The sequence below is a fragment of the Anguilla rostrata genome, chromosome 11, assembly GCF_018555375.3.
Source record: "Anguilla rostrata isolate EN2019 chromosome 11, ASM1855537v3, whole genome shotgun sequence".
Taxonomy (NCBI): Eukaryota; Metazoa; Chordata; class Actinopteri; order Anguilliformes; family Anguillidae; genus Anguilla; species Anguilla rostrata.
This window is the reverse complement of record NC_057943.1, coordinates 13,719,305-13,857,605: the sequence shown is the minus strand read 5'-3', so window position 1 is coordinate 13,857,605 and position 138,301 is coordinate 13,719,305. Positions and strand designations below refer to the sequence as shown.

General features: G+C 43.3%; 7 protein-coding genes across 11 annotated transcripts; 5 read left to right on the top strand and 2 right to left on the bottom strand.

Annotated features, from left to right (window-relative positions):
* The first annotated feature begins 4,697 nt into the window (after positions 1 to 4,697).
* Positions 4,698 to 12,491, top strand: ccm2l (CCM2 like scaffold protein). The gene is made up of 10 exons (XM_064298062.1): positions 4,698 to 4,840; positions 6,825 to 6,992; positions 7,189 to 7,272; positions 7,956 to 8,139; positions 8,571 to 9,202; positions 9,909 to 10,038; positions 10,251 to 10,314; positions 10,577 to 10,736; positions 11,083 to 11,221; positions 12,134 to 12,491. The coding sequence occupies exons 1-10, from the start codon at positions 4,811 to 4,813 to the stop codon at positions 12,412 to 12,414; spliced, it is 1,872 nt and encodes a 623-aa protein (XP_064154132.1). The 5' UTR covers positions 4,698 to 4,810; the 3' UTR covers positions 12,415 to 12,491.
* Positions 12,492 to 12,633: 142 nt separating this feature from the next.
* On the top strand, positions 12,634 to 30,589 carry cables2b (Cdk5 and Abl enzyme substrate 2b). The gene is made up of 9 exons (XM_064298063.1): positions 12,634 to 13,726; positions 18,345 to 18,437; positions 20,550 to 20,627; positions 22,378 to 22,480; positions 23,024 to 23,174; positions 24,077 to 24,174; positions 25,513 to 25,619; positions 26,408 to 26,612; positions 27,241 to 30,589. Exons 1-9 carry the CDS (start codon positions 13,152 to 13,154, stop codon positions 27,379 to 27,381), a joined length of 1,551 nt encoding a protein of 516 aa, XP_064154133.1. The 5' UTR covers positions 12,634 to 13,151; the 3' UTR covers positions 27,382 to 30,589.
* A 418-nt stretch (positions 30,590 to 31,007) lies between these two features.
* On the top strand, positions 31,008 to 33,536 carry rps21 (ribosomal protein S21). 3 transcript variants are annotated; one of them, XM_064298065.1, is made up of 6 exons: positions 31,008 to 31,145; positions 31,623 to 31,703; positions 32,163 to 32,226; positions 32,470 to 32,541; positions 32,963 to 33,018; positions 33,455 to 33,536. In XM_064298065.1, exons 2-6 carry the CDS (start codon positions 31,654 to 31,656, stop codon positions 33,462 to 33,464), a joined length of 252 nt encoding a protein of 83 aa, XP_064154135.1. In that variant the 5' UTR covers positions 31,008 to 31,145; positions 31,623 to 31,653; the 3' UTR covers positions 33,465 to 33,536. The 3 variants fall into 3 exon arrangements, with proteins under 3 accessions (XP_064154135.1, XP_064154134.1, XP_064154136.1); XM_064298064.1 differs by having other exon boundaries at positions 31,045 to 31,199; XM_064298066.1 differs by having other exon boundaries at positions 31,139 to 31,253.
* Positions 33,537 to 42,165: 8,629 nt separating this feature from the next.
* On the top strand, positions 42,166 to 67,234 carry LOC135233995 (laminin subunit alpha-5-like). Its single transcript, XM_064298061.1, has 6 exons — positions 42,166 to 42,838; positions 46,544 to 46,696; positions 63,193 to 63,310; positions 66,136 to 66,254; positions 66,713 to 66,883; positions 67,117 to 67,234. The coding sequence occupies exons 1-6, from the start codon at positions 42,554 to 42,556 to the stop codon at positions 67,216 to 67,218; spliced, it is 948 nt and encodes a 315-aa protein (XP_064154131.1). The 5' UTR covers positions 42,166 to 42,553; the 3' UTR covers positions 67,219 to 67,234.
* A 4,318-nt stretch (positions 67,235 to 71,552) lies between these two features.
* lama5 (laminin, alpha 5) lies at positions 71,553 to 106,601 on the top strand. 2 transcript variants are annotated; one of them, XM_064298056.1, is made up of 73 exons: positions 71,553 to 71,714; positions 72,183 to 72,273; positions 72,473 to 72,607; positions 73,051 to 73,110; positions 73,413 to 73,553; positions 73,841 to 73,978; positions 74,195 to 74,329; positions 74,527 to 74,661; positions 74,802 to 74,939; positions 75,114 to 75,166; positions 75,463 to 75,562; positions 75,897 to 75,949; positions 76,182 to 76,287; positions 76,420 to 76,519; positions 76,744 to 76,900; positions 77,943 to 78,072; positions 78,434 to 78,576; positions 78,885 to 78,988; positions 79,170 to 79,323; positions 80,045 to 80,208; positions 80,570 to 80,678; positions 81,006 to 81,103; positions 81,261 to 81,465; positions 81,789 to 81,915; positions 82,333 to 82,472; positions 82,791 to 82,906; positions 83,218 to 83,429; positions 83,996 to 84,197; positions 85,329 to 85,473; positions 85,682 to 85,822; positions 86,008 to 86,169; positions 86,572 to 86,679; positions 87,131 to 87,214; positions 87,746 to 87,976; positions 88,240 to 88,353; positions 88,752 to 88,882; positions 89,445 to 89,525; positions 89,640 to 89,854; positions 90,203 to 90,303; positions 90,561 to 90,744; positions 91,185 to 91,328; positions 91,881 to 92,032; positions 92,459 to 92,569; positions 92,829 to 92,940; positions 93,144 to 93,311; positions 93,582 to 93,778; positions 93,983 to 94,099; positions 94,445 to 94,599; positions 95,098 to 95,239; positions 95,582 to 95,684; positions 95,838 to 95,951; positions 96,099 to 96,284; positions 96,972 to 97,114; positions 97,367 to 97,546; positions 97,734 to 97,873; positions 98,074 to 98,227; positions 98,396 to 98,529; positions 99,137 to 99,302; positions 99,569 to 99,703; positions 99,991 to 100,142; positions 100,860 to 100,992; positions 101,365 to 101,508; positions 101,794 to 101,924; positions 102,209 to 102,370; positions 102,505 to 102,634; positions 103,016 to 103,173; positions 103,578 to 103,767; positions 103,969 to 104,121; positions 104,618 to 104,777; positions 104,982 to 105,112; positions 105,279 to 105,372; positions 105,487 to 105,606; positions 105,915 to 106,601. In XM_064298056.1, exons 1-73 carry the CDS (start codon positions 71,568 to 71,570, stop codon positions 106,061 to 106,063), a joined length of 10,050 nt encoding a protein of 3,349 aa, XP_064154126.1. In that variant the 5' UTR covers positions 71,553 to 71,567; the 3' UTR covers positions 106,064 to 106,601. The 2 variants fall into 2 exon arrangements, with proteins under 2 accessions (XP_064154126.1, XP_064154125.1); XM_064298055.1 differs by lacking the exon at positions 77,943 to 78,072 and adding an exon at positions 77,463 to 77,601.
* Positions 106,602 to 107,001: 400 nt separating this feature from the next.
* adrm1 (ADRM1 26S proteasome ubiquitin receptor) lies at positions 107,002 to 112,573 on the bottom strand. Its single transcript, XM_064298060.1, has 10 exons — positions 112,429 to 112,573; positions 111,235 to 111,462; positions 110,960 to 111,076; positions 110,228 to 110,351; positions 109,748 to 109,834; positions 109,505 to 109,586; positions 108,201 to 108,463; positions 107,685 to 107,842; positions 107,432 to 107,534; positions 107,002 to 107,261 (listed from the first exon to the last, which is right to left on the bottom strand). Exons 2-10 carry the CDS (start codon positions 111,442 to 111,444, stop codon positions 107,155 to 107,157), a joined length of 1,251 nt encoding a protein of 416 aa, XP_064154130.1. The 5' UTR covers positions 111,445 to 111,462; positions 112,429 to 112,573; the 3' UTR covers positions 107,002 to 107,154.
* Positions 112,574 to 113,120: 547 nt separating this feature from the next.
* osbpl2b (oxysterol binding protein-like 2b) lies at positions 113,121 to 134,199 on the bottom strand. Of its 2 annotated transcripts, none has more exons than XM_064298057.1 (14): positions 134,044 to 134,199; positions 125,810 to 125,972; positions 124,711 to 124,834; positions 124,267 to 124,342; positions 123,922 to 124,056; positions 123,524 to 123,621; positions 122,619 to 122,801; positions 121,851 to 121,958; positions 121,413 to 121,502; positions 120,283 to 120,412; positions 119,460 to 119,585; positions 117,911 to 118,034; positions 117,235 to 117,325; positions 113,121 to 116,506 (listed from the first exon to the last, which is right to left on the bottom strand). In XM_064298057.1, exons 2-14 carry the CDS (start codon positions 125,844 to 125,846, stop codon positions 116,404 to 116,406), a joined length of 1,425 nt encoding a protein of 474 aa, XP_064154127.1. In that variant the 5' UTR covers positions 125,847 to 125,972; positions 134,044 to 134,199; the 3' UTR covers positions 113,121 to 116,403. The 2 variants fall into 2 exon arrangements, with proteins under 2 accessions (XP_064154127.1, XP_064154128.1); XM_064298058.1 differs by lacking the exon at positions 134,044 to 134,199 and adding an exon at positions 130,082 to 130,247.
* Positions 134,200 to 138,301: the final 4,102 nt, after the last annotated feature.

The window sequence follows — 138,301 nt, the reverse complement described above, 5'->3', positions numbered from 1 at the left end:
CCCTCTCTGGGGGACAGGAGTTGGGAAATGGGGGAGGGCGGTTTTTCATCACTTCATAAAAAAGTCCAAACTGAGGGAATGGCTGGATTTATTTGTTTTTAACTCAAACCAGAAACTCTCAGTTGTTTGCTCTGGGCCACCATACTTTTCTCAAACAGAAAGCCAAAACACTAGCTTTTATCTGTTTTTTTTCTTTTCTTTTTTTCTTTCCAAGCACAGGATTGCTCTTTGTTAATGCCAGAGGTCCTTTAAGGACTTTCCTTTGATATTTGAGAGTCTGAAAAAAGTCAATAAAAGCAACACTCAAAGACACTGGGGATAATTGGTTCTGACACTTTTCTCACTATTTTCAGTGGAAGGTCTGGCATTGTGTCCCAGGCCTGTGCTGTTCATGTTCTTGAAAGAGCAGCAGTGGACAACTTTGGGCCTGGAGGGCCAATGGCGTCTGCTGCTTTTTAGCTTAATTGTTAAATTGAACTCATTGTTGAGCTGGGTATTGTTGTCACTTGCAATTGCAAGGGGAGATCGATTTTAATTGAAAGGTGACTGTGGAAACTGCAGGATGTTGTCCGTGGAGTGATGCAGTTTTTCTGGCCTTTGTTAGGGCATTCTCTACCCAGAATCATCCAACTGCTTGCCATACACTCAGCACACTATGCATCAACAACCATGAAAAAATCCACGGTGTGGTAAGGGAGCAATCCAGGCATTAGACCCTGGTATATGGCTCCATGAATGCAGCCAATTACAGCGGCTTCTGAAGCTCGCTGGCATCCGTGCCAGGCACAGTTCATAATGGCATAGCTGGCTGTTAGCACTGGCACTGTCATCAGCGATCGGTGGGTTGATAAATTAATTGATTAGGTTTTGCCTCGCTGTGCACCCTCTCCACCCATATTCTTGCACTGCCTGAGAACTAATACATACGGGGCTCAATGCTCAGCCCAAAGGACTGTGCTTAACAGTATGGCCTCAGAAATAACTTGTGCACTTGCTATTATACTTCTATGCATTGGATATGCCTGATAAATCTATTAATATCTCTAATTGGCTGCAGTTGCTGTATGTCTGCATTTGACCCATTTTAATGCAGGCTCAATGAAATGCATTTGCAATGCCAGACTTTCTAGGGAAAAACGTTTCATATCTCCCTGGATCTCTGTTTTTGTCTCTTTCCGCTGATATATGCATTATCGGTCTATTTATCTTCATAACGAGGGTCTTACTTTTGTGTGTGATTTTGAGTCAATACACTTTTGCGTTTATCTCTCCGCAAGCACATTGGACACTAGAAGGAAATCCCAGGCAGCAGCATTAGTGGACAGGTGCCACCCTCCCACCACAGTATTTCACGGTGAGAGTGTGCTGGCCCTGTGGCTGCTTCGACAATCACCCACCCATTGTAAATAAAGGATGAGGTGCTTTTGCTAATGGCCTCTCCAGAACAGAGGGGGCGAGAGAGGAGTCATGACAAGAGATGTGGACAAGACTGCACATCTGTTGAACGGTGCCAGATTTCTGCAACGTGGCTTGCGTCGAAAGCATTATACTGGGGCAAACTGACAATTGTGTGCGCAAACATGCAAAATGCTGACCTTCAGAACCGCTCTTCACGGTTAGCGTGGAAAATAGCAGAATTAGTGCGTCTGTCTGCCGTGTTGAGCCGCTTCTTCAAATGTTGTTGTGCTGAGAGTACTGCACTTTCTGTTCCAGCCTGCATTATGGACGCTCTGAGATTCACCCTCTTCATTACATTTCCCTTGAAACTTCCAGCCAGGCTGAGAGTAAGAATAATGAACACCTCCTAAAGGAAAGACACAAATGTCTCAATGTCGCTGGTTGCCTTGGAAACCAAAGAATTATAAGTCTGGTTTGAGCAGTTCCTGTAGAGTGGCACACCTCTCCAGGGGCATGACCTGCAATTTGTTCCACTTGTCGGAGACTCTCTGTACCAACCTGGGGTTAACAGCACTTCTGCAAATAGTGTCAGCAGCACATGTGGTGAGAAGAGGTGTTCATAGAGGGGCATTTCTCTGTCCTTGAACTATGGGGGGACTCCCCTTGTTGTGTAAACAAAACCTTGACAGGGTGTAAATTCTGAACAGAACATGCCTGCGATGACAGAGCAGGCTGCTGGTAGATGGACAGGTGTCCACATGGCTAACTGAACTCTCTGTTGACCAGTGTGTTTTTGTACAGCGTGCTATTTGATTTTGGAGCCTTTCTGAATCACTGTTGATGCTGAATTCATCAGGCATGCATTTTCCACGCAGACAATGTGTGTGTGTGTGTGTGTGTATGTGTTTGCAGAAGCAAGACAGAATCTGCCAGAAAGAGCAGATGCACCTCCCTCACCCCATTCCCCAGAGTTGTGTGGTCAGTTGCAGTCAGTATAATGAAAAACAATAGTCTTAGCCTTCATGTTATTCATTTCCAGAGCTGGCACTACTGCATGTACCATTTAACAGAATACAAATGGGAATGACACAAAGCAATGACATATCTTCATTTTGAAGACTGAATAATATATTAAGGGCAGTGTTGTAAACAAATATCTGCACTAGTTGAGCTGGTGTTCATCTCTCTGCTTCCCCTTCTCCACGCCCAAGCACTGGCATGCTACGCCCTTCTCCCACTGAAGTTTAAGTCAGACACTGCCCTCTTGTGAATAGACCCAGGAACTGCAGCTGACTTGCTCCAGTGTGCCTGACAATTGTGAACCTCAAGGGTTAGTTCCTGCTTCTTTTAAGTTTTCTTTTAAAACTTTAGTATTATTTTCCTGTGGCTAATTTTCTCATTAATAAGACAGTCTTTCAAATTGAGTTAGCATCCTCACCTTTTTTCTGAAAACTTAAGGTAAAAAATAATGTAACACATTGCATTACATTTGCATTCACAGTACAACCATAGTGGGTCATTCTGAAGCTGGCAAAGGTGCCCTGGTACAGACTTGTCTTGTCTACGATAAATAACTTTCAGTTTAGATCTGAAAACTGCAGTTACAACTCTCAATAGGAAAGGAGGAGGAACTGAAACAGGCTTTCCCCCGGTTTTGTAGTAGACTGGAGAAACTTCCTGTTCATTCTTTTTTTTTTCTGTTTTGCAACAATGTTTGACCATGTCTTGGGTTTGAGGGCTCCATTTCTGTGATGGACTCATTGTGTGTTTGTGTGTGTGTGTGTGTGTGTGTGTGTGTGTGCATGTGTGCATGCATGCATGCATGTGTGTATGTGTGCGTGTTCTTGCAGGTTTACATGCATCCAGACCCATTTTGAAGAGAGAACATTTTTCAGCATTGATTGTAAATGTGCCATGTGTATTTCTTGTTATTTTGGACTTTTGATCAACTTAATTTTTGTACTTCACTGTACAGTTTTGAATTAATTATTAAATGGCAATTTATTTTATCTACCTCAGCAATTATGTTATGCATAGGTTTTTACCCTGTCTTCATTTTAGTGTTAGGAAAGTGATATAACATGTCAAAAGCAGCGTAGCCATGTTGTATAGCCAGCAGTTTCAGTATTTCTGTATTTATTTTACACATTGTGTCTTGCTAGAAATGTTTAAAGAGAAACAAGTACATTGTTTTAATATCCAACATCATCAAAACTTTATTTCTATCAATCAAACAATAAACAGAATTGGGAAAACTGCTGTGTGGCAATTCTTTGTGAACCACAAAAAACTCATACTGAAGCCCACTGGTATGGTGATTACTTTTACATTAGCCCAATGGTATCAATGTCAGTGCATCCATCCATCCATCCATTATCTAACCTGCTTATTCCTGGTCAGGGTCTTGGGAGCCTATCCCAGAATGCATTGAGCAAGAGTCAGGAATACACACTGGACAAATCACCAATCCATTGCAGGGCGCACATACCATTTGCACACATTCACGTCTAGTGGTAATTTAGACTCTCCACTTAACCTAGCCTGCATGTTTTTGGACTTTGAGAGGAAACCAGAGTACCCAGACAAAACCCACGCAGACACGGGGAGAACATGCAAGCTCTACACAGAAAAGCTGTGCTGGGATTCAAACCCAGGGCCTTCAACAGTGCAGCCGCAAGGTCAGAGCACTAAGCAATAATTCAAGCAGCAATTACCCAATTATCTTTCCAACAGCAGTAAACAAAGCATCAAGAAAGACTACTTGGAAAGTATTTTTAATATGAAAGCGGAAACTGTATTACCTGTTTCTTTATTACAAGTGTTGTGCTTTTTGACAATGCGCAATACTAAGCTCTGCACAGATTCACGGTGTAAATAACAGTATATCAGAACATAAGCAATTGCTGTTAAAAGCCACAGACATGGTAGGGGTCATAGATTGTCATGTTGTGTATTATATGTGAATGTTCCTGTATTTGTGAGTTTGTGTGTGCATTTGTACCTTTGTGTGTGTGTGTGTGTGTGTGTGTGTGTGTGTGTGCAACCGTGTATGTGTTTTTGTGTATTTGTGTATGTGTGTGTGTGTGTGTGTGTGCATGTTTGTGTGCACCCTTGTATGTATTTTTCTCTCTGTCTGTTTGTGTGTGTGTGTGTGTGTTTGCACCCTTGTATGTGTTTTTCTGTGTGTGTGTGTGTGTGTGTGTGTGTGTCTGTGTGTGTCTTATCAGTGCAAGGAAAATGGACGCTATACTGAGTTTATATCAGGATTTCTGGTGGAGTTTCCTCTGAAACAGGAAAAGTGGATTTCCTTTGTTCCTCTGTGGATCTGCGGGCCTCAGTACTGCTCAGGACAACGCAACAGGCCACAGCTAGCCAGGACACCCCTGCCACACTGCTGACCGTTGGCGGGGAGATGGAGTACGAGCCCAAGAAAGCCAAAAAGGTAGGGTCTTTCCTATCCCCACCTGTACCACCCTTCGCTCTGCTTATCTGCTCCTAACTGTTCCTGTTCCTACGCCATTACACAGATCTGTGAGCTGTAAACCAGGCCTGCTATCGCTGCTGCTCTTTAACGTTACTAGTCATTGACTTTTTGGTACGATGGAAGGCTTTGGTTCATGGAAATAAAAAAAAGTGTCAGCGAGTACCTCATTGTGTTTATTGTTCCTTTACGCAGGGGCTTTGGTGTCTTTGTGTGCTGTCAAAACTGTCAAAATCTTTCTGCAATTTATGAAACATGAAATGCTGATAAACAACTTTAGAAAAAAAATGCGTACCTTATATTTTCTCTGTTTAACTTCCTTTTGTTAGCAGATTGTTACTGTGTGTGATTTTCTGTGGGCTAATTTAGATGCTATTCTTATTTTTTGAAAACAAACATATTTAAAATCCCTCCAAAATAAACAGAATGGAAACTCCTAGGAATATTCTGCCTAAAGATAATTAAATGTTCAAATGAATTAAATGAAGCCTCCTTTGGATGCAATTCAATTTAATTGAGAACAATTATCATTAGTAAGATGTGTGTAAGATATAGTTCTGCATTAAATATGATTTGTTTTGCCTGGAGTGTTGCATAATACTTTTAAAGGTAAAAATGTGAAATATGAAAGTAATATTAGCAGCTGTTTTTTTAAGTAATTCTTTGATCTTACTTACGTGTAGTGCCATCATTACATTTTTTAAGTGAAATGTGTGAAAAAATATATTAAGAAAATATGTATTAAAATACTTTTTCTGAAGGACAATATGGACATACCACCCTCCAGTGAGTATATTGCAATTTCATAGGTGGCACTTATTGTCATTGTCTTTTCTGGTTGCAACTGCAATATTCATATAATATTCATACAATAATCATCCATGCCATGAACTAGGAGGCAGAATGACTTTAACACAAAAGAGATTGCAATCTGATACGTGCATCATAAGTGTCAATAAGGCCTGGGTCTAGATAATTCTACACGCTTAGAGATAATTTAATAATTGTAGTTATTGTCTGTGACATGTCATTGATCTGTTCATACAACATTGATTGTGTATTCTTGTGTATGTGTGTGTGTGTGTCTGAATTTTACTTGAACATCTTTGAAAAGTAAGTCAGTATCCATACCATCCTGTACATTTCTCATATGCAATTGCTGAAGCTGTGTAAACATAAGTTTTGTTTGCACTTCGATGGGAGGCCTAGTTTAAAAACTGAGTTGCTGCTGGAAGGTGATGCTGGGGCTGTAGAGGGCACTCATACTGCTTGACCAAATAGAATGCCCCAGTAGGCAAAGGGCACTGTGCTGTAGATAGTGATGTCCTACAAAGATTCAAGATTCAAGATTCAAAAACTTTATTGTCCAAGCAATAATGGAAATTTGTCTTTCGCTGGTGCATAGGTCACGTAGAGATACAATACAGTACATATAAGAACATCAAATGCACACAAAAAGACAACAAAAATAAGATGTTAAAACGAGATCACAAAGCTGGCCATTGAATTATAACTGGCTGCAATATCCCTTGCATTCCCTACCTCCTCCAATTCCCCAAAGTTCTCAGGTGACCTACAGTACCTGGTTACATAAAGGTGAAAAGTGGCAGGAAACCAAGAGGCCGAAGGGGCATTGTGGGACGTGTGCATTGATGCCTCATTTGTATGCGCCTTATGCTCATATAGCTCATTGTGACTGCAGTAATGTGAGTGGCAGCAAATGCAATTAGAACAATAACACTGGATTTCATACCTGCATCTTTTCATCGAACACAATGTGATTGACAGTGACAACGAGAGAGTGTGACACCATGGCAGCAGCGTGACGTGACACTATGACATAGTGATAGGGCAATATTGTGACAGCACAACAGTCTGACAACATGACAGCTGAAGTGTAGGAGCGTGACAGAAAATGAGTGACAGTGTGGACTCCTCTTTCCAGGGCTTTGTGTCCCCCATCAAGCGTCTGGTCTTCCCCAAATCGGGGCGCAGGCAGGTGGACAAGGGCAGCCTGTACCGGCGACCCCTCCACACCGTCCCTCTGTACCCACCAGACTACCTCATACATCCAGAGAGGCTGATCTATGATTATGTGGAGAAGGAGGTGAAGGTAGGTGACCCTGGTCACATGGTGGACACCCCTGTGGATCAGAAACCACTTTGCGCCCTGTTAATGAAGGTCCATGCCAAGTTCAGGCAATTCATCAAAGAGAAGCTCTTTCCTTTGTGTAAGAATAAACAAAAGAAATGGGTCAGCATTCTTCCTGGCTATGTCCATTGTTTGAGATTGTTGTCGCTCTCCTCAGCTTTTGGGTCACCTGACCTGGGTGTCATGCTCACTGAACCCCTCCAGCCGTGATGAGCTGCTGCAGCTTCTGGACACAGCCAGGGTGAGTGGAGCACTGCAGCCCTGGGGGATGGGTATGGGAGAGTGTGTGAGCAGGGATCACCTCCAAGTCTTTGGCTGGGTGGAGTTGACAGCGTGAGTCAAACATTTGATTAAACAAAATAGCTCTGGAACTGAAGTCACAGGAGAGGAAATGTTCCAAGTCATAGACAAGACAATGCTGTGAATGTTGTATAATCTGATACAGTATCTATCCAAAAATATCCAGCTATACAAGTGGATGACATGTAAAATCTGAGCTATGACATAGACTCATAAATGTTCCCAAAAATATAGTGTGGGCAGTAGGAAGCCCCAATGCTGCTTTGGCTTCTCAAGAGTAATAATACAGAAAGCAATCAACTAAAATTGAATCATGCATCCGTTACAATGGCATGTGCTCTGAACTGCTGTTGGCATCCCATCCCCTGAACAAAAGTTAATACTCCCAAACTGCTGGCCATCATTCCCAGATTAAAGTGCTCACCCCCACCCTCACCTCCCTAAACAAAAGTTACTAGGCCAGATCCCTCAGAGAAAGGTGTCCATCAAGTAATGAATAGTATCAACGCAATAGATTGCGCAGCCAAAAATGTAAGTTGTGGAGGGAGTGTAACAATGGACTATTGCATACCTGGGCTGTGTGATGCACCTGCTTCCTGACTAGGCCCTGTGCCCGGCCCACAGACTCTGAAGGTGCTGCCTTTAAAGACGAGCCCGGAGCAGGACTGCATCCTCAGCCTGTCCGCCCGCTGCCTGCTGCTCACCTGGAGGGACAATGAGAAACTGCTACTGCGCATCCCCACGCACGAGATAGCTGCTGCCTCCTACCTGCGAGACGACGCACTGCACCTTCTGGTGCTCAAAACAGGTATTGCAGGAGTAGAGGGAGGTGCTGTACCGCAAGATCTCCTGGGGAGTTCCCGGCCATTGAGGAAAGGGGTCTTTCACAAACTGGACATCTATCCATTTTCAGATAGATGGGCCCAGGGTGGAAACACACCCTGAATGGGACATTGGTTCATCATGCTTAAGCCAGACAACATGTAGTATAAGATGTCAATGGATTTCAGCAGTGTGTCTTTAGATTGTCAGGAATTTGGAAAGAGCTGGGCAAAACCAAGCATTGACATTTAGTCATTAACGCAATAGAGACAACCAAATTCAAACTCCAGACCCATGTACAGTCGAAAGCGTTACCCAGTGAATTATAGTGAAATACAAGAGTACTGATCCTGTGTGTGTGGTGTGTTTGTGCGTGTGCATGCGATTGCATGTGTGTGTGTGTGTGCTCCCCCCCAGGTCTAAATGTGGACACTGTGCTGGCGGATGGCAGTTTGGAGAGGAAGCCCGGGGGCATTGAGAGCAGGCGGCAAACAGTCAGCAACACTGACCCACGACCAGCCGGGGGCACTATGGAGCGCAGGCACACCATCTGTGGGGTGGACTGGAAGCCCTCGTCCCGACACGAGCCCAAACAGGCCGGGGCCACGGGCGGGGTCCAGGCCGGAGCACAGGGAGGGGGAGGGGCAGGGGCAGGGGCTGGGGCAGGGACCGGCAACGGTGACAGTCTGGAGCGGAAGAGGGTGAGCGGGAGCTGGGAGCGACGGCAGACCCGGAAGGCGGGCGGGAGCTGGGAGAAGAGGCCCATGAGCGGGAGCTGGGACCGGAGGCCTGTGGGGGGCAGCTGGGAGAGGCGCAACACCGGCGGAGTCGGGGGCAGCTGGGAGAAGAGGCACGCAGGGAAGCCGGGGGGCAGCTGGGAGAGGAAGCAGACCCAGGGTGGGAGCTGGGAGCGCAGGCAGGCCTGCACGGGCAGCTGGGAGAGGGGCAAGTCCTACGGAAGCTGGGAGAGGCGGAACCACAACCCCCTGGAGCCCACCCCCTGTCCCGACGCCTACTGCAACCTGGTGATCTTGGCGGTGGAAAGCAGAGTAAGGCTGTGCAGCAGGTCCCCAGTCGGTTGGCTCAGGACTATTGCTCTTGGTTTGCAATGATGGCAGTGCAACCCCTGCAAGCATGACCGCTTATCTCACCCTGGGAGGAATATATCCATAGTGAAATCCAATCGTGCCGTCCCGCCTGCTGCAGCGTATTATGTCACACTGGAAACCCATTGTGACATAAGAACCAGCTTATGTAATGTGGGCTTGTAAGGCTCATAGCTATGTGAGCCACCTTCAGTTAGTCCCTGCTGTGAGGGCTTAGGCCTGTGCTCTAAGCCTGATCCCTGTGACGCACATTGCTTAGATGGGGGGTTGGTTTCCCTGAGCTGTGGGACTGATCTCTGTGGTGTAAGCCATTCAATGGGGAAAAGCTTTTTCTATGCCATGACCATGATCACACTAATGCATGCTGTTTAGATGGGGGGGGGGGGGTGATTCTCTGTACTATGAATGCAGTACACAATCCTTGTGATGCACGTTGATTTTGTTTTTGCTTTTTTGGAAGGGTGGTGGGACTTGTTACGGTCCTCCTTGCTGCAAGCCAAATGTCAGTACTGCATGCTGCATGCTGAAATGGAGCGGCACATTACTGACATTAGAGGGAGACTGAATCAGTAAGGCTGATCTGTGGGCGGAGTACGGGAATATGGGAGGGAGTCCTGACAAGTTTTGCATTCTCCTGATTTGCCCGTAGGATGCTGCTGAAGAATACTGTGCCCTGATTTGTCAGATGTTCCAGATCATATATGGTCACCAGACCATCGAGTGTGTGGATCGAGCAGGCTACCACTACACCACCCCTGACCGCTATTGGCTTCAGAGAAGTGAGTCAGTTTATCTGCAAGCGGTCAAACACAAACAAATACACAGAGGGAACTCTTTCAGTCAATCTCAGCACACATTTCCAGTACTCTGTTTGAAGTGAGAACAATGACTCCTTTCAGAGTTACTGATGAATAACATAATACTGTATGTAGGCATTTGACCTTCTATGCTTTTGGTGAGGCTATATGGATTCTTTCCACTTGTTTCCCAGGTGACAGCTGTCTGACAGATATGACATATGGTTATGAAGCAGACTTCAGTTGCTGTAGCTCTTAGTAAGTACGTTTGTGAATTCTGAGGAGAATTTCTATGGTAAAGGTGTCACTTTCTACATGATTTAATTTGCTTTTATTTCATTACCTGTTCTCTACCCTCTGACTCTTTTTCCTGGAGAGAAATGATTTATACTATGTTATATTCAAGATTTTTTCTCAAAACATTTGTAGGGAACTACTGCGCCTGTCATGGCAAATATGTAAAACTGTTTTAAAAACAAAACATTTCCATGGGGCGCCGCCGTTGTCGTTGTTCCCACAGCGACGGCTCCCAAGAGGCCTTTGACCCCTACTACAGTGAGAACTACAGCGAGGGCTCGTCCCTGTCCCCGCAGGACTCGCACCGTAGCCTGGCCTCCCTGCACAGCGACAGCGACCCCAGCACAGTGGGCCTGCAGCTCATGCAGGAGTACATGATCACGGTGAGGCGGGAGCGTCTAGCATTGGTCTGGCCGTCTCCCCACACATGAAACTGACCCACACGTATATTCACTAATAAGCACAGGGGCATGCAAGGACTGTGGGAATTTACAAAAACACTCACTTAAAACAAACTGATATTTAGCTGTATTCCAGCTTATGAACATTCCAGCAATACTGCTGTCATGCATCACCCAGGTGGGGGGTATAATGGTAACCCATCATCATTGTGAATTTATGACCTTTTTTCTGTGAGGCATCAAACACGTAGACAATAAAACTCCCCAATGCTGAGAGCAGAAGGTCTCTCTGGGTGCTCCTGTTTGAAATTTTCCATCTGACGCACAGCTGAGGAGCAAACTGAGTCCCCAGGAGATCCAGCAGTTTGCCCTGCTGCTAAGGGAGTACCGGCTGGGCTCCCACATTGAGGACTTCTGCGCTGACCTGCTCCAGCTCTACGGGGATACTAGAAAGTTCCTGCTCTTGGGTAAGGCCACTAAACCAAAGATGTTCTGTTTTGCTGGCACACTGTTTCCTCCTATCATTTTAAAATCTTACTCTGTCAAAGAGCTCTGGCAAGGGTTATGCTTTTCACTCTGCTTATTAATATTCAGTCTGGGGCACATCACTGAATAACTGGCTGTATGTGATGACCAAAACTGATTAGAATCACAATTCAAACAAGCAAATAAGTCTTCACTGTCAGTGATTACCCGTCCTGTCCGGAACATTCTGGGGCAAGGACAGAACATTATAAAGCAGTGATGTAGTCTTGCAAGTAAATGGGATGTTTCAGCCACGCCCTTTATGCTCAATGTCCACTCATTCATTCATCAAAGCCTGGGGCATCTTGTGGACCGAGGGTATAGCCGGCAGCTATGAGCAATGCCCTCTGCTGCCAGCTACAGTGGGGGGGAAAAACTGGCATCCACTCACGTTCACATGGGAAAAAAATGAACTGCTGACAAATCTGGTTAATGACTGTTTATACTGGAAAAGATTCTTAAAGTTAATGTGTCAGTTTTACAGAGATGTGAGTTTATATGATAGAAAGGCCCTGGAATTTAAGCTTGTTAATTTTAGTCATGTCATGATGTTCTAACAAGCTCTTATTAATTATCTGCAAATATACAGTATGCTGACATGCTGGATAGATAGATGAATGTAGTATGTAGATGCATACATACATACTGTACATATATACACATATGCAAGCACGCACCCACACACCCACACATATACAGACACACACACACAGACATAAATAGTGGGCGGATGTAATGGTGAATATGTGAATCTGTGCCAAGCTGTTCCACTGGGGCACAAGATTAAAAGCACTATAACTTGACAGGGGTCTTGCATTTTTTCCATTCCCACCATCTGCCTTGTTTATGTTTAGGCATGAGACCATTCATCCCAGACAAGGACGTAGGCGTCTTCGAGAGTTTCCTGGAGGGCATCGGCATCCGGGAGGGTGGCATCCTGACAGACAGCTTTGGCCGCATCAAACGCAGCATGAGCAGCACCTCAGCCACTGCAGTGCGGGGCTACGACAGCTGGTCCTTGCCCTCAGGGTCCCAGGACTTCAACAGAATGATCACCAACATCACACATGATATTGAAGCACTGGGCTTTGAGGAGGGAGATGGGGACATTGAGGAGGAAGACTACTACCTCTGAGAGAGGCCAAGCCAATGGACACAATGAAAGATGGATGGTTTTCTTTTCAGGGACTAATTAAATTGCACTAAAACTTATTCAGTGGTGCAACGTCCTTACTACAGTGTCTTTTTACATGATTAGTGTTGTGATTGAGTATGGATTTGATTTTTAAGAGTTTACACCGGTTCCAAGAGAAGATTGAAACCAAAAGAGCAAAGTAAACATTACTTAGTTTACTCAGATCAAAATACTGTAAACTTACGAAATTGCTTCTTTTTTTAAAAAATAATAACGGCTCCTGGAGATTTTAGGGGATGAGTTATCAGCTAAATTCGGCATATGAAATACGGGTTTGGCTCAGTTTATGATAAATCCTCATATTTTTCCACTGTATAAAATATGCCTAAATTAAAAAAAACACGTCTTGCTTCTTGGCCCTATGGTATAAGAACAACATATAACTGAGTACAACATTACTTCAGTGTATTAATATTCATGATAAACAGAGTTTAGCTGAAATTTGCATCTCCTGATTTGCATACATTCACATCTGGCTGCAGTTCTGTCATTGAATACCAAGCAACTTCAATTCTGCATGAAACTGTATATGGTATGCATGGTTTTCTCAGATGTAGTATTGTTTTTATGACACCCAGCAACGAATCAGCTCTATCCAAATGCCATTCATTTACATAATCATTCAGTGGGAGCCAATTAAATTCTAGTGGGCGTGGATAGGTCCTCACGCCGGGTTGATGTTTTCAATTTGTATTTGTTTTCTTCATTTGAGAATGGCGACTGCTGCGTGCGGTACGCACGACACTTTAGGCATTGATGCAGCCAAACCGAATAAAGAGCACTTGCGGAAAAGTAAAGACTCACGCAGGAGACAGGCAGCTCTCTTGTTCCTCAATAACATTTCCCTTGACGGACGGCCCATATTCCAACTAAGCAATGGGACCAACAGCCACGCAGACGATGAGTTTCAAGGCGTCAACGCCGGTGAGACAGCGGCCAGGCTGTCCACAGCTAGCAGCTATGGAACGGTCACCCATCTGTCACCCTCTGTGAGCGGGGGCATAACCACTCCTATCCCAAGGATCGGGGTTATCAACGTCCCACCTATTCTTGTCCTACCAACAGACTCAGGGTTCAATGATGTTGGTAATAATGACACATTTTTGGAGAGGGGAAGGGTCGGTTCTTTCTGTTCCCAGGGAAACCTGCTTTCCCCCACTGGACACCAGACTCCATTTGGAGCAAGGAAATCGCCGACACTGCTGTCAGTAGACAGTTGCAACTCGATGACTTTGGATTCTCGACAGAGCAGGCAAGTCTCGCACTGCAATACATTTATAGTCATTCAAGTTGTTTTGCAAATAGCTGCCTGCTATACTAGCAAATACGTGGCTAGTTGACAAGTCCAGTGACCATCTTACTGTGTAAACATCGCAATGGCATGATTCAGTGAGTTAGTTAACGTTAGCTTGCCAGATGTTTGTTTCTGTCATCGAGCTGTCAATTCAGATCTATAACGCGGTTTGACCTGCCCTATTTTGTTGAAGCAGCACGTCAGTTGTCGTTTTGTGATGTTAGCTAGCTAGTTATCTCTTTGTTTGCTAGCTAACTCACGGTCCCTCTGTTCTCTAGTTGTAATAGTAATAGTGCAGCTAGCTAGCCTCTTTTAGCTTGCCAACGCTTACCAAAGTGTAATGTTACTTCCGAAAATTTGCTATAACTAAGAGTTAGCTAGTGTCAGGCTACTGAACTGTTTGGTAGAACAGGCACACTTAAAGCTATCCTTAAATCAGTGTTCAAATAATATTTAGCGACACTAAAATATCGTTTGCTCCTGTCCTTAATCCAGGAACATCTGCAATCATCTAGCTAGAAATTTCATTTAAAACTGGAAGGAAGCCTTACTGTAACTTACAGTACACGAGAAATAGTTATCAGAGCAAATCTATTTGTTTTATTATTGATGAACACTCACACCCTTTGCAAGTTTCAGTGCGCCCACTCCTTTTGTCAATACAGCCATAAGAGCCTGTGTTAAGGGGACTAAATTGCACTCATTTGTCAGTTTGAGTTTGCATGTCTGCACTGAATGAAACAGAAGAATGGTGTAAAAGAGAGTACTTCCTTAAGTATATAAACCCGGGATGTATTTTTATTAAGTGTTACGATATGCCTAGAGTTGACTTAAACTTTCATTTCAGGAGTTTCATTAAAAAAAATTTTTTTTTTTAAATATTAAAGCAATAAAAAATGCATTTTTCCCTCGTCATCCACTTAAAGGATTTGTCAGCATCAGCACTATTTTTTTTGTCTCTTAGGTTTTCTGCATAATTTTTGGTGTTTTAAAATAATCAAATATCTATCTGCAGATAAGTGTACTTTTATATGTTTTCGTATTTTAGTTAACTTAAGCAAAAAGTTAATTAAACATGTTTTCCCTAGGACAAATCTCCTTTGCTGCTATTAATCTTACGCAGCTCATCTCAGTACACGAGAGTATAGTTGCCTGTCTTCACCAATCCTCACTGGAAGGCAAGCACTCTTTTACAACATCTAGTGCAGATCTAAACAACGGCATTTTAGTGAAGCCTTTTAGGCTAGTTTCTTTAAGGGGAAAGTTTGACACAGAGAAGACCCCCATATTCTGGAGGCACTTGATAAATCTAGTCTATCCCTGTTTATGCTGGCACAGTATGCCAATGAGACCAGCTATTTGTCAGTCAGCTCCAGTTAGTAGTGTGTTTCTAGTTACTTTTAAACCCACCAGCAGCAAAACTTTTGAGATAAAAATCTCCTGGGCACATAAAGATCTCTTGGGCACATATTTGGGGGTTTAGTCACCATGTGTTGATTGATGGAAAATTTCATAGTCCTTGTGGAAAGGTACATTATCTGTCTCCCACTCACACACTGGTCCCTTTTCTGATACTCACTCTCTCTCCCTGCTTTGCTTAAGCTAAATCTTTCCTAGTGCAATGCAAGAATCAGCATGCAAAAAGTTACGTAAATTCAGTTGGCCGACTGCTGCTTTGTTTTAGCATATTTATTCAGTTCCAGGTCCACCACAAATTCCAGCCCCCAGAAAAAAATTTGAATACAAATATTGCAAACAAAAGTATCTATGACAATCCATTGTGTTAAGTTCAGAATTCCGGAATGCTGACTTAAATTCAAGTGTCTTCTTGACCCCTATTTACATTGTGACAATGTAACACTCTGCAATAAAAATACAACTTAACAAGCTCTTGGTTTTTTGGAGATTGGTGTTCTTTTTTTAAGCAAAATGCAAGCAAAAACTCTGCATCCAATTAGGCTACACGGTGAGAAACTTTGCAGAAAATTTGCATATGTTAGGCTAATGTTTGTTATTCAGAATTTGGTGCTTCATTGTGGCTTTTTTATTCTGTTTTTTTTCCCATCTTGGCATTCACAGAATGTACGGAATAAAAATATTTAGATGTAAAATGATGTAAAATATAGGTATCTGGAGAGAAAGTGAGAGCTTTCAGAAATAGAAAAAATGAGCAGGCTATTTAAAGTGTGGCAAGGTTCTGACCATTAGGCTATTTTGAGGAAGGAAAGAAGCCATCATTCTGTCTGCCCACATTTTCTGGATAAATGATGATAAACATGAACTGAAAAAAAACCCATTTCTCCCTTTGTCCAAAAATGGACATTTCTAGAAGGGGACAGTTATGCATAAAATTCCAAGGAAGGCTTTCTGGAATGTGATGGAGCCCAGAGAGCTATACCAGGGTTGTAGCGCATTCTATGAGCTATAAGGTCCTATGGCTAATTCTTTAAGGTTAAACAGCTTTTCTTACATCGCCTAACAGTGAGAGTGAGAGAGTTTTGTGTATTGTCAATAAATGCATTGCTTCGCTTCAAATGAGAACCATTAAAAATAACTGCTCCACCCTCTTGCGTGGCAAGGTTCTGACCATTAGGCTATTTTGAGGAAGGAAAGAAGCCATCATTCTGTCTGCCCACATTTTCTGGATAAATGATGATAAACATGAACTGAAAAAAACCCCATTTCTCCCTTTGTCCAAAAATGGACATTTCTAGAAGGGGACAGTTATGCATAAAATTCCAAGGAAGGCTTTCTGGAATGTGATGGAGCCCAGAGAGCTATACCAGGGTTGTAGCGCATTCTATGAGCTATAAGGTCCTATGGCTAATTCTTTAAGGTTAAACAGCTTTTCTTACATCGCCTAACAGTGAGAGTGAGAGAGTTTTGTGTATTGTCAATAAATGCATTGCTTTGCTTCAAATGAGAACCATTAAAAATAACTGCTCCACCCTCTTGCTGTTTCTAATTGTAGAGAATTGTACTCTAGAAAATAGCTGCAAAACACAACACAAAGGTTGCTATACCACCAACACCACAGTTGTGATCTCACCCTGTAAGCTTGTTTTTGAAATTCTCATTTACAGCAAATGTCAAAGCAGATCTGACGGTCTCTCTATCAGACCAGGGAAATAAAAATCTGTTCTGAATAAAAATAGAGTAATCTAAACTGTAGTACCCCAGTACTTTTATTGCGTTGCACAAAATTTCGGTTTGTGTGTGTGTGTGCGGAGGGACACTTGTGTAGCAGGTTTGTGTCCCACACACTTCCAAGCTGTAGGTATTTGCCAGGCACATGTTGCTGAGGCCATCATATTGGGACAGTTACCACAGCCTTTTACACAACAGAGGCCAAGCTTGGTATGATGTCCAACTGACAGTGAATGGGTGTTCTGTCTGATCCGATGCTTCACAAAGTTGTCCTTTCAAAATGCCACCAAAGGAAGCCATGCCTTTACCTGACTGTTTCAATTAGGATAGTTCTAAATTTAACTGGCCTCAGCCCCAGAGATGAACTGGAAACGGTCGCTAAGCATGCGGTCAAATGAACCGAACACATAATGTATCATGCTTCAGATGGCCCTGCGTCGCAGGTGTGCTTGCCCTTGATTTGTTGTGAACTGTCGGTGATGAGTCAGTACATGTCAGCAGTAACCATACCCCCGCCCTCTGGACTCTGTTCTGCCAGCACTGTCCGTGTGACCCTGCTGGGTCTGTCGTAGATAAGCATAGGTGTTTTTCAATGTCATCTTATCAGATCTTGTGTGCTGCAGGTGGAGGTGTGTAAACCTGCCCCACAGCCAGAATCTGAAGCAGACTAACAGTAATCATTGTTTTCCTTCTCATTCTCGTTTGAGCCATTATTATGCGGGCTGCACCATCATAGCATGGAGCTTAAATGCCGTTGGCCTAAGCTGCATTACTGGGACCTGTTCTATGAATGCGGGCCTTTCTTGTGTGTTCTAGCCTTACGAAATCTGCGTGTTAAGAACGAAAGTGCTGTGGGCTACTTAAGCAAACTGCACTCATGTTGCACATAGTCTGAGCTGCAAAAGGATGGAAATGGAGATGAGGAGGCAGCTTCATTTCTCCTTACAACTGATGTGCTGCATGTTACAGGACAGACAGGGCTGTAAATTGGATCCCAGAGTGTGTCCCTGTGGAAATCGTTAGAGTGGCCATTTTTATATAACGCATCATTGAATGAGTGAGTGAATGAATGATCAAGTTAATTCCCGGCCCATGACTTGCCAACACACAGACCCGTCCGGTTAGCTCCCTAAGGAATATTATTCTCTTTGTTGTTTGGAATTTTCTGTTTGGGGGTGGGAGAGCTCTACCAAGATGGCACATCTTTCTAGAGACAGTTACAGTTGGCTTATGGCACACAGGTAAAACGCACTGCTAAATGGAGCAATATATCAGGGCTGTTTTTGTCGTTCTAACTGTCACCTTGAAATATAAATACATTGGTCGGTTGGCACCATGTGGTACTGCAGCTCACCGTGTACAGGCAGGATCAGTCTGCCCGTCGCCTCGTTTTTCATCGCCCCGTACCCCCGTTTGTGTTCTGAGACAGGTCACGCAACTCATCGGGCTCCCCCAGGCCCCGGCCGGTGAAGAAGGTCCACTTCATCAAGAACATGAGGCAGTATGACACCCGCGGCAGCAGGTGAGGCCCGCTCTGTCTCCATCGCCACCATGAACCACAGTTAACCCCAGTTAACCCCGGCTCTTAGCCTGGCCATCTCCAAGCTCCCACCCACTTAAGAGAACTGCCCCACACAGCTCTCACTGAATCTGTTTGGAGGTTCTTTGCCCCGTCTTCATTGCATTGTGCTTCACATGGACTGTAGTGACACCTCTGAAGTTACGACCCTAAAATCACAGTTACCAGTCCATGCAAGGTTGTATATCTCACCAAAAACCAGAACAGTTACAGTCTTCTCGCTGCTGGTTGACCCAAAGGTTTAGCGCTACTGTTCTGTGAAGTGCTTTAGCAAACAGACTGAGGGCTCGTATGTGCAGTGCCCCAATCCAAGCCACAAAAACAGCACCTGAAGTACTGAAGCACTCAGTAAGGGTTATTTCATTAACACCAGACCGATGAAGTGTCAGTATCCACTGCGTCTGTATTTGGGAAAGCCTGATCTGATTTATGCTGTGTATTTTTGTTTTAAATCAAACGTGAATTCACAGCAGTTAATTTCTTTATAGCCCTGTTTATTTCCACCGCTCAGCTTCATAGGCAGTTCTAGATGCTACACAATCACTATGGGACTCTGCTGTGCAGTGATCCAGTTTGTCTGCTGAAAATCAGTCGCTGATCCCGTGTTTTCCTCTCTAAAGAAGCCGTTTGCGGCGCTGTGCATTTAACGGACCGGCCGCCAAGGTCTTAGGGAGGCGGTCAAGTCGCTAACGCTCATCGGCAAAGAGGCAGAAAGGAGCGGGCGACAGATGACGCGTGCTGCAGGTGTCCCTTCTCACCCCGTGTTCCCGTGACGCTTTTGGACGCGGGTGGAAATTTCGCGGCGTCCCTTCGCGGAAGCGGCTTCGCGGGAAGCGGCGCTGAAATAGCCCGGGCAGGCTGTCGTAACGGACGGTATGGCGAGCGGGAGCCCGTGCCAGGGGGGTTATTCGCGAAGGGCACGCCGGCCCAGCTGGCGCACGTGCGCGCGCGGCAGACTCTCAGAGAAGTTACGGGCACGGCGTCGGGCGCTGCCAGCGTGCGTCGCCCGTTTAACTGGCTCGTGCGGCTCCTGTGGGGCGCTGGCGTTACGGCGCGGGGAATTCAATCAGCCTGTGACACACAGCTCAGACCCAGCCTGCCTCACATCAAAGTGTGAGATGAGATTCCTCTCACAGGGGGAGGACGTGAATGAAATATCAACCTCTCTCTCTCTGCTCTTTACACACGAACGGCTTCAGCGTCCACCCATCTGCTGGACTTGGCTTCATTCCTCGCCCCCCCCCAATCGGTTTTTTCAAATCGCAGTACTTTGTATGGACGGCCCCACCCCGCAGCAGAACGGGTGTGGGGGAGAGGAGGAGGGCGAGATGTGAATTGGGAAGGGGCCATGTGCTGTCGCACAAGCATTTTCTCATCAGCCGTAGTTTTTGTTTTCTTCCTGCGAGTTTCCCAAGGTTTTTTTTTCCCTGAAGCTTAATGCTTTTGGGAATTGCACATATTGCTGTTAGACGGAATAAACACTGTGAGAAAGGAGCGGAAGCAGAAAGTCAATGTTGCATTGATTTGTTCTGGTGACTGGTGACAGGCCTGTATGCAGTTCCTGTGGAAATGATCGGCACAGAATGTAGTCTGTTTTTGGTCTATTTTCCCTGCTTCCAATTCTATAGACTATTCTGAAGGCTAAAAGTATCAAACTCTTATCTCTTCATAATGCTCCCTTGTCATGACTATTCTGATACATTGCGTGTTCAGGTTTTAGCCTATAGAGCACGATGACCGATACTGCAAGACCAGCCTTCACTGTGTGTGTGTGTGTTTGTTTATGTATGTGAGTGTATGCGCGTGTGTGAGTGTGTGTGTGTGTGCGTGTGTGTGTGCGGGTGTGTGTGTGTGTGTGTGTGTGTGTGTGTGTGTGTGCGTGAGTGTGTGTGTGTGTGTGTCTGTTTATGTTTGTGTGTGCATGTGTGTGCGTGTGTGTCTGTATGCACATGAGCTTATGTTTTTTGTAATCCCTGCACTTGACTCCTAGAACGCTACTATACTGGTATGGCATCAGACTGACTGCTGTTTGTGTTGCTCTGTTCTGTGTTGCAGAATCGTACTGATATGTGCCAAAGGATCTCTGTGTGCTGCTTTCTCAGTGCTGCCGTATGGGGAGGGCTTTTACATCAGGTACAGAACGGCTCACACCTGCTCCACACTGAGCAGCTTCACTTCATATTACCGTCTCCCCTGCTCCTAAGTCAACAAAACGAGAGAAATGCTTTTCTTTCTTTTTTTCCCATATTATGCTTCTCATGGGGGGGGCGGGGGGGGGGCAGTTGTTGTAATTGCAAAGGTCAGATATTTCCCGTCCCATTTCCTGGTTATTTCTCGGGCTGCATTCCAGCTGTTTCCCCTGGGTATTCCCAATTCCCAGATTCTGTCCAAACCCAAATGTACAGTAAACAGCAGCCCCCCCCTGCCCCCAATCCTCTTAATTACAGTAGCCTACCCCGGACTTGTTTTCTTCAGATAAAAATAAGCACGGCGCGCTTACAAAACGCAGCATGTACGTGCAGTTTAGAAGGGTTCCGGTGTTTACACAGTAGGGCGGGGCTTTATGGGGGGGTGAATGGGTGGGTGGGGGGGTGCAGGAAAGCTGAAAGTTTCCCACGTGTGGCTCCAGCTATTGTGTCGCACAGCGCCTGTGACCCTGGCTACTGACCAGACTCATCTCGACTGCTACAGCCTTCAGTCTGCGCAAGAAAAATAATAATAATAATAAAGAGGAAATTGCATTGCGCGTTAATGCAAGTAGCCCTGGAGGAAATAAGGAGATTTCCCTGGTTCTGGACTAAATCACGCTGAGAGCAGGGGACTGTACGGAGGAGGGCACTGCAGCCAATCAGGTCAATCCCAAAGCCATCTGTCACCACAAAGCCTCTTTGCCTGCAGTTATTGTGACAGGACAGATGTCACTCAGAGGTCCAAGAAAGGACTAATGAGCAAACTGCTATAAACCTCTGTGTAGCCTTATCTGAATGTCCAGTACTGTATTTGTGGACATTTTATTAGCATTTCAGCTATAAGCGTATATCTTGGCGTCAGCTCCTTGGTGCAGGCTCAGATTTCAGTGCAGTAGTCTCTTTCTGTCAGTTGCATTGAAAGATGTTTTAGACACATACAGACATTTCTGATGACCTGCAGGCCTTACAGTCATGGGTACTGGGCCATTCTGAGGTTCATAGTTTAAAGCAAGAAAATACACAAGCTTGCTCCAAAGCGAAAAACGTTATTTCAGGAAAACTTTCTTGGAAAATCGAAAGCAACATAGACTAAAAACATGCACTAAAACTGAAATAATATTTAAGAACTCTAGAAAGTGGCCAACACTTCACTATTTGTGTAATGTTTGCGAGTCTTGTAAACTGACTGTTGAGAGTTTGCATCTCTTGTTGTTGACCAAGAGCAGCTGCGCTGTAACCCTTGAGCAAGGTGCATGACTAGGTTACGTGCAGTGAATGTCCAGCAGTAGAAACACAGATGTAAATAAACCATGCAAATGAGGCAAGATGTGCTCTGAGAATAAGTCATCCTATTTTTGCATTTCCCCTGATACGTCCTTAATCTTCCTCCATTACTGGCTCTCTAGTGGTGAAGGGCAATTATGTTTGTGAAATTTTTTAAACACATCTTTCTTTATTTTCCCTGACCCTTCCCCCCCCCTTTCTTTTTGGCTTGATCTCTCTCTCTCTCTCTCTCTCTCTCCCCCCACCCCCATCTCTCTATCTCTCTCCCTGCCCCATCTCTCTCTCCCCCCCCTTTCTATCTCCCCTCCCCATCTCTCTCTCTCTCTCTACCCTCCCCTATCTCTCTCTCTCTCTTTCTTTCTCTCTCCCCTCCCCCATCTCTCTCTTTCTGTCTCTCTCTCTCGCTCTAGTGAACCAAAGCTGGAGACTCACAGACACAGGCGCTCCTCTGGGGCCACTGCGCTGGAGATGCTGCCTGGGCTGGAGGATGTGGAGCTGGGGGCTTACGGCAGGGTGAGGTGGTCCGTTTGGACGCTCGGAAAGGCAGCCACAGCTTACGCAAAGGAAAAATACGAATCATTTCAGGATGGCCCCCATCATCTGGGAGTTTATATAAAACACAATTGTAACGGTCCTGGGTAAAGTTACGCAGCATTTTGCACGGCTTCCATTGCACATAGAAGCTTTGGATTGCATCCGTGCTGCAGTCTAACTAGCTGATGTACAATATCCGGTTATTTGAGTATCTGATTTTTGTAGTTAGTAAGGACTTCTCAGATCAAATTGTCAGACATGTAGGAGGAAGGAGAGATGTGGGCGTGTCACTCTAGCCCCTCCCTTCTATAGTGTATTTTGTACACATAAAGCTGACTGGCCTCCATGCTCACTGTATACTGCTCCCCTATTTTGGGGGACAGAGGTTTGACCTAAGCTCTGTTTTGTTTATGCTGGCTCAAAAATAGGTTTCAAAAACGTCCCACTGATTTTCGACTACATGTTCTTGATTTTTGATTTATTAAATTGATCTGACTTCCCGACCTGTTTGGCATCTCTCAGACGGTGTCCTACGCCAGGTTCCTCTACCCCACCAACGCCCTGGTGAGACAGAAGCCCATGGACATCGCCATTCAGGTGCCCCTCTCTCGTGGCAGCATCTCCAGGAGCTACGCCCCTTCAAGGCTGAACAGCACCGTAGGCCTCGACCTGGGTGAGCTCACGCAAACTGTGCCTGCAGTTTACAGTCCTGAGTGGGTGAAGGCACTGTGAAAGCTGTAGCAGCAGTTTACAGTCCTGAGTGGATGGAGGCACTGTGAAAGCTGCACCAGCAGTTTACAGTCCTGAGTGGGTGGAGGCACTGTGAACGCTATGACAAACAGTTTGAGGCTTCACTTTATTATTCATGTGGTTGGCTGTCCTGTGGCGTTCCAAATTTAGGTCGTTTTAGGTGAATATATTATTGGGGGAGGTCATTCTGCCTAGAACCTGCTTTGTCCCATTAGACGGCTCACTGGATTCAGACTGGGAGGGAGCTCAAGGTTGCTCCTAAGGCAGGATATTCTGGGCTTGTGGTGAATGATGTGTGAAAGGACACTCAGACCTGCAGGAACAGCTGAACACAAAGACATTGAAGAGCATTGTGATTTTACCCACTTAAGCTCGTGCAAAGCTTGTTCATAGAGCATGCTCTAACTCTGGCCCTCACAGTCAGTGATTGTGTCCCATGCAGTTTGTGATGCACATAGCCAGTGCCCAGCCCCCCCCCCCCCCAAAGCAAGGCTTCACTGTTATCTGTGGTCACTCTGACTTGAGCCAGATTGCAGTGACACAGACAGGCAATGACACGCCATGCTCACGTCAGTCTGAAACCCACAGACCCTGTGGCTCCGCCCTGTTTCCCGCGCCAGGGAGCTTGTTTTCTGTACTCTGAGCGCATGGTGAGAAACAGGAAATGAAACCCCACCAGCTGGCATGATTGATCAGAGGAGAACCGTTCTAATCGCCTGACTGCAGATGTTCACTGTCGCCACAACCTTTCACCCCGCTAATTCTCTATGTCCTTGTCCTCATCCCTGTTCAGCATCCTCTCAAATTAAATTGTCCACTCTCCAGGTATGGATGACCTGCCAGACTACGACCCCAATCTGCTGAGTGACCCCCAGTGGCCCTGCGGCAAGCACAAGAGGGTCCTGATCTTTTCCTCCTACATGGTGAGGGAGATTCCAGACGCCTTGTCCCGTGGGCTGATCATGCCCTGATCATGCTTAACCCTCCATAGTCCTCCATCATCATCACTGTCCAAGTGTAATTACACATCATGGTGGTGCATAGGAGAATAACCTGTCAAACTGAAATATGTCACGCTAGCAAAACAGATGAAGGTGTTTTCATATGTGATCAAAATATCCATTACTTTCAAGATTTTTACTTAACATCTTTTCGGTTTTCCTGCTCTGTGGATTGGTTCAATTGTTTTTCCCCGAGCACAAAATTCAGCATGTACAGTACAAGTTATGCAAAAGGTCCCAATTTCTACTTGTTAGTCAATGTCAAAATGACAATAGAGGTTCTTGAATAACCTACAGACATTGAGGCAGTTACGTCACATCATAAGTGCCGCATTTAGCCACCACCCAGACTTATCCCTCTGCTGATGGAATCAAAAGCCAGGCTATTTATTTTCCTCCTATCCTCTCCTCTCCTCTCCTCTCTTATCCTCTCCTCTGCTCTATTCTTCTCTCCTCTCTTCTCACGGAATACTTCAAAGGACCTCGGTGTGCTCTGTCATTGAGACGCTGCCCGCCTGGAAAAGAGGCTCAGTGACAAAGCATCCCTAATGCCACCTCACTCACACTAAATATAAACATAGAGCCCATCGACCTACATGCGTCCAGTGCTCCCGCACCGAGCTAGCAGTGCAGATTACAGACCAGCTCATTTCATTACAGAGCACAGGGTGCCACCATACTATGGGAGAGCTATTTATGTACATTATTTCCTTATCTCCATTTGCTGAACTGGTTTTTGGCGAAAGGCATTTACCCTGTGGTCTCAGTGTAATCCATGCTTAATTGCAAGTTCTTATTATATGCAGGGTCTTTTTGACCACTCAAACACAATGGACATCTTTTCTTTCTAAATTTGGATCGAAGCTTTTCTCCAGTGCACTTCTGCCCGAATGTAGATTACACAGAGCAATTTGTCCTGCACAGAAAATCCAAGATGGTATGTCATATCCATTTTTTTAAAGATGGATTCATTAACAGTACTTATTTAGACAATTTTATGTTAGCGTCCCCCAGTTTTTTCTTTTGTTTTTCTGAATTTGTCCCCCAGTAATTGCGATAGTTGCTGCGGACGTGCTTATGTTTATAACTAAAATGTTACATATTACTCGCTACAATATGCCCCCACATGGGTCAGCACTTCAAGTTAAATAACGCAAATAAAGTGCGATTCAGTTTTTTCTCTCTCTAAGCAGGTTTTGACTTAGCAGAGGAGAACCCAATATGCCCTTGAAACCCGTTTACTGTGGTTCTGTTTTCCAGACGACTGTGATTGAGTATGTGAAGCCTTCGGACCTGAAGAAGGACATGAACGAGGCATTCAAGGAAAAGTTCCCGCACATCAAGCTGACACTGAGCAAGATCAGAAGGTATAATAAATGCACAGATCTCAGTTATTGCAGTTTCCTGTGTCAGTAAAGTCCGATCCAGCAGGCTGTGTTTGTCACAATGTAGGAGCAGGTAAAAACCTTCAGCCTGTCTGTTCGTATTTTTGTCCATCTCTACTTCTTCATTTGGCTGTCAGTGTGCCTAAACTCTCATCATCCTAATTTCCTCACCTGTCTGTCTCTATCTGAAGGTTGCATCTTTCACTCTTTCCCCTCTCAACCGCTCTCTCTGTCTGTCCACCTCTATGTAAAGTCTGTCTAAGTCTTAATTTTCAAATAAAATATCTTTCTTCCTGCCATCCAGGCATGTTGCGTGTGTATTCATGCGAATTCAGTGTCTCCTTCTGTCACTCACTCACTCACTGTTCCAATTTGCCAGTGTGGAAACTGCCTGTCTTGTGCTGGTAGACAGCCTGCTTGTCTGTGTCTCAGCACTGCATGCCTCTATTTGTGTGAAAGTACATATGCACACCCTGTGTGGCTTTTGGTCTGTATGTACGCATCTTTTTCCATCTCCGTCTTTTTCTGTCCACTTGTATGTAACGTCTGTCTGTCATAGGACTGCACATCCCTCTGTCTTTTCGTCTGAATGTCTGTGTGCATATAGCATTTAAACTGTGTGTCTGTCTGTGTGCATATAGCATTTAAACTGTGTGTCTGTCTGTGTGCATATAGCATTTAAACTGTGTGTCTGTCTGTGTGCATATAGCATTTAAACTGTGTGTCTGTCTGTGTGCATATAGCATTTAAACTGTGTGTCTGTCACTCAGCCTGAAGAGGGAGATACGGGTGGTCAGCGAGGAGTGTGGCCTACAGCCGGTCACCGTGGCGATGGCCTTTGTGTACTTTGAGAAGCTGGTGCTGCAGGGGCGGCTAAACAAGCAAAACCGAAAGCTGGTGTCAGCAGCCTGTGTGCTGCTGGCTGCCAAGATCAGCAGTGACATGAAGAAGCAGGAGGTCAAAGTGCTCATCGACGTGAGTGTCACTTTCTTTCAGTCACAACTGAATAGGCTTCGTGTTTTTATTTATCATTATTTATGTTTCTTAGTATTATTTACCCGGCTCTAATTATTATTATTGTTCTGCATGTGGTGGCACGTACAGTAGTAACAGTAAAAATATAAACATTAGTACATCTAATGTCCATGGTTTATTTTTCCTTTGTCTTATTGAAATGCCAAAGAAGCCAGAAGCTAGTGCAAGTGTTACTTTCACGCCCTGTAACCTCCTATAAAATAACTCCAGGTTTACAGTGTGCTATGGAAGGGAGAGCAGATGTTGGAAATATATTGGGGTCATTATCTATATCGGAAAGGAGTTGACCCTTGCAAAATGAATTAGTTATCTATGTGTGATCGAGCTACTTGTGTATGTGGAAGCTATCCCCTCTTTCTCTAGAACACCATTTCTCAAGGGGATGAAGCTTTTATCATTTTAAAATGTTCTGACTTTGTTTTCCATCGCTCTCCATTTTTTGCTTGCCACTTTTTGGTTTTTACTGTTTTTTCTTTTCCCTAATGTATTGCGCTTTTTATGATTCTTTTCTCATGTTATTTTTATCTGTCTCTCTTCTTTTGTTTCTTGCGTCTCCCTCTGAGTGCAGAAATTGGAGGAGCGTTTCCGCGTCAACCGCAGGGAGCTAATCCCATTCGAGTTCACCATCCTGGTCGCCCTGGAGATGGCGCTGTACCTCCCGGAGAGCAAAGTCATGCCTCATTACCGGCAGCTGGTGCAGCAGCCCTGACTGTGGACTTCAGCATGGCCTGAATATCGGCAAAAACACGTATAAGCACACGACAAGCAACCAACACGGCCAGCAGCGAGCCAAACCAAGCAGGGGGGATTCTTCACAGTGAGAGGATGAAGGGATGAAGACGAGGAGGAGGAGGAGGAGGAGTGAGGGAACAAATCCCAGTGCAGCTCACTTGGACCCTACGAGGTCAGCAGTTGGCACATAGTGAAGTGTGATGTCACCATATGAATTCTTTTATTTTAAGAATGAAATATGATTATTTTTGTTTGTTTTTCTGTTACCAGAGTGTCTCCTTCCAATCTGTGTTTAAGCAGTAAGATAATATGTATCACAATCATAGTTATAGCTGACGAAGCATATCCTTCGGGATGCTGAGCAGACGCAGCTGTGTGTTTTAGTCTTATATAACCGCGTGCTAGGCTATAGCTTATGCAAAAGAGTCTGATCCTGTGGCCACCCCTGGATGGCCTGGTTTTCCCAATGTAAAAGCACAATGATGCTCTCTAAAGTCCAGCCGGGTTATCATATGGGCATCATGTCTGGTGCTGGTTCTAGGTCTTCCCTGTCCTCCAAAAACATGTAGCAATGTGGTTTTACATTATCAGTAGCTTTTTTATTGTGATCTGGCTCCCTTTCTGAATTCAAAGATTCAGCTCTCCTACGATTGTTCTCCAAGATCTTCCTTCTCTACATGTTCTGTAATAACAAAAGATTCAAGAGGGAAGTGTCCCAGATTCCAATGTGTATGAATGTGGAGTATTAATTCACATTTCGTCAAAAATATTTCACTTTTTTTTTGGTTATTTGTATTTGTAGTTTATTTAGACAAAGAAGGGATGCACAATAACCAACACCTTTTTGCACTATCCATGCAATATTATTTCATAGACAGTCTTTTTTTGTTTGTTTTTTGGGTTTTTGGCTTCCTTTGTATATTATTTTTATTTTATTTTTTGGTCATATATTCAAACTTCTCTGTTATGTGTTATAAATTATAGTTATAGAACAGTAAGTAAGTAAGTTTAAGTGCACTGATGTTAAAAAATGATAAGTATTCTTTTATCAATTGCAAGCTTAACTGTTATTTTATATGATATGTTTGCTCTTCCAAATCTTGCTGGGAGGTATTATAGCATTAAGATGTTCTTCCTGGCAAACATAATACTCTATATTAGAGATTTCATTATGAAGCACATTAATAGTGCTGTTGCATTATCATTTTCACCTGTCCCCGGTTTTTATTGTATTGTCAGTGCTTCATTATGAAGCATGTTAACGGTGTTGTAATGATTTCCACGCATCTGCAGTTTTTATAGTATTGTCAGTAAATGTGTGCCACTGTCTTCTCCTTTGACGCAAATTTTTATGCATTTCCTTTTGGGATTATGTTTAAATAAGCACAGCCTAGTGAACCTTTACAATGATGAGAGGTTTATTGTTATTTGTTTATATATATATATATATATATATATATATATAATAGAATTTGGAGAAAAGGGATTAGACACTGAATCTGTATTTTTGTGTGTGTATGTATGAATGTGTGCATGTGTGTGTGTGTGTGTGTGTGTGTATAATCATTGTGTGCATTTCCCCTCCAAATATACTTTTAATCTTATAATCTAGAATCACGTTCGGTCACTTGCACTTTATTTACAGTGAGGCTGGTACATCATAGTGTCACAGTGTATGTATATACGGAAGATAAACAACTTGGTGTCCTGTGGGTTAATTCAATCCCTGCCTGTTACATTGCTGTTTGAAAAGTAATGTTGAAAAGCATTGCATTATATTTTGTACTATTGATACATATGCCACCTTGTGGTTAGAATTGCAATAACCATGTAAATGCATTCATAGGACAAATCTTGTATTTGTCGTCAAATATATTTTGTTTTCTCAGGAACTATTTACGAGTAATACAGATTTATATTTTCACTATATTTTTCCCTTTTTTCATTTTAATATGTATTATCTGTGTTTATTCATAGTGAAACTGTTCTTTGTGAATTGTAATTTGAGTGGTGCTGTAACCCTAAACAGGACGTATTGTTCTATAACTACCTAATAGAAACTTCCACAATCAATGAGGGGGCTTGTTTTGTAGCATGCTTTCTTTTCACTGAAATCTGCATAGATGCATAATTTTTCTTAAAGATGTCTGAACAGGACAATCATTACATGTTTTAACCTTTCTCAGTCTTCCTCAGTCAGTGGTGGTTAGGTTTCTTTCTTAACTGCTTAGATTTCTTGTCAACTGCAGAGTCTAAAAGGCTGAGAACATGTATCAGTGGACTTGGCTGGGGATTGAATTGCATGCTGGGAAGGCCCTTACTAGATCTCCTTGAATTATGAGAGCATTTGAAAGCAATAGGAAAGAAAAGTATACTGACATAACTCATGATAGGGAATTTTGTATGATGCCCTAAAATGGAGACTGAGAGATGTTTCGTATTGATTTTTACAAAGTGCCTGAAAAAGAAGCACTGATTTGTGTGTTCCGAATTAGCAATTGAATCAGGTCGCAGTGCCAATTCTCTGTAATTTGTGTTGCTTTATTTATGGTATTGGTTGAGAACTGATTTGGCAGGAAATACAATATTTTACTGTTTGCATTGTTATGTAACTTTCGTTTGACCAAAGCTTTGACACCCCAGCACTTGTTGTGCTTCCTATGGCAGTGATTAAATAGAGGGTAAATATGATTGATCCTGCTAGGTGACACCCCAGCATGGCTTAAATCCTTGTCAATACCCCCCCCCCCCCCCTCGGTATTATATTGACAGTTCTGCCTCAGCGCTAGGTTACTTTCAGTATAGTCTGACAAATGTTAGGTATTGAAGTGGTGTAGCGATGCTGCTCTTCTACAAAATGCACAGGTGAGAAATATATTGTCTTTCTTAAATTAAGAAGGCTTAAGAAGAGTAGTTGATACTGTTATTTCAAAAAGGGGTTTCCCATGTATTTCATTTGCAATTGTATTATCACAAGCACCATTTCACTATCCTATGTGCAACTTAGGAGTGTCTTATCCTCATGTATCTTAGGGGTCCCATTAATTATGTCCTGAATGGTGCATAATGTATTTATAATTATGACTTCTTATATTGTATTTGTGTGAATAAACTCATTTTAAATAGTTTTTTTTTTTTCCATCACCAAGGAGAAGCATTGAAATATATTTTTTCTTCTGACTGTACTAGTCTTGTGACTTGTTTTGTGGTCACAGAAAACATAAACACCACATGGAAATTTTACACTCCACAAAAAATAATAATAATAAGCAACAAGAGTGCTGTATCAAATGCTGTTTTAGTGAACACTCTCTTACACACATACACATGTTAAATATGCACATTTTAATAAATGCTTTCCCTAGACTTCTGGACAAAAACAACCATTGTTTCTCAAACTGCTGAACATAATGAAATTTATGATCACAAAAAAATTGACCGATGAGGTTTTGTTAGGTAGTTAAATTACCTTGGGTTTCTACATTGAATTCAATGGGCAGTTAGCGCTTTTGCCATGCGCAGTAGAGCTGGTTCCAGTTACTTCCTTGGCTTCACCGCCTGGACCCTCCTACCCTCTCCAGTTCTAATGATCGCTCCTTACGTCAGACCACTGAACTGTTCATTGGGTCAGACAGCGAAAACACTGCCCAATTTACACCGGAACTAGTTTATCTGTAGCCAATTGATATCGTTTCCTGGTTGAAGAACAGCTTTCTTGTCCGTGTCAGCCAAATTGGAAAAGTGAGCTCAACCAACATTTTACGGAAAAGACCTTAGTATAAAGTTATTGTCTGGGTTTGTAACTCTTTTCAAACTAGTTCATGCATTGTTAGTTGGGAAATGCGTAAAGTACGTATTTCCAGCCCGATGTAGGTGGCTTTCTGAAGCGGCTTTGTAGGGACATGTGGGATACTCAAACATCAAACATTCATTGTAACGTTGATGGCCAGTTCTAGAAACATTTTAACGAGGCATCTAGTGCCACTAGTGTTGTGGTTCTAGTTGTTGGTTTATCTTGTAACAAATGTAACTATAAGCATATTCGATGTGCTGTTCCTAACTTTGTTTTTAACACTGGCGTGATTGGGGAAATGGGGATGTAAATGAAGTATTCCAAAACTGCACTGACAAATTTCTCCTCTTCGGTTATATTACTAAACCAAATGGGTTTATTGCTTATTGGTATTAAGTGGTTTTTTTATTTCATTATTTGTTTAGGGCCACCGAAAGTTTACGTCAACAAATCAAAATGCATAACGATGCCGGTGAATTCGTGGACTTGTACGTCCCTCGCAAATGGTAAGTGCACATTTCTATTTAGCTAGCTTTCCAGGAGGTTCTGTTTTGATTTTGTACTCCATATTTTTTTTGGTGTTCCACTGAACCGTGGAGTTAGGCCGCATGTATAAACTGGGCGATTTGTTTTCTAGCCAGCTGCACTGCTGATGCACGGTGCCGAATGGCGAGCTAGTGTATATCAGTAGGCCTAGCAGTCAACTATAAAAGCTATGACAGCGAAAGTACAATCCGGGCCTATCTGTTCAAACTGGCAGACAGCAGGGAATATCTTTTTGGAAATAGCTTTTCTCTGTCAGTAAATGTGGAAATATACCCTCTGCTTTTTATAACAATGCTTGCTATTGTTCGTAGCAGACTGTCTAAAGAATTGTTGATGCATTACAGGTGGCCTCCCATATTATTGTTTTAAATTATCTTTGTTATTCAATAAGTGTTAATAGCCAATAATCTGTGTTTCAGTTCCGCAAGCAACAGAATTATTGATGCGAAAGACCATGCATCCATCCAGATCAACATAGCTGAAGTGAGTTGCCATTTTATTACTTATTATTTGTTGATATCAGAGAAGGAGCAAATGTTTTGATCGTGTCAACAGGACAGATGTCAGTAGACAGCATAACTGATGGTGGTAGTTGTCATCAACCATGTTCATTTATATGTTGGCAGTTTAATGACCATAAGTGTGTGATGGCTACATCTCCAGTATTATGTGTTGTATTGTAACTCGCAGTCCTATGTCAAAGTCAAATTGTTGGGCTATTGCTAGGTTGACAAGGTAACGGGTCGGTTCAATGGCCAGTTCAAGACGTATGCAATCTGTGGCCCCATCCGAAGAATGGTAAGTTCAGCTCTTCCCTTGACAGACATTGTCTGCAGTTGTCTGCCTGTTAGCCCACAGAGCTGTTACACGTGTCCATAAATGCATCAGCAGGCTATTGATGTTTCTTCTGTGAATGGGGAGTTATTAGCAGACTTAGGCTGTTCACAAGTGGCTGCAGTTTTGATCTCTTTATTCTCTGAAGCCTTAATAAAAAGTGTGTGTGGTGTCCAATCTGCTGGAGAGTCGGAGTAGTTTCTTCCATGCCTGCTGGTGGAGTGAGCACATGCACCTGGGTTGTTTTATTAAATTGGCCCAAATAGGAATCTAGGAAGATCGCATTGCTTCATTTTACATACGAAGTTGCTTAAACCGATTATTCTGCAACTGATCAGGGCTGGGAATGAGTGAAGTGTGCAGCAGTATTTTATTTTGTCCACAGGGTGAAGCTGATGACTCTCTCGTGAGGCTGGCAAAGAACGACAACATCGTGTCAAAGTAAGAGTCATTACATTACAGGCATTTAGCAGATGCTCTTATCCAGAGCGACTTACACAACTTTTTTTTTTTTACATAGCAATGAGTCAATGGCCATCGGGAGGAATGTGGGTGGGGGGGGGGGGTACTCACATTGCACTGTATTACTGGCATCAAGGTGACTTTACAATTTACATTTGTATAAGCGTCCATTTGTACAGCTGGGTGTATACTGAAGCAATTCAGGTTAAGTACATTGCTCAAGCATACTGTGGCTGTGCCTTACCAGGGAATTTAACCAGGATATCTAAGCTTTACTGTCCTCAGTCTTGATGGTTTTTTCTTTAAGTTTGCAATCAATTTACAGTAGGAATATTTACTGCCAATGTGTAATAACTTGATGATAATGCCCGATATTTGGGTAACCCATTAAACCTTTCCACCTGTTCTCTTTTAGGAATTTCTAATTTGGAGGATGCCATTCTGGAGATTTTTTGTAAAATAAAGTGTATTATAAATAAAATTTTGCACAGCAGGTACTTTGTGGGTTTCGGTTGCAGTTTAATGTTCTTTTCAACTTGTTTCTTCACAAGCAGACTGAGCCTTCATCCTTATCCACAGCAATTTAGTACTTTAACTTGTTTTTACAGTTGCATTGTTTTTAGTTGAGAGGTTTAGGTTAAGCTTTTGCTCAAGACTATGGCAGCAATGTCCCACAAGATTGGATTGTGTAATTGGTTTCAATAAAATGTATATTCAATTTAGCACTGATTGTGGATAATGTACTGTGAGAATAATTCACATAATAATCTATAGATTAACAGATTTCTGGGGTGTACAAGAGATCCGTGGAATCAAGCTAGAAACATGACTCTTAAGAACTACATTGGTCCTCATATGGTGACATGCATCACTGTTAAATGTGATTTACTCTCAAAATCAAACAAAATTCCCTGGACTTTCCATCTCTGTTCGTATTGTGCCAGTCTTTAAAAATGTGTTGGTCTTATAGTTCATGAGCAGTGGGAGGTCTGAAGCATGAATGGGTGAATTGGGGGTGATAAAATAAAACCTTTCAACCTAAAAATCTTTAAAAGTCTGTGGGAGAAGTGGTGATGTCACTGCCCTCTACTTTTGAACACAGTCCATAAATGGTCATATTACTCAGAGATGGAAAATTCCTCTTTGATCACAGTCTCAGCAGACCTCAGATCTTTATCTTCTTTCCCAGCTTTATTCACATTTCTTTAAAGAATTTCCAACAATTAATTTGATTTTTTATTGTGCCAACACAGAAGTACATCTGTTACTTCTCTTACAGGAACTTTAACTGGCTAATGTATGAAGCCACTTCTGAACAGTCAAGTATTTTCAATTACCCAACCTATATTTAGGGGCCATCTTAATTACTATGTGGAAGTGAGGACTCTAAATGCAGTATGACCTCTCCAGGTATCTTCTACAGAAAGTATATTTTCCTGGTTAATTCTGAATCTGAAATTGTCACACTTTCCCTGGTCATATTTCATGGTTAGATGTCTCAGCGTCAGACTGCTTCTGTTGACAAAGAATACTCAATTTTTCAAAACCATTCCTCTGATTTTAGTGCAGATAAATACAGGCTACCATTTTAAATTCCTTTCTGACTAATTGTCGGTTTTAATCAATGGGAACAGGCCTTTTTTAACTTCCTCTGAGATTATAGACTAACATCTATGTAAAATGTACATCTTTAGATGACTGAACTGGCCCTTGTAGTAGGTACTACTGATTCTATTTTAATGACAAGCTGAAAGCCTATATGTACACTGTTCTTTTTAAGCAGAACATTCTTTTGGTCTTCTGTAATGGAAGGTTTGTTTTTGGCTGGTAATAGCCCCTGGGACATGATTTTGTTCTAAAAGGGATGTTATTGAGAGCCAATCCAAACAGGGTATAACTATTATTATTATTATTATTATTCACTCATCCATTATCTATACCCACTTATTCCTGGTCAGAGTCATGGAAGGTGGTGGAATCTATCCCAACATGCATTGGGCGAGAGACAGGAATACACCCTGGACAGGTCACCAGATAATAATGTCACTTGTCCACTGACTACTTAAAAAGTATTGTTCCCAAATAAAGTATGACAGCTTTGGGTAATTTATGCCCAAAATGACTGAAAAAGTACTGAGCCTGACTTGTACTCCAACCCTGCACGAAAGAAATCAGGACTTCAAATGGTCAGTGGATCTCTTCATAAAAGAAAAACATGAAATCAAGCAGTGCTGACTTTGTACTTTCTTTCATCATAGTTACTTCATTGTAAGTTTACAAGTGTTACAAAGGTGAGGCAAACAATAGAAGTTAAGAGCAGTTGCTACCAGTAATGGTCCTCAGTCATACAGCAGCTGCAGTATGTCTGACAAACCACCGTCTTGCTCCCTAGTCCTCTCTCCACCTCAGATGCCTGCTCTGTGCTCAGGAAGTGAGAACTTGTCAGAGGTCAGCGTTGTCAGGGAAGCAGAGAAGTCGGTAGCATTGTCACTGCTTAAAACGTGTCTGGGTTGTGGTATGTTCACCAGCAGATGGCAGTAAAAGTCACATTATTTGCAAGACAACAGCAACTGATGCATGCAGTTGAATACTTGTACAGTAGTTGCTCTGTTCTTTAAAACAATAAGATGTGATAAATCATTAGTATTATTAACTATCACTTTTTTATTTCAAGGTTCAATTGATTGTGTACATAATTACTGCAATGTTTGGTGCTGATTAAGATTTACAAAAAAAGTTACATGAATAAGGTTTTGGCAAAAAAAAAAAAACTGATTATATTTAAAATAGGGTTGTTTTGGAGCATATGCAATTATCAATATTGGTTTTTGAAAACAAGTAGGCCCTAGACCTTTTTGGGAAGGACTATTCCCTTTTTTCTTTGCAATAGCAGCTGACTGAAAGGATGGGTCTTCTCTCCCACGCTGTGTCACAGGTGAAATGACACACTTAAGAGAGATTCTCAGAAAATGCTTCCCTGGAGCCAGACTCTCACCCCCTCATTACTGGAAGCACTGATTACAGCAATAGCCTGAGCTCCTGAGACCAAACTCTTAATGGGTTCACATGCTCAGCACAGACACTGCTGTGGAAAGGTGCGATGCCATGGTTCTGTTTGCTGGAAACCAGCCCTGAAGCACATTTAATAGCATGTGACTGGCTCAGTGCTACAGTGGCGCTGTGGGTTCTGGCGGGCACGGTAATGGGATCTCAAAGGTGTAGATGAAGAGGCGGGGAAGGCCAGCGGCTCACCTGCTGGCCCTCGATGGAAGAGGAGAGGAGTGATTTCATCTGGCCCCATGCCACACCAAGCTGACTCCCAGCTGTCAGCTGCTAATCCCCTGTTGACTTTGAGAATGACGTGAGAGTAAAGTCAGCTTGAAGCGTGCTCGGCTTCTATGCCTGCTTTTGTCAGGGATGAAGAGGACCTCTGTTCAGACCCTCGAAAGAGTAATGTCAGCCAATGGGCGAGACCAGCAGGGCTGTCGCTGTATGCTCAGGGATATACTGTGAAAAGACTGAAGATATCATGTCTGTGCTCATGAACTTAGCAGACAGGATAGCAGGAGGGTTTCATCTTGATAATCTAACGCAAATCTTTTTTTTCAGGGGTGAAGGAATTCTTTAATGGCAAAAACAAATAGCAATTGCACATCTGGTATAAAAAATGCATAATATAGATTATATATATTTTGTAATGTAATCTCTCAACAGCAGTATGGTGATACTTTGTAACTTGCTATGATATTCATAATTTGGCTAAATCCAGAAATTGCAGGCTACAGCAAAGTACTTATTTATAGAGGTGAAATGCAACAGTAACTAACCACAATGCAATGCAGTACACATCGGCTCACATTTTGAACTGAAAAGTGTTTATTTCTCTGCCAGTAGCGCAACAAAAGCTTCTTGTGAGGTTGATAAAAGGCAAAGAAGACATTTTGGAAAACCTGGAATAGAATTTTCAGAGGCAACAAGCAATCCTTTGAGATCTCCTTGCACTGTCTCATTTCTAGGCAGCACAGAAAAAACGGACTTACTGGTGTAGCTAACTGACGCTCATCAGGTGCATCTCCCACCCATGTTTTTTCCATCAGAACTCGAGAAAGGACGCACATCTATTGTCTTCGTTAAGCCAGTACTTGGCCTGTTAGAGAGGTTTCACATACATTCACAAACAGATTTGGGGACAACAGCCGAAAGCTGAGAAAGCTTGAACATTTGTGGCAACATTGACCTGTCAGACGCATGTCATCATCAACAGGAAGTGAGGTCTTGACTCGTGTCTAAAGGATTTGGAGGGTGGCTTTGTGGGAAGGAGAAGACTTTGTGTTCCACACAAAAGGTCTCTTTTTACTCTTATAGCAACTAAAATTACTTCAATGATGACCTCACACTTTTTTTTTTTTCGCATTTTCAGTGGATTATAAAACTGTAACGAGTAACTACTGTAACTATTTAATATTCCTAAAATCCCTCTGTAATTTGTCAGGACATTACACCCTAGAAAAAGTAGGTATTAGTGTACTGCCTGCTTGGGTGTGTGTGTGCGTGCGTGCGCACACGCGTGTCTGTGCATGCACACGTCTGTATGTGTGTTGGGGAGGTAGTAATGGTCAATCACTTTGCATAGAAATAGAGAATATGTGGCTTGTGTGCTTAATATGGTCCTCTAATGGAGAGAAATTCTAGAAAGTTCTTGCTTTGCTGGCCTAGTGCCTGCACGCTGTGTGCATCCTCTTGTCTGTGTTACTCATCTCAAGTGTTATTTTCTGTGAACTGTGCATCAGTGGGTTTTCCTTTGTCTCCGTTTTGAAGCACTATACATCAAAGCAGGTGAGGTTGACAAAAGAAAAGTTAAAAAAAATAGAAGAAAGAAAGGGGGCCACCAGGGATATTTGTGCAGGTCTTGAAAGAGCCACACAGAGACCAGAAAGAACATGTAGGTACCTGCCACCTCAGACAAACATCAAAGCGGTGTCACACAGATTCTCCTTGCCTCAGACAAGATATCCCAGAATGCAGTGTGTATCCTGCATTCAATCTGATACTGGTCATGCGGGATTCTGTATTCTGTCTGGAAAAGAGGGTATCACTTTAGACGTATGAGGCTGAACAACTGTATTTATTTAACTTTTATCTTGATGGTAATTTTCTATAGTTTTGTCTTTAAAAAATCTGTCTAGCCAACTCAAAGCTAAAGTTATTTAGGTGATCCAGTATGCTGGTAGCATTTTGACATCAAACTGTTAATTTCAGATAGTGATAGCCCAACTGTAATCATTTGTTCATTTTTGATTTTTTATTTCGTACATTAGCTAAACCAACTACCTGATTGTTAAATTGTCAGCTATTAATGCTTGACAGAACAGTGTGTGAGTTCTGTGTGATGACAAATGTGTTCAGTGCATGTGTACAGGGCACGTTAAAGCAAACTATGCCACTTGAGAAGGAAAAAACTCATCACAACAAACTCCCACTGAGCATCCCTGCTGGATGCCTAATAGAGCTTTCCTACGGTAGGCGATGACAACCTCTCAAAGAGGATTCTGCCATCAATGTAAACAGAAATGAATAAGGTGACATCACAACGGCTTTATTTAAGAGTGGGAAAAAAGTCATATCCGGCAGGTGTTGACTGAGATTAACTGGCTGCATGTCCCAAACGAGCCCTCTACTCTCATTTTTTATTACTGCCCGTATTTCTGACTATGTGGATGGGCTCCTGTCAAATATTATTTCATTCTGTGATGCTCTTGTGATACCTGCCTGTGCTTGTTTTATGCCTGCAGCTTCTTACAGTATACATTACATTGCAATGCCTGGCTTAGCACTGTTTGAGACATAGCAAGGTCAGTTTTAATCCATCGGTCTTATCAAGTGATCTCCCCAACTCTATTTCCGAATGTCCATTTGTATATATAGCAACATACTGTGCTACGGCTTTGTAGCAGAGTTGTTGTGAAGTGTAAAGCATATGGTGTAAGGAGAGAAATGTAGGAAGTATAACTATGTATGCCTCAAGTATGGATTGTACATGTCAGACAAACTACATGTTATTGTCTGGGTTTTATTTTTTCTATGTGCGCACCCTTCTGTATTTGAGCAACTTTATGCCTCCACACACAGTGTGTGTGTGCACAACTGAGTGTACTACACCCATCCTGAGTGTGGGACAATGAGGTTTAGTCACACTATGACTCGAGTGCATTTGGGCTGTTGCCATGGAAATGCCTTGCTTATTCTTCACCTCTCAAAAAGAACTCCTTGGTGACCAGGAAGCCGCTCTGGCCAGAAACTCAGCAAAGCTGATTAATTAAGTGACAGGGGCAGTCTTAAGAACATTTCCTCTTTTGCTTCTCTTTGTTGAGTCTACTTTTAAAGGTTTAAGTGAATCGTGACAGGCCGACACCACTTCCCTCGTCCACATGTGCTGTGTTAGATCTTTTGTTCTTGACTGTTCACAGGTCTCTTGTAACGCTGCATGTTTGAGGCCCAGGAATTTTTGTTGTTTATCGGTTAATGAGAGCTTTGTTGCATTCACAGGTTGACTCGAGACTTCCTCGTTTAAACAGTGGGCTGATCTATGGCAGTTTGCTGTGAAAGCCCTCCGAGGGCACGGAGGTCAACACATGGAGGATGACCAGGGCTGTGGCGTACGCGGTGTAGACAGGCACAGGCGCTGCGCTGAGCCCGCCCGGCCCCTCCGCCGTCTGTCACGCCAGCTGTGCGCATCAGGAGAGCCCCCTGCGTCGGCCCGCGTTCTCCCTTCTGTCTCATTTCGGTCTCCGTCTCAGTCTCAGAGGGGCGCTCGCCGTAAAGCCGTTCCACATCTGGAGCCCACCCTGACGAGACAAAGCCATTACAAGATGTTCTGGAGACGGGAGACCAATAATGGCACGGTGAATTTGCTTCCAAGCATTAGTGAGTATTTTACTGTGCGGAGTAATAAACAGAGTCATTTGAACTACTGAGCTTTCCTCTTCATGGTTAAAATGTATTTTTGTTCTGTGCAATACATGCTCACATTTTTGTACAACATCAGTGTAGGTAATAATATATATTTTTTAAAGCTTGTGGATGTGAATGTATTACTCTGACATGAATCAAACCCAGACCTTCCCCCCCAAAAAGAAAACCTACGCTCAGATATATGAAATTACATATTAATATATATATAATATATATGTATTATTTCTTGAGAAGAAGTGGTTAATGTGGTATGCAAGCGTGATACTGGGCAGTAGTTTCTAAAGGGCAGGTCACTGTATGCATTGATGAAAGGGGGCAGGGCTTGGGTAAAACCACCACCTGGAGGGCAGCCAGGTGGGCAGGTACTCTGTGAGAAACATCTGCCCTCTGACTTTGTTCTCAGGAGTACTGCCATTTAATTATAATTCAACTGCTTCAGACAAGAAATAATCTGGGCACTCTATGGTACCGGGAATGTGCATCGCTGCCTGGATGACATCGGGGCTCTGGCAATGAAAAGCTGATGAAGCACTAAGCAACACACAAAATGGTGAAAAGACTAGAAAGTGAATTAAGAAAATACATGGATATTTGTCCCTAACCCATTTTACAATCTTTAGAATCTTTTCCTCCAACAAAGAAGCAAGTTTCCCAGGGGCCTGCTTTTGAGTTTTCAAAAAAGAAAAATTAAATAATAGAACACATGTATGTATTTGTATATTTCATGTATTATCAATGTTTTATTGGGCCCTTATATGAACCGTCCCAAAAATAAGTTAACAAGTAAATATAAAATCTGAATGTGAGAAAATCTTTTCATAATGTAAAATGATGTGCTTTATACAGATGACATATTTGATAAAGATTGCATCCCAGCAGCAATTAAAATAAATACAAATTACAATAAAGCTTTCAGAATTGCTAGTTGCTTGTTTATTTTACTTGTTTATACTTTCCTCATTATCTGACACAACAAGACAGATCAGCAGTGACCAGTGCTATGTATAGTAAAACACTGAGTAGCACTTTTACATCTTTGATCTTTAGCTTAATGCAGTAATGTAAAACTCCACAGTGAAAGAGTGAAGTGGACATAGCAGATCCTGAATAATCTTTTGTTCTGCTATCTGCTCCAGTGAGTAAGGAAACTTAGGGTAATTTAAGATTCAACCACTAAGAGGAATCATCTCTCATTGGTTCTATCTTCCCTTTTAGGTGTGTAAGCAAATCAAAACAAAAGATACAAGTAATCTGTGAGCACTGAGGAATAAAAAGCAGCATAGAAGATTATGGTGGTTTCAGTGACCGACAGTACTAGTAGTTAATTGCTTTTCTTTTCAAATATCACAAATACAATTCACACAGATATTTTCACAATGGCCAATGATTTGTGATGAAGACCCTTCTGTTGAGCCCAGCCAAAGATTTAACCTAGCTAGGGGGAAGATATGTTGCTTGTACATTTAATTTTAATGAAATTTAATTAAAATTAGAAATTTCAAATGTCATATTCCTAGACATATCAGCAGAACAAGAAATATAACAACTTTTTCTCCTGTACAGATGCATACTGAGAGTTGGCCACTGTGAAAAGTAATGTGCAACACGAGTATTCTTTTTGTTAGAAAGCCTGCTCATTATTTATCAGGCAGTAAAATGCATTGAATAAGGCGTTCTCCTGTTGTCTTTGGACAATGCCCACAATCATTGCCACTGTTTTATTTCAAATGACAGTGACATATGGGCTCAGGGAGACATCATTTTAGCAACAGAGGAAGGAAGGTGGGGTCCAACACCCAATCCAAAGTTCCTGAATGCGTAAGATAATTTTTAATTTACTGTGCCATCACCGTGCAACTTGTTCGAGCTTGTGTCTAAACGTATAACGGTCTTCAGTTTACAAAAACCAATGCATTTAATAATGAATTTATGTTAGAGTACATTTTTATGTTGTAAATGGCGAGCCTAGAAGCAGGGAACTGGAGCTAAAGATGACTGACACAAATTAAATTAAGTCTCCCGTGTTACATTACATCAACGGTGCAAGCAGAATCCCCTCAAGGGACAATGGTATAATTCTACACAGTAATATAGCCTACCGCAAATAGCTCCGCCTACGTTTGCTGTGTGTAATCTAACAACAATCGAGATACCACTGTGATCTTTTTTACGGAAGAAAAAGGGGTGAAAGAGTCGGGGGGGAGCTCAAAATTGAACTATCTTTTGATTGGGCTTCCCATTGTGCGAGACGGCGCTACACACGCGCTGAGCTGCACTGCCCCCCAACTGCACTGGCAGAAAGTGAGCTCGAGCGCAGAGGTGCCCGTCCGAAAGAGAGACGGTGATTACAGTCGTACAGTATCATCTCACAATGCTACAGGAAACGCTAAAGGAATAAGATTCACTTCATGTATTTTTTATTTTGTGTGTTTTTGCATTCTCAGATGACCCTGTGCAACACTTTATTTCGCTTGTGTTGAGCTTCTGTAGTTATTCGTTAGTTAGTGTTTTTTCAGTCATTGGACGGACAGCACAGGTGAAGATGGCGAGGGGACCGCTGGTAGGAATAACCTTCCACGCCGGTGACAGTTCTGCGCGCATCGTTTTGTTAGTGTGGTCGCTCGTTTGCGTAGTTTCTGCTCAGGAGCTTCCTACCAGTGGAGTGAACGGATTCAGCTTGCATCCACCGTATTTCAACTTGGCAGAGGGCACAAAAATCACGGCAACTGCAACCTGTGGGGAGGACGAGAATGGGCGTACAATTCAGGACTTATACTGCAAGCTTGTGGGGGGGCCTGTATCGGGAGACCCGAGCCAGACTATTCAGGTAAATATATTATTTTTATTATTATTATTATTATTATTATTATTATTATTACTGTAAACCCACTCCCCAGTAATCTGCTTAATACACTTAGTCTGCTTGTCTTGTATTTTTGGTGCTTGCATGTGACTGGGCTGTTATAGCTAACTTACATCAACTAGTCTGCAATAGTTTTCAAGTTATTTATTAGGTCCAGAAACCTGTTGATATTCACTCAATTGGGACCATAAGTTATACATATTATTTTCAGACCATGCCCAAGTTGCATTTTTAATGCAAATGATAAAATATATGACAATGTATTTTATCATGTTATTTTGTATAGGAGTCTGTTGTTGGACTGTACGGCTTTGGACTGTAAAAATGTGACAAATGTCCTTAAAATATTCCCTGAATATTTGTTTTAAGTTTCCTGGGAACAGTGAGCCTTCAGGTAGACTACCAAAATCCCAGGGCACTCTTGTAACACTGTTCTGAAGTCCTTTTGTTGTTGTTTTAAAATAACGTCCAAGGAACATGATACTGTAACTGTACACCAGACTGATAACTTAGCTAACTTGATATACAGTAGTTAATGTCTGTCTTTGTGCGCAGTGGCTGAAAAGCACCTGTCTCTACTCACCAAAAAGCCACGCTTACATTTTTTGTTGCCATAATATTTTTACCATACAAATGATTAAGATGTAATTCATATAATCTACAATTTCATGGGTGCAAAGATACAAAATATTCTTAATAATTATTGCTGCACACGTTGGTAAGTGTGTTGAAAGGCAAACATTGTTAATTGCAAATGTTAGCTGCCAGCCAAATTTCTTCAGGGATTTTCCTGGAGGAATTTCAAGTATTCCCAGAGAGGCTTTGAAAGGGCTGGGAGTGCCATAAGAAATAGTTAGCTGTGGGTCCTGGAGACCTATGGACCAGAACATCAAAGAATATGCTAATTTAAGGAACCTGCAGTGTGTCCTCCAATCCCCAAGGCTATACTCTAATAAGCACATAACCTCTTCCAAGAGCAGCTTCTGGGATCACTGACACAATAAGTCTTGTCGAAGTTTTACTGAATCACCATTCCCAGGATTGTTCTTATTACCAACATTAAATGTGCTGACGTTTTCTGTCTGATTCCAAGTCGAACTCAAATTAATTTGCCATTACAAATTTGAAGCACTGTAAATTGCTGTACTACTTACTATACAAACCGCCACTACAGATCAGGTCAACCTAATTACAGATCACCAAGGCATTGTACAAAATATTGTACGTTTGTTGCAGTAAGGTCTTTTACCGGTTTTCCTGTCCAGTAATCACAGGGCTTGATTGCGCTTGCAGTGTTGATTCTGTGATGCATTGTGGTCAAAGCACTGTTACATGCAATCAGATGTTAGCAGGGTGGCAGACTGTTGCTTATATGCAGCACATGAAGCACTCCTTTGTTTCTTGTTTCCTTTAAATAAGAAACAGGATTTGAATGAGTTGGCTCAGTAAAAAAACATTCCATTTTATTCCATTCCATTGCTACAGCACAACAGTATAACAAGTAGTCATATGCCTGGTTAAGGTTTGCTGAATTTGGTCATAAATATGTGTGCCTAATTTTCACAGATTCTGAAGAAAGAAAGATTATTATAATACAGCGCAAGTCCTGGGATCTGCTCAAACCACTGTGCCTTCTATAGATGTTTTGAATGAGCGGTTCAAGCTGCGTGATGGATTATTTTAATATATCACTGTCTCCGCTCTAACTCCTTCAGTATCCGGTGGTGCTAATCCCATTTTCTGGCTGAGGCATAAATGTGTTTTTAGTAATTAAAAACAGTTGGGGAGAAGTGTGGAGACAATTTCCTATTCTGTGCAATTTTCTCTGACGTTCCTACACACTGTATGGAAAACTTCCTAGTCCTGGTCCTGGGAATCTACTGAATATCCTGGTGTCCAATCAGACAGAAATTCTATTTCATTTAATAAGGAATTTCCAGTGCAGCCTCTCTAGATTCTTTTGTAAGAGACACTACAACAAAAATATATTTATGGCTGGACCGCAACAGCGGGGCCAGCCCTAGAAACGCGAATGTCTGTGACTGAGTGACTGAGTGACTGAGTGAGTTATGAAGTTACACCATTGGTTGGCCGGATCACGTGTGTTAGGTCCAGCCATATACTAGGTTTTGACCTGGTCTTGTTTCTTGATTAACTTGTCTGTGTGCTAATGACTGTTCATCATTGCAGCTGGTGGTCCATGGGTGCCTGGTGTGTTGTTGGGAGCTCATTCAACAGTAAATCATAGAATCCTAGCCAACTTAAACTCACATTTCCCCTGTCAGAACAAAGCTAATTTTTTGGCTCAAAGCCAAGATTTTCCAGGCTTTTCAGTCATAGTATAGCTGTCATATAGTCCTGGCTTGAGCAAACTAGCTAGTTGTTGCAGGGATGTTGTGCATTTGTGTTTAAAAACACAAATGCACAACACTCATCCAATAAAAATCGTATTTTCTTTTTCTTTGGGTAAAATTTAATTCATGGGTTCAATTGGCACAACAAGATGGTGGAGTTACTAGATATGAGCTTCTAGATATTGATTAGATATTGATAGAGTTATTAAATATTGATTGAACCTTACAACCAAGAAATTGCAGGCTCAACCTGAGCTTTGTTAGTCACTAATTATGACAGAGTTGCAAAAGTTTAGCTGTATTAACTATTAAGAGTCACAAAGGAATAAAACCAAGCTGAAGTAGTCTACATTTATTTATGTTATACCTTTATGTTTTTGCACACAGTGGCTAGCTGATAAATGAAAGGGGAAAAACAATGAAAAATGTATTAACATTTCAATACATGAGCTCAGCTTGAGTGAAACTCAACATAATCAGCAGATCTCATGGGCCAGTAAAAAGAACTGGCTCTGCTATTAAAATATTCTTTCTACATTGCATATATGGTTACTTAAAGTGCTGCAACCATTTTTTATAACTGAATTTATGGGAACAAATGTGATACTGGGAAGTATAATGTTCAAGCATTCCACAGCCATCCAGCTGGACCTATGGCATTAGATTCAGGGTCTGGATTCATACTCTGACCACTAAACAGTATGACAATCAGCTGTCTGACTTCCATTTGCACATAAAACATGTTGTTCTTGTTCTTGGAATACCGTTGTGAACAACTGAGAAAAGGGCTTATTGGCTGACCACCCTGCTAACAATGGAAAGTAAGGGAAAGGTCAAGGGTTTTTTTAAGGTTCCAAGTTCTCTACAAGGGCCATTCACAGGAAGCTTTCAATCTGCTGTGGCAGCAGTGAACCTCAAGAGAAATAGATAGAGAGAGGGCGAAAGAGGGGGAGAGGACACGTCAGTCACCCCTGAACTTTGTGGCTTGAAAAGGAGATTATGTTTCCCTTTCAACCCATTCAATTTGTTTAAGTTGAGCTTGATAACAAGACTGGTAAAAGAAAAAGGTCTTAGCAACCAACAATATGATGTTTTTCCTAAAAGTCTTTCCCAGCTTTTTGTGTTCAATCAGTCATATTGTATTGGGAGCAGCACAGATAGGTGAAGTCGTTGTTAAATAGCACAGTAGAGTTTGCTTTCCCAGAAAAACGTCCTTAAAAACATTGTTAGAGTAACTGTATTCCTGAGACACAATGTGAAGCAGTGAGGTTCGCGTGATGCAAGCTGACTTGTCTTTTCTTTTCGTTCGTCTCAGGGCCAGTACTGTGACACCTGCACCATGGGTGACAGCAACAGGGCGCACCCCATCACCAACGCCATCGATGGGACAGAGCGGTGGTGGCAGAGCCCGCCCCTCTCCCGCAGCGTGGGGTACAATGAGGTCAACGTCACCCTAGATTTAGGGCAGGTCAGTTCTTCGATCGCCATCTTTATGTCTCTCTGGTGGCACTGTGTTCTGTATGTTACTGATCTCATACAAGCAGTAGATGTGTAATTGAATCATACGTTGATTCAGTTGTGATCATTTGGCTCTGTGTGAAATCTGAGGGCTTATGGTTCCAGGTGTAACTGAGATCCAGTGATACATGTAGAATGGCATTAGAGTATGAACAATTCTTTTTTTTTTTCATTGAAAGACATTTTCAACTTTTTCTCTAAGTGGGTATGCTGAATATATGATTTATGTCTTTGCGCATATACCTGCTAGTTGGAATCAATGTTGTCATCACTGCTATTTGCTGCATTTGGTTTTCTGTGTCATCCTCAAGCTTTGGATATCTTGAATAGCAGTTACACCCAGAGCAGGTTGTAAAGAGTCAGCACAGCCTTGTCTGGGAACATTGTAAAGTTGCAAGTTATAAGTTAGCAGTTAATTTTTTTCCCGTTTACTGATGGACTTGAAGGTATGTATAAACTGAGGCCTTGCAGAGTGCATTCCTTTGAGTTCAAATGAGTAACTATTCACAATCCTTTTAGCTCATCTCAGCCCATTTTGCCCCTGGCTCTTGCCTGGACAGCTTCACTTGTTTAAACAGAACACACCATGACATATAGAATTTCTGACCCGCCTCCATGGTCCCCGTTATACATAAAGGCATAGTAAATACAATCATTTGTCAAGGCAGGGAAGAGGGAAGGGAGAGGGAAGAGAAGAGAGAAAAGGAGAAGGGAGAGGGGGAGAGGCAGGGAGAGGGGGATAGGAGGATAGGCTGCATGTTATTGAGTGATTTACATGGAATAAAAGACTTTTCATTGTTTGGAACAGTCACCCAGGCATTAATAATCCTACAGGAACTGGGACCACCTGTACAGGAAGAATGGTCTCTGAGGTGGAATCTTTAGTTTCTTTGCATCTGTGTATGTTGTGCTGACTTGCATAAAAAAACACATTGAAAAACCTTTGAATTGTGTTTGATGTCAAAGTCTCTCTCCCACTAGAAAAGAATGCATGTTAAACCTAAACCAAGATGTGTGGCTCGACAGACAGGAGAAATCTGTCTGCTGCCAGAATAGACTCACTCTCAGCCATAGTGTACAAAAGCATCGCCACTTCTCCATCGAAAAAATTACTGTCTGTTGTTGGAGGCCAGATACAATTAAATTGACAATAAATTATGGTGTGCTATTCTAACCAGAAGTGCAGCTTTGGCTCAGTTCTTGCAGATCAGACTGGATAATTTATTTGAATAATAACTTGCTCAGGCTGTGTGTCTGTGTCAGTCTGACACATTTTCCTTGACTGTCCAGTGTCCCTGCTGTTCAGTGTTTAGCATTCTTTTTTTTTTCAGTTTGTGATATTGCATTGAATTAAGGGTGTTTTTTTGCATTTTCAAATTGCAATGGAGATGCAGTCACTTTGTTATTCTTAGCCTGTGTGTCCACACTCCTTTTGCTAGATTTTCCCTCTTGTGAATCTTATCACATCTTGTTCCATCTGAGATGTGCTGTTCATGTGACCCAGGTCTGGTTTTGTTCTGTTTTTCACTGGTCTGTTGCTGTTCTCCACAGTGCACAATTTTCCTAGCCCTGCACAGTAGCTCCCTCTCTTCAATGTGCTTAGAGGGCTGTGACCTGCTTCATGCTGTTCTCTGAGGGTCAATAATGGCATCTTGTTAAAAAACAATAATGGGGGCTATCATGAAGGACTCAGCGGGGAACGGAGCTAGGACTCTGTAGGGGCTGCCGCATTGTGACATTGTGGAGTAGCCCCCCCTCGTGTTACCTTGTTAACTCTTAACGTACAAGAGGTCCCTTTTTTTCAAAAACAATTTTTCCTTTTAACATTTTCCCTTTGTGCCAATATCAAGGTAGTGGAGAGAGGAATGAGGGAGGCTGAGAAGGGGGGAGTGGGTGGAGAGCTGAGTGGAGGTGGAAAGCAGGAGGGAGTGGGGTCTGCTTGACCTACGCCTGAACACACACACACACATGCTCCCCCCACCCCCCACACACATGCACACACACACACACACACCCAGTGAGAAAGAGACTGGAATGTTAGTTAACCCGATCCCTGTCTCAACCTGCTGGGGGACCATACCTAAATTACCCCTTTACCTCCCAAGTTCCTCCCCTTTCAGTTCCTCGTTATGCTGTATAAATGACCCGGGACACCACACTGAGAGACTGTGCCTCAGAAGCCATTTCAAGGAACTTTGGGCATTCCAACGGTTAACTTTTAACTCTGACCGCCCCACAGACGTCCCTGGCTCCCATTTTTCACTCAGGCATATCAGTGGTCTCATTTTCAAAATGCGCACCTGTTAGGTGGAAGGGTAAACAAGGGAAAAAAGGGAAAAAAGGGTAATACTGGGCACCCACCATGCTGTTGTCATGAAGAAATGCAAATGTTTATGTTCGTTTTCAGGAGTCCATTACTCAAATGAATGAGTTTACTCTAATATATGACGCACTGCTGCTGAAGAATGCACCTTTCCTGTGCTATTTTGCCCCAGTGTGTGCTGCTTATTCTACTCTGGAACAGTGTACAATTTGTCAAGATGAAAGAAGTTTTGGTTCTTTGGTCTTGACATAAGCCAGTCCCTCTGGGAACATGAAAAGGTTTAAAGATTTTTAAGAGCCTAATTGAAGGAAATTAAATCCTTTCTCCCTGGAGGTTCTCAAAAGAGTTATTTTAAACTTGGCCTTTTTGCAGTTCCTCAGTAAGAAATGTTATCAATAGGTAGAAGGGAATTAATTTGCGGTGTGAAAAAGCTGTTGTACATTTAATCCTGGGTTTTTATTAAAGATGCATGACAAAGGACGTACATTAAAATACTTATTGTGAAACCATACACTTCACCATTCTTCTGTTTAGTAATGAACAGTATATTCACAATATATGACTGTAATACAAAGCTGTTTTAAATGGATGAAGCAGAATATTCAAATTATGCAAAAATTCATCCTCTGTGTTTGATCATCTTAAGAGGTATTTCATGTTATGCCACACCTAAGGGGTCATGCAGAGTGCTTACATAATTATTGAGGGTTTTTATTACATTACATTTATTTGGCAGCCGGTTTTATCCAAAGCGACGTACAATAAGTGCAGACCGAAGGTCATTGGAACAACTACAAAAAAACCGGTCCAATAAGGTACAATACTCATCATGTAACAGTTATTCACAGCCATGAACACATTAAGTCCAGTTCATGTTCTCTCTCTCTCTTCACATTTCTGTAAAAATGTAGAGTCATGGTTACTACAATCTCCTGAGACCATATTTCCCTCCAAAAAGCAACGCATCATAAAAATTTCAAATTTATTATTATTTTTTTTTTGGAAAATACAAAACTGCTTTTGCTTGAATCGTGCATCAGTTGTGCACAACATCAGTTCAGCCACAGGACCATATTTCCTTACAGAAAATATTATGGGTAAATAATAAAATAACTTGGACCAAAATAAAAGTGCCCTTAGCATAATGCTTAAACACTGTAAGGAACTGTGACTTCCAGCAATTGATAGCTTTTTTTATTACAAGCTATGTGTCTGTATAAGTTGTAGCTGCTTTAGAAGCAATTTCCCATTTGATGGAGATATGTATGCTCCAGCCAGCTCACGTGATCTAAAGTGGGTTGGCATGTGTGCAGGGTTGCTGGCTGTGCTTATGCAAGGCACTGTGCACTGTGACTGTCTGCCTCGTCACTAAGTCTGAAGGTGGCACAGCAGCCCTGCAGCTTCTATGCTGGAGTCAGTTCAATGTCGGAATTCAATGTATGAAGCATGCATGGAAAATAACTTGATGAGTATAGTAAGGTCTAGTAGAGCGGAAACATGAAAAGCAATTTGGAATATAATTTACAGCCCCCCACATACACACAGGCATTAAGCACACGTGCACACACACACACACAGACATGTCCCTCTCCACTCTGCTTTCTCTAGTCTCTACCCAACTGACATGCCTATTCTATATCTTGTGATTCCTACTGGCTTTTGAGCCATATATATATGCAGGAGCACCCTGCGGTGGGGTTTGATTAACCACCGCCTCAAAGTGTAAAATAGCTGACACACTGCTCAGCTTTTCTGTGTGGTCGTAATTCATTTTAAAGCACTGCTTGAGGTTGCCCATGGCTCACTGGATGTGGAAGCAGGGACGCCATCTGGGGCAATGAGTTTGTCATGTGAAAGAGCGTGTTTCTAGTAAACTGGGCAAAGAGATTAATTTCCGTCATGATATTTTTTTCTTTTGTTTTTTGGAGAGGGTAATTCCAGGATGCGGGTGATTGACATGTTATATACTGCATGTATGCACAGGTTTAGGATTCAGTCTGAGTGACCTGCATGCCTTAGCAGGCAATCTGAACAATCTATGCATTGTCTGGTGTACATTCCTCATCATCTCCCCTCAGATCAGGATGGTATGCAGCCATCAGTCTCAGACTGTGGTGCCCCCCGCCCCCAAAAATGGCCCACAAAGCTCTCACAGAGAGACAGAGAGAGTGAGGGAGAGAGAGGAGAGAGAGAAGTGTAGTGATTACCTCATTAATTTCCTCACTTTCTTTGTACTCAGTCCTCTCTACTCACTCTACCTCATCCCCCCCTCTCTATTGTCTCTATACCCCAAATCTTTCTGTGTGCTCTGGCTCATCTCTCAACCTCATTCCTCTATTCTCACTCATCCTTCTCATTCTCTCTCTTTGGCTAACTCAGTCCACTCCCTCCATTGCTGTGTATATCAGTGTTTGGGACTGTAGCTGTCCTGTCACTGCACCCCCCCCCCCCCCCTGACTCATTCATGGTGTTTACTGAGCAGGAAAATGGGGGCTGGCTGGAGAGCGGGTGCCGCAATACAAACTGACCTTAATAGGAGAGAAGCATGGAAAATGGGGGTGGGGGGGGGGGGAGGTGAAGGGCTTCCTATTTAACTGGACCAGGAAAGAGAAACCACATAAGCTACTTATATTATAAGGGGAGGAAGAGGAGGAGCTAGAGAGAGAGTTAGGAAGCAGGAACAATCCAGCTTGAGTTGAACTGAGATGTTTGGATGTTCCGCAATCAAAAACAGGGAGAGTTACTGTCAGGTTTGACACATGTGCTTAAGCGAGCTGGTCCCTGTTTCTCCCACGGGAAAAATCAGTCACATATAGTCCTATTTCAGCTGGCCTTCGTTTCTATTTCTGTTCAGTTTTTGTAAATTTCTGTCTATTCGCTTCTACTTGGAATGTAGAAGCTGTTGTGGGTGAGAGCTCCACTGTATGTCACCTGTGTCTGCCCAGTAAAGCTTTAATATTGGGTAGGATATGTACATAAGGCAGAACTCCCCATCCAAGTATTTATTCTGTGGCTGTGGTGTGAACCCTCTGCCTCCCTACCTCTCTTGAGAGGAGGGGAGAACCAACAATGGGCAAAATAAAGACCGGAACAGCAGGGATTTTAACCCCTCACACTCCCCCCTCCTTCTCCACCCTTAGAGCTATAGGTCACAAAATCTGTCATGTTGTAAGTTCTTGCTGACTGCCTTACCACAGCCCTCTGAATCTCTCCCTTCCCCCTCCTGCTGTCTCTCCTTTCTCTCCTCCTCCCATGGGACTCCCATTTAAACGCGGAACACATACATCTACTTTGATGAGTCGCTCACTGCTGAAGTCCTCTCCAGGGCATGGGCTGGTGCTAAAGGGGGGGGGGGGGGTGGTGACAGAGAGAGAGGGAGAAAAGAAGGGAATAACCCAGCTAAGAAAGTGTGAAATATGAGCATTGCAGTTATGGCTGAAGTAAAACCATGTAATAATTTGCATGTGGGCGCACATGCATTTGAACAGTCGCATGTGAGGAATGTTTAAGGAACAGGTAGCTAAAGTCTTTCCAGGCCTGCTCATGTCACAGTCATCCTCTTCTCCCTTCACTGGCGTGTTAAAGCTCCAATCAGGTTTAAAACCTTGGTGCCAGCCTACAGGGCAGCCAGTGAAACAGCTCCACCATAGCTGTAATCTCCATAGCTGGCTCGGTCTCTCCTTTCCTCAACCTTGAGGTGACTGGCTATCCCCTCCCTGCATGGTCACCTTTCCTAGCCAAACCCTTTCTGTACTGGCCCCTCAGTGTTGGAACAAACTTCCCATGGTGGTCAGGAAAACAGAATCATTGGCCATCTTCCAATGCCCCCTGAAGACTCACCTCTTCAGTCTGTATCTTGGTTCCCCACTGATCCCTATACTTGCTGGTCTAGGAATATTCTTAACTAGTTCACTATTTCTCATGTTAATTCACTGTTGTAATAAATTCTGAATAAGATCATGTGCTAAATGAATGTGATGTAATAATGGCTTTGTTTTGCTTAGGGAAATTATATGTTGTTCGTTTCCATGTATTATAGAAAAAAATCATAGACTTAATGGTACATTGGTGTAGTGGTAACACCAATGGAGGGCTGCAGGTTCTAAATCCTGAGTAGAACCAAGGCATTACACACCTGGGTCTCAGCGAATAAAGAATCCAGCTGTTTAAATGTTTTGCTGAATGTGGAAGGTGGAAAAGTATAAGCAACTTTTGCCTGCGGTAAAGGCTTTTGCTGATTAAATGAGTAAGCTAATCTAACAGAATGTCTTGTGTGATTTACTACCTATAAACAAGAGCACTGCCCCTGTGGGAGAGGAGGATGTAACAGGATAATGGATGTTTTAATAATTACATATTGAATAATTACACTCTTACAGTACAAAACCTATCCAAGGAGGTATTCCTGACATCCTTTAGAGTTCCAGGACTCCGTACTTTGCCTATACAATCAGCAAGACAGTACCCAAATTTAATTTATTAAAAAACGGTAACATGCTATGGCTAACATGCTATTCTTAGGATATGGTTAGAGGTTCGGTTAGAAGCTGGGATAAGGAGAATTAGTTAGAAATAAACAATGGTAATATCTGTCTAATGGCTTGTGTTAAACGATGGAAGATGACCACTATATTACTATTGCCAATCATTAATTTATTGTGGCATATGAGTCTGCATTTTCTTCACAATGTGAATGGCAGGACTCCATAGGCAGCCATTTTGATTTTCTGTTCGCTTCACACCCGATCACTTTCATTATGTCTCCTACTGATGAATCCTTTTTGAATGTGGCTGACCCGTAAGAGTTTCTCATTATTACGGGATCTCATGTGTGCCGCTTAAGCCACAAGTGAGTGTAAAGGTCACATTGACCATTGTTACTACGGCTTTAGGACCTGGCCTTAACCTACACCCTTAAACATTTGTGCACCTTTTTCTTTTCGTTTTTTCAGTTCCCGTCATGAAATGTCATTTTTTTCTTCTGTCTTTTTTTTAATGGAGCCCTCTGGGTCGTTTGGAGTTTCCTCCACTCCTGTGTAAATACTGGGCCCGCACATCAATTGCATTTTTTTTTAATGTGGGCGCCGCAGCCCTGCCTGAGAGTTTAAGGAAACTATAAAATGGTCTGAACTTTGGAAACTGAAGGAGGAGTGGGCTTAGGAAGTGGGAGTTGGAGGGGCTGGGCTAAATGCAGGAGAACCTGCTTCAGATGCTTGTTGCGGCACGCTTGAAAGTCCTTTCTTCAGGAGCTTGTCAGATTGCTTACCATAAGGAATGAGAGGAGAAGCAGGCCTTTTGTGTGCGAGTGGGTGTCTGTGTCCTCAACTCCCTGACTTTGCAAACAAACCCACTGCTCCTAATCTTACCATTGTGATTATGATAACATTTTACAGGAGGTGACAATTCCTGTAGATAGGAAAACCTGGGGCAAATGCATGCTTTCATGTGCAGGAAGCCAGGCTGCGGCACTATCTCGTTTACCTTGGGAAAGGAATGAGATTACAGGGTTGGTGTGGAAATGTCCTGCTGTAGTTTGGTTGTGAAATGCAGCGGTGGGTGCCCCTTGCTCTTGGTCCCCAGAAGATGTTTTGGATTCCCATGGTCTTTGACCACTGAAAGGTAGCTGGGTGGTGAGCAGTGCTTACGTATTTGCCTGAAAGAAAATTGCGTGTACTGTGTAAATTCAGAAATGGGGCTGAGATTTTCCATTTTTAAGGTGAACCGATCTGTTATACCATTTAGCCCTCATGAAGAACAAGTGCCATGTGTCCATGTTGACTGAAAAAGAAATGGGGATTATCAGGTTTTCCTAAGGCTCTGTGCACTGTTGCCAAGGGAAAACCAAGACTTTGCAACAGATGTCATTTTTAGCTTTACCAGTTCTGCTAAGAATAGTATAATGCAAATCTGTTCCATCTTCAACAAAGAACCTATTCTGCTCAGAGGGAGAGCGGCAGAAAATAGGCCTTAAAGTTTTACATTGTTGGTCGATTTTATAGCCCACTTGTAAATGCAACAGTGCCCGGTCAAGCATAGCTCAGTTCTCTCACACGACGAGCGCAAGATTTTAAATCCGCCAGTTAACGCTGTGCTCCTTCCGCAGTTGGACGAGGCTGTTTTTGTGTGCTTGAGGATTTTTCCAGAATGAAACACTTAGCGGAGGCCACACCGGCTCCTACTCCTGCTTGGGAGAGAGAAAAAAATAAACAGGAAAGGAAACAGAGCAGACCATCCTTGCTAATGTGAAGGCAAATATTTGTTTTCAGCAGGTCACCTAAAGCTGTTGTTTGAGCAAAGGCTTTCATGGTGTCTGCGGCGCTCAGTGAGCTGATTTCATAATTTCCTCTCAGGGGCAGCAGGTTTATCAGTTAGGCCCTTTGGTGGCACCGAGACTCAGTCTGTCCTTTGCACAGGACATCTGCCCCGCTCTGTGGTGGGTTCACAGGGCGGGAGACATGGGGGGGCGCTGGGGGAGGTAGGGGAGGAGGTGGGGGTCAGAGGGGCCGTCTGTCCTGATCCCTGACTCTGGGTGGGAGCTCCCCACGGTGGGTTGACACACGGGCGCATGTGACCAAAGATGTCCGCCGAAAGATTAACAGTCTTTGGATTGCTCCGGCTGTGTCTGAGTGGTGGTGGAGGGGGACCACCTAAGCCTCTCCCCGTTAGGCTTCCTTTGGCCTTAGATAAATAGATGGTCTTGAGACACATGCTGCAGGCAGATGGAAGAAAGCAAACACTGCGGTTCTGAGGGCTGTAAAAATCGTAAGGCAAACTTGTAAGGGATTTTGTGGCCGTGATTTTTAGGGCAGAGGGCACAGTCTTATCATTGAGGTCAAGGCCCTGTTATTCGCAACTACACATAAAATGTGAAAAAATTATAATGTTCAGTTATCTTGTTTAAGTCCATTCAAGTTTCAATAAAGGCTAATACTTCTCATGTAACTGTTCTGTTTTTTGGTAAAATTGGAATGCACAGGTTATATTTCTATGAAGCAAAATCTATTTTTTGATATTTTGGTGTATATTTATTCCTGACGTGAACCATTAACTTCTGGTCATGAGGCCAAAGTAAATACACGGCTGTCAGTCTCAGGAGACCAGCCAACACATAGTTGGTTATGAAATGGTTTCCTCTACACAGGGGTTATGGTTTCAGTGCAGGATGTGTACAAATGGAGATATCCAAGTATCCAATGCTAATAGTTCAGCAATCTTCACAGATAAAAGTCAATACGTGCAGTCATGAAACCACTCTGTGCTGAAGGGTTGCTTGTTTCGTTTAACCTTGTTTTAATTGAATGGCTGAAGGAAACTTCTTAAGAATGTTACGGCTATGTTTGTATATAATTACAGCAAAGTGCAGTGAGCACTATCTGCTGCTGGGAATTTCACAGAAGTTCCCATTCTGTTTTTGCCAAATGGAATATTTCTGTGATCTGTGGGACTGGATTGTGTACGTGACCATAAAACCGTCAGTTTCCATACAGAGGGAACGTGCTTCAGACCCCAGAAGAGCTTGTGGTGTGGAACTGGGAGTGAGAGAGAGCAGACAGAGAGTAGGCATTAGACACAGTACATTCCCCCATTTTCATCTTCTTTCCCTTCCTGGAAGAAGACCTTGGGGAAGATGCATGGCCCATTCACAGCTGGTCTGAGCTCACATATACTCTGTACTCCTGTTCACATTAAGGGCATCAGAGAGACCACGCTTTAGGGACCAATTAAAGGAGAGAAACTTTGCCTGGAATAGCTACTGACTTTGTGTTTCCAGGCGTACAGGCAGAGATTTACTATGATCTCCTGTGCTTGTGTCCAGAGGTTCTCACAGAGCTTAAATAAATGTTCATGGATCTTTTCATAAATAACATTGATGTGTCATAAATCGTCAAATATACAGTTCTCATTCACCTAGTTGGTGTTTATTTATTATTTTATAAAATAATGCATTTGTGGCTCCTTCCGTGAGACTTAAGAGACGTTGTGGTTTTAAAACTGTCAGAACTGATTGTAGTTAGGCAGTGGGAAAATAACAGGGTCCGCTCTGTGAAGGTGCGTTGTATGGCAGTGCCGTGCGGGTGAGAGGGTGGGTAATGGGCATTTGGGTCTGCTGTTCACACCTGCTCTGGGTGTCGGCTCAGCTTTTGACGGCGCCTCCCCATGAAAAACGCGGCTTTGCCACAAGGCTCCCAGTGTTCAGAGGCAGCCCGGACGCTAATTACAGGTCTTCCATAAGCGCTGATTATAACAGACTGCCGCAAACAGATGCACTGCAGAAAGGGGGGAGGAGGGGGGTGGATTTAGGAATTCCAGGCAGAATTACCATGTCTGAAAAAGTTCCCATCACCTGAGAGAGGGTCTGATGTTCACACTGGTCCCATCTCCGCTCCCTGTGAACTCCTCCCTCCCAGTTCTGCTTTTTGATTTAATGACAAGCCCCTGCTTGTGCCCCCGGATTAAAAGGGGGGAAAAAACGGTTAGGTTTGCACAGTTTGCTCCGTGATTTTGCAATAGCATGTGGTTTTTAATGCTTTAATCCATTACTTTTTTAATTAAAAAAAGGGGGGTCCCGTCTGGGAAGATGTTTTACTTTGAAAATTAATTAGCTGTTTCCTGCAAAAAAAAAATGAAGCGGGAGTTTTGGTTTCCAGACTGCAGCACTTGAGTCTGGGCTAATTAGATATCCCTGACTGCACATCTTATCTCACTGCTATCCCAGCTGCTACAGGGGCCTCCTCCGACAGCAGCATTATCTTCTGCTGTAGCTCAAGCTGGCCCTGCCAGTGACTGCAGAAAGCTTTCCAGAGGCCTTGAGTTTAAAAAAACTAAACACAGAGACCATGAAGATGCAACATTGCCTCCCTGAAGTGTGTTAACGAGGAGACTAATGAAAATGCCCGTGTGTGTATGTGTGTGTGTGTGTGTGTGTGTGCGTTTCTGTTTCTGTAGGCTCAGGATTAAGTCTGCTTTCCTATGTCTGTGTGATGCCTCAGGAGGGTGGTACAAACTCACACACGCACACACACACACACACACACACACACACACACACGCAAATACTTAGAACTCTGTCTCCATTTCTCTGACTTTCTCTCACTCTCTCTCTCTCTTTCTTTCTCATGTAAGCACTTGAATGCTCATGTTCACAATATCAACTAAAATGAACCAAAAATCAAAAAACAAATGTGACATTAATGTAACTTAAGGCAAGAATCTTTGGTCACTCGGCTCAAGGTCATGATTGAGGCATGCCCACATATGCATAAGCATACAGACAGCAATAGTACCTATTATTTCTCTGTGCTTGATGCAATGATATCCTGCATCCTTGGACCTTCAGATCACCTTTCCAAATCCAGATCCATGCCATGTGCCACCTCAAAGCATAGTCTATTTTTATGATACGAGATATAATTTTCTCCCACCTGTTCTTTTGGCCTTTATTGTTCAAGACCTGGCTCACTAGTAAAGTGATGCTTTTTTATGTCTTCACGTGGCAAAAGGGGATGGATGTTTTCTTATATATTTTCAAGGTTAACTTTTATGACCAAGTGAACATGTTGATGCTTGGAAATGTGTCTCTGGGTATTTTACTGTTGTTTGCTCAAGTCCGCAAGCTTAAAAATATCTACATGTCTTTCTCATGTGAATCACTCAGTCAGTGCATATCACTGTTAACACGCAATATATTAGGAGCTGGTTGTGTGGATAACGTGGATGATTCACTGAAGAAGGAGGAATTGCAAAAATACAACCATATATAATGCTGCACCAAGAATGTTACACAATTAAACATTTATATGGAATCTAGTGAGCTCTAATTATTTATCTTAGCATTTATTCTGCTTGGGGTTTCAACTTTCAAAGGCATTTTGTAGCTGTAAATATTTGTCATCAAAATAGGTGAAAATATTTGGGTGGGCAAAGCTGCGGATGCTCTCTCTCATGAGACGTGTGTGAGGTGGTTGCAGGTGGAGATTTCAGAGAGTTATTTTAGTGTTAGGCTACTGCGGGAGCTGTCTTTGATAATGCAACAATGGTGTGCACAATGGCTCGGAGGAGCATTCCTGGACTCTGGAGCGAACGGTGCCCACTAGAAGAGCCGCAGAGCTATCCCAAGAATGGCTGTGCTCTGTGACCTTGTAGGCTGCCCCCTGGACACCGTCACCCAGCGGCAGTGAGAGCTTATTCATTCCTGGATGGCATCATTCCCACGGGGGCCAACAACTGGGCCTGTGGCTGCGCTGGGCCCAGGATGCGGGGCCAGCGGGCGGATGTTACAGACATGTGCGCTGCCGCCCAGCTCCCCACTGGGAACGACTGTACTGATGGCCGCAGCTGGGGCGTCTCCCCTTTCAGCCTGGCTGTTTCTCTCTCTCTCTCTCTCTCTCTCACAAGCGGCTCATTATTCCTCAGCCCAGTCTCCAGTGAGACCCGGTGCTACACTGGCCTCATAGCTCCGCCCATCTGCAGAGAGCCCCCCGGGGCCGCCCCAGGCACCTCAGGATTAGCCGGGACGTCCTCTGAGAGATCCCAGAGTGGGGTAGATTTGTGCGGAAACTGCAGTGTGACCACCTCCCCCTCCATCCCCCTCCATCCCCCCCCCACCCCCGCCTTCCCGAGAATTCTTCAGATGGGGTGCTGTCCAGGCATGTTTTACTTCCATTTGTCATCATACCAGTGGTTCCAGAATTTTTATGTGCCTGCGTGCATGCGTGCATACGTACATGCGTGCATGCGTGCACATGTTCTCGTATGTTGTGTGCATTTGCCCAATTCATGAACCCCTGGATGTGTTTATTGATCGGTCTGAATCTTGCGCTGAGTAATAGTTCGCTTTTCTTTTGGAAAAATGTAATACAAATATTTCCCACCTCCAATGGCCGTACGACCGTACAACATGGAATGTGGGTATGGTGCTGTCTGATTCTGTTAAAGAATACAGCTGCTAGCTTCCACATATCTATCCCATTACATTAGTGCCCACTGAGAGGTAGATGACACACTGAGTGCTGAATACTGTCTCATTCCAGCGCCCTGTCCTGCTGAACGGGGTGTACGTATGCAGGAGTTTCCTCCTCTCTGGAATGTTTCGTTTATGGTCCATAGTTCAAATGCTCCGTCCGTGTCTTGAGGCTGTTTTCTTTATCAGGATTACCTCTGGAAAGAATGTAGTGGAAAAGCAAAGTGTAAGTTTGATCATTAACCTCACAGAACAACTAACTAGAGCAGTCATCCATGAAATTACTCACAAAGCATCCAGCCATGCCAAAGAGATGAAGTTATATGATCATTTCCTTATTTTGTCTGAAATAGTAATAATAATAATAATAATAATAATAATAATAATAATAATCAGAGTTGAGATGTGTCCCTCAAAAAGTAATTTGATCTTAGACAAAAAAGGAATGAGATCAATACAAAAGTACAGTTTCATGGTTTTATTGCAGAAGCTGTTACATTCCAAATCTAAGACTACAGTGTTCTCACAATAATAACGTTTCATATAGAACTAATATTCTAAACTTCTGGCTACAGATCACAGAGTCGACTGATGGATGAATTGCCTCGTGTCCCATGTTCCCAAAGTGGCTTAAATAAAGATTTAACCAATCTGTCAAATCTGATATCAAGGAGAGAAGCTACCCTCAGCTGAAGTTGGAATGCAATAGTTACTATTTGTAGGCATAACATTTTCCTACTCATGCTCTTTGACTTTTTTGGCTCAAGTTTTGAGCATACTTATGGGGGAGTGTTTTTTTAAGGAGGACAAGGACTTGCTGCATTGCTGATTAGGTGATACGGATTCCTGAAAATAATCATACTATTCTCGTCTTCTTTACCCATCTGCTTCATCTACTTTTTTTTCATAGGAGAGCAGACAGTCTTTTGTACTTTTATAATGTATTTAGACATAAGCCGAGAGAGAACGGAGCACAGAAAAGGCCATGGCATTGGATGTGATCGAAACCCCGAGTCAACCCCCCGACGGGCTGCACCACACATCTATCCCAATAGCATTTTTTAAAATAGATTTTTCCTTTACTTCTGTAAAAAAAAAAAAGTTGATTTATTGTATTCTGAATTCATGTTATTTCTCAATTGAATTCAACCTGCCTGCAGTCTATATCCTGGGGACATTTGTTAGCGGTTTTGTATGATCTTTGCCACATTGTGAAAAGGAAACATTTTTCACACAGTTGGGAAACCGGAGTTTCAATTACCGATTCAGCTTTTGGAAATGACGTTCTTCCTGTTTTTTTGTGTTTGATCTGTTGCGCCTCGTTCGTTTGTGACCGCTTCTCTTCTGGGTCCCCCGCAGCCCATGACCCGGTCATGCGGCGGCTGGAGTGTTATCTACTGGAGCGGGACTCTGCCGAAACTGAGGGCTCAGGAAGAGGAAGGGGACGAGCGGGGGGGGGGGGGCCCGGTCCGGAACGTTCCGCAGGGCCACGCTGTGCTCCGCTCGCTGGCCGTTCCACGCCCTCACTGAGCATGTGCCGGCTGTCTCGCTCTGAAAACACTTGCTCTGATTGATAGGCTCGGTCCGTTCAGCCGGCTTGACCTTTAAGCAGCGGCAACCATAAATAGTAGGGTGAGGCTGAAATGGAGGTTTTTTTTGTTGTTTTTTTATTTACAGCTGTGCCGTCTCCTGTCTGGGTGTCAACGGGTCCGTTGTCCAAGCCACTCAGAGGCTGCTCAGGCTGCAGTGCCTCTTGAGTCATTTGGAGGATGTGAGGGCAGTTAGAAGTGAAGAAGGACAGGAAATAAGGAGTGATTAACTGAAATAGTTCTTAGACTGGGAGAGTAGTGATGGAAATTCTGTACCAGTATATCAGTTTATTAGAAACCTATGTCAAATATGAACTGTAAAGCCTATGTAAAATGGTTTGGAGGGCTGTGCAGTTGCTACAAAGTTTATTTCACTGGGTGGTTTGTTTTTTTATGTTTTTTTTTGGTCTGGGCACACCCCTTTTAACATGCACATAAATGTATTTCAACACACAAGCAGACACACACAAATGAAAGCCCTCACGGTTTGAAAAGGTATGATCTTTGAAGTGGGGGGAAAGTCAAAACCCACCAATCAACAGGCGTCTTGTTGATGGGGAGAGAATGGCATTCTGTGTTGAAAAGGCTTCATTCACATCCCTTCATATACACTGACACAGGTGTCTTTGTCTGCAACTGCAGGGAATTCATCCAAAAAAAAAATTTATGTGGCATTCTAAAAACGTTGTTAAGATGTAAGCACCAGCTCATAGGCTCCTTTTTCCAGAAGGGAATTGCATGGTTATTATCGCTCTGTACTCTGTAATGAATGCATTTGTGTTGAAATATATATACCGCAGAGCATGGATAGCTTTTGTAGTGGCCTCGTGGTATTCTGTATAATTCTGTTTAAAAATACTTTTTAAAAATACTTGCTTTAAAGGCTATTGTGTCCTAATTTTTCAAGCCTTATTGTTAATGCAAATTGTTATTTGCACTTTTAATTTATTTGTATTGTGTGGGTGTGTGTGTGTGTGTAAAAAGGAGAGAAAGAGGGAGACCCATTTTCTTTCTTAAATGACGAATAAAAACATTTAAACTGGCCATTTTAATGTTCTCTAACACCATTCTAAAAGATCTTCTACCATACATAATTGTACCATGAGCAATTCTTCTTGACATAACTGAATATATTCAAAGGAGACGAGATAGCAGCAGGAATGTGAGCTGTACACACTTGGCGGCATGTCAACAGGCGACTGTGTCCTGAGTGTAGGCAGCTGGAGAGACTTCAGGCCAGAGCCCAAGGCCTCCTGCCTAACCTACTGATCAGGCTATGTTGGGCCCTCAGAAGAAATTCATTTGGAGAAATTAAGAAATGATTGTACCAAACGTGTCCACTTGTGTCACATAATCAGTTTAATTAAGCTACCATGGGAAGACCTCCTTTAGTCCCTGTTTACAGCATGAAACTATTTTAAGAATGATTTGTTTCATTGCAGAGATGCTAGTAGTACAGAAATGACAGCTTATTCAGTGGTGAAAATGGAAGTGACATTTTATCTAGTACAGTACAGTACAGTGCATTTTAATGGTAGTTTGTTTTTGTTTTCTTCTTGTTTGTTTCCTATTAGCTCTTCCACGTGGCCTACGTCCTCATCAAGTTTGCGAATTCCCCCAGACCTGACCTGTGGGTGCTGGAGCGGTCTATCGACTTTGGGGAAACCTATCAGCCCTGGCAGTTTTTTGCCTGTGAGTATCAGTCTGCTAATCAGTCTGGCGGGAGCATGGTGAAGATGGGGATGATTATGAAAAAGATTATGATGATGGTTGTGATGGAAATTGTGATGACGACGATCCAAAAGCTAAGTTTAAAAATTCATATGGATGTGCATTCAGAAAATATGTGATTCACTATGCCTATGCCCAAACGTAATCCTAAATTTATATTGCATTTTACGTACTATAATGTTGTGCCTTTTTGTGCTTATTCTAGTGTACTGTATTTACATACATTATCCTACATAGATAGAAATGCATTATTCATCCATTTGTACAAAAGAAAAAAAAATTTAGGCAGAAATTATTAAAAAGTGTAGAATGTACAGTATATCCACTATGAAGAAGGTAGCAGAGAAAGAGAGTGATACCATGGAAACCAGAGGCGTATCCTTGTTCTGTCCCTTTAGAGCTTAAACACAGAGTCCTTTTGTTTTTTGCTGCCAGATGAGACTGTCATACACAGTAGGGGGAGGCTGAGTCCAGGAATAGCTCAATGAGAGCAAGCCACAGCAGTGCAAGTGCTGATTACTTTATTTTCATTAACAGATCTGCCACTGTCAACTTTGGAAACATAGTACACACTTACAATTGCTTAGCAGTTTGCCCTAAACACATAGCATCATGTCTGAGGAAAAATTCTCTGGGAAAAAAAAAACTTTTGGTTTGATGGCACGACAGAGAACCTGAGATCTAATGGGAATTTATATCCACCACCAGGAACACACTGTTAATATCTGTAAAGTGCTTTTCATCGCTTGTGTCTGTGCTTCGACGTTTTGCATGTGTGAATGTGCAGAGCTGAGGGTCTAGAGCAGCATATCTTGCTGGCAGCAGCAGCTGTCAGTTCAGGTGGGAGACTGCGACATTCCGTTCATTGCTGCCAGCCCACCTCGGCAGCAGCGTGCAGGCCCCGGCTAGATAAGGGTCTCCACAGAATTCCAGTAACCTCGCTGGGGGACGAGATGTGCTCTCTAGGAGCGGGACCCACTGAGGAAAGCAGCTCGTACGAGCGCTCCTGTGCTAAAAACTAACTCTGTTTTTGAAAAACAAGTTTGCTTAATGCATTCTTACATTAAGTCTGTTGTTATCTGATACATGGAGATATGTGGCAGTGGAACAATGCACACAATGCCCCTTTTCAAGGGCACTGACACCGTACCAGGCTAGATCATCCGTGCAGAAATCGCTTCCAGACAGACATTTAAAAAACCTGTTTCTCCCAAATCAGCCAGATTGTCCTTACAAGGCAAATGGAAACAGCACATATAAAATGAGTGAAGTGAAAGGGGGTGACCTCCTGGAGTCTCACTGCTGTCTCATCTGCTGACTTTACAGGAACAACAGAATCAGTGAAAAACAGATGTGCTGTTTATACTGTGCGAGTGGTTGTGAGGTTTGAGGAAACTGCATATGATTTTAATTTAGTTAGAAAGAGTGAGGCGGGTTGAGTCAGCTGGGGGTGAGTCATTCTGTTTTAGAAGGTTCAGTAGAAGGCGCAATTTCCACTGAGCCACAGTTTGTGGTCAAGCAGGGGATTAAAGTTTGCAAAGCTGTTCTGCTCTCTCCGACAAGGCAAATCCCTGTTGTGCTGCTGTTTTTGTTCTTCCTCCAATAAGAGATTTCCAGGTCATCTGATTTTCTGTGTAGCCCTTATTTGGATAAATAGTAGGTACATAAGTAACATAATCATAGTCATCTGTCCCTCTTTCATCAATTATTTCATTTTAATTTACCTTTTCACCAGCCAAACTGTTAGCAAAGCTGTACAGAGGCTGGGTAGCTTTTTTGTGATTCTCTCTGCTTAATGATTAAGTATGCCACCTGAAATATTTTGTTACATAAATAAAATTGGCCACATTATCATAATACATTTTCCTTGCTGATTGGCTTTTTCATGAATATGTAAACCTTCTTGCAGTTTGTATCTGTGCTAAAGGCACTATGGCAGAGGTATTGGCCCATATGGCCAGACAAGTATCAGTTATCAGCACCAGCATATTGTGCATCCCTACCAATTTCACATGAACGTTACTTACCTCTGGCACTTTCTAGGTTTCATGTCTTTGGGGTGCAGGGTGAGGGGACGTTATTAGCCTGCTTAATAGGCACAGATCCTCAGTTAATGAGGAGGGTAAATGCCAAACCTGCCTCCCCAAATTTGTCTTGGCTTGTTGCTTCTGCGGTTCCACGGAATGGCAGTAATGAGCATATTGGATGATGTATAATATGAACCCTCTCCCCAGGTGGTACTTGCAGTCCGGTCTGTTAGTAATTGGGCAGTGATGCAATTTTTGTTGTATGGGACTGTATGTAAGAAAGGCTGTAATTACATTACATTACATGTAATTCCTACACTGATAACCAGATATAGATGTAAATGCCCTCATATTAACGCTAACAGGCTGAATTCTAACCTCATATTCACTGTTTCATTTCGAATCCTGTGTGCAGGAGTGCAGAGCCAAAGCAACAAAAGTTGTGTAACTGTCCAAATACCCACCCACTGCACTGTTACTGTATATATGTGTAACTACTCTTGAGCATAGACGGTACAGTGATTGCTCCCTGTAGAAGTGCTCGCCTGTCTAGAGATCTGGGTGACCCTGTTCATTGAAAGCATGTGAGAACCATGCTAGAATTAGTGTGTAGCTTCTAAGGGTCCAAATCATATTGGAAAGTTTGCACCTCACATTGTAAGTGGTGAATTCTGAACGTACTCTTACTCGTGAAACATGAGTCTACATTAAATCTTGCTATGGCTGTAACTTGTCAAATTGTCTTTTGTATTGTGCCAGCATCAAAAAGAGACTGCATTGAACGCTTTGGCCAAAGCACAATTGAGCGTATCAACAAAGACAATGATGTCATCTGCACAACAGAGTATTCCCGCATTGTTCCCCTGGAAAACGGAGAGGTAAGCGGACAACCACAGACAGAAGTGTTTCTTTTTTGTATGTGTTATTTGTTCCTCACAAATTAGAAAAATAAAAAATAAAAAATATTGCAAAATATATCCTTTAATTCTTGTTTCCTGGAAATGTCCCAGTAGTGTTGGTATGGCATGTGATGTAAAAGCAGATCATCTGTACCACAAGAGTCCGAACTATCATTAAGTGGGGGGAATGCTTGCAATGTTAGTTGAATGTGCAATGTATTGTTCACCACTCTCCATTTGATAATAACAGAGAGAAAAGTGAGTGTGGTCAAGCAGCTCTATAGAAGAAACCGTTCATAAAATTTTCAAAATTGCATGATTTATGATGATTGTCTTATTCTCTTGTTGCTCTTTTTGTGTATTTCGCACTTATATGCATTTGTGCACCCCTGTGTATGTGTGTGTGTGTGTGTGTGTGTGTGTGCTTTTGTGTACAGATTGTAGTTTCCCTGGTGAACGGGCGTCCAGGAGCCATGAATTTCTCCTATTCCCCCGTGCTGAGGGACTTCACCAAGGCCACTAACATCCGCCTGCGTTTCCTTCGCACCAACACCCTGCTGGGTCACCTGATGGGCAAAGCACTCAGAGACCCCACAGTCACGCGCAGGGTGAGCTTCTGCTTACACACGGCATTTGAGTGCATTTCTGTGACTACACGACCAGTCACCTAATTGTTCATTGTGCCCACTTGCAGTAGCATTTTTTGTGATGCATGCTCAGTTGTCACAAGGTTGAGCATCATCTTGTCTGGGACCTTTTAGTGGGGGTGGCTCAGGTTTTCATATATTATACCAGCATTCTCTTTAAATGTTATTATTTCTTTCTTTTTTCTCATTTGCAGTATTACTACAGCATCAAGGACATCAGCATTGGTGGACGGTGTGTGTGCAATGGACACGCTGAGGCCTGCAATGCTAAGGATCCCAATGACCCTTACAAGTGAGACCCAACACACCTTTCCTTTGTTCTTCCAAGCACGATGCCGTCATGGTATTCAAATCTGTTTGTTGAATACATGCATGTTAGCCTAACACTGACTATTGTTCAGCATTGATCAACATCAAAGATGTGCACAAATAAAATAGACTAGAGAAGATTTAGTCCTAAATAAAGTACATTCTGCCTCTCCTATGAAATATAGAGCTACTAATGGAACATAGATAGAAAAGTATTAGCTAGGGAATGACTTAATAGCTAAGGGGAACAGCACCTTTATGTAAAGGGTTCAACATAATATTATTTGGGAATGACATCCTTATCAACAAGAAAGAAATAGCCTATTTTCTTGAGGGGACAAGATCAGTATCACAAGTCACTCCCCTGTGGTAAGGATCTCATCTCCTAAAATAAGATGTCATTCTTTTCATACCCTTGGGTTCCATGAAACTGCAAATGTATTAAAATGTGGAGATGGTTTTAGCTCTGCTATAAGTACTTTTTTTAACCTGTATCAAGTTTTACTTGTCAGTTTTGCTGCACTGCCATCTTACTACTGTGCATTCAAAAAATACTTTCGAAGTAATTAGGTTCATAGAAAAGAAAAAGGAAGTGGAATGATTTATTTGTCTGGAATATTATCCCAAATGATGCTTCATAACTTGGATTCTTTGCTGCTACAATCAGATGCTTTTGTGCAATGGTGTGAAAGTCTCATCGGTACATTAAAACTTTATGAGATTTGTCTGAACAGATCTTCATATAGCAGTGTTGCCTGAGGAAGAGAAGGGCGCTTTCTGGATCATTATTTATGTGTGCATCTGCATCCTGAGATTTAACTCCATGATGTTCCCCCCTGAGTGAGAAGTATGTATTTTGAATAAGTGTAGGGTACGGTCTCTGGAGAAAACTGTGTACCGCATGGTAAAAAATGATGTACTGCTTTCCATTCCAGCAGAAATTCTGTCATTGTTTATGTTCCGGAGGTGATACAAAGGATCTCCCAAACCTGTCATTACCTAGCCATGAGCCCCAGACACACACATACAGCAGACACACGCTCACCTCATCCCTATGCGGGAGCTTTAATGACATACCATTCTGTAAATATTTGCCAAATATGAACTCCCACCACTGTCACTACGCATTCTTCATATTAAAATAAACAGCTAGTATATGGAGTGCCATTGAATTGTCAGAACATTTTATGGTTAATTCAAGTATATATAGTATGTTCCATGAGTGAGAGATTCTGCATCTGGACATGTATCAATAACTTAGCACTGAAGATGCTCTTACTCTAATGCCTCCAATTGTATTACTGAAATTTACAGCTTTGTTATAGTACAGAGAGAGAGAACATTAAAGATGGTGATAGAGGTAAACGAAGCGGGTGGAAGGCAGGCTGAATTCCTGCATTCTTGGAGTCGAGGGTGGGTGGGTTTGCAGATAAGATGGTGAGTGATCGTGGTTGAGTGGGACATTTTTCAGGACAGGAATTCCACATGGTGTCAGAAGTTATTGGATGGAAAATGTGATCCTGCCCAGTACTTCCCAGTGCAGGTTGGTTAATTTAACTGACATAAAGCAGGAATTGGGGAGGTGAGGCTGACAGTTTGTTTAAGATTTTTTGGAATATTTCACATTTCTGTTTACAGTATATCAGTGGAAAATGTACAAAACTGGATAGGTTTTTTTTCATTTTATCTACATTTCAACATCCATATAGTGCATTCACCTGAATGTATATATGCTGCTATCTATGGTAAACCACACATTTAGCAGACTTTCATTTAATAATATTTATAATTTTGTAGCACACGGTCAGTGTAGTCCATTTACTGTAGATTAAATTGTGCGGAAATACGGGTAGCTTATTTTCAGAACTTAAAGCTCAGAGACAGAACGACAGCACATAGCACACACGCACTTTCAGGTGTGCACAGCATGTCCCAGCATTATCGGTGTTCAGGCAGCATACAGCTCACATGGGGGTTCGGCCATGTTTGCCCTGGTCATCCAGTGCTGTTAGAATCAGATCACTGAAGCAGGGGAGGGGGTGGGTTGGGGGTTAATAGATTTTGAATGATGCCTGTTGAATGTTATGGGGTCACGTAACTCTGTTGAGACTGGTGTTCTGGACCATTTGGTTTTACTCCATGAGGTCCCTCTGACGGATTAGGGATGCAGTAGGCCCTCATTCCCCAACTGCGTATCATAACGACATAAGAAAATAAAGATGTTTTATGATGAGGACTGGCCGTTCAGCCCATCTAGGGTCTTCATTTTGCCTACAGAGCATGTATAGCTATCCTTTATTAATTAATGGAACCCAGGCATGCATACTGTGCAGCCATACCATAAAGCAATAATGCAGTGCATTTATAATTTTTTTTGTGTGTATGTCCAATAGTAACTGATCATTAGTAGGTTCCATAATTTTCATTTTGTATGAATTAAAAGCAATCCACAAATAACATTATGTATATTTTCCTGTGAGTGCTTGTGGGCATCAGGAATGCATGTATGCATTGTGAGGGAGTTGGAGTTTTGGGAGACCAACCGCGACTGAACAGGGGGTTCTTTAAGCTATTAACCCGAGGTAAAATAGCCACAAAGTCTCAAGAGACAAGGGAAAGGAAAACAATACTCCTTAGGGAGAGTATCCCAAAGAAAAGCTCTACACAACCCACGTACTGGGTAAAAAAGAACGAAGGCTTAAGGAGTATGAAAATAAAACAAAACTGCCGGAGCAGAAAACGGGGCAACGCAAAGAAAACAGACCTCGAACCGAGGCTGAAAAAGTAAAACCCTAAAGAAAGAATACTGAGCTTAGATTGTGGCACTAACTTGTTGCCAACAATCTAAAAAAAAAGCTAAAGACTGTTGTGCTAATTTTATAGCCACAACAATCCAATATCGCAGCTCTTACCTTTACCTTTACCTTTACCTTTACCTTTACCTTTACCTTTACCTTTACCTTTACCTTTACCTTTACCTTTACCTTTACCTTTACCTTTACCTTTACCTTTACCTTTACCTTTACCTTTACCTTTACCTTTACCTTTACCTTTACCTTTACCTTTACCTTTACCTTTACCTTTACCTTTACCTTTACCTTTACCTCGCTTGACAGAATACCGGCTCTCGTGCAACATAAGTGACACTGAAGCAAAGCTTATCGGCTTGCTCAGGGTTTAAATAGAACACCAACAGGTGCAAATAGTAAAAGGAAATTTGCACGTGTATAATTCAATCAACTCAATGGCCGTAATAACTGAAGAAAAGGTGCATGAAAAAACCAATGGCCGTAATAACTGAAGAAAAGGCGCAGGAAGGAAAAGAAATGGTGGCATCAGCCAAAACCATGACAGTATTTGCTTCCCCTGAATGACCCCCTTAATTTTTCATTTGTTGATTTTTTTTTTTAAATGATGACTTATCTTTTTAATCATTAAGGTATTTTAAAGCTTTCCTGAGATTCACTTATTAGTTCATTAAAGGGATATGTCTTTTTTTATCTCTTTTTGACACTCATTGAAGATGGGTACATTGTAATTCCGGAATATTGTGTGACTTTTCCTTTTTTGTTTTATATTCATCTTGTGATACAGCATATGTAGACACAGGCCCATGATTGTTAAAAATTGCATTAGCCGGATGTTTATTTATGTACTCATGGAGGCAACACTCTACTGTGCATGCTGCTTGTGCATCTCTCTCTTTCACTGTCTTTCTTTTACGTTGTCTCTAGGTTCCCTCCCACTTTCCTCCTCATCATCCTTTCTTCTGTCCCTCTCCCTCTCTCTCGCTCTTCCTCCGTCACTGCTGGCCTTCTGCAGTGCACCTCCAGGTGGAGGCTTGCGTTGTGTGGTCTGTGGCTTGTTTGTTCAGGGTGGCTATATTAGTCTGTTGATGCACATGGCTCTGTCTTTCTCACCCACTCACCTCCATCTCTTGCACAAATTCCTCCCTCCAGAATGTAGAATACTGTTGTAAATCACACTCATAAAACTTAGCAAAAGTGAGACACTTTAGGCCTCACTGAGCAAATATAAGTACTATGGATTTGTTTTATGTTTTCTTGTCAAATCCAAAGATATCTTCTAAAACCTGGTAGCTATTATGTAGTTATCATCTTTTCCACTATTTTAGCAACATTGTATTCATGTTGGTGGCTGGATTTCCTTTGTTTCCTCGGTTTTTGTGATAGATTTGAAATGTGCGATCTGCATTTTTCCCTTGTGTTAGCTACTTACAGTGTATAACAAGGTCCAACAAAATATATTTCGGTCATAAAATTGAATGGCAATGCTTCACATCCCATCCCACACTTCAGCACACTCAGTGCTGAGCATGCCCTTGTGTTTGTCTCATCCTGCAGCGTGTAACTGCCACAGGCATACGTTTGACTGCTATTATGACCCGGAGGTCAACCAGAGGAGGGCCAGTGTGAACCTGCTGGGGGAGTACCACGGTGGTGGTGTGTGCCTAGAGTGTCAGGTGAGTTGTGTTCGCTAAGCTCTTCCTGTATCGGTATTTATAGCATGCTGTAAAATCTTAATATGAAACAGTTCCCAAAAAAAGAGAGAAGTCATGTGACCTGCAGTGACCGTGTGTTTGCTCAGCAGTGTGTGCATTGCTAGGTGGAGTAGTTTTTCTGGCTTTAAGATTCATTGAAGCATAAAACATAAGAAAAACAAAGGTAAAAATGGAACTGTAATTTATGGGGCCATGTTCATATGGGAGAAATACTTTTATATAAAAAAATTTGGAATTTAATTTTAAATATCTTTTGTGTGCATTGTTATTTATTGCTGTCTTTTGTGCTGAATTTATTACTTGATTTTGTATATATTTTGCTTCTGTTTTAATAAAGTTTATGAACACTGAAAGGCAGATCTTTCCCTTTGGTGATCTTTACCTTTGGCTCTGTCTCATTTGATGCACTGAGATATCTTTCTCCCTCAGCACCACACAACTGGAATCAACTGTGAGCGCTGCATCCCTGGTTACTACAGGTCACCTGACCACCCTCTGGACTCCCCATTCGCCTGCTCCCGTAAGTCATGCAAATCCCTGCAAATATCTGTCTGTGCAGCGATGTCTCAGCAAAAAAAAAAACTTTTCGCTTGCTTTGCTATTTTCCTTTTGCTCAGGCCATTCGGCTGATGACATATGGCATATGGAATTCATCATTCTTCCCTTTCCATTTACGCAAACTTGTGTATATTCTAGAATGTTCTCTCGTCTCCCACCAGAGTGTGCCTGCCAATCAGAGTTCACAGATGGAACGTGTGAGGATCTGACCGGCCGCTGTTACTGCAAGCCCAACTACACCGGCAGGAACTGTGACACCTGCGCAGAGGGCTACGTCAACTTCCCTGAGTGTTTCCGTGAGTACAGTCACAGTCGTGTAGAGATTCATCTCATCTAGTGAAGGTTCTCTCAATGTTAAGGCTACTTACTCTTTAAAAAAGCCCCGTCCTACCAACAAGCAGTAAAATGTATCTATCATGCAAGATGTCATGAAAATAAGCATGTTGTCAATGGTGTGTAATTATTTTTTGTTTCTAAAGAAACATTTGTTGTCAAAGTGTTTGTTTAAATTCCCACAATGTGCACTTTTCAGAGAGAGAATGTGATATGTGATAATGTAATGTAGAATGTCCAAGCTGACTCTTATAAACATATTAACATTTTATTTTTTACAATAGCTTTTTGTCTAAAGCTGATAGACCATGGTTGAATAAAACTGAGCTATATTAGAAGGTAGTGATTCAGTTTCTTAACATAATCTATTTTCTCTACTGTCCATTGTTCTTTTGTCTCTCTGCAGCGATTCCCATTTACCCAAACAACAATAATGGTGAAGTACTACCTGCTGGGGAGATTATAAGTAAGCCTACAGTGCTTTTCATTTTCATGTTAATCCCTTTGATTTTGTCATATTTCTTGACAAATACAAAGAACTAGGCTCCCGTGGAGTGGAATGAATGCGCTGGCATGGAATGAAGTGAAATGGGATTAGAATGGAATGCAAACGGAATGCGATACTGTAGACTGGATTGCACAAGCCAGTCAAATCAGGCCACACTGGGACACTGTGTACACGGTGTTTCTACACCTTTAATATTTTTCCTGTCCTGTGAGTTTTTTTAAATCTGGTTGTTTTGTGACACCGTCCCGCTTTCCGCACAGACTGCGAGTGTAATGCTGCTGGCACAGAGGGGAACTCCTGTCGCCCCGACCCGCGCACCCATGCCTGCGTCTGCAAACAGGGCTTCACAGGAGCTCACTGTGACAGCTGCGCACCCAGGTTCTTCGGCCTAAACTGCCAGTGTACGTCAGGCTTGCGCGCTTTTTTACCACTATTCTGATTTGCATTCTCACTCCACAATGATGCAGAAAAGGTTTTGTCTTCTAGGCAACGCTTGCTTTTAAATGTCTCCCATGTGTTGATGGGCTGAGTGATAATCAGCGCGTTTAATTTCTGTTTGCCCTATAAATGGCGCTGCCTGTTAGCATTCACTGTTTTGTGCTTCCACAGTGAGAGCTGGTTATATTTCTGTTTCACTTTGTGAGTGATTGGTGGCTCATTTGCGTATGTCTGCGTTCCCCTCCCCCAGCCTGCCAGTGCTCTGGCCCGGGCTGCCTGGACGGGACCTGTGACACGGCCACGGGTCAGTGCTACTGCCGAAGCGGGTTCCAGGGGTATGCGTGTGAGCGGTGTGCTCCAGGGTACTTCAACTACCCCCTCTGCCAGCGTGAGTCCCAGCAAAAACACTCTCAGTGGCCCTCCATTGTCACCCTCCCATAGGAAGTATGATGCATGACAGGCATTCTCATACTGTGCAGGAGAAAAGGCCCTTTCTCTCTCACTCTTTTTTCTCTCGTTCACACACTCTCTTTCTCTCTCTCTCTCTCTCTCTCTCTCTCTCTCTCTCTCTCTCTCTCTCTCTCTCTCTCTCTCTCTCTCTCAGTGTGTGGCTGCAGTCCCGTTGGTTCTCTCCCAGAGGGTTGTGATGCTTCGGGCCGGTGCTTGTGCCGGCCAGAGTTCCAGGGCCCGCGGTGTGACCAGTGTCGCTCTGGCTTCCACTCCTACCCCAACTGCCAAGGTAGTGCGCTGGCAAATGTGGAGCATTTGCTTCAATATGTAGGCCATCGCTATTGAGAAACCTGACAGAAACGTATATAGAACTCAGTTCTAATTTATCTATGGATTAATACATTATAACATGGTTGGAACATGGTTTAGACGCTTCAGTGCTTCTAACACTCAGGTAACATGCTGAGTTTGTCTCCTCTCTGCCAGTGTGCTCCTGTGACCCCCGCACCTCCCTGGACTCCAGCTGCAGTGTTACAGGTCACTGTCACTGCCGCCCCAACTTCAGTGGCACATCATGTGACCAGTGTGCTCCCGGTTTCTTTGGCTACCCCAGCTGCACTCGTGAGTCCCCCAGCAGTTCCTCTCCAATCCTATACAAACTGGATACTGTTTGCATGTCGAGCCATCAGCCAATATCAGCATCCATACTGTATTATGAAAAGGTAACCCTAATTCCGATGCCATTCCTTCCTGGTCCCCAGCCTGCCAGTGTTCCATTGAAGGCTCTCGCTTCAGCACCTGTGACAAGGTGTCTGGACAGTGCGCCTGCCTGCCCAACGTGGTGGGACAGCGGTGTGACTCCTGCAGCTCTGGGTCATATGGCTTCCCACTCTGCCAAGGTAGCTTACTTATTTACTCACCATCCCCTTTGTGTAGTGACATATTTATTCACACTAGTCAGCTTAAGTACTGCCAGTGGAGTGCTGCTCTGTCCAGCAGGGATTAGTATTTATGCATATTGAGTTAATACATGTACCTTAAGCATTTCCATTGTTGTTCCTTTGTTCTTACAGTTGGAACCTGCAACCCTGCTGGTTCTGTACAGAATGAAATCTTGCCTACGGTCGTAAGTGCACCAGTTGCTGTAGTAAATTTTTTAAATTATCCCGACTGAGTCTGTGCACGTGTGTGAGTGTGTGTGTGTGTGTGTGTTTGTAGGTGTTCAATGCTGATTTTAATCTGCACAATGTTTCTCTGTAGCTCATTGCAAAGACTACTGCATGGTATCTGCTTTTATATTACTAATTTCCTCTAGTTGTAGCTGATATAGTCACAGCTTTAACTGAGCTAGATTTGGGGGTGAATTGTATTCATTGATTGTTCATTGATGGCTTTCACTTCACTCCTCTCTTTTTCTGTCAGGGTTCCTGTGAGTGCCGTCCCTATGTTGAGGGTGTTGCCTGTGATAAATGCAAAGCCCTTTTCTGGAATCTTTCTCCGGACACTCTGTACGGCTGCTCCAGTAAGACCTGTTTTATCAGATCCCCGTTCATGCTCTTCTCGATGCGTCATACATCGTCTCTGTTGTTGCGATTCTGGATGTTTTTGTTAAATTGCCCCCCAAAGCTGAAGTTGCACCTGTGTCCGAGTATTAGCACAATATTTTTCTTTGGGAAAAGTGAATTAGAGTAGAATCCATCTTTGGGCCAACATTGCTTTGGCTCAGAAATACATTTCTCAATATACATTTCAAGTAGGATTCTTATCACAGGAAACCAAAGGGCGCTGTCAGATGAACCATGTGAAGTAGTGGTGTATTACTGTGAATCTAACTGAGTGTGATTACTCTTCCTCAGGTTGTGAGTGCAACACACCAGGGACTCTGAGCAGTGTGGCAGAGTGTGCACAGGTGAGTGGAGTCACACTACTGAAATTCAGGAGCCAGGTTACTGCAGATGGTGAATGAGCATCAGATATCATACCAGTGACTTCCATCTTCTCCATGGGCCAATGCATTGTTCTACAGGCAGCTTACATAAAAAAAGTGAAACTTCCAGTGCTGTTGTAATTATCCTATGTAGTGAGGACAGTAATACTAGACACTAATACCGACATGTCCCTCTTTTGCTTTTCTGTCACAGGCTAGTGGTCAGTGTTACTGCAAACCCAATGTATGCAGCGGGACCTGCTCCGTCTGCAAAGAAGGCTACTTCAACCTGCAGGGGGACAACTACTTTGGGTGCCAGGGTGAGGGAGAAGCTCAGAACCAGGAGCAAATCAGGTCTTAAGCAGAGTTCACACTGTAGTTGTTGACCAAGAGGAACCTAATGGTTTGTATGTGTGTGTGTGTGTGTGTGTGTTTCCTTTCATTCATGCCAGGCTGTCAGTGTGACATTGGGGGGTCTGCTGGTCTGTCATGTGGGGAGAGGAATGGGAGGTGCCAGTGCCGTCCAAATGTTGAGGGACAAAAGTGTAACCAGTGAGTGTCATTCACTGGGTCTTTCAATATGGCTACCACGACTTATATAACACTCACCCTGTCGCTCGCTCACTCTCTCACCCTAACTAATTAGCCGTCAGTGGCTGTAAAATCTTCCACTACCATTTTCCCACCAGAAATGAAACATTAATTTATTTTTTAATTATTGGAGAAATTCTCTTTAACTATGTTGAGTCTCCATGTTCATTTTCCCCGTCGAATAGGCCAAAACCAGATCACTACTTCCCAGACCTGCACCATCTGAAGTTTGAGATAGAAGATGGCACCATGCTGGACGGTCGGCCCGTCCGTTTCGGGTACAACCCCCTGGAATTTGAGGGTTTCAGTTGGAGAGGTTATGCGCAGATGTCTCCTATACAGGTGAGTGGCTGGGATATAGAAATACCAGGTATTATGTAATCAACAAAAAAAAATTGATCCCTTTTTTAGTTAAATTGTTTAAATACATTTTGTAATATTATTTGAGTATTATTTTACTTAATTTCGCAATTTACACATGCTTCTTATTTTCAGTTATATTACTGTTGTGCGCAAATTCTTACAAATACTTTTTTCTGTATTAAAAATGAAAACATGATTATTGTTATTGGTGCCTCTAGCCTCCATGCATGTCCATAAATCTGTCCCTTGTTTTTTTCCGAGCAATTCGATGTGTGCTTTGCTGTGCTTGTACCCTATACCCAGAGTGTGGCTTAGTAGGCAGCTTGCTTTGGCTTGAGTGATGGTTGAAGTTGGGCCTTTTTTTTTACCGGCAGACTTTGGGGGGGTGTTGGTTGAGGAACGCTCATTGGCTGCGGCTTCATTAGTGGTGGTGGTAATAAGGAGCGGACTTGCTTTGTCTTCTTTTCCTACGTTTCGTTTGTTCTCCCCCTCTCCTCCCTGTTCTCCCCCGACCATCCCTTCCCATCCCGAACGTTCCCAGCCCAAGGTGGTGGTGGCGGTATTGGTGAGCTCCCCGGACCTGTTTCACGTAGTCTTGCGCTACGTCAATCGCGGCTCCGCGGACATCCGGGGCAGGGTGTCGGTGCTGGAGGATGGGAAGAGCTTTTTATGCGGCAACTGTAAGTGAAGGTGCCCCCCCCCCAACCATAGGCCACGCCTACTTCGCCTTCCGCTCTCCCTTTGCTCTACATTAACTTTTCACGCTGTGGCCCTAGGCAGCTTTTCCCTGGCTCTCCTGTTTGGGGCTTTTCAGCTTTGTAGGGCCCCAAAGATGCAGCATGAAGACACAGCGGGGCAGCTGGGTCTCTACAATGCTCTCCCTCAGGGTGTTACTCCCCCCCCCCCACCTTCCCGAATTCCTTCCCCACCTTTCTCCACTGCTCCCCACCAAAGAGGCACACGGTCTTTAACCCAGACCCTGTATCTACTGTACCCCCTCCTCCTCCCTCCCTCTCTCCAGAACACAGTCAAAGTGTCGGTGCACGTGAGAGAGGCGGAGCTCTATCTCACCCGCTTCATCCTCAGATATGTAAATACAGGAGCCGACGTCTCCTCTGGTAAAATTACAGCCTATCATTTGGGTAGACGAGGTACGTTGCTCATGAAGTCTATCACCCCATCACACGGTCTCCTGTTGTCTCAGTGTTTGATATGAAGCAGGATTGCAGGATTTCCTAGTGTATTCATTTAAAACATTTCTCATTTCTTCGTTGAGAAGTTGACATATTCTCTCTGTTTAACATTAGATGGAAATGTAAATGTGTTGCTTAAAGCCTGAAGACCTACATGACTCTCCTCATTCATTCATTAGTGTGTTTCTTTGTCCTTGAGGATCACACTGTATGTGACTTTCACACTGTATGTGACTCATGGAGGTGTGTAATGTCAGACCGCTGTACTAATGCAAAGCACCCTCTCTCTCTCTCTCTCTCTCTCTCTCTCTCTCATTAGGCTCAGATCAGTCCAAGCAGATCGTCTTTGCCCCCAGTTCAGAGCCTACTTTTGTCAATGTTCCACAAAACAACTTTGTGGAGCCCTTTGTTCTGAATCCTGGCACATGGACAGTGGTCATAGAGGCAGAGGGGATTCTACTGGTGAGAGCATGTTACGGTGTCTTCAGTGTATAATGGGGGGCAACACAGCTGTGTATTCCATATCATTAAGACTTGTGAAAAACATGTAAGAGTTCAGAAGCTGTAAATTAAAGGGTCCTCTCTAAAAGGGCTAAAGCATATGCATGCCTTTAGTCTCGTTTTTTAACTTCCCAGCTGAACAGATTGTTGTGGCTGCCAATAAAGTTCTAAAATGACCTTCCAATTTATGTTGTCAGTGTCCTATACAAATTTGCCCAATACAGGGTTACGAGGCTTCTGGCTCACTGTATATACTACTTTTTCTGTAGGACTACCTGGTGTTGCTGCCCAGTGCATACTATGAAGCGCCCATTCTGCAGATCAAAGTAACTGAGGCCTGCACCTACAGCCCCACACAGGACTCCAGCCAAAAGTGAGTGAGCTCAAGCGAGACGCCTCATGAAAAATAACAAAGGCTTAGATGTCCCTGGAAAATATGATGTTCCAGTTTATTTAGTGTGCTATCCAGTCATGCAGAAGTGATTCAGAAAGATGAACTGAGCTCATGATTTTAGAAAGGGACGATGTATTTACTGTCTTGTCTGTTGTTGTAGCTGCCTCCTTTACCAGTACCTTGCACTGGATGGCTTCCCTTCCATTTCGGGAAATGACGCCAGCTGCAGGTTCGACAACCATCTTCCACGGCCCTGCCAGAATGAGAAGATCACTCCCCGACACCCTGCTATGGCCATCTGCAGCGGAAGTGATGTGAGTGCCACAAAGCATTGTGTGTGTGTTGTGTGTGAGTGTGTGTGAGTGTGTGTATGTGTGTGTGTACAGTGTGTGTGTGTGTGTTGTGTGTGTGTGTGAATGATGTGTGTATTTACTGTGTGTTTGTGTATGTATTGTGTGTGTGTGTATGGTGTTTGTGTGTGTGTGTGTACAGCGTGCATGCATGTGTGTGTGTGTTTATGTGTGCATGTGTGTGTATGTGTGTGTATACTGTGTGTGTGTGTCTGTGTGTGTGGATACATTCATGAGTGCACGTGCATTCTTTTGTCTGCACGCAGGTGAGCGTGTGTATCTGTGTGCATGTGTGTGCAATATGTGTGTGTGTTGGGGGGCTCATAGGGGTTTGACAAGGTAATTATAGGCTGGGGGAATACTTCACCTCCGGCATGTAAGAAACAGCAGGACCTTCGCAGGAATGGAGGACATGTGAGAACTTGCATATGGTCTTGTGTGCACACAGTACTATGTGAAGAGTTCTGTCCAATATGATAAGAGTACATTTTACTATGATATCATACTGCTGGTCCTGCTTGGACTCATAACTTAATTGATAATTAAATGTAAGACTGATTATTTTAAAATGTGTGTTTATGTATGTAAAAATGTTAGTACATTATGCATTAGTGGCTCGTAGCTTTCACCACAGGAGTACTAGAGTAGCGCAGGATGACATGGTCTCTGTGACCTGGCCTCCCAGATCAACGTGCAGCTGCGGGCTCCCGTACCCCAGCCTGGGAAGTATGTGGTGGTGGTGGAGTACTCCAGCGAGGACGAGACTCCCCAGACGCTCACCGTGTCTGTGAACACGCCAGGCGGACGCACGCACCAGGAATACCTCACACTGCTCCACTGCAAGTACAGGTGTGTTTGCATGCGTGAGAGTACCCCATGCGTGCATGTCTGTGTTTGTTTGGGGGTGCGTTTATAGCTTCCTTCTGTGTGTTTCTTTGTGTATTGTATGTCTGCATGTGTCTAGCATTAGTGCATGTGCATTTGTGTCTGAATGTGTCAAATGTTATCTGTTAGCTTTGAATTAACATTGCTAGAGTTTAATTTACACTGGACATTTCACTGTGTGACATAGAATTACTGTACCAATCTGTAAATTGGTATATCTTTTATAGGCTGTGCTTCACGCTATCTTTTCTAATATAGAATCTTTTTCAGAAATGTTGTTTTTTTTGCCATAGCCCTGAGTCCTGTGCTTCTCTCCTGTGCTCAGTTTCCTGTGTCGTGGGGTCAGTGTGGATGACAAGAACCGTGTGGCGATCTTCACTTTGTCCACTGAAATTGATGTGCAGTTCATCGCAGACAGAGCCAGTTTCTTCCTGGTGAGAGAATCACAGATTCAGAGGCATCCGCGGTTTCTTGGACTGAAGAACACAACTTGGTCATACATACACACTGAGTATCGTCTATTATCCATGTTAGTGATGGCTGCCTGCTTGGTGTGTCCAACTAAACTCCATCCAATTCATCCTCCAATCAGATTTTTAAAAGTTTTTTCCAAAGGCTTCCTACCATTTTGTTTACATTAAAAGATGTTGAGCACTCCATCATTGGCTCAGGTTTCCAGTGTGGTACTGATATGAATTATGAAGATGGTAATTCCAACCACACACTCTCAGCTGTGTGTATGATTTGTTTTATTTTTACAGCACAAGGTCTACCTCATCCCACATGAGCAGTTCACCATGGAGTACCTCAAGCCCAAAGTGCATTGCATCAGCACGCATGGCACCTTCGCCCCTGACAGGTAGGCTTCAAGTACTCATCAAAAGCAAAACTGCATTCTGAAACGGTGGACTGATATCTGTTGTAGTAAGCAGCCAAAATCTGCATGCCCTATCGCAGAAAGGCACATGCATCATGCATTGAAATTTAGTGAGTCTGGTCTTCCTCCCCCCTCCCAGTGGTTCCTGCATCCCGTCCCGTTTCCAGACACCCTCCCAGTCTTTGGTGCTTAAAGAGGGCCAGGCCTCTCTGGTGCAGGATCCAGGTGCGGCCCTCCCCCCGGACTCACAGTCCCTGCCCGCAGACGCCCCCCAGTGGGTGGCCGGCGACCGCCCCCCGAACGCCGCGGATAACGGAGAGCACGTCCGCCTGGATCACTCGCAGGTCTGCTGCAGCACACAGGCTCTCCATTCCTCCCTCTCTTCTGCTGTTAGGCCTGTTCTATCTGAATCCCTGTCCGCCAGTTCAGAAGCATATAGTTGTCTCTGTACAGTCATGACTCCCCCTACTCTAGTTTGCACTAATACAAACAAGCAAACAAAAAACTGTTACAGGCAGAACAATCTTACCTCACTGCCAAATATCCTCACTGGGTGTCTCTCTGTTGTGGATTTAGGAAGGACTTGGGAGTTAGGAAAGCCCTTAAAAGTTGCAATCAGGAATGAGCTACTAATACTAATGTCCCTGTCTTGTGTCCTCCGGTATAGAATGCTGTGGTGTACTCTACGAGGGTACAGAGTCAGGGCGGCTATGTCTTCATCCTGCACTACCATCAGCCCCTGCACCCCACCTTCACCGTCCAGGTCTTCCTCAACGGGGGCCGCATTTGGCAGGGTGAGCCCTGGTCTTGCACTTCCAGTCACAGGAGTAAATGTAGTAACGTGAGCGTGTGAGAATGTGATGTTTGTAGCTGTTTTTCTGAGCATAGTAATAGATGCAAAATGGTGATGTGTTGTACAAGGTTATTGGTTGTGGGATTTCTCCTGTTTTATTGTTTGCTCATATTCTTTTAGTTGTTTAAAAAATAAATCCTACTGTAAAAGACATTAGTGAAGGCCTGCTTGTGGACACAGGAATGGGATCAGGGTGTATGGAACTGCTGAAACCAGAGACACCAGGCCTGCAGACAAAGGGCCACAGTGTCAATCAAGCAGCATCCCCACCATGACAGAAGGATGGAGTGAGCGTAGCTCACTGTCAGCAAGCCGGGATATAATAGATACACTGCATGATACCTTATCCCCATGCTAGGCATCGCCAACGCCACCTTCTGTCCCCATGGCTACGGCTGCCGCAGTCTGCTGATGTCAGAGGACAAGATCATCCTGGACGTGACGGACAACGAGGTCGTGCTGACTGTTCAAGTCCCCGATGGCAAGACGCTGTGGCTGGTAGGTGCTCCCTGGACCCGCTAATAACATATCGTATGACTGATTGTCATTACTGTCATTTATTTATTTGACAGACATGAATATACACAGTCTTACAGACATGCTTCCATGTGCATGCAGTGTATGCTGTTGAAGTGAATTGTTGCATAGCAATGGATCTGAAGTACAGTTGGTATTTCAGTTCTGACATTATGACTATTTACAGAAATGTGAAATTGTCTGTGCTATTTAACTGCTGTTTTATTAACGTTGTCTGCACCTGAAGTGCTGCATGTTCCTGGGGAATACAGCTCAGCTGACTTCCTGTGTTTTTGCCAGGATTACATTCTGGTGGTCCCGGAGGGCAGCTACAGCTCCAGCTACCTCAATGAAGAGCCTCTTGATAAATCTTACGACTTTATCAGCAACTGTGGCCAAAACAGCTTTTACATCAAGTGAGTTTTCTGGATATTAGTATGGTATCATAATAATGGTGTCTGTACTAATGAACAAAGAGTTATGCACTCAACATTAAGTTTCTTTCAATCTTGCGCTCTTAAAACTGCTTAACAATTTGCTTGTTTTGCAGAGGCACAAGGAAAGTCTGAGTTATAGCAAAACAAGTGTGTGAATTTGTGTGCATTGGCCTTCTTTGTGCAGAGCTGAATAATTTTCTCAATGACTGTAATGTGTCTCCACCCCTCTTTGTCCTTTGCGGTCCCTCCCTCCACCTCCCACTCCACCCTGTGCCCTTCCTGCCTGGCAGCCCGGCGGTGTCCCCGCCCTTCTGCAGGGCCTCCGCCGTGTCGCTCTCCGCCTTCTTCAACAATGGCGCCCTGCCCTGCGCCTGCCACGAGGCCGGGGCGGAGAGCGACACCTGCCAGCCGTTCGGCGGGCAGTGCCAGTGCCACCCCAACGTCATCGGGAGGGACTGCGCCCGGTGTGCCACGGGGTACTGGGGCTTCCCCCACTGCAGGCGTGAGTTACCCCGGGGAGAGAGAGTCTGTGTGTGTGTGTGTATGTGTATGTGTGTGTGTCAGTGTGTGTCTGTCTATGAGTGTGTGTGTTTGCGTGTGTGTGTGTATATGTGTATGAGTATGTGTATGTGTGTGCATGTGTGTGTCTGTGTATGAGTGTGTGTGTGTGAGTGTGTGTCTGTCTATGAGTGTGTCTGTTTGCGTGTGTGTGTGTGTGTGTATAAGTGTCTCTGTGTGTGAGTGTGTGTCTGTCTATGAGTGTGTGTGTTTGCGTGTGAGAGTGTGTGTGTGTGTGTGCGTGTTTGTGTATGTGTATGAGTATGTGTGTGTGTGTGTGCGTGTGTGTGTCTGTGTATGAGTGTGCGTGTGTGTGTGTGTGTGAGTGTGTATCTGTCTATGAGTGTGTGTGTTTGCGTGTGTGTGTGTATAAGTGTGTTTGTGTGTGAGTGTGTGTATAAGTGTCTCTGTATGTGAGTGTATAAGTGTATACATGTATATGAGAGAGACAGCAGATCTGTGAGCTTCTTGACGTGTAGCGGTGAGTAACTGTGTGCTCCTCCCTCCCAGCGTGTAACTGTGGCACACGGCTGTGTGAGCAGATCACTGGGGAGTGCATCTGCCCTCCGCGCACGCTGCGCCCGGAGTGTGTCAAGTGTGAGCCGCAGACGTTTGGCTGCCACCCGCTGGTCGGTTGTGAGGTCTGCAACTGCTCCCAGCCTGGAATCGTATTTCCTGATGTCAGCTGCGACACCAGCAGTGGACAGTGCAGGTAGGCAGCTGCTCCGCTGTGGAAATGAGACAGTGAAAACGGTGAAGCTGTATACAACCTGCTCGTGCATTATTTTCAAGTTTCCCCAAATGTCTGTGTTTGTGGTGAAAGTAAAACCCTCAGCAAACTCACATGCATAGCATAGCAATAAGCGCTAATGTCCACCCAATTAGACAGTAATCTTCAGGAGATGTTTATCTGATTTAGTGCTTTAGGGAATTTGAAACCATGATCCAAGCAGCTAACAATTACTTGGTGAGCCCAGTCAAACATTTTCCCATGACCTATCTCATAGGTATTACCCATTTAAAAACACCTTCCTCCCCAGCTGTGATCCCTAGGCCATTATCATTTGCTCTAGATTAAACGCCATTGCATTTCCCAGCCGTTCCGTCTTGTTCTTTCTCTCTGTGGGAGTTGGCTGAGTCAGCTTCTCTTGCTCTGATTGCAAACAAAGCCAGCAATAAGGCCACTGGGCTAGGAAAAACGTCTGCTCTGATTCAGCTCCCAGAACATGCCAGGATAGACAATCAGTTTCCTTATTTTGTCAGCAACACTGCACCCTATTTTTAGCACTTGATAAGGCCAAATCGGGAAAGGCCACTGCAGGTGGGAGTGAATAGTGGTGAGAGCTGATAGCAGAAACTGTGGGGTGGGTGGGGGTGGGGGGTGGGGGGTATGGGAAATGGGGGGAATGGTAAAGGACAGACTCCAGTCCCCATGTGTTTGACTCAGCCTGGAGACATCTAGCAGTGAGGTGCCACATTCCTGGACTACATTCCCAATCAGCGTCAGGAATTTGTCTAGACATGACAAGTTTGTAAAGATTCAATCAGAAACACTGCTGGGGGCTTAAACGCCCACAGCATAACATCTGGCACTGATGGATGTGCACAGGCACACACACACACACACACACACACACACACACACATAACACAGGCTTATCCATGGCAGGCATGTGAAGACACCATCTTAGAGGCTGACACTCATCTAATGAAGTTTGACGAAGCATCTCGTCCTTTGCAGTGAATTTGCTGGAGGGAGGCACCACAGAGAAGCGAATGCCTCTTTGTTTAATTACGTCTGCTTCTGTTATTTCATTGTTGTGGATGTCACTTTGTTTTTCAGATGCAGGAACAACATCATTGGGCGTCAGTGTGATCGCTGTGCCCCCGGTTTCTACGGTTACCCCAACTGCCGGCAGTGCGACTGCAACGAGGCGGGCACAGAGAGCAGCGTGTGTGACGCTGCGTCAGGGCAATGCCTCTGCAAGGTGCGCCACTTCTGCGCAGCTTCACATTCATCACTTAAGATCTCCAGCCATTGCTGTTATTTTCTTTAGGCTCTTCCCAATGAGGATATCCGTATAATCGAGCGGTCTTCAGGGTCTGGTACTTCCACATCTGGCAGGGACCGGACGCCCCTCAGCGAGGCCTCTCCCCTCTCCCCGGCCCCACGTTTAGGCTGTCCTCTCTTTTCAGGAAAACGTGGAGGGGGCGCGCTGCAACCAGTGCCGCGTGGGGACCTTCCACCTGGACCCCACCAACCCCAAGGGCTGCACCAGCTGCTTCTGCTTCGGCGCGACGGACCGCTGCCGCAGCTCGGAGAAACGGCGCACCGAGGTACGGCACGAATCCCCGGGCCTGTGCTCAGCGAGAACCACAGAGGCGCTCAGCTAACGCGCGCCTGAACCACAGGAACAGTGTTCCCATGTTTTATGTGTTCATATATGCACCTTAAGATATAGTACATTAATACATAATAAATACAATATCGCACTTGAACTTTTACCCTGTCAACCTCCCAGCTGGTGGACATGACAGGATGGGTCCTGCTGGGCGGGGAGAGGCAGGAGGTCCCGGTCACCACGAATGTGGAGCAGGGCCTGGTGGAGGCGGACTTAGGCGACGTGCCTGATGTGTATCAGGACCTGCACTGGCACGCTCCCCTCAGCTACCTGGGAGACAAGGTATGCTCACCCTTGCCCTGTGGCGCTGTGACTGTACCCTTCCACAACACCACCCCCTAGCAACCATCCTCCGCCATCAAATGTGCAACGGTGAAAAAAACCACGTCTCTGTGGTGAAAGTTCCCCCTTTTTCTGCCTTGTGGGGAAGCGTTTGGCTTCATGTACCAGCGCTCAGACTCAGTGGTGCCGAGGGGGTGAGAGGCAGATAAGACACATCAGATAGAACTGCGCTGGGAGAGTGGAGTGGAGGGGGGGGGGGTGGGGGAAGGAGGGGCGATTGCGGTGTGAGATAAGATTTTTGCTTTGAGACATTATTGCTTTGACTGTAAAAATTCTTGAGGCGGGTGTCAATGAGAGACGCTCAGCGGCGCTCGTAAAGGTGCTTTTGATACGTCTCTCCAGGTGTCGTCCTACGGAGGGTACCTGCGCTATCGCCTGCACTCCCAGGCGATGAGGGGCGACGTGCTGGCCTTGCCAGCTGAGGCCTCCCGCCCTGACGTCATACTCAAGGTACACCATGTTAAATGAGGCGCTAAAAAAGGTCACGTTGTAGTAGAGAATGTGCAGTTTGTTCTCACTTATACAATTATCTTCTGTCATGTTCTTTTTTTTTTGAGGTTTCAGTGACCTTGAAACTGAGGCATTCAAATAGAATACCATAAGTGGGTAGCTTGTAGAGCTGTAAAGCAATTGGAACAAGGACATATGCCTGGAAATGAACAATAAAACTGAAAGGGCAAGCATCATAAAGGGGTGCTTGAGTTAAAGCCTTGAGCCGAAAAGGGTACAATTCAAGAATGAGGTTAGAAACCCCTGCCCTATTTTACAACTGTACTGTACTTTATGTGAACTGAATGAAGGTTTCCAGTGTATGATGATGTGTACTACAGAGTGTTAGTTGTGTGCAGTGGGTAGCCAGATGGAGGCTGACTCGCCCTGACGTGTGTCATTGTGCTTCCAGGGTAACCAGATGACGCTGGTGTACCTGGAGAGAGAATATGCGCCCCCTGGAATCCCCCATGAGGGTATAGTTCACCTGGTGGAGGTAACATGCCTTACTGAATTTGGAAGAATGAATAACTACATGTTTTTCAGTGTTCTCCAAATGACACTCAGGAACCTATTTAATAATTTTTTTTGTTGTGCTAAACAATGTTTTCGCTTTAAAGGATGGCTCACATATTGAAAAAATGCACCTGTGACTACAAAAGCATTTAAAATGAAACATTGATCCCACTGAAGTGTAAAACAGGTCGCCAAAGTTATAATGTCATTCCCACACTGTCAGAGGTTTTATATATCAGCAGCCAGTGTCTTGCTATAGCATTACTTTGGTAGCTGTTGAATAACCATGTTACAAAGCAAATCTAAGGCTTATTTTCAACCCCTTTGATATTTTGAGACGTACTGAGTTCCTGTGTATATCTGTAAAAATGTCAGTTGTGTATACCTAAATTTGTCTTTCCGGCTCCTTGGTAATGTAATGTGTGTTATGTAAGTTTGCTTCTTTGTATGCAGTAGTACACATGGCATGCGCTCCCCACACGTTCACAGGTACATTCTCTCTGTCCCTCAGGGAAGCTTCCGGCATGCACAGACCGGTAACGTGGTGTCTCGGGAGGAGCTGATGATGGTGCTGGTGGGGCTGGAGTCCCTGCAGATTCGGGCCCTGCACTCCCAGTCCGCCATGGGCGTGTCCCTGCGCGGGGCGGTGCTGGAGGGCGCAGAGCGCTCGTCCACCGGGCGACACACCAGCAACGTGGAGCTCTGCCTCTGCCCTGCCAACTACCAGGGCGACTCCTGCCAGGTGCTGCCACCACGCTGATACAGGCCTCTGCTCACACTGTCGGGCTTTATAGTCACTGTTGCACCCTGCTCCTGTTTCTGTACCTCTGTTCCTGGGTTGGTCATATGGAGGCATAAGCCACAGTGGCAAAAAAGGCTTAATTTGAGCGATAGAGTTGATGGGGGCGGAAATGTTCAAAGCACATAAATGCAAATCGTGTGTGTGCATTCTGCATGCTTCTAAGACTGTCCCTCCTGCAGTAGCTGAACTCTTTCTCTCTGCAGCAATGCGCTCCAGGCTACTACAGAGACACCAAGGGGCTGTTCCTGGGGAAATGCGTTCTCTGCAACTGCAACGGCCACTCTGACCAATGTCTGGATGGAACAGGCGTCTGCGTTGTGAGTTCATTCCTGAGTGTTTGACAGAAGTACATATAAGATAAGCTGCAGAAAGGCTGTTTTAATTCAGTGATCATCAGTGAGATGTGGGTGTAGTTGTGTCCTGGGATAGCAGCCCATTGGCAGAGTTTGACCTCTTAGGGGTGTGCGTTCCTCTTTTTTTTTGATTCATGGTCTTTGGTTTATTCTACTCCAAATTTTGTCCATCTCTCAAAATTCTTTGCAGAAAGACAGGGGGAATCCCATCTCTCACTGTCACTTTAAGGCACAGTAGAAACCAGTACTGCCGCCCATGCTAATGTCAGGCTTCAGCACAGACTGCTATTCTGCAGATGCTGAGTGAGTGTGTTTGTTAGCTCTTATATCGGAGTGTAATTGTTTTTCTCCTTCACATGTAGAGCTGTCAGCACAACACGGCGGGAGACCACTGTGAGCAGTGCCGCGGTGGTTTCCTCGGCAACTCCACGGTGGACGGGAACTCCGTCTCCTGCACCAGCTGCCCCTGCCCTCTGCAGGTGGCCTCCAACAAGTCAGTCCCGTCTTCATTTTCACATGTCCTCACTGTGGGGAAACATGTTGAATCAGTCAGAGCAGAATTTACTGTCCAGGTGCAACATAAATCCAGGCCAAAGTTCATGAAACATGACCTCCAACCTTGCTTCGGCATCGATGTTATCTTAGTTCTGAGTTGTTGTGTTTGTAAATTCCTGCTAAATTTATGGCCTTTTCATTTTTTCCAGACATGTGGCCTTATATGTTTGCATAAATAAATCTTGCAGGGCATCTTTAGTGCATCTTAAAAAATGAATCAACACATTTGCTGGTACATGAAAGTGCATTTTAAACATATAGTAACCTTTATAACCCCTGATATGTTTGAAGTTTGTAGTGGGCTTGATAATCACATTTTATGCTTTTTTTAATTTGTCATGTGATTCAGTTCAAATCAAATTTGAATTAATTAAAATCTGAAGTAACAGTTTTTCTCCCTTTTACTGCACTCAGTTATGCATTGGTAGTGGTACATGTAATTTAAGATTTTTTTTATAGACTTCTTTTGTGAATTCAATCAAAACTGCTTTGCCTTCTAGTTTTGCCGTGGGATGTGTGGAGAAGCCTGGCAAGATGCAATGCTTGTGTATGCCAGGATACGCAGGACCCCACTGCGAGAGGTCAGTGTGAGAGTCACCTAGTGATTTCAGATACTCTAGTTCTGAGGCTGGCTGTATCATATCATATAAATGTACAGGAATTTGAGTCTCCTTTCCCACACTTTGTCACTCTAGGTGCGCTCCAGGTTTCTATGGGAACCCCATGGTGCTTGGCAGCACGTGCCAGCCCTGCCAGTGCCATGACAACACGGACCCAAACATGTTGTTCAGTGACTGCCACCCACTGACTGGCGAGTGCCAGGGCTGCATGCACAACACAGCTGGTTCGCACTGCCAGGTGTGTGCACCTGGCTTCTACGGAGACGCTGTGGTTGCCAAGAACTGCACCAGTGAGTCTGAACCACCACCGCCCACACACTTCACACCCAAGAGCAAAAAAAACACTCTTCACCTGTTTAATCTGGGAAGGCTTCCATCAGGTCTCGTCCTTTGCAGTTTTGTTGCACTGAATTTGGAATTGAATGATGTAGTATTCGTTTTGTTGCACTCATGCTTTGCAGCATGTTTGGTTATACCATGTGTTCTATTAGTATTTATTTTTTACTTATTTATTTTTTAGATATTTTATGCAACAAATATCAGTCAGAAATTGTCCACAAGAGCTTATTTTACTGTTATATGCGTATAATAGCTGTATATTATAATTCTCTTCCCCCCACCTTTCCCTAATTTCCCAGAATGCAACTGTTCCCCATGTGGTACTGATACATGTGACCCTCATACTGGACAGTGCCACTGCAAGCCTGGTGTGACCGGCGCCCATTGTGATATATGTGAGGTCTGTCTGCTTTTCTTACTTTTCTGGATCCTTTTGCTTTGTTTGGGGTCTTAAAATGTTCTGAAATACACCTTTTCTCAATATATTTGCTGTTATACCTTTATACAGGGAGAAAGCAGTCACATTGGAGAGGAAATATAAATGCTATAAGAAAACACGGTGTTGGAGTGCTGTACGCAGGCCTAGCACAGCCTGTGCTGTGTGTGCAGCGTAGCGTGTGTTAACCGCGGCTGCTGTTCGTTGTGCTTCTCTCCCAGAATGGGGCGTTTGGGTACGAGACCTGCGCTGGGTGCCAGCAATGTAACTGCGACGCCGCGGCTGCCCTCGTCCAGCCGTGCGACCCCAGGAACGGGACCTGTGCCTGCCAGCCGGGGGTCAACGGCCCCCAGTGCCGCCAGTGCGCCCCGGGATACTGGGACTACGGCCCCAGCGGCTGCAAGAGTGAGCAAGCAGGGCATGCTGACCCATTTATGTGCACAGTGCAGTGAGCACTCTTTCTGAGTCCTGATTGGCTCCTGTACGACGGCCATGCATAGAACTGAGTGGAATTTTTCAAATTATTTTTCAAAAGCACTTAAAAATTTGTTGAAATGCTTACATCTATATTTTCCCGTCTATGCTGGAGAAAATAAACTTCAGACAAGTGCTTGTGAAACCTATAAATACCACACCTCCCTTTTTAATGCAATCTAATTCTCAATGTGCCCAGATAATTCACTCTTATTATATTGCGGCCTAGTTGCTCAACCCTCAGGCATTTAAGGATTTATATGCTCTAGTGTAGCCAGGCTTACCGGTCAGACATGACGAATGTGCTGGGCAAAGCTGTCTTATAATCCTGAATGCCTGCGGTAACGGCTTTGCTCTGTTCCCCACCCCAGAGTGCAACTGCAAAGCAGGCCTTTGTGACCCCAGGACAGGGGAGTGCAGGTGTGCTGAGGGGCTGACGGGGGCCCAGTGTGACACCTGTGCACACAGGTACAGCGTTCCAGTGCAGAGCGGCACAGAGCCTATGCACTGCCACAGTGAGTGAACGCACCAGCAGTTACCATGCTACTGTTACCAAACACATTTTGTTTGTTCAGATAGCTTCAATAGATTTTTCTCACTTTATATCAACACTGTTGTCGATTATATGCTAAAACTGTATGACCGGGGAGTTCCTCCTCTCCAGTCACTTTGTGTGTTCAGCATACATACTGAACACAAACACTTTTTTTAATTGAAATTTACTATAGATCTATCTGTACTATCGGACGCTGAATAATATACTGAACAGTGCAATTTGACGTCCAATGAAGACTAACATCTGTATATGTTTACTGGCAAAGAGACCCTTACTGGTTTCATTTTCAGTTTTGTCCCTATCAATGTGTCTATGCTATAACCATTTAGATAATAATAATTTCCAGTTGTCACTACCCATAAGACAGAGATACCCTTAGTGAATGATGGAACAGAGATGATCAAGTACAAAGAATATTGCATCTCTTTCTAATAAAATATGATGTTCTGTGTGCTTTGTGCTGTGACCATTATAACTGTGGTCATTGATTGCTGCCTATTTTGAATGACAGTCTGCGACAGCTGTGTCATTGTCCTGCTGGAGGATCTGGACAGCATGGACAACAGCTTCGGCTCTGTCAAGAGGCAGCTGGCCAACTTGAACGCCAGCTCCATCGCCTGGGCGCAGCTATCCAGCCTCAACGAGTCTGTGGCAAACGTGACTGTACGTACTGTCTGATAAGACTTCATAATACGAGAACACCTGGCAACAGCAGGGTCATTAAAAGCATCATAGTATAGCAATAGTACTAGTGTTGATGTACTGCATACAAAAACTGCGTAATACAAGAACACCTGACAATGGAAGGTTTATTAAAAATGTCATGCTGCAGCAACACAGCTGGTGTCTAATGCATTCACAGTAATACACATGTACTGCACACATATGAAACACTACTTTGTGTGTGTGTGTGTGTGTGTGTGTGTGTGTGTTGTGTTTTTGTGTGTTTGTGTGTGTGTGTGCGTGTGCACGAACAGGTTTACTAAATGCCATTTTTTTCAAATAAGGACGTGTTGCCATTAGCAGATCATTCCAATTTCTTTTTGCAAGTAACATAATGCATTTTACCGATGTGTCTCCCAAACACAGAACGAGATAGACAACTATAACAGCACACTGGACGAAAGCAGAATGAGAGCAGACATGCTGGAAGTCGAGGCCCAGAATATCAACTCTGACATTGACGAATTACAGGAAAAGGTACATAGGACAGAGCTGCTCTCTCTGTTATGATCATAAGAATACAACTTGTGCTCCTTTCTGTTCTTTGCTTCTTTGTCTTTTTCAGTCATTTCAGTTTTGTCTTTTAAATGTGATCTTCTGTGAAACCTGGAAACCTTTGCATTTATCATATGCTGTCTGAAGACTGTCAGGGATCGCTGTCAGGGAGCGCTGCCAGGAATGTGTTATGGGGTGATTGTAGAGATAAAGTATGATTGATTCTTTACATTCCACTCAGGCGCTGCTGACTAGACAGAAGGCAGACGACCTTGAGGAAAGTGTGAACAGAACCCAGAAAAGAGCCGTAGACCTGGTCAGATTCATCAAGGGCATCATGGTGGATATTGGAGGTGTGCCTTATCATGTGACATAGTACCCCTTCGAAACATATGTGCACACACACACTACACACACACGCACACGCACATACACAGGCACACACTACAAACACACACGCACATGCACACACACACACATATACCGCGTACACCACAGTTGCATGTCCTGTACTGAGTGCTGTGTGCTGAATTTGACAAGCATTGCACCTGTTCAGATATCATGTCCCAGGTGAACAGGACCTCTAATGTAACGAGCGAGGCTCCAGGGGAGGAACTGGCAGAGAAGCTGGCCCAGGTGGAGGGTATGCTGAGGGAGATGAGGTTCAGAGGGTGCCAGGCCCAGAAATCAGCAGCTGAGAGAGAGCTGTCTGAGGCCCAGAAATGTGAGTGACCCTTAACTGTACTGTTCTCTCTGCTTCTGCACCTTCATTTATGCTATCTACGCCTCTATTAACCAAGGTCCTTGGAGGACAGAACCCCTCGCCTTCCTATTTCCTTTCTGCAGCATGCTGTTTTGTCATTAAGTTTTCAACTGGACTGAAATTTGATGCTCATAGACTTTGAGCAAGTCAATTTGATGTGCACATAAATCTGGAAACACCTCTCTCCCACTCTCTCTCTCTCTTTGTCTCTCTCTCTCCCTGTTCTCCCAGTGCTGGAGAAGGTAAAGGAAGAGTTGGTAAAGCGCCTATCAGACAACCAGGACCAGGCGCAGGGCATCAGAGCCCAGCTGGGAAAGTTCCACACCGAGCTGATGGATCTGAGAGATGCTCTGAATGAAGCGGTCAACAACACGGCCCAAGCAGCAGACACCAACAACATAAACATGAAGAGGCTGGAGGAGAGCCGGGTCAGAAAGCCATATACCATTCCTAGTGCTGCCAAAATTAATTATTTTGGAAGTTTAGCCAAATATTCTTCACAGATAGGTGTTATAAGACAGATAGGTGATTTCTCTGTAATTCTTGGGTTTGTGGTGGATGGCTTTACTGATTTGACCACTCGGGTCAAAAACATTTGAATGTTGTTTCATTTTTTGCCATTTCTTCTTCAGCAAAAAGCAGAGGAGCTGCAGAAGAAGCAGAAGGAGGTGTTTGATTCCCTGCAGATGGCGGAGGATGCGGTCACTCAGGTCAACGACCTGCTGTCCATGCTGCAGGACTCCAAGGAGGTCAGTGTTCCCATCAGCACCCTCACCAGACCGCCCAGCCTGGGGTGGCTCGGAATAAACATGAGATCTACAGTAGTGATGACATACCATGAACAGGGTATTTTCCCTCAGCACTCTTTTCTTTGTAAATGTTAAGCTCAGATTCACAAATGTAATTATAATACAAAGCTCTTTCTTCAGCAGTACAATCTGGTGTAATCATGACAATTATTTTATCATGTAATATTACAATAGACGTGATATCATTGCCAAATTGCTGCTTCTGCTAATGCCAAATTTACCAGTTGTCCCGTGACACCGATGATGGGCGGGCACACCAATGATGTTTAACCCCGTTCCCCATAGGAATACGAGCGGTTGGCAGCCCAGCTGGATGGAGCCAGGAAGCCCCTGGCAGAGAGGGTGCAGAGGTTTTCCCCTACGGTGTCCAAGATCCCTTTGGTGGAGGCTGCGGAGAAGCATGCCGAGCTGCTGGATCAGCTGGCCAAGAACCTCTCCAGGTGAGTACCCTGGAGGCAGGTAAAGAAGTATGCAAGTATATAACTGGAAACAAGAATACACCTTTGGGCAATAGTGTTGAAGGAGAACCTACCATGCTGTTGAAAACCTGAATCATGACCAGAGGGTCATACGAGTCTGCTGCCACTGTGCCTTTGAGCTACACATTTAAACTTTTATTCAGTTTAAACTTTTGTCCAAATTTGAACAGTTAGTCCAATTTCATGAATTAAGACTATTTAATAATGGCGCTGTGTAAAATCTGTAGGCAAAGGTGCCTTCTGCTCAGTAAATATTACTGTATATAGTACAGTTATGTAGATTCCTAAAGTTGTTTTGACATATATGTGTATATTTGCAGCATCTATGTATGTACATCATGCATTTATATGCATTGTACAAGTCAAAATAATGCAATCTTTATTGATTTAAGTGGAATGGTGGTGTGCATATTTGGATTTTATGTAGACATCAGGTGACTCTGTGTTCCTCTTCCGCAGTGTGATTACAGACACAAACCAGGATAATTTCATTCAGCGTGCAGTGAATGCATCCCGGGCCTACACCGACATCATTGATGCTGTACGCGATGCTGAAGCCGCTGCTCGTGAGTCCAACCAGGCTGCCATGGATGCTCTGGAGGTCAGTGTCCCAGGCCAGGGCTACAGGCCTAAGGAGCACACTTTTCACTCTGTCTAACACATACAGTGCACAAACACACACATACATATGAGCACACCCCCCCCCCACACACCCATACACACACACATGCATATGAGCGCACTCCCCCCATACATGTATCCAGATACACACAAAACCAAGTATGTATGTATTTGCACACACAAGCAAGAATGCACTGTATGTACATACACACACGCACTTTACACACACGTGCACTCATTTGCCATACACACAATAATTCTCTCTCTCTCACACAGACACACACACTCTCTCTCACACGTATGCTTGTTTTGGCTCACACAGAAGGTGCAAGGGAAAGACCTTGGTCAGCTGGCTGAAACGCTGAAAAACAAGAGCAACGAGCTGGTGAAGGAGGCCGTGGGTCTGCAGGACAAGCTCTCTAAAGGTAGGAGCACAGAGTGCAAGCGCTCCTCTGGACCCAGCACTGTCTCCTGCCATGCTTGACTTACAAATATCAAAAGCATATTCACCAGTGTGGCTTGCCAGTGATCCAGTTGAAGAACAGCATTAACAACAGCACACGTTTTTTTCCTGTCAGATTTGAAACCCGATCTTCAGAATGCGAAGGCACGGCTGAAAGATGCCAAAGAGAAACAGAAATCTATTCTCAGGGATCTGGAAATGGCCCAGAAAAATCTCAACGTTAGCAGAGGTGAGTATAATTTCATGAAGACACATCGATACGAGATCGCCCGTGAACGGGCACAGACACAACATGTAACGTTGATGCAGTACATTATGAATTATACTCACCCAGTGTATCTAAGGAACAGCGATGTGCTTGTGCGTTCTCCTCCAGAGGAGACAGCGAAGGACATTGAGGATGCGAAGCAGGCTGCCGCAGAGGCCAACAGCACCACTGCCCAGGTGCAGGACACGCTCAGCCCCATCAAGAAGCAACTGGATGAGTGGCAGCAGCAGTATGGCGACTCCAACACCACAAACGAGGACATCAACAACGCCTTTATGGAAGCCAACAAATCAGGTCTGCTGATTTTCTGGCTTCCATGTGTACCCAATACCGAGCAGCCACAGCAATTAATGTTTTCCTTTGCAATGATATGACTTTGGCTTTTACTAAACGAATAACAACTACATAACTCTGGGGAATGTATTTTATGTGTAGACAAAGCCTGTTAATTACGCTGAACTAGAATTAGATATCCTGTTTTTTTCTCCTCCAGTAGGTAAAGCATAACACAAGTAAAATTGACAGATAATGGTTTGTTATTTCTGAGGTTTGTGGTTGTAGCCAATCTTGTGTGAGCATGCTGCCTAGTGGTGATGTAATCATTGTCGCATTTGCACCACATTGATTGGATGGACTGTATCTATCTGTCTGATAAAATGCACCCGTATCATGATGTGGTCCAGCTGCAGAGTGAGACATATACATATCCAGTAACTTTTTTTTTTTTTCATGTGGTACTTTAAGCTTGTTTAAAGACTCAAAAACATTTAAAACATGATGTGCATCAATAAATTATGTGAAGTTAATCTAATAATTAGGCTCATTTTAGATATAACAGTCAACATGTCTTTTTCATAAAGTGAGCCCTTATTGTATAAATTTGCTCAATATATTGGAAGTGATAAGGCTACAGCTAGGAACCATTGCTTAGTTTCATGACCTGTGTTTGTGTGTACATCATCCTTCTTGTGATGTCTGCAGTCGGATTGCTGGGTGACACAATTCCTCTTCTAATGAAAAAACTGGACAAGCTGCAGAACCGTTCCGCACAGATGCCCAACATCTCCGAGAACATAGACAGGATCCGGCAGCTCATCGCCCAGGCACGCAATGCCGCCAATAAGGTAAGGGCAAGGGGCGGGGCACAGACCGTACTGACCAATGAAGATGAGGAGGAAGGACAAGCAGGAAATGCAGACAGGATGTGTGATAAAGTAAAGGCTTGCCACAGAGTCCATCAGAGAAATCTAAGGCCACAAATCTCAGTGTAGTCTTGCAGAAATCTGTTTCATTTACACATTGGGAAGGTTGAGTTACTCTGTTGAATTGCCCCCATGCCTCTTATCGTGATACGTTTATGCTCGTGTGCATCCCAGGTGAAAGTGCCAGTGAAGTTTAACGGCACCTCAGGTATACAGGTGAGGACGCCCAGTAACCTGGCTGACCTGGCAGCATACAACTCCCTCAAGTTCTACATCACTCTCCCTGAGTCCACCAAGAAAAAGAGGCAGGATGAGAACTCACGCCACTTCATCTTGTACCTCGGCAACAAAAACGTAAGTTTCTCCATTAAAGTTATATTGCTAGTTCTGCCTGGGGAGTTTTTCATCTTCTCCAAGATCCCTTCATTCTGGCTATCCAGGAATATTGTAAAGAATATAGCTCTGTATAGAACTGAATTATTATTATTATTATTATTATTATTATTATTATTATTATTATTATTATTATTTTGATCTGAAGGCCAGTAAGGAGTTCCTGGGCATGTCACTGGAGGGAAAGAAGCTTCGTTGGGTGTACAATGTGGGCGGAGAAACAGCAGAGGTGACGGTGGACTACAATGTACTATCAGATGGCAATTTCAACAACGTCATCCTGGAGAGGTGGGTGGTATTCATTCTCAGTTTCTGCTTCATTGTAAGTCTCCAATGGCTTATTGGAGACTCATGGTCTGCACCATAAACATCGCCTGCATTATTAACATTACTGTATTGATCATTAGAAGGAAAGGACTCCTTCTGGATTGCTTTCTGGATTGAGATAGATGTAGTTGCATGGTTCATGTTATGGTCTGTTGTTTCAGAATTCTGCAGTATGGGCAAATAGCAATCTCAGATGAAGGTACAGTGAAGAGGGTGACAAAGAGGGACGTGGAGGCAAAAGGAGACAGTGGACTGCTTAATCTGTCTGCAGACGACACGGTCTTCTACGTGGGAGGATATCCTGACTCCTTCACGGTGAGAGTGGACACCAACACCTGTGTTACAGTGTGTGTGTGTGTGTGTGTCTGTGTGTATGTGGGTCTGTGCTTGCTTCAGCTTTATGACTCATTCACTTGGCCATCTCTGACAGAATTATGAATTAATTAATATTAATATTTGTTTTTGTTCTTTGCTTCCCCTCAGCCCCCTATAGAGCTTCATCTGCCATTCTTCAAGGGCTGCATGGAGCTGGAGACTCTGAATGAGGAGGTGCTGAGTCTGTACAACTTTGAACAGACCTTCCAGCTAGACACCACTGCAGTCAAGCCATGCGGCCGGTGAGCCCCCCCGTAGCCCTCCACAACAGCTGGGCTTCACGACAGCACTGCCATGCTCACAGTGAAATGCAGTGGAAGTGTACTCGTTAGCCTGTATCTGCTGATAGAATTATTCATGTTATATGTTCCATAATGCAAAATGATCCATGCCAAACAAGTGAAAGTGTATTATTGCACGCCGATATGACAAAAAAAGCAAAATAAGCTAAAAAAAAATACTATTTCATAGTATTTTCAAACAATCTAGGTATATTATTCTAATTATTTCTGTTTCCTGGTTTTGCAGTACTGTTTGATAAAGATGGGTTTCCTCTGTGGGATTATAACCATCTGTCTTGTGAGTTCGAATTGAGTCCATTACCAGATGCACAATTCAAGTATAGCGACTATGGACCAAGAAACAAAGAATTTGAAGTTCAACCATTTTCTGCAAATAAATCATTTCTAACAATCAATTGCACCAGTTAAAAACATCATGAGAGCAAAGCATGAAACTATCTAAGTATTTTTTTTAAATTCAAGATCAGATGACAGTTTAGATTATTATGTTCCTAATGTTTCGTGAATAATGGACAAAATAACATGCTATTTTTTGTTTTGAAAATAGAACAAAGCCAGCCCTGACACAGCAGTGGGTCAACGATGCAGCCTACTTCGATGGCACAGGTTATGCGGAGGTCACACTTAATGTGGAGGGAGACAGCAGAAGACGCTTTGAACAGGAAGTCAGAGTGCTCTCACACAATGGCATTCTTATGCTGCTGCTTGACCAAGTAAGTTTTGGTTCTCAGTGCTGAAACTCAATGCTGTACCCACACCTAACTCAAGCTGTGTATTGTAATGTACTCGCATTAATAATGAAATTTGTGCTAATAAACTGACATTTGATTAGGCAATAAGAGTAGAAAATACTGTGGGGAAAATGTATGGCATTTGCCCATGTATTGACACTCATCACTTGCTTGTGTGAGTGGCTCCTGCTGCCTGGCTCGTTGCCTTATAAACTGTTTAAGTGTGATATTTCGGTTTGTGCCCTCAGTACCGGTTTTTGTGTCTGGCTGTCCATGGGGGACTGCTGAAGGTCTTTTACAACTTTGCAGAAGAGATGAAAGAGGCAGAGCCAAGCAGAAATACTATGGAACACATCAGCATCAGTGGTGGACAGACCAAATCAGTAAGACATGCACTATTATCACTGTCATCACCCTCATATTGCTGCAATTTAATCTTCATCTTGTGCATGGCATACAAGGCAAGAAAAGCATTTTTAAAGGGTTTCATAACTGGCAGAGTACAGCAGTGTGGAGTAATTGGTGGATTAGTCATGACGGTCAAAGTATCAGATCTAGCTTCATTACCCAGGTATTTTAAAATAATTACAGCTGAGACAAGTCTCTGATAAAACTAGATGACGACTCAGAAGGTACGTATGCTAAGACTCTCCATCTTTTCGGTGTCTAGCTGGACGTCATCATCCTTTACCACTCCACCAAGCGGCTGATGGTGAGGATCAACAGGTTGACGGTGTACACTATTACCCCGAAAGAGGGGATGCCCCTATTCCGTGACCGCTACTACCTGGGAGGAGTCCCCAAAGAGAAAATACCAGAAAGGTACACAGTGGCAACGGACTCTGCAGAATATGTCCCTGGTCAAATGCTCCTAAATGCACATTTCCCTTTGCAGATACACTATGTGATATGGCAGTTCTGACTCAGTTTAGATGAGTGATTTAAAGGTCTTAAGCCATTTTCATTTGTCTTAATTATCAGTCATGTCAATTATGTGAATTATCCATTCATGTGTAATTCCAAAGCTTTACTCATCTTAATGTCTCATTTTGAAGGATTGTCTTTTATCACTTCATGTTAAAGCTTTAAGTGCAATGCCCAATGAAGTCTATCATGAGCATTTTAACTGCAGAATCTGCACAGAGCAGAATCAATTTTTCCATAACTTTAGATAATCTGTAAATATTAGAGAATGTTTCACAACTTTAAATGAGGAAAAATAATCCTATCAAATTGGAATTAATTAGCTATACATATTTGTGAATTAATTGCTTCATTGTTAATCAAGGCCAAAAATGTTAATATGTTATAGGTAATTATTGGTTCAAATGTAGGGTTTCCACCTCATTTATTTCCAGATCACAAGCTGCCAATCATAGTCATACATTTTCCAACCTGGTTTTAACCATAATTGTACTTACTAAACCAATAATAATAGTACAGTACAATTCTTCAGTAGCAGGAAAGACCAGCCACAAACTGTATTAAACAACTGAAGTGAAACTCCAATGAACTGAACCACATGTTTCTTTTGGACAGCTTGAAGACCCTGTTCCCTGATCAAGTCTCCATCAAAGGTTGCTTCAGGAACATCAAAGCCCAAGACTCCTACATAGACATAAAGAGGATGAACAGCTCTGGAGTCAGCTATGGCTGCTCATCTGACCTCCTGGTGAGAACTGTTTTTTTTTGTCCCTGTGCTCCTACTGCATCCCTACCACAGATAGGGTAGGTCCTGTTGTGCATTCATCTGTAAGTTTGCTTTGATGTACACGGCAGTTATGGGTACATCAGAAGTTGTCTTCTGGTGGCTTCATACAACGAAGATGAAATACATCTAATGGTTATCATTTTATCAGTGATAATGTATATAATTCTATCAATGATCTAACACTATGCCTACCCCACTGTAAAAACAGCCAGCTGTTTTCTCCTTATATTTAGGAATTACTATCACAATATATTAATATATTTTCTTACTTTTGCCATCTTTGAAACTATGATTTGGCCATCCGTAACTTTGTTCTGTCTGGCATGTTTTCAGGTCTCACGGGAAGCATACTTCTCTGGAGCTGGGTACCTGGGCCTGGGCCTGGACAACCTCCCGAACTTACAGTCTAACTTCTATGCTGGGCTGGGCTTTAGAACAGACCAGAAGAACGGGCTCATGCTCCACCACGTGGCTGAGGTTCGTCACAATCCGTGTCGGTCATCGCCATCGTCATCATCACTGTATTCTGCTGAACAGGCAAAGCATTTCACGTGCAGTTGAAGTATTACTAAACCAGGGAGAAGTATTACTAAACTACAGGTAGTGGTGTGGAGTCGTGGTTAGGGCACTCATTTAGCTTATTCAGCAGTTGAGGGTCTTGATGTTTGGAATGCTGTGGATAGCACTGTGACATCACATGCAGACCTCTTAGCATTGATTGTCGGCCCAAGTTTAGAACTATCGTCTTTCTTGTCCTTACAGGATGGAGTGTGCCAGGTTCTCCTTGACAGGGGGCATGTGGTGGTGAGAGCCGGGAGCAAGGAAGTTAAGACTCCCAAGACCTACAATGATGCCAACAGCCATTATGTGACTCTGTATAGCAACAGCCAAGGGTAGGGATATTAAGGAGAAAAATAATTTTAATAGGATTTTATTCATTGAAAGGCTTAATCTTTTGTTTTGATGTCTACCTGAGAAATTGAAAAATTGACTTTGAAAGTTTTTATTATATTTTGTTAAAATTCTTAATGAAAAATAACAACAGTCTTCCTCTGTATTGAGTATATTTAGCAATTATTTAATCATTTAGACTAGTAATTAGGATCTATTAGACTAGTAGTAGGGAACTCAGAGATACAAATGATCAGTGATCTGTGCTTGTGTGTCCCCTGCTCAGGCTGCGTGTGTATGTGGATGACATGTTGGAGAGTTCAGAGCGGGCTTCTGCGGCCAGCCCTGCCTCAGCTGTGCCAGTCAAAAGCGTGTACCTGGGGGGCACCCCTGAGGATGTGGGCGTGGCCAACCTCTCTGGCTGTGTCAGCAACCTGTTCATCAAACAGTAAGTGAGAGAGCTGGATATTGGGTGGAGAAAGAGAGCAGAATCCAGAGAGAGGGATAACGTAGGGTAAGATCTGTTTTGTGAAGAGCGAGTAAAACAGAGGATTCATTCTCACCTCGATTTTACTATCGCAGCATCAGCACAGAGGCTCCTCAGACGGTGGTGAACCTGCTGAAGTCGAAGGAGAATGTTAATGTGCCACTGAACTGCCCCGCAGCCAAAGGGCCACAGAAAGTGCTGGCCTCCTCTCGAGTTCAAAAGAAGGTAAAACACCTGCTGTTCCAACTGCCTCCCATTCACCAAATAACGTGGTGTATTTCAGTCATGTGTTGTACGTGTTCAGGATTTTTTTGTCCGTTTATGCCATAAATATTGGTTTCTAAAGTTTCTAACCCTAGAACATATTTGGAACAGGTACAAGCCACAGTTAGTTATCTGTTCTGTATAACCTGGGCTTTTTTCTTCACAAGTTTTATGTGAATACTTTGGATGATGACATCTCTGCATGCCACTGTGATCTCTCTGTACCTCCATCCCACTGTTAGTTAACAGCCTTTTAGCTTCAACTCGTAGATGCCTTGTTGTGTGCCAGTTTCACGGGTCGTGACCCGAAACTGACCCGGCTGTCCTCCTCACGGTCTCCAGGGGAGGAACCGGAAGCCGCAGAGCAGCTCACGGAACCGCAGTGCGAGGGGCTCTTGTCAGGGCGAGCTGTCCGCCCATGATGCCGACGCACTTCAGTTCAGCGGCTCCTCACACAGCTACCTGAAGTTCGACTCCCTCCCAGAGGCCTTCAGGAAGACGTGAGTTCTGAAAATATAGTATATATATATATATTAGTATATTAGTCAGCACCACCCCCATCTGCTGCTCTCTGAACATATTGCTGATATATTTTACCTGTCATGCTATCTTTGCATTTTGGGTATGCTTGGCATATGTGGTTTTTTATCAATATGGTTAACTACCATTTAAACTTTCTGCAAGCAGTTTTTTTTTATTCTATAAACCAAGCTGAGATAGTCTGAGTGAAATGAGAGTAATGAGTAAAAGTTTCTCTCCATGTAGTGACAGACTGCTAATATATTTCCCTGGGAGCAGATAAATTATTCCCTATTCACCACAAATCAGTGTCAGGTTGTTTTAGTTCTTCATTGGTGTGTGGATTGGGTAGGCATCTTATTCCTTGCATTTTTCTCACCTTCAGACCGCACTTCTCTATGGGTGTACGTGTGAACTCCTCGGATGGGCTGGTCTTTTATGTGTCCGGGGAGAAAGGCGGCGTTTCCATGACGCTGTCGGTCTCTGGTGGCCACTTCCTCCTGCTTATCGACGGTGGGCGGAGAAAGGCCAGCATTCGCAGCCGCAAGAAGTACAACGACAACCAGTGGCACACGGTAGGCACCCAGCACCATGGAAGACTCCAGAATCAGGGTGTACTGACTCTAATCACCATTTTAGATTGACGAGATGCAAAGTGGGAGTAACACTGTAGGTGTGAGGTCTTTTAATGGCTTAAGCATATGATCCAGAATAAAAGGCATTGGTGATAGTTGCTGTTTGTGTGTGTTTAACCATCTGTATTTATGTCGCTTTAGGTCTTTGTGAGGAGGGAGGGGGAGAAAGCCATCCTGGTGGTGGATGGCATTAATGTGCATTCCAAGAAGGTGCCTAATGGGGAGAAGAGCCCTCTCAGACCCCCTCTGTACATCGGGGGCCTTCCCCCTAGCCTGTCCAGCTCAGCTCACACGGTACGGCGCAGTCACATTCAGCCTGAACTGCTGGATTGAAACTGTAAACATACTCCAGCTTTAATGCTAGGGGAAGCAATTTATTTAAAACATCACTTCACATCCACTACCACACATGGGAAAATTGCAGAAATTACCTTCACAGATACAATGACACAAACCTGCAGAAAGCACAGAGAAGTGTATTTCCTTTAACTAATGCCTAGTGCCTGTAAAACATGATATATGCATATGTTTTTAATATTCCATAGGATCTTATGTGTGGTTTTATTATCTTTTAAGAAGTTGAAGCTCTACTGTGAATAACCTGTGTATTTTTTGGAAAATTACTGTTCCTTTAGCCGCAGACTAAAGTCATTCTGTTGCATGGGTGGTCTGGTCCATAATACAAATAATTATTATATAGCCTCATGTAATTTAATACAGTTTTTCCAGGACACCTTTCAGCGTGTCAGGGTGTGCAGTTCTGAATGTGAGGGTGTCTGTGCTACTGCAGGCCCCTGCTGAAGGAGGCTTCGCCGGCTGTATCAGGGATGTGAGGCTGAATGAGGAGCCTCTGGGCAGCCCCTCTCAGGCCATGGGCGTGGTGCCCTGCTTCCAGGACGGACTGCAACCAGGGGTCTACTTCTCCAGCCAGGGGGGGCACCTCTCCATTGGTGAGCTGGAGGTTTTTTTTCTTCCCAAAAGTTTTCCAGTTTACGTAAGGCAGTCAGTGATACTTTGGCTTCAACTTTTCTATCAGGTGTTGAGCTTTGGCGTGGGTCATGCCTGTGCATGTGCACGTTTTACTAGGAAATGTTGGAAGAATGTTGGGCCCGTTACGGCAGTCTGCTGAGGCCCCTCCCCCTTCTCTTTTTCAGATGAGGCCCTAATGGTGGGGCGGGACCTGGAGATCCTGCTGGAGGTGCGACCTGTGTCTGACTCCGGGCTGCTACTGCACGCTGGAGGGCAGACGGGCCTACAGCTCAGTCTGTACCTGAACCAGGGAGAGGTACGAACCAAACTGCGCTTTAGCAAACCTTCAGACGTCAACTTGGTTAAAATACTTCATGCACTCTATAAGCTTCTTACAAGTTTTATTAGTTACCAGCTTTGCTTTTTCTGAAATATGTGCGATAAAGATGTAGATACAACAGTATTGTTGTGCTGACCTGTAGGTGACTGTGCTGGTGAATAATGGGAACGGAGAATTCTCTGCGTCCTTCACACCAGAAGGGTCACTGTGCAATGGGCGCTGGCACAGCATTGGAAGTGAGTATAAGTCAGCCGTTAAACTTCCCAAGCCAAAGTGTTCAGTGATTAATAGATTTAGTCTTCGGTTGATGTTGGTTGTGGTCTCATTTCTTGTGTTGTTGTGATCCACAGTCGTGAAGAAAAGCAACGTGATCCAGCTGGATGTGGACACAGGCAGCGAGCACGGCATTGGCCCAAAGAAGAGCCGCCCGTCAGGAGGCAAAGAAACAGTTTACCTGGGAGGAGCACCAGGTCAGTTCTTCCACTCTTATTTATTAAGGGGACAACCCAGGCTGGAGTCTTTTTTTTTTTTTTAAACTCATCATAAATGGCAAGTTTAAAAAAGAAAAAAATTCCAAATATGGTGGGAGCTTTCATCTTCACAAAATGCTTCACTGCTAGTATATGAGAATTACCTCACAATTACCTCAGCAACTCTTAAAACCAGAAAGAGATCCCATAATTTATTCTCACTGCGTGAGCGAGAATATGATGCGGAGAAATCGTTCTCGCGCTTTGGTCACAGTTCTTGGAAATAACGGTTTTCTGTATCTCTGCAGATACTGTGGACGTCCCCGGCCTACCTCCCTCCTTGCCCTCTTTCCACGGTTGTGTGCGAAGGGTAGTGATCAACCAGAGAGCCACGGTACTGAGCAAGCCCCTGTCCCTGCACGGAGCTGTGGGGACACACGGCTGCCCCCTCATGTAGCCGCTGCACACCAGCCCGACTCAGAAGACCTTCCCTACACGTTACATTCCTGGGTGGTGGGCTTACTTTCAATAGATAATTTAAACAGATATTTATGAATATGATTTTTTTTTATTTTAAATTTAAAACTTTTTTTTTTCCACCAGCCCAATGTCTTATTCAAGCACATCTATAACCTGGACAAGATTGACACGGTATAAATCCTCAAGGATTCGATTTTCATCATCATCTAGCTGTCCAGTGTTGCACCATTCTATGGAAAATTAAAGGGTCCAAAATCTTAAATCTTGCTAAATATGACAGTACATCACATTTGGGACTAAAGTAAGATCCACATGTATTTTATTGGAATCGCACCTTTTGTTTGTTTTTGTCTGTGGTATTATGGGAACAATATTATCTGAGAATTTTTACAACCAAACAAATATTGGTATGCCATTTGTACTTCACTAAGAAATTCGAAATGATCCCCAACAAATTATACTTTTGTAAACAAGTTTTAAGGGCATCAATAAAGTTTTCTTTGGGAGAAATTCAACATGTTTTGCAATGTCTATCACAGGGATCAAATGCAGAGTTGCAGTTAACAGTACATTGGTGTTGACAGTGGGATTTTGGCCTCCAGAGTTGACATTTGGCACCACTGCAATTTACTGACAATGTGACAAATACTGAATGCACTTCAATACATTAAAATACTACTCCTGAATTATATCCACCAGGAAAAATATTTTCCCTGCTGTTTTTCCCACAAAACTATTGTAAGTGAGGTGAACACACGCAAATGCAGCGTAAAAATGGCTTCAATGTCCCTGGAATCCGTACTTCACTATAAAGGACTGCTAAAGGTGCCATTTGTAGGATGCTATTCATATTCAAAAACACTGATATTAGCCCATTCATTAAGGACAACTTCCCACAATGAACAAGAAAAATAATGGCATTTCATTAAAGATTTATTTGTGCCTGCTTGTTAACATACATAACGAAAGGGAAGATCAGTTTCCATAGACGCACCTTGTCTAGCGAAAGCACTACGGTAGAGTAACAAAATGTGATACAGGGGAAAAATCGCTAAAATTTCAGATATACTAATCCAAACTCATGTCTTCCTCATCGTCCTTCTTGTCTTTGGAATCCCCTCCTTCATCCGCCTTGCCTTCTCCTCCTTCCATGGCTTTGGCGAAAGCTTCCACATCTGAGGAGAAACCGAAGATTAACCCTCATCTTGTCCATCGATCTCTCATTCTGGAGAGACGGCAGCTTTGTTTCCACTGAGAGACAGATTGTGTGGTTGTGTGTGGGTGAGCTTGGTTGTGCGCGTATGCGCTCGTGTGTAACAGCACAATAAGCCAGCTGGCTGTTTACCTCCTTTGTTGGCTGCGTCCACGGCCTCTGTGGGCAGGCCGAACTGGTTCATTAGAGGCCCCAGCTGTCCGGATGCCAGTGCACTGCTGAACATGCTCATGGCCTGGAGCAGGAGAGAGATTTACTTATTTACACCACCTATGTGCACAGCTCAGGGTCCCAGTGCCAGTGCCACACGCACGTAGGCAACAGCTCCTCAAACGGGCACGTGCTGTGAGTGAGAATGGGAGAATGAGGAGGGCCTATACTGCACCTGCTGGAACTGCGGGGACGTGAGAGTGTTCTGAATCTCGTCAGCACTCTGCGGCAGGGACTCCCCAGAGGGCAGGTAAGGCAGGAGCCTCTGCTGCACCTCAGCATTGGCCAGGATGGGGGCCATGATCTCAGGGGTCAGCACACTGGCCAGGTCCACTGAAGAAAGAAACAATCACTCAGTACAAAACAATGCCATTTCATTCTGTTCTATAAAACTAACCTACAGTGCCTAGGTACATGTTCTAGGTTAATGCCATCTGCTTCGTAATAAAGCAAGTCAAAATACTTTCTTATACAAATGAAATATTAATAGAATTTAAATTAATCTTATTTTTCTCCATATGCTGTTTGGCATAAATATAAGAGTTTCGGTTTTATTTATCCACAACCTGTGAAACTATAACCGGAAGGTCATAAAAAAACCAATGTGATATCACAAAGAATTGAGCCTGTGTATGGCATGTGGCTGTTGGCTTCTGTGCAGTGCTGCAGTACTACAGGTCAGAGCCCTTACCTCCCTGGGCTCCAGCCGCCACTGCAGGCACATTCATGGTGGCCAGGATGCTCTGGAGGTCACTCAGCTGGATGGGCTGTGTGGGGCTGGTAGCGGTGGGCGCTAGCGGGGCCGCCGGCGCCGCCGGGGTGGTGGGGGTGACGGTGGGGGACGTGGCGGTGGTGGCAGCCGGTGTGATGGGCGTGGTGGGCGCCTGGGCGGAGCTGATACGGGTCGTCCCGGAGCCGGAGGAAGGGGTGACCGCCGCGGACTGACTGCGGGAGCTAGCAGGGGACACGAGGTTAGCGTGCGGTCAGAAGGACCGCAGCAGACTGACTGCGGGAGCTAGCAGGGGACACGAGGTTAGCGTGCGGTCAGAAGGACCGCAGCAGACTGACTGCGGGAGCTAGCAGGGGACACGAGGTTAGCGAGCGGTCAGAAGGACCGCAGCAGACTGACTGCGGGAGCTAGCAGGGGACACGAGGTTAGCGCGCGGTCAGAAGGACCGCAGCAGACTGACTGCGGGCGCTAGCAGGGGACACGAGGTTAGCGAGCGGTCAGAAGGACCGCAGCAGACTGACTGCGGGCGCTAGCAGGGGACACGAGGTTAGCGCGCGGTCAAAAGGACCGCAGCGGACTGACTGCGAGAGCTAGCAGGGGACACGAGGTTAGCGCGCGGTCAGAAGGACCGCAGGAGGGGAAGACAGCACTGTACAGACATACAGATTTTTAAAAATGATTTTCAAGAACGTAAAATATAAATTAGGTTTTACTTTACTAAAAGCTGGTGACAGCTAGCTCAATACAAAGGCTAGCAAAGCAGTAAAATCAAACTAATTATACAGATGACAGAACCTGCTAGGTGTGGTGTGGTACAGAATCATTAAGGTTATTCTGCTAAAGCAATGGTGCATAAGCATTATGATGATATAACAGTGGCAACTTCCAATTTATGGCAAAATTATCAAAACCACAAGAAAAAATAATTAACAAATATTCGCTTATGACCATGCAAGAGATTTTGTTTTTGGTAGCAAGGATTTTGACTCAAACCTATTTATAATAAAATTAAAGTTCCGGTGGGAAAATTAAGATACTTAAATAGGCTAATGTATCATAAAAGAGGAACAGAACAATCTTAATTCTATAGAAAGGAGAAGAGGCAGGTTCAGCATAAAGAAGTGCTGTGTTCCTAAAAGCAGAGGGCACATCATTTTATAAATTTCTACTGTGCAATGGCTAGCTGCGTCAATCGCAGGTAACTATTGTTCAGTATAACTACACAAGCAATCCTGTGTGTAAATAAATTGTGTTCTGTGTGGTACCTTGAAGAAGAGCTGCTGGTAGCAGGTCCTCCACTTCCCAGCAGGCTGGCCAGCCCTGGCCCTGCCAATGCCCCCAGACCACCTGCAACACATAGAGGGATACATTACTCCATGACACAAAAAAGCTGATCCAGTCCAGACTTCTGCCACCTCCCATCATCTTTGTTGAGTTAGTTTTTTTTCCTACTGAACTCTGCCTTCAAACAGGGGCATATGACTTCTAAAGGGAAGCTGATCACTCACCAAGTCCTCCCAGCCCAGTTGGTCCAATCAGCTGCATCAGTTGGTTATGACTCATATTACCCAGAAGGCTCTGCAGCCCACCCTCACCTATAAATGTAAGAAATGCAAAGCCATTAATAAAAGAAAGGGAAAATGCTATAGTACCTTACATGATTAAAACATACAGGAAGTTCTGTAAACGTTTGAACCTAAAAATAATCAAGCACAAAACTAAAATGCAATTCTTCTTGATACTCAAAGCTTTTTTTAAATAAATTACCTGGCCAAGATATAATAAAAAAATAAAAATTTATATTACATGTTGTACACCTGGGTTTAGTCTGATTTATTCATTGCAAGCTATTAATCTGTTTAAAAGGCAGGCAAAAACTTAATGGCCTGGCATTTTGAATATGCAGATTTCTGAAAGCCAGTGCAACCTCTGGCAGTGTGCTAAGGTTAATACTGCCAGCCTGTGGTGGCAGTGTTCTGCTGACTCACCTCCAAGAGCAGAGAGCTCGTGACTCCCGCTGCCCCCACTCCCCAGTGCCCCGGGCATGGGAGGGTTGTTCAGGTACTCGTTCACTTTTCGGCAGTACTCCTCGTCCTTGTCCGTTTTCGGCTCCTGGGACACAGCAGCGGCAGACGCAGGTCATGACACTACAAAGGCCTGTACCACTCTGTACTACTGCCAAGCCATAGCCACAAGCAGCAAACAGCGATTTGACCTCTTTCACTTACAGCAAGGTTTTAGAGCAAAAACCTTTCTTCCTTCGGTCATCACAGCAGGGAATGAACAGATCATTGGTTTCCTATAAATGTTTGCACCACATCATTTAAGTAAAATATAAGGTGTACATCATTATGAATTGTTACCATTAAATTGCACTGCATATGAAAAGGACATATATTCCTAGGGGATAATGTGGTGTACTGGTCAGGAATGATGTTTGTAATCCAAATGTTCAAATGGCACTTTTGAAAAAAGCCATTTTATCAAAATTGCTTCCATGAAACAGTATTCAATTTAGTGCAAATTTGAAATACAGACTATGCATCCAAACCAGGACTGTCTTATGCTCATGGTTTTGTATATTCTCACATGTATCCAGGTAATCATATAGCCACTGAAAAACTAATGAGTGAATATTCTCACATGAAGTCACAGGACAAAGTGTAATTTGACTGCCCTAAATCCCACTGTAGGTTAAGTGAATTCCATCCTTTTCTTACCTGCATCCAGAAGAAAAGCCTTTTGGATCCAGCTTTGAACTTCAGCACATAAACTCGTCCTGTAGTGCACTGGCTAACCCTCTTGAACTCACAGTCATCAGGGAAAATAATCAGATCCTGCACAAAGACAGACAGAGATCACACACACGCACTGCAACCCCCGGGTGAGTAGGCACAAATGCAGTTTTAAGCTACGGGCATCCGGCTGACAGGCCAACAATCTGCACGGAGGCATTTGGATATTTATAGGCACTTTCATTAAAGTGGCTGCTTACATCATCGACATTTCCTGACGTCCTGTCCTTCCAGCAGAAGTGAATGAGGGAGTCGTCGGTCTGCTGGATGTACACCAAGCCTTTGCGCTTGTCCGGCGTCACCGTGCTGCCTTTAAGCGTCATCTTACCGGCTCTGAATTCCACCAGGTATTTGCTAGAGGAGCCGCGAGACCCGGACACCAAACTGGGAAATAGTGCTCCGGACGACATTCTGGAAAGAGATTCCTTCTGCACAGCAAAACATAACAGAAAAGAAAATCACTATTAAGAAAGGAAGACACGTTTGCAGATAATCAAAACCGTATACTTGAGCTTATACAATGTAAATACCGAGGACTGCTTCTGAGACAGGCAAAAATTACATGACTTCACAAGAACCTCGTCAGAGGAGGCTACTGAATACTTATTTAAATCTCATAGTATTCTACACTTAAACCACACATTTATAGGACCCTTAGCTATTATGATAACTAACCATGCTCATATTAAGAGTTGAACAAGACGGAACTGTTAACCCGGAAGTGACAACTATGATCAACGCGAAAACGAGGTCACAGCTCACCGCAAATAATCGGCGAGGCCTGATACAATTTCAATATTTATTTTCGGTGTCGATGTAGAATGTAAATCATACTGTTTTACGTTACATTTGCGCAAACGATTGTAGCGTCCTTCACACACTACATATAGTAGTGATTTTAATTTATATAGCAAACATTTAATTCTATGTTTCGAGATGAAACACTATTTCATCTCGGAAGACGAAACCTTCAAAGAAAGGTCTGGGATAGTTGCTCACTCGGTATGAGCAACATGCCATATCCCTCCTCATATTGGCTTTCTGGCTAACTTACCGAGCTACCCATGTCTGTTTTTTCCTATTCAACCATCTTTTCTGGTCTCCTAACGTAACCTAATACGTAACCTATTCATTCAACGACGTCTCGTAAAAAAACAAGTCCATCGTAAAAACGTTACTACCATGACTATAGCTTGCTAATGTTAACCCAAATATCTAGCTAGGTAGCGTTAGCCCACTGATGAAATAGGTTGAACCAGCTACGACATAAAATACGAATTACGTCGAATATCGTTTCATCTAACGCTACATATGAAAAGATTAAACCTAACATGACAGATAAGTAGCAACTGATATTTTTGTTTCCTTTTAAGCGTGAATATTTACACCATTACCTCCTTATTTGATGTCTTTTCTGCTGGACGCCAACAAGTTTCTGCCGCAGGAACAAGAAGGAAGTCTTCCTGCAGTACACCCGTGTTTAGTGATTGGCTATATCTTGGGCAATGCAGCCTTCTGGTTGGCGAAAAGGACAGTCAATCTTTTTCCCTGCGCCTCTTTAAAACTTACGTTTGGTTGAGAGCATTTGCTGTGTCATAGAACTCCTTTGCGCAGACTCCAACTAATTTCGCAAACCGTGTAATGTAATAAACAGCATGCTTATGTTTATTCAAAGTAGTTGTATTAAGGACATAAGCGCAGAAACTCGGTTTCATCATTATTTTATTTGTTTATAAAAGTAAGATTTTATTTTCTGATTATACACCTAGCGAACAATCTCTGGAATTAGATAAATATTCAAACTTTAGAGAAAAGCGGTCATCTATGACCACCCTGGTGGCCCAATGTACCCCCATGTCAAAAATGAAGTATAATTCCTTCCCCAATTTGTACATTTAAATACTATAAAAATAAATTGCAAAATATATTGTTCTATTTATGTATAATTACTGAACAAATCTATGTGCAAAATGGGAAATTAAAAGGCAGAACTGTAAGGTACAACATACAAAGACAAACATTAGTAAAAGGAAACCTACAAAACATTTAAGTGTTTTCTGCACACACAAAAAAAAAACACACAAAGCAAAATAAAATCTATCCTTTAATGGTGGTACATTAGGGTTTTTTCATATTGCTAGTTTACAAATAACCAAATTTACATTTCATGAGACAATGATGCAGTGTATGGATGAATACAACCAGCAGTAGTGTATTTAATATTTCTTATAATTACAGACATGGTGACAAAATGTGTCCGATGCCTGTTGAGTCACTTGATATTTCTTTTTTCAACAGGTAATTCACAATTTACAGTAAGAGACAAGGATGAGGCACAATTAAGGAGCAATGGGGTTAGCAAAGCCTAGACAGTTTCTCTGCAAATCAAAATGTTCCATCGAAACAGAAAAATATGTTCAATATCTATTGTAAGTAGGGAAAAACTCAATGCTTTCGGTCAAATGTCATGTTACTTATTAATTTCAGGTCAGGCACTGCTGAGGGTAACACCTCCTTAAGAGAAAAATGGCTTACAAAAAGATCTACAGTATGAGCAAGAAATATCCTGAAAACGCATTTGCCTATTTGGTTTTAACCCAATAATAGTTTGTCATCGTCTACATTCTACACTCTCTCCCCCTCCCTCATACACGCACACGCGCGCAGATACGCACGCACACATACACACTCTCACACACACACACACACACACACGCGCACACACAATGGAGTGTTGTATTTTACAGTCAAGCAACCTGCTAATACAGCCAAAAATATTTCCATAGTCTACTTATTGAACAAATAATGATCAAACCAAAGTATTTATATATAAATCTTAATGTACAGAGACACATAGTGATGATTAGTTGCATAGATTTTGGCAACAGTTCAGATGCAAAGTATGCTTTTAGTAGAGTAGCTAAAATGTAACAGTTGCATGAATCATGCAAAGGAGCTATTATTTTCTCTAATGAACACCAACTGAAAAAAAGATGAAAGACTACAGAGGACCAGCAGATGTACTATTCAGTCTATTTAATTGTACCTTCGGGTACTGTACATTCCATTACATACTTTAAATTGGATATAGTACAAAAAATATACAAAGGATTTTGTCTACTCAGAACTGCATACTCTGATCAACCTATGTTATTGATCATTTTAAATGTGCCACAAGCAGCCTGATAACATTTCACAAATGAAACCCTAATTCACTTATAAAGCACAACTGTGTATAAATGCTTAAAAACATAAAAAAATCTATAGGGTGTCTACATGTCAAAAGAAATACAGCTCTCTGACAATCAATTTCTCCCTGAAAAGTGGAGGTCCACCTTGTCTACTGATAAAGTAATATTCATCGATTGCTTTACTGAATTGGTTTGCTTGGGCTCACAGCTTCAGTGTCAAATTATATGGTTTCTCTGCAACATTGTATGTACCTTCTTTAGTAAGAAACTTAAACAACTTTTTTGTTGTTGTTGTTGTTTTAGTGAAAATTACTTCCATGACAAAGATGGGTCCTCTGCAGCTTCATCAAATTATGTCAGTACAATGTACGTCAGACTGTCCTTGACAAAATACATACCTGTAGTAGCAAAGATGTTATGGCTTTAGTGTTTTTACATGAATAACCTCAGAGACAGACAGATACACACACACACACACACTCACACGCAAGCATGCACGCACACACACGCAGTCTTAAGCAGCTTTCTTTGTCACTAAAACAAAATGTGCTATCAGAATCACTCCTTACGCATGCATGAGAATAATGTATATAAATACTTAGTTTTAAGAAGAAAAAAAATCATTTCACAGCATGCAAATTGTCCAACTGTTTAACATGATGAAATCGGAAATTGGGTTGCGTTTTTGATGATGCACACTCTACATTACAGATAGATAGTTTGAGTTACGAAGATTAGTGTGTCAGTACAAGTGATGTGGGTGGGGAGCAGACAGCTCTTCATAAGGAAAATGCAGGGAGCACCCAGCTAATCTGCCATCCAAGCAACATTATCATTACTCCCACCGCACAGAAGAGCTTACATCAACATATGCCACAGCTCTACAACAGAACCTAGTACCACTGAAAGGTCTGCATATATGTGAAATTAATTCTCCACACAAATGAACCCCATTGACATGCCCATTAATCCGCAGGTAAACCCATATGCATTAAACTGGCTTATAAGAAGTGGTTGACATGGTTGAAAAAATAATGTAAAATAAAGGGAGTTTGGAAGACAAAGGAGGAATTAGCACATTTGAAAACATTTCAGTGGCCTTTTGTATGGGATTGAAATACCATTTTTAAATAGGGTGAATTAAAAGCATGACTGCCCATTTATACTGCCATGAATCATTACACCTCTTCATCAGTAACAGTGCGAAACATGCTACAGTTAACAACACATCAATCATGATTGCCTAATGTCTTCAATTTTTCGAAAATATCAACAGTTCTAACCAGGCTTACGAAGTGTCTCAAACTCAAACAGATTTCATGGAAGATACTACCAAACTGGTATTCCCATACATCCTTACTACGGTGTAATAGACTCTGCATATCTAATTCTTTTGTGCACGGTATGCAGTCTCTTTTTATGTGAGGCTGCTGCTCCATGATTATTTTCCGTATTCAGAGTGATATGCTGAACATGTGGCTCGTGAAAAGCGAAGCCAAATCATGCCACAGAACCATTCTGCCAGAATCCTGCGGTGAAATTCACGAGCGAGTATTATTATGAAGGGTCTGAGGTGGCAGAGACCTTCACACTTTTTTACATTCATGCTAAACGGCAACCATATCAACAATGCACTAAGAATGAAACGAGGAATGATTCTGAATTTCACACATTAGACGATTAAACCATTTTTGTTTGTCTTGTGGAGTATTGCCTAAGTGTACTGAGGGGGAGACCCTGATTTGGGAATAATGCTACGTAATACCCCAACCACACGATCCACAGTAACCACTTGTTCTTGTGAATCTCCTCCATTGTGGCACAGAAGGTGGAAAAAACATTCAACGGAAAGTAACACTTGACATTTGACGACTGAAGTGCATTGAATGCAGAGAACCGTTCTGCTCACAGTACGCAGTGCAAATACCAGTCCTCTTTAGCATCCCCTCTACCCCACCCCAAAAAATGCATTCATATCCCTGAATTCCATTTTTGTGTTGCTGCTGTTGTTGTCAGGTTTATGTTTTTCAGAAATGGCTCAATAACCACGTGGGGAGGAGAGTTTGTATATGAACCATTAATTGTGCCAAACACAAAAAAACTACCACTTCAGAGTTCCGATTGGAGATGACGGTGCTATGGAGGCTTGGAGAGGGGGAGCTGCTACATCCCCCCCCCTCAGTAGATATCAGGACAGTCACTATATTTCCTATCAAAATACCCCCCAACGTAGATCCAGTCCTGGGACCCAGTGAATGGGTTTGTGCCTGACTGGAACCACCTAGAAGACATGGGGAAATTTCACAGAACATTAAACATGGAATTTACTGTTATTATTCAATCATTCATTTTCAGTCTTGTTTCCTATTAGAAATTTTAATCCTCTGATTTAAAAAAATACTATCATTATTTTTATATTTTTTTTGCTTTCTCGCAATTTGGAATGACCAATTGAATTTTCAGGCCTGGTCACAAGCCTGCCCTTCAACATAATCTGTCAATTTATGTCAGGGCACGTTAGCACAAGTGGTTCCTGGGACATGTGCAGCCAACCACCACTTCCTTCCACTCTGCAATCCCCCAGCTCAGCTGTGGAGTTACTGCACTGCTGGTGCAGCTGCTGCAAGCAGACTGCAGGTGCCTGGTTGACAGCAGGATAGCCTACTGCGCAATCAGGTAGAGAAATCCCTGTCAGGGTAATACTCCACTGATCACCCCATGGCCACAGTTATGGTATGGACACTATGAGGACTCAGTTCTGGACTGTGATCGTTACAGCAACAAGGCCACGTGGTTCAGCTGGGCACACAGCCCGGGAAGTCAATCATAATAAACTTAACTGTAGCTATAAAGGGTCTGAAATAGTACTAGTCTACTGTTACACAGTAAAAGTGTGGCACATCACTGCGAATGCATGCAGCGGTAATGCTTTACATACCGCAGCTCCGCAGGGGAAGCCTGCAGCCATGCAGCCAAGCAGCACCGCAGCGAGGCGTGGCTGACGCTTACCTGGTCGACCACTCCTGCTCATCCTTGGCTCGTTCCTTACGGGCTGATCTCTGCTTCTCCTCCAGCCGTTCCTTCTCTCTGCTGGCAGTGTCTGCGCAAACACGGACCCGTCAGCTCATCATAAACCCATCGACACACAAACTCTGCCCGTATCTGTATCTATCCGTATCTATCTTCAGGCAGGCAGCGGGCAAGTAATGCACTGCGAGACGTAACATACATTACGTAACACTGTTCGCCATGGTGACTGCTGAAGGCTACAGTGAGATTTTACAGAATGTATGCTTTTATGTAGCTATCTAATGAAAGGCCTATCATTATTCAGGGCCCATGCTATAGAGTGCCTTGTCCTCTCTCCCCACCCCTAAAAGTGGTACATGCATTTAATTAAAAAATATATGCTTCAAGGCACATTAGGTTTGAACAGCTTAGTCTGCACTGAAACATCACCCACGGGTAAATACTGTTATGGGGTTAAGAGTGACCACAGCTCACAGGCGATACAACAGTTCAACGGTTCTAACTAGGCTTACGAAAAGTCTCAAACTCAAACAGTGTGTACTGGTTATTCTAACTGACCATCACAAACAGCAGGGGGCAGTGTTTGCTTGCGTCTGCTGTATCTGCTATGGTCTGTAATGCAGTGTGTGCTGAGATGTCAGTAGAGTAACCGTACCCATGTCTCCATTCTCCATGGCCCTGATGTCGGGACGCAAGCGGCAGTCCGTGGGTGCCAAGACTGCCTCCATCCCCGGGTCCAGTTCATTCAGGGTCATCGCAAAGTTGGTGAAATTGTACATCTGCAGCACAAATACATAAAACCATTTAATACTTCACTTTCAGTGAATGAAGGCTTCCTAAAATTAAGTTTTGTATGTTTGTGTATGCATGCATTTGTGCATCTGTAGGCGTGCACGTGTGCTGTATTAGTGTGCATCTGTGCATGCGTGTGCACGTGTGCTGCATGAGCGTGTATGTGTGTACCTGTGCATGCGTGTGTGTGTGTGCATGTGCACACGTGTGCTGTATGAGTGTGTATGTGTGAAATGTACATGCTGAATGAATACCTGTATGTTCGCGTGCAGTAGAGAGGCATATGTGTGTGCTGTATGAGTGTGTATGTGTGTAATGTACATGCTGTATGAATACCTGTATGTTCCTGGGCAGTAGAGAGGCATATGTGTGTGCTGTATGAGTGTGTATGTGTGTAATGTACATGCTGTATGAATACCTGTATGTTCGAGTGCAGTAGAGAGGCATATGTGTGTGCTGTATGAGTGTGTATGTGTGTAATGTACATGCTGTATGAATACCTGTATGTTCCTGGGCAGTAGAGAGGCATATGTGTGTGCATGTGTGTAATGTACATGCTGTATGAATGCCAGTATGTTCGCGTGCAGTAGAGAGGCATATGAGTGTGTATGTGTGTAATGTACATGCTGTATGAATACCTGTATGTTCCTGGGCAGTAGAGAGGCATATGTGTGTGCTATATGAGTGTGTATGTGTGTAATGTACATGCTGAATGAATACCTGTATGTTCGCGTGCAGTAGAGAGGCATATGTGTGTGCTGTATGAGTGTGTATGTGTGTAATGTACATGCTGAATGAATACCTGTATGTTCGCGTGCAGTAGAGAGGCATATGTGTGTGCTGTATGAGTGTGTATGTGTGTACCTGTGCATGCTGAATGAATGCCAGTATGTTCGCGTGCAGTAGAGAGGCATATGTGTGTGCTGTATGAGTGTGTATGTGTGTAATGTACATGCTGTATGAATACCTGTATGTTCCTGGGCAGTAGAGAGGCATATGTGTGTGCTATATGAGTGTGTATGTGTGTAATGTACATGCTGAATGAATACCTGTATGTTCGCGTGCAGTAGAGAGGCATATGTGTGTGCTATATGAGTGTGTATGTGTGTAATGTACATGCTGAATGAATACCTGTATGTTCGCGTGCAGTAGAGAGGCATGTGTGTGTGCTGTATGAGTGTGTGTGTGTGTGTGTGTGTAATGTACATGGTGTATGAATACCTGTATGTTCGAGTGCAGTAGAGAGGCATATGTGTGCTGTATGAGTGTGTATGTGTGTAATGTACATGCTGAATGAATACCTGTACGTTCCTGTGCAGTAGAGAGGCATATGCATGTGCTGTATGAGTGTGTAATGTACATGCTGTATGAATGCCTGTACGTTCCTGTGCAGTACGCAGGCGTGTTCTCACCTGAGTGGAGTGCGGCGGTCGGGACGATATCCTCCAGAGCAGGGTGCTGCCGGGGACGACGGCCACCGTCTCCTGCACCTCGGGCATGTCGTCCGCCTCGTCATTCTCCGGCCGCGCCCCCTCCTCCTGCAGACAGGCGCAGAACTTTGACTCTCCCACATACACTCAGCCCTCATTCCTCCGGGACAAGCCAGCATGCCTCATGGCAAAAAATTATTCACTGTCAACTTCTTAATAAATGCATGCAAAGAACATTTATACAGATGTGGAGCTAAGCAAAATAATAAAGTGATAGACTACAGGGATCAGGACCAATATTTCTATCCTACAGTGTACTGGAAGAACACTACAATGTACACTACAGCAACTGATATCTTACAATAGCACACACAAACTACATAAGCCACCTATAGCATATTTATATACCTATATTTACCAAAATTTACCTTAATGCAACCTCATAGCATGCTAACCGCATCAAAAAAAAATTAAAGACATTCTGTTTTATGAAAGGATGGAAATATGACATTTTTAAATCACAGCTTGAACAAAGGCTTTTCTTAGACAAATCTATCAAAATACTGTACTGTACGTTAGCATTAAAAATGAGCATTTTAAAAACAGCTTCACCACCTTCAGTGTCGCTATTGCCATGCTGGTGTCTTACTAATCTGGTCATTGTATCCCACTGCTTATTATTGATCACTCTATTGATAAAGAGTTTCAATAAACTTATAAATTTGATTATTGACAGTTAAATCATAAAAAGGACTGTCGATTCACTCAGGGAAAGGAATCTTTCTGAAGCACCAGCAGAACACACCTGCTTCTGTTTCCTGTTGTCGCTGGCGCCCCCTTTCTTGTCCGCCTTGCGGTGCGCCTCGTACAGCGCGGGGTCCACGCTCCACATGCACTCGGTCCACTTCCCGTAGATCACACACAGCTTCTTTTTACTGAGCAGCCAACGCAAGAGAACACCGCACACAGCATGACCTGCGGGTCAGGCACTCATCTCTTTCTTTAACGTTCGTTTTGTATTGCAAATGATTATCTATAACCCATTCAACTCTGCAGTGATTACAACATGTATGGCTTTGTTTCTACATTTGTGTGAGAAGCAGACCGGGGTCAAATATGTATTTGTTTTGGATTCAAATACTTTAATGTGCTCTCTTTATCTTGCCTGGTATAATTGAGCCTGCCAATATGACCAGAAGGCGGGGTTTGTACTTTTTGAGAGTATTTCATTGGTTCCAATACACCATACAAATTCAGTAGGGCGTAGAAAAGTATTTGAATTTAAAAAAAAAAACATATTTGACCCAGTTCTGGTGAGAAGTGTTAAAGGAAACTCAGAAACTATTCATTTCCATGCACACCAGTCTGTTCCAGCTCAAAATGTTGCTTTGTGCCAATCGAATTTAATGTTCCACAGGACACGGACGGCCACTGAGCCACACAGCGACAAACTGCACCACTGCAAGTGACCGGTTGCGACTTCCCTTCTACTGCTGTAAAGGTCAAATAACCTGTAAACACCTTTTAAAACCTGTAAAATAACATGTAAACACCTTTAAAACCTGTAAAATAACCAATAAAAACGTTCCTAGAATCCTAAGACCCCTGTCTGATTTGGGCCTTGATCCAGCACTGAGCAAACCCTGATGTAAATAACATGCTTGTTCGATGACAACCTCAAACGTTTGGAGACATTACACACGGCCCTCTAGGAAATGCCGTTAGATGCAGCAGATATGGTCTGGAACAGTACTTTGTCCATTAATGGACTGCAGAAGGTAAAATTCAATAAACTGCTGGTCGTTCCCTCCCCCCCGAGGGGGAAGCTCTCTGGCTGAAGGCCAAGGTCATCTTAGCAGACAGGAAAAGCAGCCTCAGAGAGGGATTAGCAGGAGGGTGCGAGTTTAAGTGGAGGTGTCCAGCGCGGACCCTCACCTCTTGTCCTGGATGTGCCCCTCCACTCTGTGCAGCTCCTTGCCGAACATCCCACAGGGCTTGAAGTTCAACACACACTTATCTCCAGTACTGCCAATCACAGGGGAGGAAGAGGAGCAACTTAGAAAAATTCCAACGAACACCCATCGTCGATTTCACATCTCTTCACTTAGCTAAAACTGCTCCATATCAATTTTGGCTCAGTGTATTTATCTCAAAACATTATCAAGTCCACACACGTCTTTTCAGAATTAAACTTTTAGTAACAATTAAGTAATTTTATAGAAGCAAAAGAGAAAAAAGCCTTTATGATTCTCTGTTTGATGTGTGAACAGAAATCACTTGATTTGATAGTTTATAGCTCCTGTAGACGTATATGCACAAGTGTGTACATGGGTGAGTGTGTGTATGTGTTAAGGAGAACGTTTCATTGCTTACCTGTGATTGAGGATCTCTACGGTTCCATACTGCTCTATCCATAGCTTGCCTAGTATTACATTATGTACACAGCAGAATGGATTTGTCCACGTGTAGGCTTCTTTGTGCCTTCAGAGGGGAAAGAAACAGGCTAAATATAAACGAGAAGTAGAAGCTGGACTGAGTTACTGTATTACACTTTTCACCTCTCAAAAAAGATCACCAAGGAGCAGACTTAACAGCATACACTGTGATTTTAGAAAGCAATATTTTTCAAGATAGGACTTATAAAAGAGGAGTGGCTGCTTGGTTATTACATTTCTTTCACACCTGACAGGTTTCCTGGGTGATGATTCTGGCTTCTTGCCACTTGGCTTTTGCACATAATACACACATGGACCCACTGACAGAAATACAAACAGCCCTCTGCCAACACACGGCAACAAAAATACAATACCCACCCACACACAAAAATACAAACGCGCGCACACATGGGCACACACACACGCACGTGCACACGCATTAATGCACACACACGCGCACACATACACACAAGCATGCACAAGCACACATACACACACGTGCGCACTTATACAGACGCACACACATGCACACACACACTCACATACTCACACACACTCGCACACACTCACACTCACAGTCTCACACACACTCAGGCACTCACACACTCACACACACACACACACTCTCACACACATACACTCTCACACACATACACTCACACGCTCACACTCACATACTCACACGCTCTCACTCACACACACTTACTTATGTAGTTCTAGAGTAATGGTTCCTCGTGGTTCGGCCTCCACGCTCTTGCCCCAGAACTTGAGTTTGGGGTAGATGGAGCCGTGGAAGGTGAAGTCCCCCGCCAGGCCCTCGGCGTGGAAGGCGCTGATGGGAGGGTGGTGACTGACCTGCTCTGAGATGAGCCTGTAGCCCTGGTCCTCCCTGGGGCATCACATGGGAGACAACGCCACAGACATGAAAATGGAGGAGAACGCCAGTGCCGAAGCCAATGACACTCTTTTCCTACCGGTAAAACACAACCTGTTCTTCAACTGGCAAACTGAAGCACAAGCACCGTTTTATAGTATTTGGAATGTTGCTTTAACAGCTTCCACAATGTATGCCTCAGATCTACATACAACTGAAGATATGAAGATCAAACAGTATTTCTCATTATGTACACCATTAAAGCACGAATGTAGAGACTACTAAAGCTATTAAATGTATAAGTGCAAAGCAAACATTCCAAGAAGTATGTAAGCAGAGTTTTCAGTCGAAAAGATCAAAAGAGCACAGAGTGACAAAGGAAGTGAACAAACAGATATATAATCCTGACAGTACATTACACCAAATCTTCCAAACACACCCTGGATGTCACCTCCACTATAAATGCAAACCAAGGGTTAGTTGGCCGCTTCTGTCCATTGTTCTCTGAGCGTTGTAACATGCAAGAATGATTCCAGTAGGATACACTAAAACAGGTGTAAATTTAAAAAAAAAATGAATAAAGGATGTTTTAAGACATAACAAGCACCACCAGAATGTCTAAGCTGTAAGGACTTTGGAGGGATTGGAGAAGAGCTGCCATTATTTGATACAGTAAATAAGAGCACTCAGGATAAGAGCCCTGACTGGATGTTGGATTTGAGGGCTTTTGGTCTCACCGCAGGAGTTCATAGGTTTCCCCCAGTAAAGGATTGAAAGGCTTTCCAGTTCTGTCCCATTGAGACGCCACAGCAGAGACAGCGAAAGCCGCTACAGCCTGGAAGAGAGCAGAGAGCTCATCGACTGGACATGGCAAGCACACGCATGCACACACGCACGCACGCACGCACGCACACACACACACACACGCACGTGTGCACATACACACATACATTTATGTACACGCACGCACACAAGTAGCACGCAGCATGCAACCGGAATCAAGTGCTCACAGACAAACTCCCACAAACACATGAACACAATCTGCACACGCACATGGACGGACACACGCGCGCTCAGGCACACAGACTCGCTCCACTAGTCCCCAGCTGTCACCCTGCAGACGGGGGTGTCTGACCTGCATCCGCTCCACAGGATCGGACAGGGTGCAGGCCTTGTGGATGAGGTAAGTGTGCTCCATGTACTCCGTGATGCGCTGCAGGAAGCTCAGCGGTTCATTGAACACGATGGGCATCGTGATCTTGGACAGCTCCTGCGCCGCCACGACAACGATGACCACCACAACGACAAAACACAAAAAGAGGGTAGAGTTCAGTAGCTGGAATACACACACCCCGTTACTCAGAGAAGGCAAACACACCTGCAGAATTTGTACACGTATAACTCTTTGACTTAGAACTAAGTGATTCACTTAAGGACTAGTCACTGCAGAGGTATGTCTTTTGTCCTTTTAATATCTTACCAGTCCAATGCATTTTTTTAGGATTCCCCACACACTGAAGTTGTTCCTGGAGAACATTGGTGCAGGTAAGGTTGTCCTATAAGAAATGAATCCACAAACACATATATAACACACATTAACAGCATTAAAACATATACAATTTCTATTTAAAAATCTACAACATGCAACACCTCAGAGAAGGAAAACAAGAACAAAAAAAAACAATAAAATGTCATTGGTCACCCATGTGAGCCATACTAAGGCCCAGCCAATAGCAGGGTTAAGCGTCATGCTAGCGCTTCTTTAAGGTCTCTGTTCAGCGGGTTTAATTGAACCTTTGGCTCAAATTAGAAACAGGGTTTAGTTCAGGCATGAAGGGCATGTGGGGCTTGCTGCAGAGAGAACAGAATGCCTGCAGGGGGGCAGGAGCTGGGGGCGGGGCCGACACCTGGAATCTGGCCCTACCTGCGCTTCTTGATTCCATTCTCCTGTGGCGCCGTGCCATTGTTCTTCTGCACGCCGACGCACACAATCGCATCTTTAAAGCTGGCCTCAGACGTACCCTCACAGGACTCGTCCGAATCCAAGCCTGGGGGAGGGAGGGAGGGGGGGAGAGTGACCAAGAGAGAGAGAGAGACACACAGACAGACAGGCAGACAGACAGACAAAAAGATGCACAAGATTACAAAGAGACAAACAGGACACCACATAAAACAGGAACCAACCACAGATCTGCCAAGTACATTAAATAATGTGCTTAATGTCATCTTAATGTATATATCATCTTATATACATCATTGCTCTGCACCTTTTGGGGGAAATGGTCTTCTGCGATTGAAATCAAATTTGTTTCCAATCTTGGAAACAAATATTCCCTCAAAAACAATTTTCACAAAAAACACATTCAATAATAGATGATGCTTTGTGGAGGTGTGTGGCGGCAAAAGGTGAAGGCATTCATTTCAAAATAAATAAATCATTAACCAATAAATAATTCAATCAAGTCTGTCATTTTGTACTTCTCATATTGTCCTTACATAATGCATAATAAGAAATACATAATATACTTAATAACACGCAGTATATCCCCCTACTCCTTTAATGTTACTTTTATGCAGACTCCACCATGACAGCGATAACAAAATCTATTACTACATTACATGAATAGACTGCTGTATTATTCACGCAATTGCAAAGATGGAGTAAGGTGACCCCTGTGGATTAACCCTGTTGCATAACCCGGACTCAAGAGAATATTAGACTCCCCCTGTGCCCTGCACTGCACTTTACAAAACCACTTAACCTTTCAGAATAAAATAAAAAAGGAGAACGGATGTTCAATGGACAATATTCTCTGTAAATGGTAATAACTAATTAACTTAACCTGCTCGCTCGAAGCAATGGTCTCAAGACTAACTGAGAGACACCATCGAAGATGCAGAGATTCTAAAATGTCAGTAGACCGTATAAAATCTATGCAGTGAGACAAACGGTCTTCTAAACGCCCTTTCAAGAAAACACTTGATGAGAACCGTCGCGGCTAACCGAGAGGTCCGAAGCTTACCTGTGACGGCGTCGTAGAACTCGTCTTCATTGTTCATTTTAGAAAGCGAAGCCGGGCCCTCTTCCTGCCTGCGACTCCTCTAGCACATCGTCCTTCCTGCTGAGGGCTGTCCCTTATGCTTCAGGCTCCCAAGCCACCGAACAAAGCAAGAAACCAAGGAGATCTAGGACAAAAGACACCAGCGCATTGGAAACAGAGGCCAGGAGCTGGGTAAACAAACGATGGCTACTCGTAGCGCTTCGATTGCCCCTGCGTAGGCAGTCGCGGTGACTTAAACCCTGGCTCGGGGGCTGACTCGCCCGCAGAGCCGGCTCTGGGACTTTGGTGGCCCGAAACACGAAGTAACTGGGGGCAACCGATCGCGGACCGAGGGGGTGGGGAGGGGTGCGGGGGGTCGGCAATCGCACAGCGCAGGGGGCAACTGTCGGTCATCGCAGACAAGGGAATTGCTGTAAGAACAATAGCATCAAAAAAGCTATTCGCAACGTTTGAATGCCGTCAAATTAAAATACATTTAAAAATAAATTAAACCTGAATCGTACGGCCCTTCCGTGGTTGAGGCCCTGAACGACGGCATAGGCCGCCCAAGCCAGCAGACCTGCCTGGCAAGATCAGCAGGACTACAGCACTGCAATTGTCTTCGCTTTACCATTAAAATGGATACGACAAACAACTAGCCTACTTGGAAACGTTCATTCTGCACAAAGGTGAACTCTGGAACATGAACATGACCATGCCGCTGTACTGAACCCAGTGACACTCCTGATATTAGTGTGAGCATAGGTGTGCAAGTTTGAAATGGAAATCTTTATGACAGAAGACTAACTGTTAGAACCGGTGTGAATGTAAGGCAGCACACTAACACTGTGCCCCCTTGAGCCAGATTATTAACTAAAATTCAGTGGCATTACCAGGTAACAGAATGTAATTATGCAATCATTACCAAAAACAAAAAGCCACAATAACTACATTATTTTTGGCCGGCAAAATTTTGGACAGCTCAGAGTAAAATGGAGTCACTGCCCTGCTGCTCTGCTACTGTACGAGCACCAAGACCTGCTGACACGTTCATCATGAGGGCACTCCACTCCACCCACAAAAAAACACATCATCTCATTCCATCAGACGAGCACCGGCTGCTATAAAGCCCAGGCTGTCACCGTTACAGAACTACTGCTGCATTGCAGCTGGAAATATGAATCCACTCAGCTCCAGTCTGCTGCACTTATTTGTGCCACAGCCACTGTATAATGACCTCATTTTCAAAGCAATGTGAAACAGTGAACACAGTTAACATATGAAATGCTACTTTGTAAGACAGTGCTTCAGGGTGTTCATGCCTGGGAAAGAATAGCCTGTATTGTCAGTAAAACGGCACGTAGACCTTTTTTCCAGAAGCCTGACATGGTTTCAATATGACAAAGTTTCAGGCAGCATGTTGCATTAATATCAATAGAAGGGTAGATTTATGCTGATGGAGACCTGTGAATAGGATAGGGGATGAAATGATGAGTTCTCAAACTTTAATTTCTCTGATGTCAACAGTTCACTACATTTCACATTAATGCTTGTAAAATGGTAGGCAATATTACAGAGAGAACAGCTTCAGTACAGTAAGAAACCTACAACATAAAACAATTACTGAACATACAGGTATACATGTATTTTTTTAATGTTTAGGCACTATTTAAAACAGACAAATAAATTCCACATGAAATATCAGTATCACAATGCACAACATGACTGCTAGCTGTAAGCCTATAATGCACTTGGTTACAGACACAATAGTTGTATCTGCAGCTACTCTTTAAAACAATGCATCTACTTAAAACAAAAAAAAAACTAGTTCCCACTGAGTTCCCTACAAACTGCTTCCCTAAATGTCTGTCGCTAACCCTGCCCCTCGCCTTCTGGCAAGCAGGCCTGTACTGACACAGTTTTATGTGGCTTGACAAAAAAACATACAATAAGCAGTCTGTACTTAGTGAGCTTTCCCAGTTCCAGAGTGGAGCGGAAAGTGGGTCTTGGTGATCGGGTTAGGTTAGGGTACATGATCAGCGATTATAGTCAGAAAATTAGCCTAAATAAAGCTCCTATCATGCATTGTATTTTGCTTAGCTGTGATGCTGGACCCCAACAAACAGCTGAAAATAGTGCACAAGCACGTGTCTATTACCCCTTCCTTTGGAGACCCAGTTGGGCTGTGTGGGACCAGGTGAGGGGCGGGACCAGACCACACTACTCATGGCCACGCCCCTCAATGTCCAGCTCCCTCCGACATGCACTTTGGACTCAGCACTTCTAGCACAGTACAAACATTAGCTTATCCACACAATCTCTCTGATGTACAGGCCATACCCATGACACACCAATTCTCACAGCACCATGACCATAAACATACGATAGTCTAGCGATGAGAACAGCCCTTTTGTTCATTCTTGGACCCGGAATTTGCCTATAATCTGAAGGAGCATAGGTACAAGCACTGTACAGTACAGAGTTTGTTCTTAAAGAATCCCTCAATCTCTTGACTGAACTGCAGATCATGACATGCTATCCAACATACTCTGTGTGAAGAAACAGCAAGTTCTGAACAAAACTGAATTTTAACTCATCTTCACCAGAACTGTTCTCAGAACAGTGTACAGTATGTCCAGCCCACCAGACGGTGCAGAGACCGTACTTTTTCCTCTCACCACACTGACCAGTAAAACAATGGTGTGCTTTCACATTTATCACCGCCTGGTGTGACAATGAGACCGACAACTGAGTTTGTTCGAACGGTCATAAAAATTTTTCAAAATGTGAGTTTCAGGACATGACAAGATGACAAGCTGAAGAATGAGTTTCGATATTTCAAAAGTGTTGCTATAGATTCCATACCTGCAAATTTCACTGCGGAAAAATAAACCAATTAGGTAACTTTATGAGTTAACAGCCACTACCTGAATTCCTTACATAACTAAATATTTTACCTTTTGATAGCCCTCATTTCCATTGTGTGCAAGAATGCCATTACCTCAAATGTGATTCATGCGGGCATGACACAAAGCATTGCTGAAAAATGTTCTACTAATTACACAACCAATGGATTTGCTGGTTACAGGGCAGCACTAAGCACTGTTCTAAGCACAAAATTCTACAATTACACCTAGCCTATATGAGGAATAAGAATATCAATGGGAGAACTTGTGAATCTACATATAGGCTAATCCAAATTCCTTCAGCACCCATACTATAATGGTTGTCCCATGGAAGATTCGGCTAGAGGTCAAGGCTGAAGCCAGCTCAACGGACAAGGCTGATGGGGCTGAACACCACTAGTCCAACTGCCAGAAAGTGCTGATACAGGAAATAAACCCCAATGTTTCCTGCTGATGGTGCAATAAAACTGCGTGTCTCCTCAATTTCTCACTGATACTCAAAAGCGATGGCAACATATCGTGGTACAGAGCAGCATATGAAGTTCCTTCCGCACTCAAAAGATACATGGCTCTGTGATACAGTGGCTGCAGGAGCCCTGAGAAAGCAATGCTACAAAGTCTACTGGTATCAAGCATAGAACTTACTCAAGGTCCACCACACCATATTGTTGCTGCTTTTTGGAACCCTGTCATCTATTCTCTGTCTTGTGACTCTAAATGTCCTAAATGTGGCTTTTGTACTCAATGCTGTGCCTGCCATCCCTGACAAAGATGAACAAAGTTTATAAATGATTCTGATTTGATCTGATCGGCTGAGATTTCCAAAGCCATTCTGAAAGCTGCATGATTAGTGTACGTATGGCGTCTTGGGACATTACTGTGTAACACTACAGTCAAGACAAAGAATACAAAGCAAAAGTGGGCTACCATGTCGTATCCTGTGCTCAGCACAGACACACAGAATAAAAAAGTTGACCAAAAACATAGCGGTTCTCCAGAGAAGCTGGTGAATATGTACTCATGGTGGATGAGGCAGGATGCCGTCCACTAGAATAGAGTTAATTGGATGCAAGGTGCTACATGCAGGATAGCCAATAGGCTCATTCCCCTCATGGCGACAGCTCAATTCCCCGGAGGCATCATATTACACATGGAAGCAAAGCACCCGAGGCTATGTGTAAACAGCAAAGCTATTAAACTTATTAAACTGCCGTTAAAGTGTGAAACAAATAAACACAACCTAACTTTCCCCCCTTACTCAAAAAACAAACCTTCCCCAACCCAAGAACAAAACAACACAAGTTACTAAAGGGACAACAAAATGCAAAGTATGCATTTATATACTTACGACTGCAGCACATTACCCATTGAACCATGTGAAGAGCTTTACGCCAGTTTAATCCTCAGTGCTGACTGGTAAACAACATCCAACGCCAACAGAGAGAGAGAAAAAAAAAAAGACAAAGAAGCAAGAGGGCAGCCGTGTGAAACATGCAGGTTTCGCCAGGCGGACGAAAGTGCCGTTTTGGCTGCAGATCCACGGCCACCACGTTCAGCAGCCTGCCGGCTCATTTGAATAGAATCTCGTTCTGCAAGCCAAGTCACATACAAAGAATGACAATAGGAGGAGCACCAACACACCCGGGCGGTGCCTCATTCAGAGACAATGCTCAGCCCAGCGAGCGCGAGTGCACGTGTAAACAAATATACAAAATGCCATGTGTCTGTCTGAGTGTGCCTCTCTATGTGAAGACGGGATGTGCGGTGCACTCCGTGAACTTTACAGGGGAACGTAATGAAGACTGACGCCAAGGGTCCATCTACTGTATATTTCTCTGAGGACTGCAGTAATTGCAAACATGTGCAAGTGCATAAATATTGCAACCCCACACTGTACTCTATTAACCTCGAAAAGATCCAACAGAGCAGCCTGAAGAATCTTTTAGCAAATGGCAACAAACTCTGACTCCCACTGAGCAAACAGTGAGCCGTACATTTGGCCTATACTACATCTGAGAGCACAGATATATCCAGACTAGACCAAAACATAGGAACATACAGGGCAGAGCAGATATTTTGTGGACAAACTAGTAGCCAATTTCATTATTTCATGTCCTGCTAATATCAATTTAATTCCTGTATTGAGTTTACAACACAATGTAGTATGTTACTACGTAAGTTAAAGTAAAAGTCAGGTACTTGGATTTTGAAGATGAGTAATATGGAACACAGGACTGCATGGAGTGTGGTGGTGTCAGCATGGTGCTTATTCCAGTCAGAATGCTAACTGTTCATTCAATTCTACAGCTTATCGGTCAATTAGGAGCCAGCCTCTCATCTTTCATTTATGCACTGGTGACATCAGCTGTTTCTGTCTGGCACACAGAGCTGCACTGTGTACGTTTTATTATTAGAAAGAACATTTCTAAATGCCTCCACTGCCACCGGTGTTTCTAAGAGATCTGTTTCACAGCAGTGAAGGGGAAAAATACTGAATCCAGCCCTTCCGTCAGTCAGTTACTCTTGTTATCAAATGCAAAGCTAGTTTAAGGAAAGGCTGTACGTTTTGCAATCCACTGACAACACTTATCAAAAGAGCTGAACTTTTGCCAAGTGTCCCAATCATCAAATGGATATAAAATTATTTGCCTAGATTTAATCAACTTACAAATCTTACCTTGGGGCATTACTGAACTAGCTCTACTGTGTATTTGTGAAAAAAGCAATCACTTTTACCTGCTTGTGAGGCAAACATAAGGACAATTTTTGTTCAATACATTTCTCTGTCTCTTTCATGTAGACACTTATCCTTAATAAATGTCAGTCACCTTGCTTTAGTCTGACAGACAAGAAACGTAAGTGGCAGAACAAGAAAAGTACCAAGTGGGGACAAAACGCACACATTCATACTAAAGCTGATATCGGAAAGCTGCTTGTACTTGTGGCTAGTCTGTGCAAGCAAGTTCATGAATTTTTCAGGAATGTTGCCCAATTGGCAACTCATGCCATGTTTGTGATGTGAAATGTGGTACAGTCATCTCAATGGTCATCACTAGATTATAAATCCTATCCATAATAATAATAATAATAATAATAATAATAATAATAATAATAATAATAATAATAATAAATAACATTATTCATTGGTATGATACTGAAGGTATAGTTTTGGGAATATTACACCACCACAAATCAAAGTGGGATCAAGAATTGAAGACTGAAATACACAATGAAAAGTGAGTCCCTGCATTATTGAACCAAAAATTCCATTACAGGAACTCCTGAACTCCTGAATTTAAACTGTACTTGAAACTTCAGTCCAACCAGGAAGGAATGCAGAGTAAGCAGTCTGTTGAGTGACAGTGTTTCTGATTACACTGTGCTAAGCATGGCACTCTGACTTTGCCCATGTTATGTGAATTTTGCACACACACACACACACACACACACACACACGCACATATTTAGAATTACCAGGGATGTAAGCAGATACAATTATTCCACCTGACATTAAAATAAAGTTGCAATTTTATTTCATATTAGGCTAATCCTTGACCTTTCTAAAACACATTTGATTGTAATAAATAAACGAATTAGTTATTCCAATGCTTAAATCTGACGGCTACATCTGCTGTCATGTTCATGCATTTAAGGTATAATATTTCAAACCAATACTTTGTGGAACTGGAGGTACTACAGCGGGCTACTTGTTCCTTATACAAAGGGTGTTTCCATTCTGAAGGGAAGTTAGGAGGTCAGAGAGAAATGTGCAATGACATTACGTAATGATTGATTTATTAAATGTTAGTCACATTACTGTACTATTTTCTCTGTTGTAGCCGTTTTCTTCTGCTAAATGTTTTAACGCCACTCAGATCCTCAACTTAAAAACACCAAGTTAAGGAAATGACCCAAACAGGCTGGCTTCAAACCATTTACTGTAACATCTGGCACGCAGCTTGGAACAAAACATACAACACTAGTATAAGTGAATGCATTTTTAACACTGGAAAAAATAATTGTCAGATTGCTAAATAAAAAAGGTAGGTGACACATTTCTGGAGGTTACTAAGCTAGAATGACTACTAGCACTTACAACACTTTCTGTGGATTTATATTAACGTTAACATATTGTTTATTTTACTTTATTACATAACAGTCCTAGTTGCTATTCATTCATTTTAAATTAATCGCATCCATAACGGCAACAGTGTACTGTTTCACTATTGGCCATGCCTTCCTCAAAATAAAGGGGAGGGAGTGGGAATGAACTTCTTATAAAATCATTTTGCTCAGAATCCAATGAGTGGAAAAAGCGGACTGGTTCTTGTCAGTGAATAAGCAGTTAACTAGCTACGTAGAAACGTCACATAGAAGTGACTTATGTCCCAGTTACTGATGTCCAAAAAAGCAGGTAGCTAACACGTTAGCCATCCAATATCTGGTCCTATACAGTAGGTACACTTTGATGTAACGAGGACAACTGGCCACAGTGCATCTCACTTCTCAGCCACGAAATAGTACTCGTGTCGGGTCGAAGGTCTAGCTGTTACGAGCTACAAAGTTACGTTGGCGATAAAATGTAACCAAGTTGTTAACATGTTCACTGGAGGTTTTAAGCTAACTTACCTACCTTGTAACAATATAGGCTACATATTGCACATAAGCACGCTTGTTATATTTCATAAACCAGCTAAACCACCACGGATATAACTCATTAAGAAAGCCACCGTCGTCAAACACAAGATCCACAAAGTCTAGTTTTGTGGAATATGTTCCTCTAGATAGCTAGTCTAGCGAGTCGGTAAATTATCAGTCAACTATAATTCCAGATGTTATTGAAAATTATCTGTGCAATTCGGTTCTGACTGAAACGTAGTCTCACTTGAACGTGTAGCGTTAGATAGCTGACCCACAGCAAGTTCTATCCCGTTCAATGCTAGCTAACTTAGGCTAGCAAAGTAAATTGCTTGCTACTGCTAGGTAACGCTGGGAAACTAACAAGCATCGTCCTCTCTGGATAGTTTTTGTGCATTAGAAACCTCTTTGCTATCTGATTTATGTTGACGGGATAGCCACAGCATGGTAGCGAACCAAATTAGGCAAACATAAGTTATTGTCTAGCTAAGCTAACTGAGGGTATTGCTAGCTAGTCGGCTATTCTAGCTAATGGAGGTTGCCTATTTAGGTATAGAGTTAGCACCTAGCGCCAGAAATAGTCTTGGATTATGGTAATGGCTGAGCATTGAATAACCTTTACCACGCGCTGAAAAACTTCATAGATTGCAGCAAATAAATTAATGTTATTACCTGTGAAGCTCTGAAGTCCGATGGCGTTTTTATTTATCCGACAGGACAACACCAAAACTGGACACCACCAGTGAACTGACACAGAGGCGGAAGTGGGTAACAAGGACGATCTCACTGACACGTCCTGCGGCCTATCGCGTTTCAGAGAAGGGACCGCCTGATTCCTGCACAAACGTCTGCAGGTGAGAAAGGGCAGGCTGCCGACTGATGGGCAACATTTCGGACTAATGATCAAGCAGAACGGTCGCATGAACTAATAGTTATTGCTAGAGGAGGGTTATTATTTATGGGAAGTGGGCTGTATCTCGCTGATGGGGATAAGTGATAGGATAAGGCGATAGATGAGGTGTTATTTTAAGTGTTGCCATAAGCGCCTGGCAAGCTGGAGGCTCGGAGCTAGGTTTGAAAGGAATGGGTAGGCTAAGTAGATAAAGGCGAGATACGCGCTGCCTCCACCACAGCTAATTATTTTTTTTAATTATTATTTTATTTTTTTAGTTATTCCTTGCTGTTTTTAACATTTTCAACAATCAACAAGATAGGGCCTGCCTATTCTTTGAATACACTTGGCTCTGAAGTCACTTTTCTGACAGCCTAATTCCATTTTAGAAATAAAAGGTAGTAGGCCTACAACTTCAGATAGCCAATATCACAGAGACTCAACAAGATTGTTGTCATCTTCCAGTTGTTTTACAGGTAGAAGCCCAGTAAAGGGGGTCGTCGTGCTTACGTTTATTGTTCAATCGCGTAGCCTACCACACTGAACACAGTGAGCGCAGCATGCATAACATTTCGAATATTGCGAAAGCTCAAGACAGCCTTGCTTGAATCTCGTGCAGGGGAGATGATTTGTATAATGATGTTTTTTTTTTTTCACTTTTAGCTGAACGAGGTCGCATGAAGGAGTTTTTCCAACATGACTATAATAATCATATTAATACGATACTGCATGCTTATGACTTATAAGACCTTTAAGAAATATTAGACGTTACGTTCACCAATAAGATGTCATACTAGTAATATTAGTATCATTACTTAATTTCTCAGAAAGAAAAGCAATGTGAAGAAGTTAGACTATTTCTAGATGGAAGCCGATGTACCCAAGATAGTGTGGAAAAGAATTCAAGAACATACACGAGTTGCTGTGGAAGATAGAAATAAGCATGCCGTGCATTATTTATGAGAGATAAGTTAGGTTGGGCTGTATTGTCCATCACATCAATAATTCAAGCATTCAGTCACTGATACCCCATCAGTCAACCTTGTCTCCCAAGAATAGCAATATCTGCTACAGCCCTGTCACAAACCTACACGATATATGTAACTATTACATAGTGGGTGTGTGTTTGTGCTTTTGAGTGAGACAGACAGAGAATAATGTGTTATTTGGTTACTTTGCTGTTCTGTTCTGCTGGATTTGATGGTTGGTCTCTTGTTCCAACTGTAAAACATTGATTTCATGAGGCAAACTCCTTCTCACTTTTCACTGTATCCTCTGTGGGCCCAAATTATGCACTGCTTTGGGAGTCACAGAGAGAACACAAACCTGCTTGTCTGCTTACACCCACCAAGAATCGGGAATTTATTAATAGTCATGACACAGAAACAATTAGCCATTTTGCACAGTGAAAGTATGCATAATTATAGCCATTGTTACTGTAGCATCGCTTCAGCAGTTCATGGCAACCAGGAGCAATAGTAGTGAACCGAGTCTTTCATTGAACATTATGCACGGTAATTACACAGACTGCCGCTGATGGTGAGAGCTACAGTATTGTTTTGTTGTGGAACCTTTCTTTACATTTTGAAGTGTGATATCGCAAATAAAATAAAAAGCTTACTTGTGTTTTCACTGATCCAGTAAAACTCTCAAAGTTTTTTCCCCTGTAAAGGTAATACTCGCTTGCTGATAATACAGATGCCAATGAAAATTGAGCTTCAACAGCTTATCTTTACAAGTGTCAGTTCAATTGTTTCCGTTTCAGAGGTTAATATAGAACCTCCCAAATGGCCACTAGATGGTAGTACAGGAACAGGATTATGACACTGCCAGTTCACTGAGGCTCGAAGTAGATTTCTTTTTTTAAGTGACGGGCATTGTCTTATAACACAAAGAACTTGTAAACGCTAAAGTTGTCTATTTGTGAGACAGTCTTCGGGATTACCTGAGAGAGAAAAGTAATACCTTAAATTATTTTCCTGACCTTTTGAGTTTAAGTTTGAAAAACTGTTTTAATAACTTTCTTAACGACTAACATGGAATGTGATTACTACCATGAAATTATTAACCCTTTAAGGTGTGAGATTAACTGAACATTCTAATGCAGATGCAATAATCACAACTGGTAATGGAACACAATGGAGTTCTACAATATTGACTTATAATTTTGAAAAAAGAAAACAAAATCCAAAAAACCTACTTCAAATGACTAATCATTTACACAAGTAAATATTTTGTCTGGCAGTGGGAAAAAAAGAAATCAAATATATCTTTATAATGTGGTATGTACAATTTTGGTAAATTGAATTACCATCCCCAGTTACTCTGTCATTGGCACCCTCTTTTCGTCCATTAAACTTCTCACGTGTATTCTCAGCAGGAGGCTCATAAAGAAGCATGTTGAAGGAACAAGTGGCATCATATACTCCCAGGCACACACTGTTCACTCCCAAAGGAACCACTCAACAACAGGGAAGAAATAAAACCAAGCCTGTAATTATAATTATTGCCTGGCAGCAGGATAACTCCACACGTGGCCTGGAAATGCAAGGTTTCCTATTTACATGTGAGAGACACAAATGCAGCTACAGGGAGTTCAACTGGTGTAGTTTCATTAGCACTATTTAAGCCATAGTGGGACTGAATAGAGGCTAAAACTAGCTTAATTACATGCATTCTTCTAAAAGAGAAATTATTGTACCAATTCTGCAAGAAGGAAAACAATGTGCAATTATCTGTTATCACAGTACAAGGTTTAGCCCTGATTATGAGCACACCAGTGCCAAACCTCTATGTTTTTTTGCCGGTGACCTTTACGCACTACCTACAGTATACAAAAACGTATATCCTGTTTCCCATTGTACATCGCCTCATTGTTTTAAGACAACATTTCTCCTTTCAATATATTTACCTATCATATTTGTCATCTCTCCCTCTCTCTCACACACACAGAATACCTGTTGGGATGTAAAAGCATGTCTGCAAATAAAGAATAATCATATTTAGAACACTGAGTTCCTGTGATGCACTGCCATAAATCCCAGCAAGTAATGGTTCAGTGGAAGGAGTACAGCATCAGTAAAACTTCAGTAATGCTGAATAAATAGGTAATTTTGTTAATGATTTATGCAAAATACACTAGTGGAATTGTCCATCTAATGTGAGTAATATAAACATAAGGGCATACTTAAATTGGAATTATATGTGTGTGTGTGTTACACTTCACATTGCATTCTTTCAAGAGAAGTGCACGGTGGATGATTGCAATATACCTTAGATCTTAAAAACTGTTAAAAGTTGATCAGGAAATATTCCCCCTCAACGGTTTTGTGTAGTGGAATATAATATAGTGCTATGTGTCAGTTCCTTTGGGTGAGTTTTATATAACTTGTTGCTTGAACCCTGAGGGATGCTCGAAGTTAATCAAGTAGCTGTGTTCCTATTCCTTTTGTTCTTTGAACCTTCCTGTTTTAAATGTATGCGTCAGTCACTGATGGCGCTACAAGGAACTCTTACACTTGCACTGCTACAAAACCCGGGAGAACTAAGCATTCACCATTCTTTCGCAGATGCAATGAAATTAACGTGTCTTTGTGTTGTAATTACGGGGCATGCCATGTATGTCACTCTATGACACGTAGATTCCTGTTCAATAATTTAAGGCCATTCGACCGTGCCCTCGCTGTTTGGGGATTCATTCATTGAATGAACACATATTAGGCTACTGACAGAAATATACGCTATAGGTTACCGTACGCTAGTGAATTTAGTCATGTGGATGTTTGTAAAGAAAAGGCTGCTATCAGAGGAGATAGGCTAATGTATAGCTTTAAGTGATAATAGTAGGCCTAATAGCCGCATCTTGAGTTTAATACTGTAAAATATATATGCCTGTGGTCCTGACTCCTGAACAAAAAGAAATAGGCTATAATTCGCGGGAATGTGCTCGGGGGGTGAACGGAGATACGGGTGTAATTATTAGAACTGAGAGTTGAATAAGCGAATAGGCTACATTCGATACTAAGATTAAGAGGCGTG

Coding starts and splice junctions, on each gene's coding strand:
- lama5 (XM_064298055.1), top strand. CDS start 71,568: ATGCCCTTGTGTTTGTCTCATCCTGCAGCGTGTAACTGCCACAGGCAT. Junction 95,952..96,098: donor AAATCTCAACGTTAGCAGAG/GTGAGTATAATT, acceptor GTTCTCCTCCAG/AGGAGACAGCGAAGGACATT. Junction 104,122..104,617: donor TGTCCAGCTCAGCTCACACG/GTACGGCGCAGT, acceptor GTGCTACTGCAG/GCCCCTGCTGAAGGAGGCTT.
- LOC135233995 (XM_064298061.1), top strand. CDS start 42,554: ATGGCGAGGGGACCGCTGGTAGGAATAACCTTCCACGCCGGTGACAGT. Junction 42,839..46,543: donor ACCCGAGCCAGACTATTCAG/GTAAATATATTA, acceptor CGTTCGTCTCAG/GGCCAGTACTGTGACACCTG. Junction 66,884..67,116: donor ACCCCACAGTCACGCGCAGG/GTGAGCTTCTGC, acceptor TCTCATTTGCAG/TATTACTACAGCATCAAGGA.
- ccm2l (XM_064298062.1), top strand. CDS start 4,811: ATGGAGTACGAGCCCAAGAAAGCCAAAAAG. Junction 6,993..7,188: donor ATGTGGAGAAGGAGGTGAAG/GTAGGTGACCCT, acceptor CGCTCTCCTCAG/CTTTTGGGTCACCTGACCTG. Junction 9,203..9,908: donor TCTTGGCGGTGGAAAGCAGA/GTAAGGCTGTGC, acceptor ATTTGCCCGTAG/GATGCTGCTGAAGAATACTG.
- osbpl2b (XM_064298057.1), bottom strand. CDS start 125,846: ATGAACAATGAAGACGAGTTCTACGACGCCGTCACAG. Junction 124,343..124,710: donor AATGGAATCAAGAAGCGCAG/GTAGGGCCAGAT, acceptor CATTTCTTATAG/GACAACCTTACCTGCACCAA. Junction 121,959..122,618: donor ATTACTCTAGAACTACATAA/GTAAGTGTGTGT, acceptor TCCCCTCTGAAG/GCACAAAGAAGCCTACACGT.
- rps21 (XM_064298065.1), top strand. CDS start 31,654: ATGCATAACGATGCCGGTGAATTCGTGGACTTGTACGTCCCTCGCAAA. Junction 32,227..32,469: donor TCCAGATCAACATAGCTGAA/GTGAGTTGCCAT, acceptor GGCTATTGCTAG/GTTGACAAGGTAACGGGTCG. Junction 32,542..32,962: donor GTGGCCCCATCCGAAGAATG/GTAAGTTCAGCT, acceptor TTTTGTCCACAG/GGTGAAGCTGATGACTCTCT.
- cables2b (XM_064298063.1), top strand. CDS start 13,152: ATGTTTTCAATTTGTATTTGTTTTCTTCATTTGAGAATGGCGACTGCT. Junction 22,481..23,023: donor AGCTGGGGGCTTACGGCAGG/GTGAGGTGGTCC, acceptor GGCATCTCTCAG/ACGGTGTCCTACGCCAGGTT. Junction 23,175..24,076: donor CACCGTAGGCCTCGACCTGG/GTGAGCTCACGC, acceptor TCCACTCTCCAG/GTATGGATGACCTGCCAGAC.
- adrm1 (XM_064298060.1), bottom strand. CDS start 111,444: ATGTCGTCCGGAGCACTATTTCCCAGTTTGGTGTCCGGGTCTCGCGGC. Junction 111,077..111,234: donor CGTCAGGAAATGTCGATGAT/GTAAGCAGCCAC, acceptor GTCTTTGTGCAG/GATCTGATTATTTTCCCTGA. Junction 110,352..110,959: donor GGCTTTTCTTCTGGATGCAG/GTAAGAAAAGGA, acceptor GCTGTGTCCCAG/GAGCCGAAAACGGACAAGGA.